This window comes from Lepidochelys kempii, chromosome 1, assembly GCF_965140285.1.
Source record: "Lepidochelys kempii isolate rLepKem1 chromosome 1, rLepKem1.hap1, whole genome shotgun sequence".
Classification (NCBI taxonomy): Eukaryota; Metazoa; Chordata; order Testudines; family Cheloniidae; genus Lepidochelys; species Lepidochelys kempii.
Genome location: NC_136380.1, coordinates 246,775,570 through 246,919,748, shown reverse-complemented (window position 1 = coordinate 246,919,748; position 144,179 = coordinate 246,775,570). Strand labels below are relative to the sequence as shown.

Here is a 144,179-nt window from a genome sequence, read left to right as displayed (position 1 = left end):
TGCTATTATAATATAAATTGACTAATGCAGGTCAGCTACATTGAGTTAAAAATACATCTCTTTTTGCAATCCAGACATATCCTCAAGCTGCTGCACTCCCAACTCTAGTGTCAGCTGTGCTCCAGCTTCAACCCACCCATCCCCAATGGGTGAGCTAGTTTGATCTTAAAGCACCCCTTAACTTGAGCTAATAATTTTTGTGTATGGACAGTAGTGGGGTTAGGGACAAAACTCAAGTTATAGCTCAAACTAACAATGCAGTGAAGACAAACCATCAGTCAAACATCACAGAAGCTTTCCCACCAGCCCCTTCTTCAGGGCAGGCACTTTGTATGGTGTTTACCATAACTGGGCCTTAGCCTTGGTTGGAACCTCTAGTAACAATGCAAATCATAAATAACTTGACTAAGTCCTGGATGGAACAGAACTTCAAGGTCTGAGGCTAATACTGGAGAACTGCAGCCCAGAACATGGCCTCAGAGTGGGAGAATCACATGAGGTCACCCTGAGACAGACAATGACCAGGCAGAACCTCTTTTTGTCTCAATTCCTCCATATCTAGAATGGGGATAACAAAACTGTAGTGTATAGAAACTGCATAATAACCCACTAAATAGTTTGTGAGCCTTCTAGTGGGCCTAACTGTCTTCCTTGCAGAAGCTACCAGAACCTAACAGAGCAGGACTCTATATATGTAGCTAGGCTGTGTATGATTGTATATAGTTAGGAACATGGTTATTTGGACTCAGCTGTGTCTGTGTGGTTTCCTCATATTCTAAATGTTGTGTAAATAGCAAAGACAACACGTACGCATCTTTGTAAAGCATTTTCAGATATACAGTATATGTAAGCCCTGTGGCCTGGAACCCTAGAAAATAGGTAGCTCAGTACTGATTCTTATTGGTGAATTGGATGGCAAGGGGTTAGACTAGATGACCCTTGTGGTCCCTATTAACTCCATGGTTCTATGATTCTAAGAGTAGCCCAGAGCTGCTTGGGAACTCCAGACAGTCAGGGGCTCCATTGTTGGTGAACAAAGGGAAAGGGCTGAATGGGTCCAGCCTCATTTGCATTTCAGTCATGTGTCTGTTTGGGGCATTTTGGTTAAAATACAGTTCAGTCTTGCATTTTGGGGAAATATAATGCTATTATCTCTGTTGGGGAAAATGAAAGGCAAGAGATCTGCACCTAATGTGCCTGGCTGAGGGGTCACTCTGATCATATTACAGTCCAGTACAGTTGGGTAAGGGATGCTGGAGCAGACTCACGAAAGAGTGATGAAGGAAAAGACTTCTTTTATTAGGAAATTCTGTCTGGTTGCAATGATTCTGTTAAAGGTTACTATGTGCACTATGGATCACTTTCTGAAGACTTAGTACAGAGATAGTTTCAAGCCAGCAGATGGTTTTGAGGTGGAAGGCTGAGCTGAGGTTCCTTCAAAGTAGGTAATGGTGCTCAGGTAGCTGGGGCTTGAGCTGCAGCTTGTCTGAGGGACCCTGGTGTGGGCTCCCTGCTATACAGCAATCAAAGCTGAAATCACTTCAGCTGTGTCAGCAGGCAGAGCCCCTGATGTCCAGGCAGCCCTGCTCTTAGTGGGGGTGGAGATTGGCTGGCCTGCAAGAATTCTTGGACTCCACCAGCCCTGCACAATGAAGGGTGAGTGGGGGAGCTGGGAAGGAGGGAAGTGACTAGAATGCGTTAGCCACTCACAAATACAAGAGGAAGACTGAGGTTGGGACTCCTGGAAAGATACCCTGGTTGGGGATAGGGAGTTTTGTTAAATAGATACTGTTAATTTATTGATTGCTGGCTTGCCCTAGTTTGGTCTGTTGTGCCCCTCTTCCTGCCACCCCCAAGTTCTCTTTGTTTTAAACCTGGGAACTCAGTGCTTGTGAATGGGGAGTATAGACAATCAAGGGTGCTGTTAGCTGACGGCCAAGGATGTTTGGTGAGGTGCCAGCTATGCCCGTTTATACCATCCGTGACTTTAACCGCTAGGACGCACTGTCCCTTCGCGGCGGGCAGCCCGGGCTAGGCTGACGGATGCCCCAAGGTCCTAACCACCCGTGACTTTAACTGCTAGAGCTCAGAGCTCCTTCGCAGCGGGCAGTCAATACTGACTGACAGATGCCCCAATGGCAGCACTAAGAGCCTCTCCACACCCGTGACTTTAACTGCTAGAGCTCAGAGCTCCTTCGCAGCGGGCAGTCAATACTGACTGACAGATGCCCCAATGGCAGCACTAAGAGCCTCTCCACACCCGTGACTTTAACTGCTAGAGCTCAGAGCTCCTTCGCAGTGGGCAGCCAGGATTGACTGACAGGTGCCCCAAGAGTTTGCCCCGTGGAGGCGGCACAACTCAACGCTAGGCTCTTAGTACTCTCACCTAATGGCCAGGCTTTAGAGCCAAAACGGCTGAGGTTCTTTAATTGTGTTGGCTGCTTTACAATAAACCAGAGAAAACAAGTCAGGCTTATGCATAAATGGTTACCAAAATTTATTAAGCTAGATTCTAATCATGTGGTTCCAAAATTGCTAGTGCCTACTTATTTAAATGTAGAGATGTTACACACACAAACAAGTTACAAAACTGAAGCCACAATCCCAAAGAAAGAAAACAAAGTATAGAGCTCTATTTCAAAATATGTGTACACTAAAGATAGGAGATCAGGTGTGGGTGCTTCTTACCCTGCTTGCATCTCTCGATGCCAGCGGTGCCAAGCCAGGATCGGTCACTCAATTCCGCGGAAAGACGAATAAGGGACAAGGCTTAGGGACCCTCTTAGCTGCAGAAGCCTTGGGAGGCTGTCACTTATCTGACCAGCAGATAGATAGTGAAAAGCACTCAAAAATCATGGTGCTGTAGGTCCCCTACTTATACCTCTGTACTCCTTTATTCTCTTTCTCCTTTCTTATGCCAAATTGGGCTGATCTGTCGGGGTGACGCCAGCTTTCGCAAGAGTAGTTTACACTTGCAAGGGAGAGAAACAATAAGTTTCGACTACTGGACATTTCTTTTATCAGGGTAAATATTTTCCCACCTAGGATGTTGGTGTGTGTGCATCACGCTATTTAGTAGGGGCTAAGAGACATGTCTGTCACAGGGCCTCTGCTTGCTGTGAGCTTAATCGTTGTATATGTTCCCAGAGGCACATTGTAGCAGCACACCTGTGCTTTCACAGCTTCAAAGGCTGTGCTGGAATATATGTTAAGTGCCCTGTTCCGGCTTCCTCCTGTGTTTCCAGCAATGCTGGTCTGAGCGGGGGGGGGGGGGGGGGGTTGTTGGCTGTCTGGCTACAGGTGCCCAGAGTGTGTATATAGTTTCTCAGGTTTCTGGAGAGGGACTCAGGCAGCTGTTCTTTAAGTTTTCAGAAAGACCCCCTAGAAAATTGAACCTGGCTCTTTTTGCTGCCAACTATGTCTGGGTTACATAAGGATGGAAATGTTATATAAGTCCCCAGAATTGCTATAACTATACAAGCCTTGTAAATGTGGCACCATACTGAGCAGAATGAGCTCCATGTAATAATTTCATTATTTCGCTTACTGTTGAAAAGCGCTATATAAGAGCTAGGTTGTATTATTATTAATTATTTATTCCTACCTGAAAATATTTTCTTCTAAGCCTCCTTCCACTGTATTACTTTCAGGGGTGCTTGTGTAGTTGCAATAAACCAGTTCAGTCGTCAAAGGATCCTTTCCCAGAGTGCTTAGTCAAGACACAAAACATTACACTTTAGGAAGCCACTTACTAAGCCTATGGTTAAGGCCAGGCTGAGAGTTGACAACCACTTTTAGGTGTTGGTTTCTCTATGTACTGTCTCTTGGAAAATCAGTTATGATAAAAGGCATGAGTAGAATTAACACACTCTGTTATTAATCAGCATGTTGACACATTATCCTCTCTGATCACAACACAATATCAATGGTGAACCTAGCCAAAATTCCTCTGATCACTGTAGTTTAAAATGTTTAATGTTGGGATAAAACTGTAGCCTGTCTTCTGTGAATACCCTTTTCTACTGCAGAGGGGTCACAAGATAATAGTCTATTTTCTACTCATTGAATTTTTCTACTTATTCTTTTATTTAGCTTCATAAAAAGTAATTTTAAAAATCAGTTTACTGGACACATGAAATGTGCCATCTGGGAGTGAAAATTGACCTGGAATGTGGATGGGGCTTCAAAAGAAAACTTGAACATTTTTTTTAAAAAAAGGGGGACATGGGGGGGATTTGAAACCTAATTCTTCATTTTACCACATCAATAGTGAAAGCAAAAGGCTTGAGGGGGGTTGCTGCTTCCAATTAAAACACAAAATGAGGAAATACTTGAAGGTCAACCACACTAGTGAAATATAAATAATGACCTAACTGCCAGATGAAGTCCCATTTTAGTTTATTTGCTGTACTTTGTTCTAAATTTGTTGTGATGCTTGATTCAGAAAAGCTTGCTGCTAAGAGGCCTTATAAAGATTGTTTTTGTTATGGAACTTAAATTTTGTAATAAAGGCAGTAAGTTGATTTTTACCAAGTGTTTTACTGGGTTCCACAACCATGTCCTCTTGAGGTTAGGATATGGGAGAGTGACACATGTTGCCATGACTTCAAAGCCTACAAAAAAGTGTGAATAAGAAAACATTGCCCTGCTACTATTTATGGGAAAATGCAGTGGTATGAAAAGTGCTCAGTTGATTATGCGTCTCATTCACTGGCATTATCAGAAAAGAAACCCAAAGCTATCAACACGATATTCAGTAGAATGCAAGAACAAAAATCCTCGGAATGGAGAGGAAGTAGAAGGAAAGAATGGCCTAACATACAGAGTTTAGCACAGCACATCTTTGGGTTGACTTCCATAGGCCAGTTGAGACAGGTTTTTAACCAGGTCTGCATTTAACCCTTATATACCCCATTTCATTCTGAAAGCTCTGAAAATGCCTTACAAGCTAATACATTTTGGGATCACTTCAGTCCTCACTATAATGCAGCCATCTCTGACATGGAACTTAAAAGCCACTTGTTGACATAAACACAACACTGGAAGAGGATAAAGAACAACAATAATAATTTTGTTAGGCAGAAGGTAATTACCGAGATAGTAATTTCGCCAGGCCAATGAGATTAAATACCTAAAGTCTTACAAACAGTGCCGTGGGAGCTGTAGTGGATAGGAATTGGGAATATCCCTAAAATAGTGGTTTTACTGGTCACTGGTTACAAGGCCTGGTGCTGCCTCAAGAAACTTTAAATTTCATCCCTGTTTCATTGCCACCCTGGGACTTGCAGGTGTGTGAATTGGCTGAGATGCAAGTTTGTCATGGCCACGGCCACTATGAAAACAGATTCACATCTTCTCTCCTTTTGCCCATCCCTACTCTACCTCTGTCCCACACTGGAATGCCTGCATAGCTGACGTTGCAAAGAGGTCTTTAGTCTGCACTATGTCCCCATTCTCCCAGCCTAGCTGAACGGGCCTGGGCAGTTCTTAATTTGTAATGAAAGAGGTGCCGGGAGGTCAAGCAATTTTTTTTACTTTCGTAACTGCTGTGGCAAGCCCAGAGGTTGCCAGGGCTATGAACTATCAAGCTCAAAGGGCTGGGGCTCAGCCCTGGAAAGCCCTGGCACAAACTGAGCACTTTTGGCCTGGGTAGTGATGTATTGGGTCCAATGTGACCTGCCTAATGTCACAGCTAGGAATTGTACCTAGATCTCCTGAATCCTAGTCCAGAGCCTTAACCACAATTGCATCCTTCCAAGTTATGGTAGCCTCAGTATAGCTTGTTTAGAAGTGTTTAGTTTCAACACGGTTGATTGTGCTTTGGCTGCTGCAGTTTCCTTGGCTCTCAGTTTAACATTTCACTTTTCTCTTACTACAAAACGCAAACAGAATAAATTACCACAAAAGTCCTAAGATACCAGAAATGTGAAGTAAATTCTCTCTCTTTTACTGGGCCTAATGATTTCAGTGCAACAAATAAAAGGAAGATTGGCTTTTTTGCATGTCCAAGTAGATGGACAGTTAATTAACTTGAAATACAAAACATAAGGCGTCTCCCTTAAATATTGTATCCATCTGAGAAAAATACAAAGCAAGCATCAAAACATGTACTTGCTGCCTGCTGCCGTTTCTTGGTGAGATGTTTCTGCTCTTGCCTGACACAACCCTCTTTGGGTCAGAGGCCAGGCTAAATACAGCAGCGCTGTTTGGGAAATTACCAGGCAAATGGAAATGAATGTTGCCTTTTTGCACAGTTATTAGAGTAAGGGCATGAAACCAAACCCCAGGTCCAAACAACCTTGGATTCCAGGGAATTTGAAATTCAGGTCTGAACTCTGCTGCTCAGTGCATCACTATTATTAATTAACAATCGCTTTCTCATTACCAATCGCTGAGTCATTCACTTGATGTACAGAGCTCTTTTCTGTAGTTAGCCAAGGAATTATTGATTCTCGAAAACCTTGAGTACCATCAGATGAGGTAAGGGTGGAAGAAAGAGAGCTCTTAAAAAAAATTCTGTTTGAGTTACAGGTCATTGAGATTACTTTGAATTAAAGTGCTCGGGCTCAGCGCTTGTCTGAACTTGAAACACTGCAGATGCCACCTATGCTGATGGGAGGGTTGACATAGGTAATCTACCCCTCAGAAAGGTGGTAGCTAGGTCGATGGAAGATGGGGGGCTTAGGCTGGCATAACTACGCCACTGGGGGGTGTAGATTTCACACCACCGAGTGATGTAGTTAAACTGACCTAATTTTCTAGTGTAGACCAGGCCTGAGTAATGAAATAGATCACTATAAGCTTTATTAATTATGTCAACATGGTGTGAGGGTTCAATAGCCCTATTCAAACTCTTAAGGCCTGATTCACCTCTGCCTTTCACCTTCTGTAGTCATTTACATCTGTGCAAAGTGGATGTAAAATGCTACCAATTCCAATGGTAGTGTTATACACTTATTTTGCACAGTTGTAAATGACTCCAGAAAGTGCAAGGCAGTCAAGACTCAGGCCTCTGTCACACTGCATGAGGGGCAGGAATTTAGATTGTCTGATGGTGAGTCTCTTCATTAGTTGTTCCAAGGTCCTGGTCCAAATCTGGAGGGAATGTCCCCAGAAAACTACATTTGTGTGTGTTCATGTTCTTTTTAAGGCAATGAGCTCAGCAGAATGCCTTTCTGTCTTGTTTAGGTGTGTGTTGGGATCACACATTTGTGTATTCTGTGCTGTTGTGTCCCTCTTATGAAATTTATTTTCAAATTAAACATGCATGGAGCTTCATTTTTTGACTCTTAACCTTTATCTTGCAAAGTGTTAAGTCCCCCACATTCAGAAAAGTCAAGCATCCCCTCAGGGTCCTCCAGATATTATGAAATATCAAGAGCATATTTGCATGGACTTGGTATGTCTGACACACGAGTCTGTATTTGGCTAGATAATTTGTGGTAGTGGACATGTTCTACTGATCTCAGTGTTCCTCAATTTCAGTAAGGACTACTGTTTACATGGGGGATGTGGGGCAAATGGAACAGGAGACTAAGAAACCATTGGTACAGATTAACAAAGGATATGGTAAATTCTCCATCTCTTGCAGTTTTTAAATCAAGACTGGATGCCTATCTAAAAGATCTGAAAGAAGATGGGTGAAGTAGTATCCTTATTGGACCAACTTCTGTTACAAAAGACACTTCTCAGCGCTCTTCTTATTGCTACAATAAGAATGCAAACAACATCTAAAAGATATGCTGTTATTTAACCACAACTCATTGGAGTAGATACAGGAATCACTGGGTGAAACTGCGGCTTGTGCTATGCAGGACATCAGTCTAGAAGACTAAATGGTCCATTCTGGCTTTAAAATCTATTAAGTAAACACTAACAAGAATGTCTAATGCCTATTTTAACATTTTACTGCTGGTTCTCAACCACACACCTCCTTTTCTATTGTTGTTCCATTAATTGTTAAGATACACAAGTATTTAGAAGCACAGCAAGTTCATTAGGGACAAAATTAGAAAGACCAAGGCACAAAACAAGATCAAACTAACTAGAGACATAAAGACTAACAAGAAAACATTCTACACCTACATTAGAAGCAAGAGGAAGACCAAGGACAGGGGCAGGGGAAATAATAACAGAAAATATGGAAATGGCAGAGGTGCTTAATGACTTCTTTGTCTCGGTTTTCACCAAGAAGGTTGGGGGTGATTGGTCATCTAACATAGTGAATGCCACTGAAAATGAGGTAGGATCAGAGGCCAAAATAGGAAAAGAACAAGTTAAAAATTACTTAGACAAATTAGATTTTAACTCACCAGGGTCTGATTAAATGCATCCTAGAATACTCAAGGAGATGACTGAGGAGATATCTGAGCCATTAGCGATTATCTTTGAAAAGTCCTGAAAGATGGTAGAGATTCCAGAAGACTGGAAAATGGCAAATATAATGCCCATCTATAAAAAGGCAAATAAGAACAACCCAGGGAATTACAGACCAGTCAGCTTAACTTCTGTACCCGGAAAGATAATGGAGCAAATAATTAAACAATCAATTTACAAACACCTAGAAGATAATGATGTGATAAGTAACAGTCGGCATGGATTTGTCAAGAACAAATCATGTCAAATCAACCCAATAGCTTTCTTTGACATAATAACAAGCCTTGTGGATGGGGGGAAATGGTAGAGATGGTATATCTTGAATTTAGTAAAGCTTTTGATACTGTCTCACTTGACCTTCTCATAAACAAACTAGAGAAATGCAACCTAGATGGAGCTACTATAAGATGGCTGCAAAACTGGTTGGAAAACAATTCCCAGAGAGTAGTTATCAGTGATTCACAGTCATGCTGGAAGAGCATAATGAGTGGGGTCCTGCAGGGATCAGTTCTGGGTCCGGTTCTGTTCAATATCTTCATCAATGGTTTAGATAATGGCATAGAGAATACACTTATCAAGTTTGCAGATGATACCAAGCTGGAAGAGGTTGCAATTGCTTTGAAGATAGGTCAAAATGATCTGGACAAACTGAAGAAATAGTCTGAGGGAAATAGGATGAAATTCAATAATGACAAATGCAAAATACTCTATTTAGGAAGGAACAATCAGTTGCACACATACAAAATGGGAAATGACTGCCTAGGAAGGAGTACTGGGGGAAGGAATCTGGAGGTCATAGTGGACCACAAGCTAAATATGAGTCAACAGTGTAATACTGTTGCAAAAAAGTGAACATCATTCTGGGATGTATTAGCAGGAGTGTTGTAATCAAGACATGAGAAGTAATTCTTCTGCTCCACTCCGCGCTGATTAGACCTCAGCTGGAGTATTGTGTCCAGTTCTGGATGTCACATTTCAGGAAAGATGTGGACAAATTAGAGAAATTCCAGAGAAGAGGAACAAAAATGATTAAAGGTCTAGAAAGGGAATATTGAAAAAAATTGGGTTTGTTTAGTCTGGAAAAGAGAAGACAGAGGGGACATGATTACAGTTTTCAAGTACATGAAAGGTTGTTACAAGGAGGAGGGAGAAAAAGTGTTGTTTTTAACCTCTAAGCAATGGGCTTAAATTGCAGCAAGGGAGGTTTAGGTTGGACATGAGGAAAAACTTCCTAACTGTCAGGGTGATTAAGCACTGGAATAAATTGCCTAGGGAGGTTATGGAATCTCTATCAGTGGAGATTTTTAAGAGCAGATTAGCCAAACACCTCTCAGGAATGGTCTAGAGAATACTTAGTCTTGCCATGAGTGCAGGGGACTGGAGTAGATGACTCCCTTCCAGTCCCATGATTCTATGATTATGGGGCTGTCTCTAGAGCACTTGGTAAAGAACAAGTGTGCTAGTTCAGGATGTACCTGGAACATTCAGAAGCACAATATATTGAAACTTGGGAATCTAACAGACTATGTGGCATTGCAGCAAGTGCATAGTATGGGAAATACGTAGAATATTGGGCACAGTGGATGTGCAGTGTGTCATGATGTATCTGGAACATGTAGGAGCAGGAATGAAATAATTTAAAAGAATAGGTACCATCATACTTCATTTACGTCCAGTTCGCTTTGTGGACATTACACTGGCTTTTTAATTAACTTTTAAAAGTATACATTGTTTCCAGACAGACAAGGTGAGTGAGGTGACTTCAGTGGATCAACTTCAGTAGGTGAAAAAGACAACGGAAATTGGTCCAATAACAGATATTAACTCACCCACCATGTCTGTCTAATATTCTGGAACTGACACAGCTACAACAGCACTGCATACATTATTTCTACTCACTTATTTCAGTACACGTTACAATTTTGGAAGTTTAATAAGTTCCAGCTGATACAAAAGGCTCACTTACTTGTCTCTCTCTTTTTGTTTTACCACAGTACACTTAGGGTGACTTTTTGTCTCAGTCAACTCTTCATAAAAGGGATAATATCAATTTGCAAATCTTAATGTAGTAATTTTTTACAGCCCAAACACAGAGTGCAGAACATGTTTTGTGACTAATAAAATATTTGAAATCAGGGCATTTTGATGTTTTAATTATAATTGCAGTGTTTCTCAGGAATTAGACTTAAGTTTTAATGAATGTGCAAAATATGTGTTTTTATCCAGTGCTTGAATGAGAATTCAAATAAATAGCTTTGTTGTTCTATAAAAGGTTTTCTCAAGAGGACTTTAAACTGACAGGAGAAAAGTGTATTGATTTTAAAATAATAGGAACACGAGATGTATTTATTTTGTAAAGACAAAAAATAACATTCAGACTGAAATCTAAATTAGTCTTAATCCACTGTTAAAGTTCAGAATTGCTCGGGAGCCAGGAAATGCAGTGTTAAGATTGACATCTCAGCCTTAACTCTGCCCCATCCTCGTCACTTAAAATTTAGGCCCACTTTTCCTCTCCCACCATGTTTACACTAGTGTAACTCCATTGACTTCAAAGGGAATTACTTCTGACCCACAGCCATGTAAGTGGGTGGAGAATCAGGTCTTTTACCATGATGAAGTATTTGACAGCTAATATAGTTTACAATATAACACATGCTGGAATCTGTAACACAACCTTCCCTGCACCCTCTTTCCATGGCTAAAGTTAACTGGAATATTGGCATTGACCGTAATGGGACGGATTAACCCCATTGACTTCACCGGTGCTCTTTAAGAAACAGGATACTATCTAACATGAGCAAGAATGGCAAAATCATGGCTGAAGTGATGAGAGGTTGACATGAGGCTACTTGAATACAGGTGATACCTATAATTTCATGTGAGTTAAAAGTGAAGGTGACTGTCATTTGCATCAGGCTATGCAAAGAAGGGGAATCCCTCAGGCTCCTGGCAAAGACCCCCCAGCTAGGTTAATTTAGAGCATCTCTGATATATTTAATTAAAATATCCTGGTATACTTCCCTCTTCTTGTTTCAGCTAGCCCTGGTTGATGCCTGTAGCCAATACTTGAGGTGTGGTGTGTGTAACGCTAACAGGGCGTGGGATGTTTCCTAACTTGAGACAAGCTAATGTAAAAGTCCCATGCTGCCACCTGGCTTCACAGATTCTTGCCTGGGAGGCTAAAGAAGGAAGCAGATGTGGATCTCTTTGAACAGTCTGGTGGCTGGGATTTGCTCAGAGCAGAGATCTGAGCAGGTCTCCTTTCTACTATAAGCTCCTCCTGTCTGCTCCCCTCACAAGACCCTCTATAATTGGGGTCTACAGGGTCCTTACAGAGCCAAAGCATATAGGCTGCCTATTTTGTTAGCTCATTACGTTCCTTGAGGTGTTCCTGCTCTTAGCATTTTTGCAGCTCTAATGAATTTCAAAACATGCCAGTGAAGGAACTGAAGGGAATATTTTGTTAATAATTCTCATCCTTTTACACCATCAGGGAATTATCTATTCCAGCTCACTGATTTTGCTTCTGTCTGCGGGACCTTTCCTGTACTCTGATTCCACTTTGATGAAGGGAGGAGGTGGAAGTAGTTTCATTACTTTTGGCTGGTGGGAAACAGATGCCATGAAGCCCTGTGTTGTCAGCACAACTGTATTGATGTGCCTGTAGCCACCCTCTTAGCTCTTAGTCAAAGATTGTCTTACAAGTAGGCAGTCTTCTGTTGAGATGAAAGGATTCGCTAATGATTAGCGATGCTGATTCTAAAGGCTTGAAAGTCCACTAAAAGTGGCAGGAGAGGTCTCACCCAACTGTGTTAATGTTTGCCATAGAACTGCCTGTTAAATTTAACACCAGTTTGCAATGTGCTAATAGAGGTAACCTTAAAATTCAACAAAAACAAGGAGGAGTCCTTGTGGCACCTTAGAGACTAACACATTTATTTGGGCATAAGCTTTCATGGGCTAAAACCCACTTCATCAGATGCATGGAGTGGAACATAGAGTAGGGAGGTATAAATACACAGCATATGAAAAGATGGGAGTTGCCTTACCAAGTGAGGGGGTCAGTGCTAACAAGCCAATTCAATTAAGGTGGAAGTGGGCTATTCTCAATAGTTGACAAGAAGGGGTGGAAATCACTTTTGTCGTGCTAATGAAGCCAATGTAAACAAGGTGGCCCATTTCAAACAGTTGACAAGAAGATGTGAGTATCAGCAGGGAGAAATTAGTTTTTGTAGTGACCCATCCACTCCCAGTCTTTATTCAGGCCTAATTTGATGGTGTCCAGTTTGAAAATTAATTCCAGTTCTGCAGTTTCTCCCATCTTTTCATCTGCTGTGTATTTATATCTCCCTACTGTATATTCCACTCCATGCATCTGCTGAATCATAGAATCATAGAATATCAGGGTTGGAAGGGACCCCAGAAGGTCATCTAGTCCAACCCCCTGCTCGAAGCAGGACCAATTCCCAGTTAAATCATCCCAGCCAGGGCTTTGTCAAGCCTGACCTTAAAAACCTCTAAGGAAGGAGATTCTACCACCTCCCTAGGTAACGCATTCCAGTGTTTCACCACCCTCTTAGTGAAAAAGTTTTTCCTAATATCCAATCTAAACCTCCCCCACTGCAACTTGAGACCATTACTCCTCGTTCTGTCATCTGCTACCATTGAGAACAGTCTAGAGCCATCCTCTTTGGAACCCCCTTTCAGGTAGTTGAAAGCAGCTATCAAATCCCCCCTCATTCTTCTCTTCTGCAGGCTAAACAATCCCAGCTCCCTCAGCCTCTCCTCATAATTCATGTGTTCCAGTCCCCTAATCATTTTTGTTGCCCTTCGCTGGACTCTCTCCAATTTATCCACATCCTTCTTGAAGTGTGGGGCCCAAAACTGGACACAGTACTCCAGATGAGGCCTCACCAATGTCGAATAGAGGGGAACGATCACGTCCCTCGATCTGCTCGCTATGCCCCTACTTATACATCCCAAAATGCCATTGGCCTTCTTGGCAACAAGGGCACACTGCTGACTCATATCCAGCTTCTCGTCCACTGTCACCCCTAGGTCCTTTTCCGCAGAACTGCTGCCTAGCCATTCGGTCCCTAGTCTGTAGCGGTGCATTGGATTCTTCCATCCTAAGTGCAGGACCCTGCACTTATCCTTATTGAACCTCATCAGATTTCTTTTGGCCCAATCCTCCAATTTGTCTAGGTCCTTCTGTATCCTATCCCTCCCCTCCAGCGTATCTACCACTCCTCCCAGTTTAGTATCATCCGCAAATTTGCTGAGAGTGCAATCCACACCATCCTCCAGATCATTTATGAAGATATTGAACAAAACCGGCCCCAGGACCAACCCTTGGGGCACTCCACTTGATACCGGCTGCCAACTAGACATGGAGCCATTGATCACTACCCGTTGAGCCCGACAATCTAGCCAGCTTTCTACCCACCTTATAGTGCATTCATCCAGCCCATACTTCCTTAACTTGCTGACAAGAATACTGTGGGAGACCGTGTCAAAAGCTTTGCTAAAGTCAAGAAACAATACATCCACTGCTTTCCCTTCATCCACAGAACCAGTAATCTCATCATAAAAGGCGATTAGATTAGTCAGGCATGACCTTCCCTTGGTGAATCCATGCTGGCTGTTCCTGATCACTTTCCTCTCATGCAAGTGCTTCAGGATTGATTCTTTGAGGACCTGCTCCATGATTTTTCCAGGGACTGAGGTTAGGCTGACTGGCCTGTAGTTCCCAGGATCCTCCTTCTTCCCTTTTTTAAAGATTGGCACTACATTAGCCTTTTTCCAGTCATCCGGGACTTCCCCGGTTCGCCACGAGTTTTCAAAGATAATGGCCAATGGCTCTGCAATCACAGCCGCCAATTCCTTCAGCACTCTCGGATGCAACTTGTCCGGCCCCATGGACTTGTGCACGTCCAGCTTTTCTAAATAGTCCCTAACTACCTCTATCTCCACAGAGGGCTGGCCATCTCTTCCCCATTTTGTGATGCCCAGCGCAGCAGTCTGGGAGCTGACCTTGTTAGTGAAAACAGAGGCAAAAAAAGCATTGAGTACATTAGCTTTTTCCACATCCTCTGTCACTAGGTTGCCTCCCTCATTCAGTAAGGGGCCCACACATTCCTTGGCTTTCTTCTTGTTGCCAACATACCTGAAGAAACCCTTCTTGTTACTCTTAACATCTCTGGCTAGCTGCAGCTCCAGGTGCGATTTGGCCCTCCTGATATCATTCCTACACGCCCGAGCAATATTTTTATACTCTTCCCTGGTCATATGTCCAACCTTCCACTTCTTGTAAGCTTCTTTTTTATGTTTAAGATCCGCTAGGATTTCACCATTAAGCCAAGCTGGTCGCCTGCCATATTTACTATTCTTTCGACTCATTGGGATGGTTTGTCCCTGTAACCACAACAGGGATTCCTTGAAATACAGCCAGCTCTCCTGGACTCCTTTCCCCTTCAAGTTAGTCCCCCAGGGGATCCTGGCCATCTGTTCCCTGAGGGAGTCGAAGTCTGCTTTCCTGAAGTCCAGGGTCCATATCCTGCTGCTTACCTTTCTTCCCTGCGTCAGGATCCTGAACTCAACCAACTCATGGTCACTGCCTCCCAGATTCCCATCCACTTTTGCTTCCCCCACTAATTCTACCCGGTTTGTGAGCAGCAGGTCAAGAAAAGCGCCCCCCCTAGTGGGTTTTAGCCCATGAAGTGGGTTTTAGCCCATGAAAGGTTATGCCCAAATAAATTTGTTAGTCTCTAAGGTGCCACAAGGACTCCTTGTTGTTTTTGCTGATACAGACTGTCACGGTTCCTTCCCCACTCTGAATACTGGGGTACAGATGTATGAACCTGCATGAAAGACCCCCCATGCTTATTTTTACCAGCTTAGGTTAAAAACTTCCCCAAGGTACAAACTTTAGCTTGTCCTTGAACAGTATGCTACCACCGCTTTAAACAAAGAACAGGGAAAGAGACCACTTGGAGACATCTTCCCTGCAAGCCCTTACACCCCCTTTCCTGGGGAGGCTTGAGAATAAACAAGTTGAGCACAGACCAGCTTGGGTTTCTTAGGACCCTAAGAACCCAATCAGATTCTTAAAAAACAGAACTTTATTAGAAGAACAAAAGATAAAAGAGACACTCTGTAAGATTAAATGGAAGATAATCTCACAGGCAGGCAGATTCAAAACATAGAGAATCCCTTTAGGCAAAGCCTTAAGTTACAAAAAGACACAAAAACAGGAATACACATTCCTCCGGCACAGCAAATTTTACAAGCCAAAAAACAAAAGAAAATCTAAAGCATTTTCTATCTCGCTTACTTACTAATTTTACAGGAAATTAAAAGCTTGCATCCTTGATCTGTTCCTGGCAATGGTATCACACAGACAGACAAAACTCTTTATCTCTCCCTCCAGATTTGAAAGTATCTTGTCTCCTCATTGGTCATTTTGGGTCAGGTGCCAGCAAGGTTACCTTAGCTTCTTAACCCTTTATGGGTGAAAGGATTTTGCCTCTGGCCAGGAGGGATTTTATAGCACTGTATACAGAAAGGTGGTTACCTTTCCCTTTATATTTATGACACAGACTAGCACGGCTACCACTCTGAAATTTAAAATTCAAGTTAATTGATAATGTCCTATAGATTATTTTGGTTGAATCTGCCATCATCAGTCATGAACTTATTAGTTTTTCCATTGAGGCATCATGCAATGCTGTTTGTCATGCTGATCATAATTGCCTTATTTTTACCTTGTGATCCCCACAACCTGTCAGTTGTATGTCCCTGTTATCTCTCATCTTATGCTTAGATTGTAAAGTCCTGGGGACAGGGACTATCTTTTTGGTGTGAGTTTATACAGCACCTAGCACAAGGGTGCCTAAAACACAGCCCTGTGATTATGGCATGGCTTGCCCTTCCCATGGCTACTGCAATACAAATAATGCTATTTATTTGCTGAGCACTGATGGTGCGTTCAGTCTAGTGCAAATACAGTATTCAGGGATGCTTGAAATTGAAATCATTAGACTGATTAATCTGTTTGTGAGGCCCATTGTTCTATCCATAATCTGTCAGACAGTGGAGTTTAAAGTGACTCAAACTCTCTTCTCATTCAGATGCTATCTCTAACCAGTACATGTTAAAATATCATCTGACAATTGAAAGAACTGGGTGAGTGGAAAAGGCATAAAGAACTCCATGATAGAACATAAACAGAAAAATCACAAAACAATACTTGCACATCCAAATGCACAGTAGTCTGATACTAGGAGAAAAAAAATCCCACTACAATGATGCGAAGACTGTAGGACAAAGTATGTAAATATTACCTACGGCACAGATGAACAAAATCTCTCTCTTTCCTAGCCTGAAGGCTCTCCTGGTTTTTCCCTACAAGACAGCACTAGTCAAAAGTTTTTGAAATTCAGAAAGAACCAGAGGGAAAGGTATAATTTTCGTGCCCCTCTGCCTTTTTCAACCAACTATAAAGCAGTTTCTTCTAAAGCAGCTCTGCTCATTAAGTTTTATAATATAGCCCTCAAAGTCTGAGAGTCCTCTTCCTCCTCCTCTAGTGTCAGCAAAGTCTCTGCCCCTCTAACTTCAGTGGAGCCAGGATAGTAGCCATCTTTTCTTTTGGTGTATTTAGTAAATGTTTTCACATTTCAATTCACCCTTGCTTGAGTAATAGTAAAGTAAGCATTTTCTTTCTGTCAAACAATTTAACCTTTGGCATACTTGATTTCACATAGTGTATGTTAGTTCCTTGTAAACCTTTTCCAGTGTTTATCCAAATACTGATTTATTTGTCACCAAAAATTTCCTTTCTTTTTACTATGCCCGGGTGTCGCCCTCATATGTGTGCATGTAAATTTTTCCCAATTTTTTAAATAGGGCCTCAGATCTGCACGCAAAATTTTACTCCTGCAATTAATTGTGTGCAAAGTTTTGCATCCACACCACAACTCATTCATTCTTTTGCCTGGGCCTCAGATTGTGAGTGCTGCTATTTATTGTGGTTGCACTATTTAATGGGCAACCAGTTTAAAAATGAAACTCCCGAATTCATTACTATGTTGACTTCCTTAGAACCTCTATGAAACAATGCTTCATTACCATGTAAATAGCAACAGCCCTTGGGCCCAGGCTAATAGTCATAACTAAGGCATAATATTGAGAATATTATATTAAATTCCCCAAGATTTATATAACAAATGCAATTTCATATCAGGCAGCAAAATACCCTGCCAACTGCCATAGTTATGGATGCTAAGTATGAAAGGCCTTATTTCCCCACCACAAACAGCCAGCTTAAAGCAAAATATAAAGCTCTCCGTTTAAGAATAAACAGGGTACACTTAAAGGGGATTCCCAGGCTGCATGCCAAGTCTGAGGTTTTGAAGAGTTCATTTGTGGTTGTTTTCAGTGCCTCTCTCTCTCTCTGCCTAAATGCTCTAATTAGTTTTATCCATTTAAAAAAAAGCTCTGAACCAATATGAGGCTTCTAGCTGTGGTTCACTGTGGTTTCCTAGACAGCTTGCCCCTGTGAAGGACAAGCCATGCCACAATCCCAGGGCTGTTTGTTGGGTAGAGGCACATCCCACAAACTATTTTTCCAGGGTTTCCTGATGCCGTAGTTTGTTGTTGCACAGATAGCTGCCGTGAGGACACTTGGAAAGTCATCCACGTTCCCCTCTTAGCCAATAGAAATATGCTTGCGGTAAAAAATCCACAACACTGAGGCGCAGAGGCAGAAAATGGCTGGGAGGATGGGAAAGAGGTAACCTTGGAATGATGAGATGCAGACAATGGCCTTCCCCTTCTTTCAGAGTTGTGGACACCCAGGGAGAGGAAAAACTCAGAATAATAGAGACAGAAGCAAATAGAACATGTGGTGTGTGTGTGTGTTTACACAATTGCATTTATCAACCACCTCTTGCAGTTATTTTGAATGGTTTTGCTGTTGGAAGCAGAACTTTCTGCTGTTTTACAGATACTGCCTACAGGCCCCAGCTGAGAAGGGCCCCCATTGTGCTAGGCACTGTACAGAGACACAATAAGTCAGCTGCTCCTCTGAAAAACTTACTATCCAAATAAAAACATTTTGCTTTTCCCTGTCATAGTGTTAAGGGCAAGGCAAAAGCTACTTACATATCAATAGACTTTGGATGAAGCCCTAACTCCTTTCAGCTGAAAACCTGCTTTCCAACAGTCCAAAGGGGAAAAAAATTCCTTTTTAAAATCTGTGCTTCTTGTTCAAAAAAATCTCAAATTGATCTCAAAATGACTTCAAGTTAATCCCACCACTCTGCCACCATGTCAAGGTTCCTTCCCCACTCTGAACTCTAGGGCACAGATGTGGGGACCTACATGAAAAAAACCCTAAGCTTATTTTTACCAGTTTAGGTTAAAACTTTCCCAAGGTACAAACTATTTTACCTTTTGCCCTTGGACTTTATTGCTGCCACCACCAAGAGTCTAACAAATATATAACAGGGAAAGAGCCCGCTTGGAAACGTCTTTCCCCCCAAAATCCTCCCAAACCCTATACCCCCTTGCCTGGGGAAGGCTTGATAAAAATCCTCACCAATTTGCATAGGTGAACAAAGACCCAAACCCTTGGATCTTAAGAACAACGAAAAAGCAATCAGGTTCTTAAAAGAAGAATTTTAATTGAAGAAAAAGTGAAAGAATCACCTCTGTAAAATCAGGATGGTAAATACCTTACAGAGTAATCAGATTCAAAACAGAGAGAATCCCTATAGGCAAAACCTTAAGTTACAAAAAGACACAAAAACAGGAATATACATTCCATTCAGCACAACTTATTTTATCAGCCATTTAAACAAAACAGAATCTAACGCATATCTAACTAGATTACTTACTAAGTTCTAAGACTCCATTCCTTTTCTGTTCCTAGCGAAAAACAACACACAGACAGAGAGAACCTTTGTTTCTCCCCCCCTCCAGCTTTGAAAGTATCTTGTCTCCTCATTGGTCATTTTGGTCAGGTGCCAGTGAGGTTATTCTAGCTTCTTAACCCTTTACAGGTGAAAGGGTTTTTCCTCTGGCCAGGAGGAATTTAAAGGTGTTGACCCTTCCCTTTATATTTATGACAGAGCCTAAGGTGGAAGAGAGCTTTCAGATTTAGAGTGGTGTGATAGGAAACCCCTAGAAAAAGCAAAATATGAATTTCTTAATTTATTTTTCCAGGGGACATTCAATGAAACTGAACGGCAGCAAAGTTAAGGTTGACAAAAGAAAATACTGTATTCACTCAGTACACAATTAGCCATCAGAACTCAATGCCACATGATATCATAGAGTTTAGCAGGAATCCCGAAGAAAGATTAGACATTTATGTGGATAATAGGAATATCCATAGTTATAATAGTAAAATGTTTTTAAAGAGAGTTTTGGAAGGAAAATAAACTCATGAGTCAAAGCACAAGTCAACCTCTAACCAATGGAGGTTAGGCAGAACCTTTCCTTGAGTCAGTGACCCATAACTACCTTCTTGCACCTTCCTCTGATGTCACCTTGTGCTGGTGGAGACAGGACACTGAATTAGATGGACACAGGTCGGATCCAGTGTGGCAATTCCTCTGTTTCTATATAAAACCTGATTTCCCAGGCTAAAATCTCATTAGCAGCTAAATGTCAATATTGGGGGTGGAAACACACGATCACGTCGCTGATGTTAGATGTACAAAGAGTGACTTTAAGGTCAGAGAAATGCAGCACAGCTCTTGCCGGCATAGCCACTTGCAGGCTTTTTGCATACCTGATAGAACATTGGCCTGTGTACCACAGGGGTCTTGATTTGAGCCTTAGCTCTGGTAAGGTGAGCAGGTACACACAGAGCAATCCTGGCCACTGAAGAGAGTTTAAATCCATTTTGCTTCATGGCCTCTAGCTAGCAGGCAGACTAATGGACCATAGCCTCTGCTTCAGCATCTCCTTGCTCTCCCTCCACCGCTGCAATCAAGCACAGATGAAAACATGTCATTCCCCACCCAAGTATTGTTAAGAGACCAGAAAACTCTGGTTCTAATCCTGCATACCTTATTCATCAGGATAGCCCTTACTGGGAGAGGAATCCCATTGGCTAAAATGGGACTCCTCTGATAAGTAAGGACTCTTGGCACAAACAAAAAATGCAGGATCAGACCCTATTTTTCTAGAAGAAAATCTGAATAGCTTCAGAGCTATTATCTCCCTGGGACCCATTTATCTTCCAAGTGACATTCTGGTTTCCAACTATTAGACCACAGAACATGCACATAGATGAAGGGGGGAAGGAGGAGAAATAGGAGGAATGAAAGAGTTTCTTGTTATAGAGGCAGTAATCTGAAAAAATCTGTAAAGCTGCCTTCCTCTTTTCCCTTTGTTGTTGTATGTTTCAGTAGCCCAACTTGGTGGTTGGTGTTTTCCATTAGGCTTAGTGTCAAAATAAAAATGCGAGATAGTGGGTAAAAAAGGAGAGAGGATCAACCATCTTTATTTTATAATTTCAAAAAGGATTATGTTAAATTTTTGCTTCTCAAGTTGCTAATGTTTCCATTTAATCTCACTCTGAAACTGGCCAGCATCTGTTTTAGCATAATCTCTCTGTTGTTTTGACAGAAATAAAGCACAGACATTAGAATGATCCCTTTAATTTTTTTTTCCAGATTTACTGGTCAGATAGAAAATTACTAAAAGGTCATACTACGGGTATCAGTATACGCCATATTTTTGGTGTTGATGTTTATTTCAGTGATCAAAATATTAGAACAGATTGAAATTGGTTTTACAGTGCATCTTTCCTACACTATTTTCCCCAAGTGTTTTACAAAGCCATGAGTTAAAGACTGATGCAGAGACCATTCAGTAATAGCTGTGTAATAGTAATGTGTATTCAGTAATAGCTCCTGCACAGCATTGATTTCAGAAGGAAATATGTTTATTCCCTACTCTTTTTGAACAATCACTATAGGTCACCAAAGCTTGTGCTAGTATCAATAATGTCACAGCTTCATTGACTTCAATGGAGCTGCACCAATTGACACCGGCATAAAATCTTGCCCAGGATCTTTAACGTCCAACTTGAAACCCACCAGAGACTGGACCACAGTTAAATGTCACATTTAAAGGATGGCAACAGTGCAGCAGCAATTTAGCATGGCACGTCATGGGTAGCACTGGGTGTGAGACCAAGTCCTGGAATGGGACTGACACCACATCATAATGGCCTAAAGGAGAGAGTGCTACCAACTCGGCCACACTGCCACTATGTGAGTATATGGAATATGAGTGACAAATGGATTTCAGAGGTTCAGTAGGGGTGATCAGCAGGGATGTTGGCTATCGGAGGATACACAACATCATATGCATAGAAATGCCTTCTGAAGTATAAAAGTGCATGCACACATTTTTAAGGGGCTGATTCAACGCCGCATTTCTCTGGGTTACACAGGTGTAACTCCATTTACTACTATTGGTTTAGGCAGTGGGCATCAGACGTGTACTCTAACTGATCTTGTTATCTGTTTTGGAGTATCTGGGGTTAGGAGACATCTGTATTTTTGACCAGCTGGCAAATACTGACATTCAATTCTCTAGCCGCAGAGAGTGGATGCACCACTGGTGGGGCTGACGCATGAATGTAGAGAAGGCAGGGGCAGGTTGCATTGCACCGTCTGCCAAGGTAGCATCACGGTTATTTGTATTTGTTTCCCATCTCCAACAGTACTCTTCATTCTGGCTCAGACCTTTGCTGCTTTATAGGAATTCTTACACTTTCCCTTCTCTATAGAAGCTTGTATCTCTGTTTGTTTGTTGCACCTCTTTTGCTGTGCCTTGCTCCCAGGCTTAGAGTCTGCATTCCAACCTTATGGGAATTCCCCCACTATTTCATCATCTTGTCTTCTGCTCTCCTTATCTCAGGTCTGCACTGCAGCATTACAGGTGCAATGAGAGTTATGAGAAGAGTTATGAGAGACAGACCAAAGCAATTTGCTTTTGCATTTAATGTATGTAGGTAAAGCTAGTCTTTGTTAATTTAACAAAGTGGTGGAGTTTAATGCCATGATATATAAATCCTATATTCCTATATAGATATAAAATTGCCACTACTTTATATGGACCCTGACATAGCAATGTTAGTTTAAAGAGAGGCCAAAACTGGAAACATTCGTCCAACCCTCTGCTTAATTCCTCTGAGCTTTGTGGGCTCAGATAAAATGAGAACCAGATCCAAACCACCTCTGGCTTGATTTTAGAGCACAAAACCCCACCTGATGAGGTTTTTCAAACCTGATTTTGCTCATCTTATCTCCACTCACGAGGACATAATACACTCCAATAATTTCCCTTGGATTTGTCCTGTTTATAAGAACACTTTAAAAATTGAGACACCCATTTTCCCTCGTCTTCTTTTTAAATATACTTCCTGCTTCCTGTTAGTGACTCTTTCCTACATTTCACTTGCTGTAAAGCAGGGTCAGCCAGGCATCCCCTATCATTATGTATTATTTGTTTATTTGTATTACAGTAGTACTTAGGGTAATGGACCAGTGCCCCATTGCACAACAATTGTGATTAGTTCAGCTTGAAAATACAAGGGGACACTGCAATTATCTCGCATTGGCTAGTGCCCTTAGTGTACTAGAGGTCTTTTCATGAACCTGGTGCTAATCAAACTGTTCTGGTGTCTCGGTACATGAAAATTCAGTATACAATGCAAAGAGCTGCTGAGGTAGTTTGAAGAGAACAGTGAAAGAGGATGCAAGCTGCAAGGAGGGTAGAGTAGCCGCTGCAGTACGAGATGTTCCATACTACTGTACTTTCCACGTATAAGAACGCCTTTCATTGCTGCTAAGGGTGTTGCTATAAGCACTATACTATATATAAATACTAATTCCACAGGAAAAAGGGAGGTGGGATTTGCTGTTTTTTCCATTACATCTGCTTTCAAGCTCTTGTGCCAAACTGAGGGTGGCTGGGGAGGCAGAGAGAGAATCTGTGTCAAAAATAAGTTAGCCCACACCCTTCTCAGCAATGTGAAAGGTGATTTGGGGGTGTTGCGCCCAGTGGATTGCAGCACTGACCAATGACTAGTCAGTTTGGTTGCCATCACAACAAAACCAGCCAGTTCTTCAAAGGGTTGTGAACACACAGTATAACATGGCATACCACTTTGAATTTCCCCTGAGGTGACATGAATTATGGCACTAGGCAGTATATTCACCCTTTAGGAACTGAGCTAGTAAATGTCCAGCTCTCTACCTCCAACTACTTCTGCTGTACTAGTGACTATACTGGACCAAATTTGGCCTTGGTGTGAGTGAACGCAACTAGAATGTCTATAAACTTGGAAAATTCTGGGTTAGAACTAGGTTAATTGTTCATGTCTAATAATTTTTTTAAAGAAATGTAGCCCTCTTTTCTGCGTACACATTAGCCATTGAGAGATTTAGATTTTTATGAAACTTTCATTATTAGAAAATGTTTCTATAAACATGTTATGCCAGATTCTCCACCAGGCTTTGGCCCCTCCAACAGGCTTTGGCTAGCTTGCCACCACAAAGGGGCCATGAACCAGGTGTGCCTCTAGCTAGCAAAAGATTCTCCCATTATGGGGTATCTGAAGTGATGATATGATCCCCAAGAGAGGGGAATCCTTGGGCTGTGTTAAACAGCCAAAATGTTTAGCTTAGCTTAGCTAAGGACAGGCAGAGGTTGCAACACTCCAGCTGCCAGATGGTCTCTTTGATGCTGTTGTGTTTGAGTGTATTTTAGAGAAGCCTTCAGCCTGCTCCACATTGTGCCAGACCCAGTAACCCAGAAGTGGCTTAAAGTGTCCTTTGCTTTCCCTCACTTCAATTGTGTGCCATGCTGAATGGCTCTCAGCCACAATCACGAATCTAGCCCGCAATGTCTACATGACTAGGTCCTCATGGTGTCAGCCAAGCAGCTGAAGGCTATGAGCTACTATGCATTTCATTTTTGTTTATCAAAGATAATCTTTGTATGCCTGGGGGGTGGGGAAGAAGAGAGTATAGATTGTCTTGAACTGTCACTTTTCACTTCATGTGCACAGGGCACTGATTTATAGTTTAGTCTGTACAGTCAGCGATATCTAATTGCTGCTGACCACCTTTCCACTTCCAGGCTGCCTGTGTTTTCCCTTTGTTTCTTGTTGTCAGTAGGAGTATGAGATTTGGCTGTAATCATCGTGATCATCAAATTGCCTTCTCTCACGGGGTGACCAGAAACCATGGAAAACTGGAATGCTGAGGAGGGGTAGGGGAAGGAAGGAGTAGCCACCTGTGGTCACTCTTCCCTGATTTCCCAAAACCCTTCCTGGCATACCTGCCTCTGAGACCGATGTCCTAGTTTTTCATTTGGAAGAGCTGGTCACTCCGTTCTTACACCAGTGAGCAGATTTACATGTGGAATATCAATCAGTCTGCCCTGGATTAGAATTTAACCTTTTATAAAAATTCCTTTTTGCCTCTGGGAACCTTCTGGGTCTCTAAATCCAAAGGCACAGGGTTCTTACAATTAATTGTACTACTGTAGCAGCGAAGGACCTCAATCGAGATCAAGGCTCCATTGATCTTGGCATTGTATGCCAAGTAGAGACAGTCTCTGGCTGAAAGAGTTTACAGTTCATTTAGACAAGCAGACAAAGGATGGGGAATAAAGAGTTTTGTCCTATGCCAAAATAAATTTGTTAGTCTCTAAGGTGCTGCAAGTACTCCTAGTTTTTTTTTCTCCTTCTTATGTTACAGATGGGGAACTGAGGCTGACAGAGTCAATGAGTTAGTCGAGGTCACACAGGAAGGCATGTGGCAGAGTCAGGAATTGAGCCCTGGCTGCCACTCCAGGCCTGCCACTCTCATGATATAATCTGCCACTAAACTGACAGCCTCGTGCTATACACACAGCACTTTCCTTCTCCATCTCCCAAGTGCCCCTTCCACTAGTTCAATGGGCTGTCTTGAATCTAGTGCTGTGTTTGCTGCTGAGCAAGAAAATAAATAAAGCTTCCATCCCATTGTTTCTGGTAATGAGACTGTATTTGTCATTCAGTATTTCTCTTTGCTCTAGAAATGGCACCAGTTGGTCTGCTTTTCTGTTCTCAAGTCCAGTTTTCTTTGGGTTTGAATTTAAAATGTATGGTGGTGTTTTACTGAAGAGAGACTTCTGAGGAATTAATCCTAAATCCCTCTTCTGCGCATGTACAGGGCTGCGGTTGACTTTCTGGAATGAAAGGCAGGAAATTCTCTGCATAGCTGACCTTTCTTTATGATTTTAGCAGTGGTTTGAGGCACGGCATTCTTGTCTGCTTCAGGCTGGCTCTCACCCTACAATAGCACTACTGATAGTGTTTTCTCTCACTTAACTGCAATTCATGGCCTTGGTGTTTACATTGGCTTCTTGCCATTGCAACCCACTAGCCCCCTGTAAAGAATCTAGAAAAGCAAATAAGATTTTGGAGACTTTTAAACTTAACAGACAAGGGTAATGCTGTATTGTACGTTGAAGTCAATGGAGATACAACTATTTACTTCACCTGAGGGTCTGGCCCAGAGGTCACAAATAAGAGTTAGCTGTATATATTTTACATAGCGGTGGAGAGGGAGACCAATCAGCCACTTTTTCTCCCTTCACCATCAGTCACTTGCCATAATGAGTAACTCTTGCTACTGTACCTTCAGCCTCCCCTGTCTTTGCTTCCTGTTTGTACTAGTGTCGCAACTGCCATTTTGGCTAACATCCCAGGAACTGTACCAGGGACCTTTAGGGCTCAAAGCATGAATTTCTACAGCTTGAGCTAAAGAGCCAGGCTCTGTAACTGAGACTCACATCCTATGTAAATTGGGAACTTGGGTGGTGGTGGGGCAACATAATAGCTCTACACAAATTGGGCTATATTTGAACTGTGCCATGTTCCTCCCTTCAGAAGGCTATTAATTTTCTCAGACCTAATGTCTCCTTGTCCAACGGATAACAACACTGAAACATAAAGTTAATTCCAGGCCAGAGTCAGCAGGCTTCCCAGAAGTTCTTGCGAGATTTTTGCCTCTGGTTATTGCAAACAGCTGTAAACTACAACAGAAATATTTGAGAGGCTAACAAGAGCCATTACAGATAATGAGAAGCCAGTAATCGCTCAGCTGACAGTAATCTGCTTCTGAAATAACCTTTTTTCCTGAAAGTCAGTGAACTGTTATTTGAAGGGGGAAAAAGGATGACTTTGGTGGGGCTCCTGACTAGAAAGCTCCATAGTGGCTTGGTTCAGTCACATTTGGCTTTTGGGGCTTGGCATTGGTGTTGTATGTGCTGGTACTGGAATACATGGGTGTGCCAGAAGAGCAGTTGGCAGTGGCCGTGGTAGTCACAACTCTTGAGTGCTATTCTCACCTCTAGAACTAACTTACTTTGTGAGACCTTGAGCAAGTCATTTAACCTGTCTGTGCCTCAGTTTCTCCACCTGTATAATGGAGATGATGATGATGATAACAGCCTACCTCACAAGAGTGTGCACAGACTTGTTTAATGTTTGTGAAAGTGCTTTGAGATACTGAAGTGAAAGGAGCTTATATAAAAGTACCAATTATTGTGATTATTAGTGACCCAGTATAAATGGACAATGTCAGAATACTAGCATGTGGGAGGCACTATGGTCTAAGGAACAGGGCCCTGGATTGGGATTCTGGAGATCTCTGACCTTGGGCAAGTCCCTTCACCTCTGTTTGCTCTGTTTATCTATCTTGCCTTTTTAAGACTGCAAGCTCTTCAGGACAGAGGCTGTATCCCACTGTGTGCTTATACAGCACCTAGCACAATGGGCCTTAGCATATATGGGTCATCGTAGACAGTGGCATCTTCAATGTAAATCCCTACCCAATAATGCCTGTGGAATTTGGATTCATCTGAAAGCAAGGTGGTCTCCTATGGGCCCTACCCAGTGTGAACAGTCAAGCTTCAAGGGCTGCCCCTCTCCCATCAGATTGTTTGTGATGGTTGGTGCAAGCAGCACAGAGAGCAGAACATCATCAGGCTGTGGGCATAGATGCCAGATTTCCTCCTTCACTGTAGGAAGCTTCTGCTGCTGCCACAGTACACGGAAAAGCAGCTGGCAGCTTCTTGGATGTCCCCGGCTCACCTTTCATTCTATTGCTTCTAGTCCCAGAACACAGACTGTGTTGGAGCACCAATGTATATTAACAGTAATTGGTAGCACTGATGCTGGTATACAGGAACATTTGTCCCAAATGTAAAATGGATTCTCTTGGGCTCCAGTAATACTGTTGCGAGTCCCAGAAATATCAAATTTCCTGCACACTCCTAACACCTGCCAGAGCTAGAAGCTTGGCACATCCTCTCCCTCTCCGCCCTCCCCACCGCCCTGGGGCCTGAAGTCTTTCACAGACACTGGGAAAATTGAAAGACTCTCAATCTCAACAACTGACCAGCTCATAGGAATAAATTATTTGTCCCTGACTGCTTTACAGCTCTAAATTTAGGGGAATATGCTAAACCTTTATTTCAGTATAATTGTCCACACTAGGGAGTTGCACCATTTTACCCATATCTATTTCTAAAGCAGGACAAAAACTGTGTAGAACAAGTTTCGGAGTAGCAGCCGTGTTAGTCTGTATTTGCAAAAAGAAAAAAAGAGTACTTGTGGCACCTTAGAGACTAACCAATTTATTTGAGCATAAGCTTTCGTGAGCTACAGCTCACTTCATCGGATGCACGAAAGCTTATGCTCAAATAAATTGGTTAGTCTCTAAGCTTTCGTGCATCCGATGAAGTGAGCTGTAGCTCACGAAAGCTTATGCTCAAATAAATTGGTTAGTCTCTAAGGTACCACAAGTCCTCCTGTTCTTTTTGTGTAGAACAAGTTGCACTCTCCTGTGTCAAATTTTTTTTAAACCAGATCTCCTCCGGTGTGACTTCTTTCTTCATAATGGAATATCCTCAAACTGACTCCACCTCTGTTGTAACATTTTCCTGTTTGAAAATTTCAGGGCAAGATAGGGGGTATAACTGTGGTGGATGATGGAGACTTGCCCCAGTTTCATCCACCAGTGTAGCTGCACTGGTTCAAACCCTTAGTACAGGCAGGGTAAGCTGTGATTTGCATTAGGCTAGAATTGGAGCAAATACCCAGGACAGTCATTAAAATGAATAGAAGATGTGTGGCTATGTTTCCTGTGCTTGTTTGAAAACGGGTTTATCCTGAGGTTTCTTAATAGCAAGGATGGTGTGTGTGTGTGGGTGAGAGAGAGAGAGTATGTGTGTGTGATACCTAATCTCATACTGATTGTTGGGACGATTTATACATTTGTACAGAGTAATTTACACTGGTAGCATTGGAAGGAGAATGGTTCCCTTATGTGCTATTTTTAGGCTGGCACTTCATAACTACAGCTGCATTTTCTTCATTAAAAAACACCCAATTCAGAGATGACAGGCAAATGAGCATCATTTGCGGCCCTATTATAGAATCAGATCTGAAGCTATTTAGAAAATCTGGACGAGCACAAGTCCATGGGGCCGGACGAGTTGCATCCGAGAGTGCTAAAGGAGTTGGCGGATGAGATTGCAGAGCCATTGGCCATTATCTTTGAAAACTCATGGCAATTGGGGGCGGTCCCGGATGACTGGAAAAAGGCTAATGTAGTGCCCATCTTTAAAAAAAGGGAAGAAGGAGAATCCTGGAAACTACAGGCCAGTCAGCCTCACCTCAGTCCCTGGAAAAATCATGGAACAGGTCCTCAAGGAATCAATTCTGAAGCACTTAGAGGAGAGGAAAGTGATCAGGAACAGTCAGCATGGATTCACCAAGGCAAGTCATGCCTGACTAATCTAATTGCCTTCTATGATGAGATAACTGGCTCTGTGGATGAGGGGAAAGCAGTGCATGTGTTATTCCTTGACTTTAGCAAAGCTTTTGATACAGTCTTCCACAATATTCTTGCCAGCAAGTTTAAGAAGTATGGGCTGGATGAATGGACTATAAGGTGGATAGAAAGCTGGCTAGATTGTCGGGCTCAACAGGTAGTGATCAATGGCTCCATGTCTAGTTGGCAGCCGGTATCAAGCGGAGTGCCCCAAGGGTCGGTCCTGGGGCCAGTTTTGTTCAATATCTTCATTAATGATCTGGAGGATGGCGTGGATTGCACCCTCAGCAAGTTTGCAGATGACACTAAACTGGGGGGAGAGGTAGATACACTGGAGGGTAGGGATAGGATACAGAGGGACCTAGACAAATTGGAGGATTGGGCCAAAAGAAATCTGATGAGGTTCAACAAGGACAAGTGCAGAGTCCTGCACTTGGGATGGAAGAATCCCATGCACTGCTACAGACTAGGGACCGAGCGGCCAGGCAGCAGTTCTGCAGAAAAGGACCTAAGGGGTTACAGTGAATGAGAAGCTGAATATGAGTCAACAGTGTGCCCTTGTTGACAAGAAGGCTAACGGCATTTTGGGCTGTATAAGTAGGGGTATTGCCAGCAGATCGAGGGACGTGACTGTTCCCCTCCATTCAGCACTGGTGAGGCCTCATCTGGAGTACTGTGTCCAGTTTTGGGCCCCACACTACAAGAAGGATGTGAAAAAGCGTCCAGCGGAGGGCAACAAAAATGATTAGGGGACTGAACACATGACTTATGAGGAGAGGCTGAGGGAACTGGGATTGTTTAGTCTGCAGAAGAGAAGAATGGGGAGGATTTGATAGCTGCTTTCAACTACTTGAAAGGGGGTTCCAAAGAGGATGGATCTAGACTATTCTCAGTGGTAGCAGATGACAGAACAAGGAGTAATGGTCTCAAGTTGCAGTGGGGGAGGTTTAGGTTGGATATTACGAAAAACTTTTTCACTAGGAGGGTGGTGAAGCACTGGAATGTGTTACCTAGGGAGGTGGTGGAATCTCCTTCCTTTGAGGTTTTTAAGGCCAGGCTTGACAAAGCCCTGGCTGGGATGATTTAGTTGGGGATTGGTCCTGCTTTGAGCAGGGGGTTGGACTAAATGAACTCCTGAGGTCCCTTCCAACCCTGATATTCTGTGATTCTATGAAAGGTGTTAGTGTGCTCAGAGAGGCTTGCCAGGCTGAACAAACACTGCACTGGGAAAGTGAGCTTTGCAGTGAGGTTGGGGAGAGTTTGTGAGCTCCGAAAAAACGGGTCCAAAGGGGTTCAAATAAATGAATCATTGGACAAAAGTCCAAGGTGAGCCTAACTTTAAGTAAATCTATATTAAGTCTAGTAGAAATCTTAGATGATATAATTTCCCCTTATTTCTGACCCTCCTACCCTAAATATACATTAAACAACCTCACTCTCCAGCCCCATCTACACTAAGGGACTTCACACCAGTGTAGCTGTACTGATGTAAGTAAATGGTACAGCTGAATTGATACCAACCTGTAAACTCCATTATGGACTATGCTGGCCTAAAAGAGGGTTTACCCCAAATCAATTTATTTTCTGGATTAAGCTGCATAGGTGTAAAATCCATTTTACACTGGTGCAATGCATTTACATTAGGGGTAAAATTTCCTCAGTGTAGACGTGCCTCAGACTCTTACCACTGTGCAACTTACACACCCAACCCTTTGCCTATCATCTCTGAATTGGGGCCACTAAGAGCCTGATCCACTACTGCATTATCCCTATTTTACATCTGTGATTTCAGTGGTGTTATACTGATATAAAACTGGACCAACGCAAAGATGAATTGGGCCCTCAGAGTCAAAGCTGATGTTCATTGCCACCCCTCACACAACAAGGTTCCAGAAGAAAGGAGGGTTGCAAGACAAGCAATTAACAAGAGAGTGTAAGAATGCATGAGTTACAGTTAGTTATTCTCTGCTTTACTTTGTCTTCCATCTCCTTGGCATGTAAATTACTCCCTTTCAGTCACATATCATTATGTGAATGTAAATACATCTGAGAAAGTCTGCATCTAGGAAAATTGGAATACAATTTACACCACCTTAAACAACACTACTGAATTTGCCCCATTGTCGTTTTCCCCGCCTCCCCACCCCCTTTTCCTTTACAAATAGTTATAACAGTTTGCTTGAATTTGGTACTTGGGCTAGGGAAGGAATTGTAGCCTTGGCTAGAGCATGGTATGAGAGAGACCAGGGCTGGGCAGGTTTCCTCTATGCAGGCCTGCCATGGACATCACTCCTGATTTGAAGTATCCTCTCCTATTCCTTGGCCCTTCCCTGTAACTCTGCTAATCGATTAAATCTGAGCTGGATTCTCTTCTCATGTATGTCAATTTTACCCCACTTCATTGAAGTTGCTCCTGGCTTACATACGTGTACACGAGAGAAGAATTAGAGCCACAATCTATCTCTGATGAAGTGAGCTGTAGCTCACAAAAGCTCATGCTCAAATAAATTGGTTAGTCTCTAAGGTGCCACAAGTACTCCTTTTCTTTTTGCGAATACAGACTAACACGGCTGTTACTCTGAAACCAATCTATCTCTGTGTCCATCACGGATTTCTAGGCACTAAATAGAAAATTGAGACGCAAACGAATATTTGTATCACGCATTGATCATCTCTTAGTATCCGCATCCCACTACTACTTCCCTCTGTCCTGATCCGTAGCAACCCCCTGATATTTCAATCCTGTGTGATCTCAGTGCACCTTAGTCTTGACCTGAAGGGCGGTGATGGACCATCCTACAACTCTGACAGTATACCTCATTTTTCTTTACCTGTATACCCCCATTTGTTTCCATTCTGGGTCTCTCCTGAGTAGAATCTTTCAGTGATGCCAGATTCAGTGTATTTTGTAGTATGGACCAGCATCATCAAGGAGGCAACTATCAAATACCTTTTCACTTCACGAATGGTGACTCCTTTAGACACTTTCCACCCAAATACACCCTGACTGATGCATTTCATTATTATTTTATTTATTATTATTTATTTGTATTGTGGGAGTGCCTAGGAGCCCCAATCATGGACGAGGACCCCTTTGTATTAGGTGCTGTACAGACACAGAACAAAAAGATGGTCTCTGTTTCAAAGAGCTCACACTCTAAGTATTTTATTTTAGTGTTCTCTATAAATGAGCAATGCCTGTGAATCACAGTGGCAAAATGTTCCCTCAGTGAATATGCCTCACTCCCTGTATTATGCATCCAAGGAATGCAGCACACATCACCACAGAGCTGGCTTTTAGCTGAGCTACATTTTAGCGTATGCCCATGCGCATAGCAGAGAAAAAACCTACAGAACAACCATTTAATAGTGTTCTTTCATAAAGTTGCTCCTGTCTGTTTATTTGACTTTAAAAAAATGGCCCTTCTAACAAATGGAACTTGAATACAAAAATGTAATGACATTTACTCTCTCAGCTGCCAGCAAACTCACATGCACCATGAGTCATTCCAGATGTGGATAAAAACAAAGTGTGCCTATGAAAGCAAGTTCACTGATCCCTAGGAGAGTTGGTTTAGGGGAAGAGCTGCTACGTTGACTTCAGTTGCACTCAGGAGAACAGACAGGTTCTTCCTTTGGGTTGGGGAGGCAGCTGTCTCCTCCTGAAAAGGAAGCCAGGAAGCAAATAGCTAATATATAGATATAGAGAGAGATTTTAAAGTAAAGGATGCATTGGAAGACTTTGCTACTGCTGCTTTTCTGTTACAATGCTCATGCCACTGTGAGCCCGAGGTGGAACAGAGGTAAGATTTAAATATTACAAACAAATAACCATTGATGGGAGAAAGCTGAAATTACAGAATGGTTCTGTTATTTTTTTTTCTTTTGTCACTCCCAGCTCTTGAATTTTTTATTCCCATTCACAACAGGTTAATTTAAAAAAAAAATCTTCTCACTTTCTTCTCCCTTCTATTAAAATAAAACTAGAGGCATCTTTTTCTGGACATGAAATCCAGACCAAAAGCATTGCCATCCACAAGGGGCATGATTCTATCTTCTCTCCTGGGCAGGTGTTAGGGGTTTAAAAAGAAGAAGCTACATGGGTCAAAACTTAAAATACCTGCAGGATACAGGGCACCTAAATAATAGGAACTCTGAGACTGCGGGACTAGCATGTTTCTTATACAGAAAGCTGTCAGTATGAAGCTACATGGAATTACCTATGTATATTTATACTTTTTTTCAGTGACTTACAAAGTAAAAAGAAAAGGAGGACTTGTGGCACCTTAGAGACTAACAAATTTATTTGAGCATAAGCTTTCGTGAGCTACAGCTTTGTATGTCCAGCCAATTCAGGAATTACCCTGTGTGGCCCCATCCAGTATCTTTACTAATTATTTTTTAAAAACTTTCTCTTTTTCTTTATTCTCGCCACTGGAATTTGGTTGTGGTTCTGTGACTGCTTTGGTAGCATGGTCTGGAATGGGGAAAGGAAACACCTCCTAATGGAATTTTTTGGGACTGAACCTAAACCCACAGACTTTTCAAAGGAACTTGGGCACCAATGAAGTACAAGTTCAATTTATTATTCAGTCTCCTCTCCTCCTTCTGTGGGCTTGAGTCCTTTCTAACTGTGTCTGTGCTTTATAACAAGAGTTGGATTTTTGAAGGAGCATCAGTGACTGAAGTTGGATGACACTTTAACTCTTCTCTAGGAGGCAGCGTTGCCTAGTGGCTAGCGCACTGGGCTGAGACTTAGAAGACGTGGGCTCTAGTCCCAGCTCTGTTACTGGCTGCAGGGCATTGAGTAAGTCTCTTCTGCTCTCTGCCTTAGTTTCCCCATCAGTAAAACGGGGATAGTGATATTGGTATCCTTTGTAAAAAGTGCTTACAGATATACCAGTGAACAGCACTGTACAAGGCATTAGCTCATCTGTGTGTCACGCTGATAAGAAGGGGGTAAAAGGGAAATAACAATTATGCATTGCTCTTTGAAATAAATCCTACCTCTGGGTGTATCGGGGCAGGGAAGTTAGGCATCTTGTCAGGACCGATGTCTTTGAAGTAGAGAGGACAAAAAGAAGTCCATCCATTGGTCATGAAATTACTGAGATACATTTAATGCCCTTCTTTGTTTTTATTGATTCATTTGCTTTAATTTATCGAATTCATGTAATTACTAAAGTCCAAGGATCATGAACAAAATGTGGAGGGAAAAAAAAGAGGGCACTGTTGTTCCCCTAGTAGCTTTTAGAGAGTGGTAATGCTGAGAGTTTCAACTCCATTTTCTGGCAGATTTTTGGGGCAAGCATAAGGGTGGCACTTCCTGGTGAGCACTACAGAAAAGAAGTAGGAGATCCAACTCCCACCTGCTGGTGTAGGGGTATCAGCTGGAGGCAAGGGGCTTCAATGGGGAGGACCCGCTGACTGTTCACTGGCACCTGGCCCTCTCAGTTGCAGGAGCTGTTTCCAGGTGCTCTTGCTACCATAGCTGCCCCAGGAATTCCTGCCCTCTCCCACACTCCCCCATGAAATACCAACATGGCAGCCCCTCCCTTAGCAGAAACCTGAGAACAGAGTGTTGAGCCTTACATCTTGCCCTAAAGGTCAACAGACTTGGGCTCTGTTAAAGCAGTGGGGGAACCCAGTTTCAGTCAGGGGCCTTCTAATGAGAACATCCTGTCCTCAGTCCTAGATCGGTAAACCTGGACACTGCTAGCTTGAACACCATCAGCTGTTAAACTCAATGGCCATGACTATGAATGAGGGCAGGGGGTTGGGGTGAGAGCTATCTCAGATGGCCAGGACCCAAACCATTCAGCAAAGCCAATAACCTGCATGGCATCTGGAAGTGAACAGAATGATGGAATATGCGAGTTGCGGTTAATACCTCTTCACAGAGAAGCAGGCACCTTCCAGCATCTCCTGTAGCTTTCTAGTAGTCTTCCAGGGTGCCCCATGGTGAAGCCCATTTTGCAATCTAGTCTCAAAGGGACAAAGGCATGAATTACAGTAGCAAGATCCTGATGTGAGAGAAATAGTTGCAACCAGATGTAGAGAGGGGAGGGAAAACCCCCCTTGGCCACCAATCTCTGTTTGGGTGTAGGAGCATCTGGGAGTCCAAAGGCAACCCTAATTTATTAATCTCTTGAAAATGTATGGGGAAATTTGTATCAAACATGAGGACAGGACACATCCTTACTATATACTCAGAATCCTTCTCTTAACCCACAAGCATCACCTCAGTCTTTTCTGGGTGAAACCTCAGCCATCTAACTCTCATCCAAGTCCTGATCTAGGCTTGGCACTGGGTATGCAAAGGCAGAACAGCACCTGGATCTAATGAAAACCTAGAGCTGCATATCATCTGCAAACTGACCAGTAGCACAAATTATTTAAAGCAAACACTACCTCACAAAACAAAAAGTCCCTCTATAGTTTATAGTTGGCCTTTGCAGTAAAGATAAACGTTGGAGGTTTGGGTAAAACAGGACCTGGATCAGAATCCCACTGTCAAGGATTTGGCCCATCTCTGCTCCAAGATAGTGATGGACGAAGATGAGAGACATTTAGTTAAATCTCTGAACTTTGAGAGATCTTATAAATGGAACCTAGGATCTGAATCACACTGTAACAGAGCACTGGACCTTAGGTGCATGTGCACACCCAAATGAACCTGTTACAGCCTCTAAGCTCTTGTGAGCACATGACCTGCAGGAACCCAAATCTAAATCTTTCTTCCCCTGCAACAGGGAAGTAGCGAGGAGAGACTCAGGGAAGCCTTAGGGTGGGTCTCTCCGTAGTACTCAGGAATGGCTATCAAAGGGAGATATCATCTCCTCTCCCCTCCCAGCTGTGGTGGAAACTGGGTAAGCCTTAGGAGGTTAGTACTCAGTATCTTGAATTTATTTGCTCTTGTTTTGTAGTGCTTGTTTGAAAATAAAGCCAGACCTGAGGAAAGGGTCTTGGGCTGAATGGGTCTTGGTTGGGAGCTTTATTCTACTTCCCCCTCCTGGTGAGTTTGATCACTGGTTGGTGTGCACCATTCTAGTCTGGACTTTGCCAAAAACCTTTCCTTTCTTCTTTCTCATCCCTATTCTACAGTAATTTTTGTAGCGCCATATAGAATATCACACCCACTCTGCCTCATGTACCTGCCCAAATCCAAGTGTGAGATGGGGAACCTTACAATGCAGGACAAAGATTGACTAGAAGTGACACTCAGAACAGCCCAGTGAGGAGCTTGAATGGAGATGAGGCATATTTCTTTTACACATCTGAAGTTTTCTATAGCCTCAATTCCACTGCCTGGCATTTCTGATTTCACTAATTTACTCTGAGAAACAGCAAGATAATAACAGGTCTTTTGCAGCAAATGTAATTTTGGATCCATAATGAGTGACTCCCCCCCGTCATAAGGTACAAATAAGAGGTGTGATTATTACAGATGAGCTTGAACCAGAACTCTAGAGCTTCATAGATGTGCAAAGTGGCAGCTTCCAGTAACTATGGAAACCATGGGCCAAATTCTGTTTTTTTTTCTGTCTATAAACCAGTATAAATCTGGACTAATTCCATTGACTTCAGTGTAGCTGAAAGCAGAATTTAGCTCATTATCTGTATTTTTGGAATTACTTGGTTTTATAGTAAAAACCGTAAAGCCAGATTTGTTTGCACATTTCAATTCAGTTAGTTTATATATTAGCTTTCAGAGCTTCCTGATCAGAATCAAACATCACACAGCCAATGAGGTGTGTTTGTAGTGTGGTCCTCTGGTTGGTGAAGATTCAATATGATTCCTCAGGGGTGAGCTTCCTTGGACAGTGAGGAAGCAATTGTGTCTGTAATTTCACCCACCATTGAAGGCTGGGGAAGGAGGAATGGAAAGTGTAAGGTTGGAAGAAAGTCAAGGTTTTCTCACTTGGTCCATACACATTGCTATAAATCTCTCCTCCCACTCTCTGCAAAAGTGGATCATCTACAATTCCATAAAGCTATGGATGTATTTATTCCCTGGATACATTTCTTGTGTTTGCCCCTGGGGAGAAAGGATCCCCGTCTATCTTGATTTCCCCAGAACAGTCCTAATTCTTAGTGTTTCATCTAGTGTTCTGGCAATATAGGTATTGAACCTGAGTGAATGGCCATTGTTCAAGTCACTCCCATTTTGAGTTACATTCTGCCGCCTATAGTGTTGCCACAGCTGCAGATAACTGGTCACTTTCTGGAGCCAAGTGGGAGGGGAAAGTGTGTCTATGCCCAGCCAGCCATTTCACGCTGGAGGTAGGGTTTAATTCTTCATCTGATCCATGACCGGAGGCCCATGCCAGGTCCATGGTGGTCCTGCCACATGTCTATGTATTCTATCCTGGCAAGGGTACAAGGTGAATCACCAAAACTTTTTATATTACTCTCCTCTTTCCCACCCTGCCCCATATTGCAAATGAAACTTTGCCCACCTCCTTTTTGCAGCAGCCTCTAGGATTCCACTGCTGACTGTAATACTCATCACTTCTGACTTGGATGGTGCAAGCAAAGAGAATCTGGCTTGAATACAACATGTAATTACCACACAAATGGACATACACACCCAGCAGCCCCACGTGTACTGGGTCATGGCTTTGGCTTGTATAGAACATGATGATGATGATCGTAAAAGGTCTGGCCCAAGAATCAAAACAAATCACACCAGTTGGCCTTGGAACAAGAGCTTTTTAAATGCAGTGTCCTTTTCACTTGCTCTGATTTCCATAGAGTAGTTATCTGATTCATAAAAAATGTATACAAAACTATGAAGGATTTGAAATATTATGAAACTTGGCCAATTCTATATGCTCATGTGTAAAGTTTTCTCCTTCTTACACAGTAAAGAAAAGACTTTCCTTTTATCTAGCTTTTCCATGATTGCCTTGAAGAGTGCCTGGATCCCATATTATTTTGCTTGTTTGACATTATTGGGCTAAATTTTTCACTAGTGTAACTCCACTGAACTCTGTGGAGTTATTCCAGCAGAACGTCTGGCCAGTTATATCAGTGGCTCCCACCTATCCTGAATTTCATGGGTTTATACCAATTCTCGGAGGTCTATGCTTGTTACAAGTATCTGGAGTCTCCTCATTTCAGGTTAGTTTATTAGTAGTGACAATGCAATTCAAAACACCATGACCGTGTTTAAAGAAAGCAGTGTGGGCTAGTGGCTAGAACATTGGACTGTGACTCAGGAGACCTGGATTCTATTCCTAGCTCTACCACTGGGTGACCTGGGGCAAGTCACCTGACCTCTCTGTGGCTCAGTTTTCCCATCTGTAAAATGAGAATAATGATTCTTCTTCTCCTTTGAAAAGTGCTTTGAAATGTACTGATGAAAAGTGCTATATAAGAGCAAGTTTTTAAAATTTGATGGCATACAAACAGTGTCTCTACAAACACTTACTAGACTTAAATAATAGACTTGAAGATTTAAATAAAGAATAAATAAATTTAAAATAAAGAATGACCAAAAGGAGATAGAGTGAGTACAGAAAAGAAAAGAGAAGAAAAGAAAAGAAAAATGGGGTGGGGAATGTATTTTCAGGTGGACTCTGAAAACAGAGTGAGAGTTGATGAGGTGAAGATCTTCAGGGAGGCTGTCCCACATGGCAGATGGTTCAGAGGAGAAGCCTCTTGCACCAGCAGGGGTGAGAATGTGAGTTTGTAAAGAAACTATTGCAGAGGGAGCAGGCAAGGGACTAAAGAGATCCTGAGGTAGAGGTAGAGCAAGCCCAGACAAGGTTAAAAACAGGCCAGATCCTGATCCCCATTCAGGCCACTTTGTACCACCCCAGCAGCAGAAAGTATCGGAAAGCTAGTGGACTTAATCCTCGGAGAGTTTTACTTTCACAGAAAATCTCCTAGTGGTGTAGAACCGGCATTGCAGCTCTGTACCAACCCCCACCCCAGCATGTTGCTGGCTCCCGAAACAGCGGGGCTGTGGGCAGCCAGATTTAAGTGAGAGAAGCCTTTGTTCCAGACAGGTGGTAAAGGCTGCTTTAAAAAAAAAAAAAAAGGCTGGTCGAGCATTCAATGCAAGCCTGTTGCAGATGAATCAGATCATTTCCATCAGCCTTGCACACATATATGGGACACCGCTGCTAGAGACAGGCCTGCACTAAAACCCTGGAGCTACACACACAAACTTTAGGAATGTTTTGGTCTGGGTCTGAAATGTGTGGATCAGTCTAATTTCTTGTTTAAAGTTCCATTTACTGAGTGCAATCCCAGCCTCACTGAAGTGAATGGGACTTTTGCCATTGATTTCAATGAAGTCAAGATTTAACCCATTATCTGTTACTCCATGTCTCATAATAAGCGAGAATGATCAAAGACCTCCAGCACATGCATGAGGAATTGCTGGGAATTTGCTAAAGGTGTCTTCATCAGCAGTGGCTTTAGCACTTTTGAATGCCACATGTGTGGGGTATATGGGTATCAGAAGGTAGCAGGGAAAGGAGGAGTTGTTCCATGGTATCACAGAATGAAGGAAGGAATGTTTTCCCAATCAGCATTGAGTATACAGACCAGTCTTACCTGAAGACATGCTTTGGCACAGGCCAAAGTCCAAAATGATAAACTTCCATACAGATTTCCTCCTCCCGTCATAAAGAAAGGCAGGAGCATTAGGCATACTTTCCACCCACCTTTCTCCATCCAGTTCTCCTCCCCACCACTTGGACGTAATAATAACTAATCATACTTTGTACTTATATATTGCTATAACAGCTTTTCCTTGGAGAGATCCTCCCCATGGGTATTCTGCCTTTCTGCCTGCTGTGTAACTGCTGGATCTGAGACATGGTCCCTTGAACCAGCCTCAGTCTGTTACATAACATGGGCTTACTAACCCATTAAGTGGCTTAACCTTTAAGAAGGAGCAGCTTTTATCCCCTCGGAGGTTCCAATGAGAGTTAGTGCTGTAATGATAGCCCGGTTGCTATTGTCTCATCATCAGTGTGGCAGTGATGGTGGGAATTGAGTATTGGAATTGGGACCCGGAAGATGAATCTGTGAAAAAGAAAAGAGTAGACTAAAATAAAAACCATTGCTCACTTTCGTTCCCACAGAAGGTTCCTTCTTTCATTAAAGCATATGCTGGGGCATTTCTCAGCCCAATTGGCAGCTTACCAACTCCCTCGAGACCAGCACTCCTTCCTTTCATTGTTTTGGAATTCCTCACCAGCCACAGTGAATTAGGTCACCAGCCACAGTGACTCAACATTGCACAAGCATCTTTGCTTGGAGGAGTCAGGTGGACTGTCTCTCCCTTCCCCGCCTCCCAAAAAAGCTGGGTGAGGAAAAATAAAGTTCCTGAAGGCACAGGGCATGTTTGCTAGGCTCGAGACTCAGGTTGGATTCCCTGGGGAGTTCAAGTGGCAGGAAGATGCATTTCCAGGCCAGGTACCCAAAGCTGCACTGTGGTGGAACATATATTGCCCACACCCTCGTTATACTTGGGGAGTAGACTGCTGGGATTACATGGTGACACAAAGTATTTGCATAGCTATGAACTTGTAAAGCTGCACTGACTTTGACCTGGAAATCTGCATGCATGGGTGAGACATGGGTTAGAGTATCCAGTCTGTGGGCTTTAGGATAGCATGGAGCCAGTGTTCTGGTTTCTCCATTGTTTTGAAAATGGATATTGTCTTTCCAAACTGGCAGTGCTTATATGAGCCAGAGGGGGGGAACCACATACCTATCTATAAAATGGACAGGCTGGACAAGGGGAGTTGGGGAAAAGGCAGAAAATAGATACACAGAAAGACTAGAGGAGGGGCTAGAGGCAAAAAGAAAACAGAGCAGGTGAGAGGACAGTGGATAATGCATGAAAATAAAAGGGGAGGAAAAAATAGAAGATGGAAGGAGAAACAAAGAATGTGATAAGTATGGAGGGTGGGAAAGATTAAAGCATACACAACTTTATAGTTATGGCAATTGTAACCCACTGGTCAGTATGTTAGGTATTCCCCTTTGAGCCTAATCTACAGAGGATGTTGGTCTGTTACAGATGCACCCTGTTCCTTCCCACGGGAGCCTGCTTCTTTAGCTTAAGATGTAGTGACATCTGTTCTTAGGTCTGGAAGTCCCCTGTTCATTCCCTTGTGTTGGCCATGCTGGTAGATGTTGCACAACATTGTTTATTCTTATCCCGGGAGAGAAGAAAAATAGTTGTTTCCTTGAAGTTTTCTTCATTAAATGCAGCTTGTATTCTTGTGGATATTGTATTAAATGTAGATTGTATTCCTGTGGGTAGTGTTTGTGTCTTTATCACCCAGCTAAAATAGAAAATTAATGTTAATACATGTAACTGTGCTATTTATTGCTATTGTCCATGGTTTGGCACTGGACAAACACCATTTCCAGTTACTCACTACCTTTTTCAGAGTAGCAGCCATGTTAGTCAGTATCCACAAAAAGAAAAGGAGGACTTGTGGCACCTTAAAGACTAACAAATTTATTTGAGCGTAAGCTTTCGTGAGCTACAGCTCATTTCATCGGATGCATCGAAAGCTTATGCTCAAATAAATTTATTAGTCTCTAAGGTGCCACAAGTACTCCTTCACTACTTTTTAAAATTGCAATATCAATGTTTAGAACATTATGCCATAACTGGAACTGTACATTTCTCATAATTGCAGGAACTCCTGCTTTGCTAGACCTGCATGCGAAGTTGGCAGAAAGTTCTGGTAGCCAGTAATTATTAAAACACAAAGGGTTTTCTTTTCTCTCTACCAAGTTTTTAAACAAACAGAACCACGAGTTACAGGGGACTGAGTTAGTATAGTCTCTCCTTGGACTGGAAAGTTTAAGGCTCAGTTGTGTCTGCACAGAAATGAAAGGAGAGAGAAAAGGGCACAAGGTTTTTCTTCTCCCATGTGCCCCAGTAGAGCGGTTGGGTACAAATGGTGCTTGTGCTCAGGTAGCAAAAGGACTATGGAAATCTAGTGTTAACTCTCCAGAGGGGACAGGAAATGGGTAATAATGTCATGGCCCTGCTTCTATACAAATCAGCAGAGCTAGCCCAATGTGGAACAGAGGGCATGCTGCATCCTGTCAAAGGGAGCCTCAGTGGCTGTGCTCCTGGTTTTAATGAGTGAACTCCAGAGCTGTCAGTTGTCCTCCATCAAACCCACTAAGATCAGTGAACAACAGAGACCTACTTCCTGGAAGTGTTTTGAAGCTCACTTCTGCATGATCTAACACAAAAACTGCCCCTCACTCTCTCTCATCTATCTTTGTTCACTCTCACTCACGCATTGCCCCGTCTTAGCTCAGAACCATCTCAGCTGCACAGGGCCAGGCTGGGTTTTGCAGAACTCTGAGCAAAGTATGATGTGTGTGGAATGAGGCTGTCTTCAGTAGCCCACGTAATGCAGTTGGAGGGAGTAGCTGGCAATTGAGAGGATCATGGCATGTGGCACTACGGGTCTAGATAGGAAAATGTGTCAGTTGTTAGTCGGGCATGTTGACTAGGCTGCTTGTCTTTGTTAGGCCATAGGGTGTTGCATCTTCCATGCAGGAAGGCAAGACTGTAAGTGGGTGTTGCTAAGAGATCATTAGCGTGTTGGCCAAAACGGAGTCTGTCACACAAGCAAGTGCCTCTCCACTGAAGTTGTTGCAAATCAGTGCAGCTGACTGAACCTTTGCAGCCCTACCGGTGAATTAGAAAAGAGTTGTGTTAGCTCTTCTAACCTCATATTGGTTGGAAAGAGCTGTTTGCATTTTTTTAATCTATTTGCAAAATGCAGTGCATTTTGTGTGTGGGTATGTGCGCGCATGGTGGTGATGTTAATAAATACTTCAGGGATCATTTTCTAAATACAAATGATAAAAATAATCCAGAAAACTACAAATCACCATCTGAGCAACCTCTCACTGACAAACTGGTATGCACTGCTCAGTCTTCTTATATAGACACGTAGTATTAAACCAGTGTGCATAGTCTGGTGCTCATGAGCAACTCAACAATAACAAATCAATGTCCACTGTTATTTTATTTCTTTATTTGCACTGTGGCAGTGCCTGGAAGCCCCAGTCATGGACCAGACCCCCCTTGTGCTAGGTGCTGTACAAACCAGAACATAATGACACTGCCTGCTCCAAAGGGTTTACAGTCTAAGTAATAATCCAGTGTTCACGGGCAGCCCTATGTAAACAATTCAGTGAGCATATGAGATGATGGAAAAACAATCCTCTAAGGAAGCACATTTGAGCTGGAAGGCTCTAGGCAGTTATCATTAATGAAAGGATAAATAACATTAATCAAAGTTTTTTTTTCCCCTAAAGAGGAAGGGATTACGTTCTTTTAAATCCAGGCTATCTTATTCAAGGCTTTTTTCAGCCATTGTACAACTTCCCTAGCTCTAATAACCCTTAGAGGGTGGGTGGATGGATATCAGGGCTGCATTCAATCCGTAACTCCCCAGAGTCTGCTTCACGGGGAAGAGCAGTCTCCTGAATTTGGTCTTCCTAATTTTAGGACATCATTTTGTCCTAAAATATTTACTTGGATCATTTTTCTGGAAGCCAAAATCCATTTTACAAGTTCAGTGCAACAAACTCCAAGGGAGGAGTGACTTGGAGAAGGGGAATGCCTATCACGGAATTGAACACACATTGACAAATGCAGCAAAATCCACTCCGGCTGAGAGAATGTGAGATGGCACCCGCAGAGTGAAGTGTTGAGACCCTACAATTTTCATTTGTTTCATGGGAGCAGTAGGTGCTCAGCAGCTTTCAGGATTGGCCCCATAGATGGATAATTGAGAGAAACACAACACTTAGCGAACATAAACCTCAGCTCCTCCTCTCTGTGCTCCAGAGATGGCCCTTGGATGCCAGGGCTCTTTGGGTGAGCTTGCTTTACTCCACATATGGCAAAACACGATGAGATTTGTAGTGCAGTGTCTTCACGTAAACTTGACCAATGCTGACTTTAGCGGGGCAATGCCAGTTTAGTTCATCTGAGGATCTATCCCAGAATGTCTAGCTGGCTTTAGCAGATTGCAATGCACCTTGTTTGAGCTGGCTTGGCTTTCTGCACTCAAAATCCTAATAGCAACCCCAGTCTTACTTCATACTTCAGCTTTCACTCATTGGGCTATGAAACCAGACATATCTGAATATTCCAACTTCAGAGCAGTGTGAAATTTATTGTGGAGAAAGGACAGCCTTGTGGCTAAGGCACTCCACTGAGACGCAGAAGAGAGGGATTCAGTTCCTGGCTCTCCCACAGACTTTTTATGTGACCTTAAGCATGTCACTTGGTCCAGTGTTTCCAAAGCAGAGTATCATGGGAAGGGTTCTAGATGGATCACAGGCCCAGTGCAAAGGGGAGGACCTGGGGTCAGGGGGATTGGAAAGCCAGCCTGCCCAGCACTCAGCCCGCAATGTCAGATTCTGTCCTGTGGGGCTGACTCCCAGCTCCAGACATTGCGACCAGGCACACAGGTTCGCAGCACTGCTCAGGTTGGGCCCAGCCACCACTTAGCACTGCAGTGCCATGTGCCAGGTTTCAACATCACTCATTCAAATCTAGCCCAGCTGACCCGAGCAGGGAGCTGGGCCCAGCCCTTTGGGACAGGAACCACTGCTGCAAGTGAGTGGGGGCAGGTTCACTCTTCAACCTCCCCTCTGTACTGGGCAGGGTACTAAGGTTGCAATGGGAGGACACTGTTGAGGGTGGGGTCAGTGCCCCCTCAGTGCGATGAGGAGCAGGCAGAGGAGGTGAAGGATGCTGGCTGATGATTTTGGGCCAACCCCCATTAATTTGGACTTTGGGAGGATTGCAAAAAAGATAAATGCAATTGTTAGTGTCACCTAAGAAAAAAAAGCTTTGGGAACTATTGACTTAATCTCACTGTGTTTCAGTTCCTCTTCTGCTTACATATTTTATCTCTTCTTCCCCTCCTTTGTCTGTCATGTGTGTTTAGGTTGTAAGGTGTTTGGGGCGGGGACTGTCTGACTATTCGCATGCCCAGCATCTGGTACATGGGTCCTTGATCTTGGCTGAGGCTTCTGTATTATAAATAATACAATTCAAATTCAACTTTCAAGCTTTTACTACATTTTTTGGCAATACTCAAAATGTTGGTGAAATTCCACTGGTGTGCCATAACATGCATACACTTTGAAATGTGTTTGAGATTTTACATATCTTTGCAGTCACCATCTGTTATCCCATCAACATCACTTTCATGCCAGACATTAACGAAGTTATGATGAAAATTTGATAGAATGGACTCTCTTATTCTGATTTTTCTTTCAAATGGGCCTCACCTCACACCCCTCACTCTGAGTTAAGGACTTGCAGGTGGTTCTTACTCTTCAGATTTTTCTGAGCAGCAAAATAGCTGTAAAATTCCAGTTCATAAAACACATTTACATCAGTCTTCTGCTCCCACTCTTGGGAAATACATGATGCTTTGGAAAGACTCTGTTTCCAGGGACAATTGATTTCCTCAGTTAAAGGATACTATAGTCCCCTGCAACTTGCTCACTGGACAAGGCTGGTTTCTATACTTTCCCCATCTAGCACATCTTTATGTCATTAAGAAAACTAGCAGCAGATGCACAGACATGTGGAGATCAGCAAACATCTGGAAAGGCAGCTGTGCTCTTCCTATTTCTGAAACACAAATAAAATCCTAAAGCAGGAGAAAGAAAAGAGGGATTAATGTTTTCTCATTCTACAAATTTATTTGAATTTGTAGAGAGCGGTGAGAGGGAAGGGGGAACAACTCTGGTCCTTCCTAATCAGAGAAAAAAATCAGCAATGTAAAGGAAATCTCTTGCCAGCTTTGAACTTTGTGTATTGATACCTGATATTACTGGAGATCAGCTTCCCCCACCTGTGGATCTAGTAATGGGTAAGTACTTCATAATAAACTATTTATGAAATGAATTTTGCCTCTATTTCTGTTCACAAATAGCATGTGGGTACATTGTTAAAATTCTTAATTTATTCATGACATGAAATTATTCACTACTTTCTTTGGCAAATAATTTCTGGAGCCAGGTTCTGCTATTCTTTCTTACATTAAATAATAGCTTGGTGATCTCAGTGAGACATCTCATAGATTAAGGTACTACTCAGTCTGAGTAATAGCATCTGGCTCTTGGTCTGCAGATTGTCTATTGGTAAATTCATAGATTTAATGGCCAGAAGGGACTATTAGATCTTCTAGTCTGACCTCCTGTATATCACAGCCATAGAATTTCACCCAGCTTCCCTTGTACTGAGCCCAATACTTCTGTTTGGCTAAAGCATATCTTCCTGAAAGGCATCCAGTCTTGATCTGAAGCCATCAAGAGATAGAGAATTGGCTACTTCGCTTGGTAGTTTGTTCCAATGGTAAATCATCCTTGTTGTTCAAAAACATTGTGTTTTATTTCACTGGAAACTTTTGAAATCGATGTTGTGTTAGTTACCTAATTCCAGTGGTATTGTTTCTGTCCCGTAATTGGGTGTCTGATGGAACTAACTAACAATCGTGCAAATTTAAAATGGAATATTTGAGTGCAAGATTGCAGTTTGTGACTCAAAATCCATACTGTTGTCTGCCTAGCTGTGCAATTCAGAATAGACTTTTGATTAATTTTTGAGCATTCACAACTGAAATGAGCTGGGGTGTGTGCATGTGTGTGCACACACACTAACAGAGCATGTTCACTGGAATATTCAAGGGAAATAACAAAAAGGGAGAAACGCAGCAGAAGTAAATTCACTGAAAATTCAAATAACTTTTAATGGCAACACTTTCCCCAGCAATACGGGGAGCAGAAGGAGCAGTAATAGCTTTCGGTGGCACAATGCACAAGGGAGTCTGCGTGGTAGGGGTGACATCAAAGGGCATGGAACCATGCAGATTCCAGGCTGTAACTTTTCCAGGCTGGGCACTCCCCTTCAGCCCCATTAGGTCTCTTGGAATGACCATAATATATTGCATCACAGCATGAGTTTTACCATACCTGCACTGGAAGTCCTTCATCCAGAGCAACTCTACCAGTGCACCAACTGTGTCAGTGAATCAAAGAGTGTTGCACAGCTACTATCTCCCTTACCCACCAGCGGAGTGAGGAAATCTGCGTGAATGACTGTATATAACTGGGTGTAAGGGAGGGTATCATAAATATAAAGGGAAGTCCCTCCTGGCCAGGGGAAAGCTCCTCTCACCTGTAAAGGGTTAAGAAGCTAAAGGTAACCTCGCTGGCACCTAACCAAAAAGAAACAGCCAAATGCTGTTCAGTGGACCGAAAAGTGTCAGAAGGCCTTTAACAAGCTTAAAGCGACACTCATGTCTGACCCTGTACTAAGGGCCCCAGACTTTGACAAACCGTTTCTAGTAACCACAGATGCGTCCGAGCGTGTTGTGGGAGCAGTTTTAACTCAGAAAGGACCTGATCAAGAATTCCACCCTGTAGTGTTTCTCAGCAAAAAACTGTCTGAGAGGGAAAGCAACTGGTCAATCACTGAAAAAGAATGTTACGCCATTGTCTACGCTCTGGAAAAGCTACGCCCATATGTTTGGGGATGGCGTTTCCACCTGCAAACCGACCATGCTGCACTGAAGTGGCTTCACACTGTCAAAGAAACTAACAAAAAACTTCTTCGGTGGAGTTTAGCTCTCCAAGATTTTGATTTCGACATCCAACACATCTCAGGAGCTTCAAACAAAGTGGCTGATGCACTCTCCCATGAAAGTTTCCCAGAATCAACTGGTTAAAATCGTCCTTGAGATGTAGAAAATATTGTTAGTCTTTATGTACTTGGTAGTATATTTAGAGATGCATGTGTCTTATTAACTGTTTTTCCTAGAGCTCCAGGAAGAAATCCCAGCCAGTGTTTCACCCTAGCTGAGATTTGGGGGGCGTGTCATAAATATAAAGGGAAGGGTAAACCCCTTTGAAATCCCTCCTGGCCAGGGGAAAGCTCCTCTCACCTGTAAAGGGTTAAGAAGCTAAAGGTAACCTCGCTGGCACCTGACCAAAATGACCAATGAGGAGACAAGATACTTTCAAAAGCTGGGAGGAGGGAGAGAAACAAGGGGTCTGTGTGTCTGTCTATATTCTGTCTTTGTCGGGGATAGACCAGGAATGGAGTCTTAGAACTTTTAGTAAGTAATCTAGCTAGGTACGTGTTAGATTATGATTTCTTTAAATGGCTGAGAAAAGAACTGTGCTGAATAGAACAACTATTTCTGTCTGTGTATCTTTTTTGTAACTTAAGGTTTTGCCCAGAGGGGTTCTCTATGTTTTTGAATCTAATTACCCTGTAAGGTATCTACCATCCTGATTTTACAGGGGGGATTTCTTTATTTCTATTTACTTCTATTTTATTAAAAGTCTTCTTGTAAGAAAACTGAATGCTTTTTCATTGTTCTCAGATCCAAGGGTCTGGGTCTGTAGTCACCTAGGCAAATTGGTGAGGCTTTTTACCAAACCTTGTCCAGGAAGTGGGGTGCAAGGTTTTGGGAAGTATTTTGGGGGGAAAGACGCGTCCAAACAGCTCTTCCCCAGTAACCAGTATTAGTTTGGTGGTGGTAGCGGCCAATCCAAGGACAAAGGGTGGAATATTTTGTACCTTGGGGAAGTTTTGACCTAAGCTGGTAAAGATAAGCTTAGGAGGTTTTTCATGCAGGTCCCCACATCTGTACCCTAGAGTTCAGAGTGAGGGAGGAACCTTGACAGAGGGTCTAACTTACACTATCTTATGTGTCACCTCTGAACAGTCCACCACAGCCCTCCAGTGCTGCAGTACATATGAACCCAAATGTCGTTGGTATGGGGCTTGAACTCACTGCTCTCTGGCCCAGAGGTCTGCTGCTTGCAACTGCTAAGGTAAAAGGGTGTAGGTTTGAAAAACTTTTTCTAGGGACCTGCCCTTTCCAGGGAGCAAAGGGACAGAATGAAGTTGCTTTTCAGAGCTGCTAGGGGTCAGTGGCTTTGTTGGTATGGTTTTCTTGGTTTCCATTGTTCCCGTTCCCTTGTTCATTTGAAGGTTCCTCCTCCTTGTTTTGTTTGTGCTGAGCTTCCTACTAAGTCCTGCATGCAACATCCTCAGGAGCACCAATATCCATCTGCACTATCTCCCTTCCTCCCTCTCTGCTCCTTGCTGCAAGAAATGAAAATAGATTACATCACTGTACAGTCCTGTATGTATTCATCAGTGCAGAGAGATTTCAAGTTCTTTTTTTGGATGGCTTTATGCCTGCTAATGGCCAGGATCACCCAATAAGGATGGAGATGAAAGATGGTCTTGAAGTTAAGGCATAGGACTGGGATATAGCATGGGAATTGCACTCACAATTTTCTGTTAGAGATTTATTGTGTGACTAGATGTCTCTGGGTCACAGTTCCCTATCTGTGAAATGGGGATAATATTTCCTTTTTCCCCTATTTAAACAGAGATTATCTCTTACTATGTATTTGCAAAGTGCCTAGCGCAGTATGGCCCCAACTTCTTAGGAATACTATAATAATATATTCTGCATGCAAACCTGCACTCCTTTCCTTCACTTTTAGTTTCTTTCTACTGACTTCCTTCTCTTCATTTTACTAAGGCAACATGACTTCACTACTGTACAAGCCACCTTTTGACAGGCCTGTCTCATGTGTGACACAAAAGATTTCTGTAGGGTACCCCTCTCTTTATAAGTAGGGGAGGAATGAATGACACAAGATACTCTTCCATGGTGGGAGGTGTCTGGGACTCTCTCAGGTGAAAAGGAGTGACTGTCATAGTTTCCAGGTGAATGAACATTTCTCCAGGTGCATTGTAGTTGCCTCAGAACAGTGTGTTCTTTCCTGCTCAAAACATTTCACCTGGAACAGATACAGGTGAATACTCTGTGTGTGTGTGTGTGTGTGTGTGTATCTATCTAGATAGATAGATATACACACACACAAAATCTCCAGAAATACCTCTCTATTTAAACTACAGATTGGAAAGGCCTTTAAATCTCCCCAAGTGATAGACCCTACCATGTTATCACTAGCACACAGGAAAGGGTTTGCCTCTCCAACCAGTTCTACACTGAGGTTGCTCTACACTGCACAACTTCTGATCATTTTCTTTGCAGGCAATAACACATCTCAGGGGTTCCATTGCAGAACATACTTAGTGACCTATGAGGCCTGAGATGATAGAATGGGAAGGAACACCTGGGCTAGAAGACCGCTTTTAGCAAATGGGCTCTTCTTTGGTGCATGGTACACAGATTAAAGGTAATCTGAAACAATAGTAAAAAGAAAAGGAGTACTTGTGGCACCTTAGAGACTAACAAATTTATTTGAACATAAGCTTTCGTGAGCTCAAGCTTACTTCATCGGAAGCATGCAGTGGAAAATACAGTGAGGAGATTTTATATAGACAGAGATCAATGGGTGTTACCATACACACTGTAAAAAGAGTGATCAGGAAAGGTGAGCTATTACCAGCAGGAGAGCCGGAGGGGAGGACCTTTTGTAGTATAATCAAGGTGGGCCATTTCCAGCAGTTGACAAGAACGTGTGAGGAACAGTAGGGGGCACTACAAAAGGTTCCACCCCCTCCCCCAGTTCTCCTGCTGATAATAGCTCACCTTACCTGATCACTCTCATTACAGTATGTGTGGTGTGACAAAGTTCCTGCTCTACTTTGGTGGGTCTTGCGCTTATTGGCGAATTTGCTCACCTTGGAGCATCACGGCAGCCCTCAGCTTGGCCGTTTTTCTGAACCCACAGTCCAGGTCGACTCCTCCTGTGTCTGACCAGGAGTTGGGAGGTTTGGGGGGAAGCTGGGCCCGCCCTCTACTCCGGGCTCCAGCCCAGGGCCCTGTGGAATGCAGCTGTCTAGAGTGCCTCCTGGAACAGCTGTGCGACAGCTACAACTCCCTGGGCTACTTCCCCATGGCCTCCTCCCAACACCTTCTTTATCCTCACCACAGGACCTTCCTCCTGGTGCCTGATAATGCTTGTACTCCTCAGTCCTCCAACGGTCCACATTCTCACTCTCAGCTCCTAGTGCCTCTTGCTCTCAGCTCCTCACATGCACACCACAAACTGAAGTGAGCTCCTTTTTAAAACCCAGGTGCCCTGATTAGCCTGCCTTAATTGATTTTAGCAGTTTCTTGATTGGCTGCAGGTGTTCTAATCAGCCTGTCTTAATTGTCTCCAGAAGGTTCCTGATTGTTCTGGAACCTTCCCTGTTCCCTTTCCCAGGGAAAAGGGACCTACTTAGCCTGGGGCTAATATATCTGCCTTCTATTACTCTCCTATAGACATCTAGCCCGACCCTGTCACAATGGTAACACCCATTGTTTCACGTTCTCTGTGTATATAAAAATCTCCCCATTGTATTTTCCACTGTATGCATCCGATGAGGTGAGCTGTAGCTCACGAAAGCTTATGCTCAAATAAATTTGTTAGTCTCTAAAGTGCCACAAGTCCTCCTTTTCTTTTTGCGGATACAGACTAACACGGCTGCTACTCTGAAACCTGAAACAATAGTAATTACTTAGATAACTAAAGAATTATATAGTTCATTTTAAACAGCTTTTAAAATAGAATTTCTCTTAAAACAGCATAGAAAGTTGCCTGCTTTTCTCATGCATTCCCATGGCAGTTGCATTTCCTGTGTCCTAACCTACAAAATCAGACTTTCAATATGGCAGCTTCATTTTTGGATCTTATTGAAAATAATATTAATTAATAAAAAGAATAACCAACTTCTAGGCCTGCCTCTAGCCAACAGAACAGAAAAAAAGATAATTGTGTTTTTAACTCTTGGGAGCTGAGTCTAAGATGGTGGGCATTTATATAAAAAGCTAGATCAACAGATTCTATTTGCTTCTGGTTTCTTTAATTACTGATTTAGATTTTTCTGTTTTTGTTTTTGCAATTATTGTTTTCCTTCATAGGGGATGAAGACTTCATACCCCCAAAATGGGGGCTTTACTGCATGAAGGCCAGTTTCTACAGGTCTTTGTGTAGCACTTGTCTTTAATGGAGTTACTTGTGTGAGTTAGTGCAATTCCATGTAAGGGCTACAAAAACTGGTCTTTAGTAATATGCTGCATTTTCTTGTCTTTCTGGTTCATTCTAAATGATCTTTTCTTTCTTTCCCTTATTTGTATCCCTTCTCTAGCAATTTCTCTCCCCATTTCTCTTCATGATGGGTTAGTATTAAATAATTTTTAACTTGGGATTTTGGATTGAGAAGGCAAAATGGCAAGAACTAAAAAGAAGCTATGCCTGACCACACTCCATTGTAATGCTGGTCAGGCAAAGTTCAGGTCCTGGCCTGACAGCCAATTGCATGTGTTCTGCATTCACTTTCCAAACACCCTGTGGGACTGTAGAACATGCATCCTTCTGGGGTCAATGGAAGTGCTGGTCAAGAAGTAAGGAAGGATGGGAATATTGCAAACAAGTCTGCTCATCTCTTATTAATACAGATCCAGTCATCATAAGCTTGGTGGATTTCATTACTTCCTTCACTGCCCGCTGAACATCCCTCAACACCATTCTACTCAGCAAGAGGCAGCCCTTCTGCGACCAGGTGCAGGGCAAGCTCAGCCACAGATGTACACTAGGTAGTTGCCCAGGGATGCAAAACATCTAGTGACTCTTGATTGAGCAATTGCAGGGCTGTGAGGTGCAGATATTTCACAGTTAACTTGAAGTGGCAATAACTCTGGATCCAGGTCTGACTGATCAGGTGTTATTCTATTAATGGAGTAACTCAACAAAAGGACTACAATGACTATTCCTCTAACAACAACAAAAATACTTTCAAACATCAACTATTATGGGTCTGACTCAAAATTCCCAAAGGCAGGCATATTCAAAGGTGACAGTGAGATAAAAACTTTAAGCAGCATGTCCTGGATTTGAGTCTCACAGCAAAATTTCTGCTCATCTCTAATGTCAATAGTATAGTGTACTAGTGGGGTGGGAATTGTGAGATGAACCTACTAGAGATACCTCAGAGGAGCTACTAAAGCAAATTCTCTTGTGAACTTTTCCGGTGACTTCCCAATGGCCCTTCTGAAGAAGCTAGAGAATATCTCAGTGAACTTCCCTGCAATCGTCTCAAGCAAATAGGTTTTACTCTCCCAGGCTCTTTGTGAGCTCTTACTGGGTTCATGATGGCTATTGCATTTGCCTGCATAGTCACTGCACTGCCAGTATCCAATTCATTTGCTTTGTCAAGTGCTTGGGATTACCTGAAATTAAAAAAATGCTGATTTGCAATGTAACTCTGTTCCAGGAAATAAAATAACCTTTCTGAGCTCAGAACTCGGGATTGGCTGAGCTGTAATCAGCACAGAACCCAAGGGTAGGAGGCAATGGTGGCTTTAAGCTACCTTTGTGCCCCTTTTCCCCAGATCCTAGGACTGACAGTCCTCATTGCAAGTTACAACAGCCCTCAGGGCTGCCAGAATATGCACCCAGGAGCAACAGCTCCCAAGAAGCCATTCTAGCTGTCGGTGACCCAGAGCTGCAGCAGCACTGTTAAGGCTATGCCCTGGCACCCCCCTGTACTGGGGTTGGTAGAGGGTTGGTGTAGAGGCAGCTACATTCTATGCCACCTGGAGATTCCATGATCCCAGCGAAATTTCCAAATACCCAGTTAAGCTGACTTTCCACAGGTCTTGCACTACCAGAGAAGTAAGCAGACAGAACAAGGCCCAGGATCTGGCCTTCTATTTATGGCCCTGTACATGGTGACAGCCAGAAACAGCAAAAAGCCACAACTTCAAGCAAACAATAAAACATGGAAGAGCTCATCAGGCACCTGTAACCAGGCATGCACTTTCCCACTACCAGTGCTGGCCCTAGGTTTTGAAGGACTACAAATTAACTCCTGGGGGACTCCATCCAGCTTCCACCCAAACCCTGACCAGCTCAGCCCAACTCTGTGTACTCTTGGCCACTGCTGGCCACATCCGTTTGTGAGGCTCTGGCAATCCATTGCTACAGGTACAAGGAGGCCCAGAGGTAGAGCCGAAGTACAACTTTCCTAGTGGGGACTAGAGGAGGGAAACTAGGGTAGTCAGTTGTTGCCATTGGGACCACATGGGGACATGGATGGACAATCAGAGATAATACTCTAGCTCAGGTGTGTGCATGGAATGTGGGGTGTCTTAAGGTAAGCAAATATATATTTTGCATGAGCCGCCTCCTGTTCGTCACCAGGAGTCTGGAGTGACTTTAGAAGTAGTCCTGATTTATCTTCAGCTGTTAGCACTAAGGAAACCTCCTTGAGAAACATGTAGAGAGTTGCAGCTTTAGGACAATGGCAGTAGGAAAGCTGCTTTATCTAACCAAACTCGAATGCTAAAGTGCTACCTGGAATTTTATCTCCTTGGAGCATTCCAACAGGATTTAGGCAGAACTGTTACCGCTCCTCTGAGTTAGAGGGGGAGAACAGGGAGGCATGGAAAGCTGTCCCAACTTTGGGCCAGTTCTGTTCAAGTTGGTGAATGATGTTGCAGACATCCTCCCCCTGTAACAGCAAAAAACACTGTGCTCTACTGGAGAAATCACCTCCAAGAAGAGCATGTGGTGTTTCTCCTTCTGGCCTCCTTTGGGTTTATGACTGGGAAAACAGATCTGTTTCTGTTGGGTACTCCCTACTGTGGCAGTTGCCAAGGTGCTCCCTGGCTCACTATAGCCCCTCTGAGAGAGTGAGCTTGTGATAACCTCCCATGGCCATAAATTTCTACCCTAAAGACTTTTCTACTCCAGCAGAGGCTATCATAAATAAGAGCTGATTTGGGCACTTCATGTTTTTTTCTTATAATTTATTTTTTAGTAAAGTGAACAAATGAGACTATTCAGAGTCTAGAAGATCTTCCTGCTTTTCAGTAAAAAGAAAAGGAGTACTTGTGGCACCTTAGAGACTAACAAATTTATTTGAGCATAAGCTTTCGTGAGCTACAGCTCACTTAATCGGATGAATTCAGTGGAAAATACAGTGGGGAGATTTATATACACAGAGAACATGAAACAATGGGTGTTGTCATACACACTGTAACCAGAGTGATCAGGTAAGGTGAGCTATTATCAGCAGGAGAGCAGGGGGGAAAAAACCTTTTGTAGTGATAATCAAGGTGGGCCATTTCCAGCAGTTGACAAGAACGTCTGAGGAACAGTGTGTGTGTGTGTGGGGGGGAATAAACATGGGGAAATAGTTTTACTTTGTGTAATGACCCATCCACTCCCAGTCTTTATTCAAGCCTAAGTTAATTGTATCCAGTTTGCAAATTAATTCCAATTCAGCAGTCTCTCCTTGGAGTCTGCTTTTGAAGTTTTTTTGTTGAGGAATTGCCACTTTTAGGTCTGTAATCGAGTGACCAAAGAGATTAAAGTGTTCTCCAACTGGTTTTTGAATATTATAATTCTTGATGTCTGATTTGTGTCCATTTATTCTTTTACGTAGAGACTGTCCAGTTTGGCAGAGGGGCATTGATGACACATGATGACACATGATGGCACATTGGTACATGTGCAGGTGAACGAGCCTCTGATAGTGTGCTTTTCAGTGTGTGTCTTGGGGAAGGACACAACAGCACTACCCAAAAAGACTTTATAAAATGCATTGGTTTCAGGAATATTATCAAGATGAGATTAAAAATAAGATAACATTTCTCTGTATTAGTTGGTATAAGAGAAAACTTCAGAAACCAGTCTGCTTTTGGATAGTGGCTGTCTATTACAGTTATCTATAAAATATTTCCTTCTTGTTTCACCATATCGGAGAGATAGGGTCTGATCCAGAACCCACTGAGGTTCAAAAGAATGACTCCCATTGGGTCAGTGTCCATGGGTTTTATAATCCAAAGCCTATTGAAGTGAATGGGGAAAAACTACCACTGAGTCATGATCTCATTTGGATTAGATTCTTATTTTGCAGCCCTGAAGACTGGAAACAGTATCATGTTCTCCCTGCAATAAACATACATTGGCATAGTGCTCACCAGTGTCAGTCTTGGGGTTTTGTATGATTTCTTGTCTGAAGGAAAGGGAAATAAATGGATAAGATTCACGATGGTAGTAAGAGAATGATTTTTGTATTTGTGTGATTTTGCTCAATACTTATTTTGTGTTCAGATCACTACTGGGATGCAAACAGGGCGAGCAGCAGTCTGGATTTGAAAGAAAAACAAAGTATCTGTCGGTTCAGGCCAGTTCTTAAGTGAACCTAAATGGAATTTTGGAAAAGGGAGAAAAATATTTATCATGATACTAATGAAATCCAGGACACTCCTTTAGAAATAAGAAAACAGTCTTTAAGAAAACTTTTTGAATATAAAAGTCTATGACTAAAAGAGAATCTATTGCAAGCTTAACTCTTGGTGGTACAGTATATTTAAATATCTAAGCAACGGTGACCCACCATGAGTTACAAGTTGGCAGCGCAGTTACCAAATAGACTAATGCAGAAGCAGCCTTCATCAAAGTTTGTGGGATAGTTCTCAGAGGGAAGCTGTGGCAATTCCATCTCTTGTGTCTTTTTAGAAGTAGATGAGATAAAGCACTAGGAAATGTTCTGTATGAAACAGTCTTGTGTGGGAAGGATTGGGTGACCAAATAGGGCACTTCCATCTCTAATTTCTAAGACCATGCACACCCACACCGATACCCTAGGACATGAGAGCCTGCATTTGGTGAGAAGGGGAATGTTGCCCAAGACGCACTGTTGAAAAGTGATCTGGGAATCTCTTATGTTGGTCTGTCATACCCCTGGCCACTTTGTCTGTCTTGTCTATTTAAATTGTAGGTTTTTCAGGATAGGGACTATCTCTTATTATGTTTTGCATAGGGCCTAGCACAATGGGGCCCAGGTCTTGGCTATCGTCTCTAGGCACTATAATATAAATGGGGGAGGGGGAGAGTCTATAAGAATGTCTCCATTGACTTAAATGATTGTTGGATCAGGCATTATATGACTGCATTGATCAGAAATCCCCTTCCCTCAGATGGTCCCAATTTTTGTGGATGATGTGAATCAGCTGCATCATCATCATAAAATGATACACATTGCTATGATATAAATACCTAGTAATGCTACAGGAAACTCCTTTGGGGCAAAAACTGGAAAAGAGATGGACACAAATGGTCCTGTGCTATTCTTTGATACTGCACAGGTAACTCATGTCAAAGCTATAAGTGTAGGAGGAAGTCAAGTCAGCAGAAAAGTTTCTAGATGAGTTTATAATAATTAAATTCAGACTTCCTTGTGACTGGCTGTCTGCAAATCTTTCTCCATCTTGATTTTTGTGCTAAATTTACAAGCTCATAAACACTGAGTAAATAAAACCAGAAATCCCGTTCTGTAAATGCATACACAAACCCTGAAGGAAATGTAAATCACTAGGGTTAGGAGAATTTGAAGTGTGTGTGTGTGTGTGTTCGAAGATGTGCGTGGTTAGGGGTTGAATTAAAATGCTGAGCAAGAAAAAATAAAAATATTAAAAAGGAACACAAAGTTTATGAAGATAGAAAAATGTTTCTAAGAACTGTAGCAAAGGTTTAATATCTGTATTTGGGGCCAGGTGAACAGTTCAGAAAGTTAATGCAACCTGGCTCATATAGAGTGGTTTGCAGTCTCTAAATATATACAAGCCTCTTGTTTGCAAATGTATCATGTTCAGGCCTTGGCCCCGTTATATCTCACAGTCTACTAAGCAATGTCATCCTGGTCAGTTGTTGGATAGGAAAACATCAGGAAGTGCAGCTAGTGATTCAGTAAGAGGCACTTTTCTAAGGGTGTGTCTACATTTCAAACTGGGGGTGAAAATTCCAGCTTGAAGAGATGTACCCATGCTTGCTCTGATCAAGCTAGCATGCTTAAAGATAGAATGTAGCCACCGTGACACAAGAGGTGGAGGGGCTAGCCACCCTACGTACATACACACCTTCAGGGCAGCTAGTCCCTCCTGCTGCCCCCACCCCTGCAGCTACACTCTATTTTTAGTGGGCTCGCTGGATCAGAGCTAGCATGGGTATGTCTCCCCAAGCTGTGAATTACACCCCCTAGTTCAAAGTGTAGACATACCTTAGATCAGCACTGTGCCAATTTCCTAACATCGAGAGCCTTGCTTGTGGAAGGGATGTCTTCTGGATGAGTTGTAAAATAAAGATATTGATCATTCTTAGCTAGATTCCAATGTAATAATCCACCCACCTAAATTCTCCCTGTGCACTTTCAGCTGGCAATATCATCCTTCACTTCCTTTATCAAAAGCTGTTGTACAGTGTTCCTGTTAAATAGTTGTTGCATTTCTGTGTGGGATAAGTGAGGTCTATATATACATAATTGGTATAGTGCCTGGGAGATAGTTATAGATGTAAGGCACTATTACAGAGACATGGAAGTGATTCAATAGTTATGGATCTGTCCAGAATTCCAATCTATTTTCTATCCCCCTCTAACTTTGAATTGCAGGTAGTGATAAGTCTGAAAAATATATATGCTTATAATAGACTAGGAGAAGATTTTAGTTTCCCCTGGAAACTTGAAAACTAAAAGATAAAACATCCATCCAGCTGTGTTTTTAAGTATTATAGCAATGTCTTAAGATACTTGGGTCACCTGTTCCACAACATAGGGAAAACTCATGAATACAAAATTTCACACCTGTGTAGATGTTTCTATGCATGGGACAGCTGCCATGGAAAGAATGCCTAAAAAGTTATAAATGAATCTTCATTATTTTGACTGGATCTCTGCTAGCTGCGTGGCCATTAACATTTTAATTGCCCAGTGATTAAAGTTTTGTTTACTAAGCAGACTTATCCATGGATAAGTCCATATTAGATATATGTAGGCTTGGCAGAATTCAATTTTTATTTTTTATAGTGTTGAGAGATAATATCAATGTTTACGTTTAAACATTTTTAAAAAAAATAATATATTGATTTAAATGTTCACAATTGTGGGAAATTATAGATTTTATTTTTTTTTCTTGATTTTTAATTTTTACATTTGCAGGACTTTACCACCAGGGTGTGGGGGTCAGACAAAGGGGGGAATCAGAAAATAATACATGACAGAAATGGAGATTCAAAAAGTTAAAGCTTTGTAACTGTTAAAACACAAATTGTTAAGATCGTATGTCAAAATATACAATGTAAATATCCTGAAATCAAACTGGAATAAGTTCTCAAAGCAGCATTTTTCTAACTTCGTCTGTCTGTACGTTTTGATTGCTGTTGATGGAAATATTTTTTGTCAGTTGTGTGCGTACGGTGAAATCCAATCCTTCCAAGCCTGGATATATCATAGACGTGGCTCTCTGGTCTGCAGAGGCGTGAGTGCTAACCACACTGTTTGTCAGCACCCCAATAGACTCAGTGGTAGCCTGCAAGGAAACCATGTGACCTACCCTTACAGTTATCCTAGGTGGAGTCTGAGCAACACAAGGGTTGAGTGACTTCCTGACTATATGTGTAGGCTCCGAACAGGGTGATGTGCAGTGATGAGCTGCCAAAATCTTAACAACCGGTTCCCTATAAAAAGTTCTGATGTAAGGGATGTGCCCCAATATGTATTTTTTGTACCAGTAGGGTTACCATACGTCCATATTTTCCCGTCCATATTTTCCTCTCAGACGGCGATTTAAGAACCAAAAAGCCTGACCTGTCGGGGAAAATATGGGTGTGTGTTAACCCTGCCTAAAGTTCTTTTTTAAAAAGATGGGCCTGAACTAGAAATGAGCTCCGTTTCACATGTGTGGGTCCCCGCCACTCCCTGGGGGTGTGCTAGGGTGACCAGATGTCCCGATTTTATAGGGACAATCCCGATTTTGGGGTCTTTTTCTTATATAGGTGCCTATTCCCCCCCCCCCCCCCCGTCCTGATTTTTCACACTTGCTGTCTGGTCACCCTAGAGTGTGCAATGTGTGGGTCCCAGCTACTCCCTGCCCCCTTCATTGAAGCAGGTGTGCAGGGTTACTGCCCTGGGAACTGCAGGGCACCAGTGGACGTGGGGCCAGCTGCAGACAGGGGCGTGGGGCAGGGCTAGCTGGAGGCAGGGGGTGCAGGGCTGGCTGTGGGCAGGGCAGGGGATGCGGAGCTGGCTGGAGACAGGAGGGTGCAGGGTTGGCTGGAGGCAAGGGGGTGTGGGGCTGGCTGGAGACAGGGCAGAGGCTGACTGGAGGCAGGGGCTGGCTGCAGGCAGGGCAGGGGGGTGCAGGGCTGACTGCGGGCAAGGGGTGCGGGGGTGGCTAGAGACGGGCTGGTTGCGGGCAGGGGGTGCAGGGGTGGCTGGAGACAGGGGCTGGCTGCAGGCAGGGCAGGGGGTGCCGGGAGTATGGCTGGGGCTGGCTGCAGGCAGGGCAGGGGGTGGCTGGAGACGGGCTGGCTGCAGGCAGGGCAGAGGGTGCAGTAGGGACTGGTGCGGGCAGGGCGGGGGTGGCTGGAGACAGGGGCTGGCTGCGGGCAGGGCAGGGGGTGCGTGCGGCAGGAGCTGGCTGCAGGCACGGGGTGTGGGGGTGGCTGGAGACAGGGGGTGGCTGGAGACGGGCTGGTGCAGGCAGGGTGCTGGGTGCTCACGGGGAGAGCGGCTCGGAGCAGCAGAACGCAGCCTAGGCCCAGCAGAGCAGCCGGGGACCCACCAGGCAGCAGCGGGAGCCCCAGGGCCAGGGGTTGGGGGAGCAGCAGCAGCACCAGGACTCGTGCCCAGGGCCATGCGGCAGCCCACATGGCTCCCACAGCGCAGCGCCCCCAGCAGCCGGAGGAGGAATTACACCACTTCTCGGCCAGAGTGCATCAAAGCCTCAGTGCCCCCTGCAGGGAAGCGGGTTAACAACCGGTTTTAAAACTGCTTCAAAATTTAACAACCGGTTCGTGTGACCCAGTGTGAACCAGCTCCAGCTCACCACTGGTGACGTGTCCTTTCCCTGTGACAGTATTAGATTCCCAAACTGAGGCTCCTTTCTGATCCTGAATCAGAGAGAAAACGTCTAGGTCATATTATTTGTAGTTGTATTGTCGCAGTGCTTAGGAGCCCCAGTCTTGGACTCAGGATGCCATTGTGGTTGCACTGTACAGACACAGAACAACAAGATGGCCCCTACCCCAAAGAGCTTGTACTCGAAATAAAAGCTTACAACCCAAGTAGTCAATTTCTTTGCCCAGTAGAAAATTGTTCCCTACAATATATTTTCTGCAACAGACTGTACTTTGGTTAAAGCTGATACTGAAATGTCCTTGGCTCCCTTAGTGTGTGCTACTCGCTTAACTCTCTCTTCCCGTTGATTTTTTTTCCAGCCATGCTTTTCCCATCTGCTCAGCGGTTTAAGAGATGGTCATCATCAGCCCTCGTGAACCCGGTGCTGCAGAACTCGCTGGACGATGTGAACATGCTCTTTGAGGTTCAGTATATGGGGGCAATGGGCACCCTTCAGTCTCTATATTGGAATAGTGTCATTGTTTCCCATTCATCACAGCCTCCCCATTTCACCCTATCTCTGAGCTCTGCCCCAGCCTCAAACCTGAATTACTGACCATGTGCAGTCTCTTACGGTTAGTAGCCCACTGTTGGTACCAAACGGAGAGAGACTGGAGACGTATATACTTTTTAAAGTATAAAATATCTCTATTTCAGATTCTAGGTACATGTACATTCAACAAATTAAAATATACCTACATTTGAGAAACTCTCAATTCAAAGTGAACTCCTGATTTAAAACAAACAAACAAAACTTCCCAAGAATTTAAGTCCCCTCAGCCCATAGGTAAGCCTCACATTGGCACCTGGAGTTCAGTAGATGTGACTTCTGTTGGACCAACAGGGAAGGCAAGATCCAGAGCCAATGCCCCCACTGAACATACCCCATTCTCTGCCCCCTAACTGATAACCATATAGTGCCATTTTGATTCCTTGAGCCAAAGCATCAGTGTCAAACGAATCAATGCTTAGTAGCACAGCACCATGCCTGGCAGTGCCAAGGAATCAAAATGAAAAACAAATCTCCCGGGACAGCATGACTATTTCACCTGTACAGAGCAGGCTCAAATCCTCTGTTCGGGTGACATTTGAAATTGATTCTGTTGCTTTGACCCTAGTATAGATTACAAAGCCACTGCATGATTTGCCACAGTTCAGCCTGACTAGATAAGATCCTGAACTATAGAAGGAAGGGTATCGTAGGCCAGTATTAATATGTGTTGGTAAGGCAGTGTAGTGGGCCCAGAACTGGAAGGGCAGGAATTAAGGTGCAGTGGTGGAATTTTAGAGGGCAACTTGAACAGTGTCTTTTTACTCTATCCTGGCTTAGCTCTTTGCTTACATTTTACCAAAGAAAAGAAATAAGAACAAGCTCTAAATTAATGTTTACTCTATATATAGACTCTCAGAGGATAAATAGCTTTCTGTGTTCTGATTTTGTACCAGTTTCTTTTAGCTGAGATTGAAATTGACAAAGGTCTGAGGATCTCCATTAAAGATGAGGAGCTGGCTTCGTTGAGGAAGGCCAAAGAATTTGACACTGTCTGCAATGACATTATCCCCAAAAGCATCACAGAGATTCGTCGGCTGAGTGCCAGGCTGTCTGACTACCCGAGGGAACTAAAGAAAGAAGATTTTGAAAGGACAGTCTTGACCATGGTCTACACAGCCTACAGGGCAGCTCGATCTTCGAAGCACCAGAAGAACTCTTGGGCCGAATCCTTCATCAGTCTCTACAAGGCCCTGAAGCATGACTTGATGTTCTCATACAGCAAAAAGCCATTGCACTGAAGGAGTTTATACACCAAGAATGCAACAAGCTCTGCTGATAAGGGGACACATAGCATGTCCACCACTTTATTCTGTAAACAATTTAAGTCTACGCATAGTTAAGGTTTCAGAGTAGCAGCCGTGTTAGTCTGTATCCATAAAAAGAAAAGGAGTACTTGTGGCACCTTAGAGACTCACAAATTTAAGGATTTAAGTTAAGGATTCTTTATTCTCTAGCTCCCCCTAGTGAGATATTGTTATAGAAACATGTTTAACTGGAAAAACATCTTGTCTGCTTCAGTCCCTGGCATCCATTCTCACATGGGCAAAGAAGAATGTTCTGTTACTGAGGGTGAAGGGAATATATATATTTTTAAAGTTATTCCCAAAGGATGGAGGAAGGGCACGCTCATCTGGCAAGTTTTGGGTGAAGGTTTAGAAACCCATTTCCTGTTTTGGAAAGTAGTAGATATTTCAAAGTCCCATTAAACAAGTCCATCCCTGGTGTAATATCAACAAAGTTAATGGCTTTATGTCTCGGATAATTTGGGCCTGAGCTGTCTTGGGGGTGGAGGGGAGTTTACTCTGCTAACTAGTTTGCAAAGCAAGCTCAGAAGGAGAGTGTGCTGAGGAATCCTACCTTCCTGGCTAGAAAAAAGATAGGAGTTTTGCTGCCACCTAATGGGGTGTAAAAAGAGAGAGAGAGTGAGACACAAGCTCACTATAAAATGAAGACGCTTCCTGGCAGTTAGAGCTTGGAGACTATGGGAAGAGTAAAATCAGCAATATTCTTGTAACTCAAACTAACTGACTCGCTTCCCAGGTATTGGCAACCTATTTTAATCTCTCGTTCACATACATTGGGTTGAGCCAGTTTTTATTCACAAGAATATTTGTTTGTGGAAGGACACACTGTTATTTGTGTGTGCATTCTCCCCAGAAGAGCTCTCACAGCCAGTCTATAAAGGTCCTTCCATTATTTGCACATGGCTCTGAGCCTGCAACTATCTGTCCATGTGGTGTCAACAGCAGGATCAGAGCCTAGATTAATGTAACAATTACACTTTTCAGCTTGTCCCTATAACTCGAAGTGGCTGAACCAATCTCCTGGTTCAGAACATCCCTGATCTTTGTGAAGGGTGTAAAAATCAAGACTTTTATGGATAATTCATGGGCAGAGGAAAGGTATTCATCTGATAAATTATTTGCAATGAACAGTTCAACCTGTTCTAGTGACAATGTCTTAAGGTTTAAAACAGGTTATACTAATGCTGTTTATCTACCTATGTTAGGTATTTCTAACATGTCTCACTATAGTTTCTGAGCACTTCTAAAAAGCTGTTACCCCCTTAATATTTGCACCTGTGCCCTCTCTCACTTACTCTCACGCACTACACTCAGTCTTTCTCTCTTTAATCATCCACTTTACTTAATCTTCTAAACTTTATAAATAGAGACAGGCCCAAACTAAAACCGGCGAGGGAAATAGTTTGGATTTTAAGGGCCAGACTCTGTGTCCCACCCTGCTCCTTTTGTATCACTCAGGCCGTACAAAAAAGAGCAGAAATCTCCTGCAAGTCCCTTATTGTGGGGATATTCCACTAGGTGGATGATTTCCCATTAAATGTGGAGCCAGCAGAGCCACCTCCTACACTTCCCTCTGTGCAGCTTCCACTGCAGACAGGGTGTTGGGGACAGTCTAGGGCAAGCAGGGGGAGTTATCAGAGGACAATATGCTCTGGCAGTCCTCAGCTGGTGTATGGCCACTGTGGGACCTTCACCTGCTGGTGCTGTTTAGAGTAGCTGGTGCTCTTTAGAGTTTTGCAAAGTTATAAACAACTGAAAATAGGGTTTTATAATGGAAAGTGTGAGGCATCTTTAACAACAGGTGTAGCTAATTGTATTTGTGTGTGAAAGAGTATTTAGACACAAAAACACCACAGCTGGCCTACACTTAACACATCTAACAGAAACTTTCCAAATGAAAAGCAATACATACCTTCCACTCCTGTGCCCGGAGCAATGCAACTCATTGCTAGCCAAACTGCCATATGCTACAACCTTTATTAATTAACGCTTCCCCAAAAAGGATGTCAGTCTTCCAGAATGCCCTTTCCCAAACTCCCACCACCACAAGTAGGCCAGCAGATGTCCCACATGTAATGTCTCTTCTGCACCGTTCTGGGAAACCACCCTCACCTATTTCACAAACTTGCGGATTACTCTTTTTTTCCAGAGCGGCATGGAACGGGAGTAGAGGGGAGCGCCCATATATGCCTTATTTCTTAAAAGCAAACACAAACCATCGTTTTTTTCCTTTTTAAAATTACCCTGTTGTATAATTAATTTGCTCACGGAGGGTAATTACCATGAGTGATCACCCTGTTTTTACTCTGTGCTCCTATTCCATTTCCTAGAGTGACATCTGCTGGGAGAGACTGGAACTAGAGCATTCAGGAGCTCCCTCCATAGTCCAGTGGTTCTTCCCTACTGTGACAACAACCAGGACTGAGGCAGTAAGTTTTAAGTATAATTGACTACACAGAGAGGTCTCCCTCACATCAGGTGATATTATAATGCATACAAGGTTCATCTGCCAGTGAGCATCATAAGCCCCTCAGAAAATTATCTGTACAAACATTGCTCAGAACATCCTACCATTCCCCGTGGATTACTGTACTTTACAGATCATCTTTATTTCTTCACTGTTAAATTAAGTCTTCTCAAGTTTGTTTTCCCCTCCCTTTTGGCCCAGTTTCTGTGGATAATGTAACAAAAGAGAAATACTATTGTGTCACTCAGATTGCCCAAGTTTATTTAATACAGAATCATTAATGAAATAATAAAACTATAACCGAGAACTATTTGACTGTTTGGTGTATTTGTTAAAGGAAGTAACTCCACTGAGGATATGTGGCAACTTGCAGATGTAACATGCCTTTATTTCAGGAGCTGATTTGCTATTTAACTACCCTGCAGCATGCTCTCAGTCCCTGGATATCTTTCAATCTGTGGAGCTCCATCCCCACAAAGCATAACTATTAGAGATGGGCAGGAAACGGGATTTCTGTTCAACAGGAAATGTCAACACTTTGAAACTCATTTTCATTTTTAATTGTTTCAAAAAGGTAAACAATATTTCATTTTCATGTTGCATCATTGTATTATAAAATATTAAATATAATATATTGATATAAAATATTAAAATTAACATAATAGCAAAAAATGAAACAAAACTGTTTTTGCCTTATTGAAACTAAACATTTCAACATTACCAAAATGAAATGAATCATCTCAATGTTCTTCCATCAAAAAATGTTGTTGAAATTGACACGTTTCGACCAAATGTTTTGATTTCAATCAAACTGCATTTTCTGATGGAAAATTACTCTGTGGGAAATGTTTCAACCAGCTTTGATAACCACACTGCCAGGACATCAGGATAATTCTGGTGGCTGGATCTCTTTCCCCTTACATTAAGAATAATCAAGTGATTGGCCACACAAGTTTTCAGCAGTCCACAATGTTTCACCAAAAATGGATGTTTGTGGCCTGTTGGCATCAAAGACCCTATTGTTCAGTGCAAGACATTTGGCACTCACAGTTCTCTGGCCGTGCAGAGGCACTCCCCACTCTGGCAAAGGGGAAAGCACTGAGCAAATGGATCAATAGTCCCATGGGGTCTCTCTCATTCCTCCAGGCAGAGGATACAGAGCTATGCATAGGAGCCAGGGTAGAACAGAGAAGGGGATATGGTCCCTCGTTTTGGAAGGAGGGAGGTAAGAGATAAGAAGAAGAGTTCCTTCAGCTAGGAGAGAGGGCAGGGCATGGAGCTCTGTGCAGTGGAGCACTGACTCAGGAGAACCCTCCCAGCACAGTATCTCTCCTAGATTCACTCAGACACATGCACAGATTGTCTGATCTTCCAGGGAGAGAAGTAAGCACTATTGTCATCTTTATTCCCGAGCTCTTTGGTTAAAGCCTGGAATTTTTTGGCTCTCCCTACCTCAATCTCATACCCACTGACTGTGACTTTCACAAAACTCATTGCTTCTCTAGTGCAACAAAGACCCATTGTCCTTAAGATAGTTCTATGCCATACCCTCAGTCATACAAAAACAAACTGTCATGGATTGCAACACTGCTCCTTTGTGGTAGCTTCATGGTCCAGTGGAATTAAAAAACACTTATGGCAACTTCAGATGTCTCCTCCTTAGCACATGGGCCACAGCAGCAAGAAGTGAATATTTCACTGCAGCATCACTTATAATTCTGGATTTACCCCCCAGAAGACTGCTTCTGTAGGCCATATTCTCCACTGTCCTGCATTTTGTGCAGTCGCTTACCTTCTGCCATGTCAGAATGGTGGCTTTTTACATCCACTTTGCATAGGTATCGTTGACAAGATGCAAGGCAATGGAGAACATGACTCTGTGTTTTTAATTCTTGACCAGACTGTGCATAGCTCTCAGATTCCCAGTTCTACAGTGTGGGGTCAATAAGGGATAATAATGACCTCAAAGAGGGGCAAAGGGACAGACTTCATTTTTTCCTCTTACACCCAAATATCCTTTATTTGCCTCCCGTCTCCTTTCATGAGTCCATCTCTCTTCATTGCTGCCACTTTCCCCATCTCTATCCTTCAGCTCCAATTCCCTTATTCACTAGCCTCTCAGACATTAGTGGTAGGGGACTGCAGCTGTGGGAAAATGAGTAATTCCAAGCCTATGGGTGGTAATGGGAGAGCACAGGAGGAGGAATAATTTTTCTTTGCTATTGGTTGGGCTGAGCCAGCCCTTTGGCCTGTGAGCAGGTGCTGACATCCAGCCAGCCCTGCTGCAGCCACCAGTCGAGGTGCACACACAGCTGTCTGGGCTCAGCCTGTACAGCAAAGCTTTTTCTCGGGCTGTCAGCAGGACTGACTGGTGTCCAGGGTGGATGGAGCAGATGTTGGACGATTTGAACCTGTTTTGGAACATGACCCCCCCAAAAAACCTGTATCTACTGTGTGGTTCCCCAGGAAATTCTGGATGCTTGAGATGTACACCCTAATGGATCCCTGCAGCCTATGGATGCAGCAGGCCAGTGGATTCAACATGCCTCTTACATTTCAAGTACTGTCAGCCCATTCCTCAGTAATGATATCAAGCTCAACGCTAAAAGGATGAGCTAATAGAGGTGCTGTTAGGGGGTTTATTCCTTCACCCACTTACTTCCCTGATCCTTCTCGCATGAACAGAGAGCAACAATACCCAAAGTCCAAACAATTAGATGTTTATTGGGGTGAACTTCCAGCAAGCATGATTCCAGTTTTCTTCCTTAGTGTCCCCCTTCCCAGCTCTGACACCACAGAGCCTTACCTGTGTCCCTGTTCCCATCCCCCCCTTAGCAAAACATGATTCCAATTTCCCCACCCCCATTCTCTGTTCCCATTTCCCACCCCCCCACTCACTTCCTGATTGATTGCAGACGATACAGTAAAACTTGAGTTCTGCTTAGCTATACCTTAACCTATCATTTTACTGAAATTTAACTAACCAATCCTAACATATTGTAACATGATTATTTAACCAATTATATCCCACCACCTTAATTAGTTTACACCCAGAAAAAATAATTATACAGCAGACAGGAACAATCACAGAACCAGACAGAGATTATGCAGACAAACAATAGGGAAATGGGGACTACAGTGACAGAACAAACACAGAAATGAGGATTTCACATCCCAGCTATTGGTAAGTGAGTTCTTGCCAGACAGGATGCTATCAAACTAAGTTTCCTTTTACATTTTCTAGGCACTTCCCTTTCTCTGGAGGTGATAGGCACTATCAGGACAGGATTGTGTTCCTAACAGCCCAATAGCACCTTATTTCAATGTGACTAGTTTGGAATGTGAGGATGTAACGGTCGCTTCCCAGCTTATGGCTGCCTCTGCTGTTTAGCCAAAGGCCTTAGCCTAAGAACAGGCCTCAGACTGTCACAGTAAAAGAAGGCTCTTACACCAGCAGACAGTGATTTTGATTCTTTCTTTTATATCTCTATAACTAGCCAAGTGATAAGAATACACCTAAATTCTTAGAGTATAGGCCTTTACAGACAGGCCTGAATATCTGTAGCCTAACAGGTGCTCCTGATGCTAAGCCATTAGAACCCTGTGGCTGGGGAGCATTAGGTTCTGAATTTCCATCTAATTTCCATGGAGTCTGGCTGATGTTAGTGTGGCACAGATTGCAGCACATCCCTTATAAATTAATAGCCCCCATGATGAAGCAACAATGATCATGAAAGAGAAAGTATGTTCTACAGAAAACAATGTTTGTTTTTTTATCAGCAGGTCCTAGGCCTTGAAATAATCACACTGTTCAGCAACTAAAAAAAGGCCTTTCTTTGTGAGAGGAGGTTGTTTGTCTTCTCAAGCATCCTGATTGGCTTTTGGATGGTGGGCGGAGGCTCTACCATTTTCCATCCTCCTTACTGGCGAATTATAGTTGGACGAGCCTTTTTAACAAGTTTTTTTTTATCTTGAGACCGAGGATAATCTTTTCAAGAACTGCTGCCCTGCGAATTCCAGGCTGAAGAAAAAGTAGGGGAAAGGTAAATTCAAAGTCAAAAAGAAAATTATAAAGAAGAAATCTGAACAAAGCACATCATTAAAAGCAGGAAGACTTTAAGAAAGACTACTACATCTTTCCTTCAGTAATTTAAACTGTAAACTGTTGCTACTAACAATTTCCCAGGAAGAAAAGAAATCCAGTGTTGGAAAACTCAGGCTATAGTATTACTGAAGAGAGGCTTTAGAGCATACTGTGGGTGGCTATGAAGGTATCAGATTTGGTCTACCAAAAGCAAGACTTACACCACTGAAAACCAGATGATGGAAGGAACAGAGGCTTTATAAAACAGGGATGAGAAGGCAATGCAGCAACTTCCCTGATTCTGAATAAAAACACCAATACCGAAAAAGACCACTATGTTCCAGCTTGCAAACCTCTGTAAGTTATGGTGTGACAATCATAAGGATATGCTAGTAAGTCCTACATAAACCTGATAAAAAGGTTAGCAAATTTGATAGCGTTTCTTTAAAATATAACAGAAAAAAAAGAATAAATATATTAACAAAGAAATTTTAGGGGCAGGAAGGTGGGGAAAGGAGTTGACACAGTACAGTCAGAACCCTTTCGGAGACATCAGGGCAAAGCTGAAGAAGGACCTGGAGCTGAAGTAGAAACATCTGAGGAAAACAAGGACAAATCCAAGGAGGAGAGCCACCAGGAAGTGAAGCATTATGGCACTGGTGAAGGAGCTCCTCAGGGCCAGAAACCTGCTGCTGGTTGTGCTCATTCCACTTCTGCTGCTTCCTCTGCCACTTTTATACCCCACTAGTGTAAGTACATTATTGTTTCCTTTTTAATAAAGCTTATGGAACAGCTGGGCAAAGAGAGTGATGGTGAGTTGCAGGGTAACCATCCTAAGCAGGTGTGCTGCAGGAAAATGGGGGGCAGGAGGGACTTTAGAGAGCAATTATTCCTACAGGGCAATGAGCTGATGATGCCCCTTTGTAGAACTTAGAAATATGATTTATTTAGAAGCAAGAGTAGTAGTCTCCCTAGCAACCAAATATGATGTCACAAGCAGAGGTGGGGAATCAGCACTGAAGCTGAAAAAGTTCCTGTTTTCAGGAAAATGCATCAAATATGTTTTTTTTTTAAAGTGTGACAAAAATACAGACTATATATGGCATTATCTTTAACAAGCATTCATTTAAAAATTTTATCAGGTGTCATAAGGCTAGTAATGACAGCAGGTTGTCTGGGGACTTTCAAATTAGACTGAGTTTTTATAGGACAGCTGTAAAGAATGGAGCCAGGATTCAGTGATAGAAATGTAGGAACATACACAGCATTTGCTATTGCATGTCAGACCTTGGTTTCTCTAGTCCAGTATTGCACTTCTGGCAGTAGCTAAGTGTTGAAGTCTCAGAGAAAGGCACAACAGCACAAAATGGAGGAATTGTGGTTGGGGGCTGAGAAATCTGGTTTTCATTCCTGACACTGGCCAGGGACTTCCTGTCCTTGGCCTAGTCATTTTAACTCTCTGTGCCTGTGTTTCCCCATTTGTAAAATGGAGGATAATAACGCTTCTCTACCTCATAGGGATGTTGAGGCTTAATTAGTTAATGTTTGTGAGGTATTCAAAAATCTATGGTGGTGATCCCCATATAGATACCTATAAATAAATATACAACTGGCCAGTGGTGTGGTACCTTACTTTGGGAGCAAAATTCCTTCCTGACTCCTGCTAATGACCAACTCAAACTCTCCTGCTTCAGTGAGGATATATATTACCATAGGCGTAAATAGAAATATTATTAATAGCCATAAAATTATCCATCCCTTTTTGGAATATAGCCATAGGGTTTGATGGGAAAAACAATCAGGATTCACAGAATGGGACTGTTCCAACACCAGAGAGTTTTGCGTTGGACTTTGCAGTAACTTTTATTGCTCCAGACTTCATGGCAGAATACTAATAAACTTAGCTGACAGGATACTACTCAAGTATTTTAATGTCGTTTTTATTTCTTGCTCTCCACTGATTATAATTCCTCCTTAAAAATCGAAGATTAAATGAACCCTTAACTGATTTTGTCCTGTTCCATTAATCAATTATACTATTTTTCTGTCTTTCTCATGAAAATTGAAGTTAACACAGGATTTATGTTTCTACTAGCTGCCAGTTCCATTGACAGTATCAGTCCAACACTGGGAATAACATTTGGTTATATGAATTACACCCCCCCACCTCATGCTGCCAGACCCACTGCCACACTGAATCCATTCACTCACACATAGGCCTTCCTCTCCAAGAGAAGCAAGCAGTGCTGGGTGCAGTAAACAGACAACATAATGTGCCGGGGGACAGACTAGGATTCAAAGAACATGGCAAAAGATTGTGTACTTTGGTTCATATTAGTCTTATTTGAATTAAAAAGAGGAAGCATATAGGGTGATGGAAAAAGCACAGGAATGAGGATCGAGATCAGGTTTTCATTCCTGCCACTGAATCACTGTATGATCTTGGGTAAGTCCAAGATTTTCAAAAGTCTCTTGAATTTGGGTACCCGACTTGAAAGGGACCTGGCTTTCAGCAAGTGCTGCGCACCCACCCTTTGACAATCAGACCTTTTCAAGCTCTTTCAAGTTGGACACTCAAAAAATCGCATCTCCCCCCAAAAAAATCTTACCTTGTTTTCCCCATCTACATAACTGGTAAATGCCTTCCTACCTCATAGGGTTGGTGGGAGGCTACTTCATTCATGCTTTAAGATCCTAAAATGGCAGATTCTACAATGACGAAAAATTTAATCATTATCTTTAGTCAGGGATTGTAACATGGCTGCCTACAGTCCTGCCTTTCTTCTGCCACAGGGCTAATTGAGATGGCGTTGGTAGAAGTAGAGTCATTTCACCAAAGCCTTTCTATATATATATCCCACGCCATGGCCTTCTGCTTCCCTACTCCCTGGTCCAGGCCCCTCTGCAGCTGTGGATTTTGTAGCCCCTTTAGGCTGTGTGAGGAGAAGGGAGGGGGTGGAAACAGCTAACACTTCACTAGACACAACCTCGCTTCAATACTTAGCCACTCTGGTTACCAATGAATAAATAAATAAATAAATAAAAGTTAAATAGAAGAGATTAGCATGGTTTCGCATAGAAACAAGCCGTCTTAAAGCACTTGCAGAATAAATAGCCCAAGCTGCTACAGAAGCTGATTAAGTCTTTAGCAGAGATTATCATACAGCGGTTATTGTGGACACTTTTCTCCCCAAGCACTTACAGCTAAGTTTTCTTCCTTTTCAAAATGGACTTTATTCTGTTTTTGTTTGGAAATTGAGGAGACACTTGTTCTTAGGGAGCAAAAAGCATCAGTGCCCATCCTCTCTCTCTCTCTCGTAACAGATTCAACTTTTCCTCCAGCCCACGTAAACTGTGTGCGACCTCATTTTTACTATTATACGTTATTTACCTCACCAAAAAAGGGTTAGAGAAAGTGTGCAGATGTTTTGGTCCCAGGATAGTAGAGAGATATGGTGGGTGAGGTAATATCTTTTATTGGACCAACTTTTGTTGGTGAGAGAGGCAAGCTTTCAAGCCACACAGAGCTCTGCTTCATGTATGTATTAAAAAATATCACATACTTTTGAAAGGGGAAGTAGTTTAGGATCAACATATTATCTGATTCAAATTATTTTTGGCAAAGAATATCCTTAAGATTTTACATATTTACTGTAAGCAAAGTAAAACACTCTTCGTTCCACCAAGATTCTTTTTTCAAATGGTCACTCTTTCTCATGTAGGACCTACCCAAACTCAGTGCTTTTGTTCTGCAGCAGAACTTAACTAATAAACATTACAGAAATGTGTTAAATGGCTCCCGGAGGCTCTGAGTGCAGGTTCATGCACTGTATCCTATCTAAGTCTATATTGCTCTTGTTGTCAATGATGGGGCTGCACTAACTAGGGAGTAAACAAATAGAGTTGTGTTAATTTCATGGCCTCTGACAAACGTATGGAGAGATCCACTGTATGTTAAATGGGAAGGGAGAAAATTGTCAGCAGAATTTTTTTTCAGGCTTCTAAATAAGCAACAGAGAGAAAAATAAAGAAACCTGTAAAAATGTGCTTAGTGTTTAATTTAAGTATCTTGTACTACTTTTTCCTTGTCACCATCCTTTTGTATGTTTGTCCAACATTTGGACTCCTGTCACTGCCATGTCACAGGTGAGAATCAATAGCAACATGCAGAACAGCCTGGGCACTTGATTTATGACTTGACTTGATTTATGACACTTTTTCCCAGGCTGCAATTCTGCCCTCACTAAATCAAGAGGCCTAATCCAAATGTAAGGGGACTGTTGCCACCTTACTAACATTCAGTGGGGGTGTTTTGGTTGGCTAGCTCCCAGTACTAAAAGGGGAAGGATCTATGGGAAACCAGGACCCTGAGAAGGAGGCCTGGGACTTACAAAGAAGAGACTGTGAACTGCCCTGACATTCCAGAGACACTGTTTGTGATGTTCCCACCCACAGAGCGGGTTGATGTGTTTCCTTTAACCTTTCTCTTTTTCACTTATTCTTTTTAAAATTAATTGTTGATTAAATAACTTGCATTTGCTTTAACTTGTATTTAATGGTCAGTGGGTCAGAGAAGTGCCCGGTGCAGAGAGAGTACCCCGGAGTGGGGACACCCTAGCCCCTGTCCTAGGTGACCACAGCAGGGTTGGGGGTCGAGCCCTCCAGTAATCCTGGGCCCAGCCTTGTTGGGGTTACGAGGACTCTGCCAGACAGGAGAGTGGAAGGGGAGTCCTCAAGGACAGAGAGGCCACTGGGTAAAGGAAGTGGGAGCGAGGACTCAGATTCTTTCGCTAGCCCACTTCACTGGGGTAGTGCAGAAGCCAGGAAAGTTCCCCACAATAGTGGGACTATTTCCCTGCTTACACAAAGCACATTGAAGTCACTGGAAGTCTTTTCATCCGGGCTTTTGTGAGCTTTTCAATGAGACTGTGTCAAAGGGTGACTGGTCTTTTAAGGGATTCTGGGTCTAGCCCCAACTATGACACACTTAGCTCACTTCCCTAGGTGGAGAAAAATCAGCAGTCCGATGACAGGCAAGTGGTGTGGCTCAAATCATGCCTTGTGTGGGTGGTGATAAAAACAGAAGTCTCTGAAGAACCAGAAGAATTGAGGCACTGAGCAGCAGTGCTAGAACCTGCCTGCTGGTGGGTTGGTGAAGATGACTTGAACCATTGCAGGAGGGCTTAACAAGAAAGTCCCTTAACAAGGGAGAAGCACTGCGTAGCCCCACAAAGGAGGGCTGTGGAATTCTTTAACCAGGAAGAAGGATTTGAACCTGAGAGACCAAAGGAAACTATATTTATAAAGACTCAATAAACTGGACACCAGGAAGGGGAATATGACTTCAGGATGTGAACAAGTTAGTTGGGAGAAGCAAGAGGGAGATGAGGGTGATATTAGGGTTGCCACTTCTGAGGTAACAAAAAACGGGACATCTAGGATGAGCCTGAGCCCATGAAACTGGACAGCTGGCAGTGAGTACTGAGCACCATCCAGCTTTCCCAGGACAGCTAACTCAAGAAAAGGATGATCCTGGGAAAACCTGGACAGGTAAATCCTATATATGATGGAAACCACTTCAAGCCAGGGGGTGTGGCAGCACCCCCAATACTCCTAATTCCAGCAACTATGATGGCAACCCTAGATGGCATGCCTACATCACCATGTTGTGCCAGGAGGGGAATGCTGCAGGGATGGAGCCAAGCACACACAGACTATGAATGAGATCCTACTCCTGGGTGTCTCTTGAAAATTGACTATAAAGTCTAAAAGTATTTGGTGATGTGGCTGACAAGCCATTGACTTCTAGGTTAATGTCATTAAATTGATTAACCATGTGACTCTGGCCTAGACTACATTTAGCTTGTCTCCATAGATTACAGAAAGTGGATTAATTCTCTGCACTACACAACCTGTGTTCTATCAGTTTACTCTTCATTTTGTGTAGCATTAAGAGGTTACACAGCTTTTTAAATATAAGATTTTGAAGGCAATCAAGAATTTATTTTTATTGTGTGATCACTTCAAATTCATAAACATGTACATCAAATAATTCAAATGTATGTTTCCATGTGGTTTGTAGATTTGGACCTTATCAGTCATGTTTTAGTTTTGAAAAGAGAAACAAGCAAGATGATTGCCATGTGAATAAGGATACCTTCCATCTCTCTAAATAGCTAATAATGGCAGTGAGCCATATCCCAGGTGCATACTTCATTAAATTCAATGGAAATTTGTCTGACTTTGGCACAGTCTAAAAAAGAAAATTTCAGGCTAGCTCCAATCTCTAAACTTTTCACTATATTATGTTAAAGAATATATGTTATGAATGGCATAAACTGTATGTTGCCCTTCCTTCACTCCCAGATATCCCCACTCCCACCTCTGCATCTTCATTCTTTTTTCTAAAGTTAATCCTAGGTTTCCTGCCGCTTTGCTGACCTTCCGAATTTTAAGAAACAAAAGTAACAAATGGCTCAGCGTAAAACTACAACACCAGGAAATGTAGAGTTAAGGATGTCACCCTCTGTGACTTACTTTGTGGCCTCATGCCAAGAGTTTGAGATCCATGTGTGGGGAGAGAGAGAGAGAGAGAGAGCGCTTCTGAGATCACGCTCTGTTTTTCTGAAATTCCAACACGAGTGTGTATGTGTGTGTCAGATTCTGAGATCAGTGAGTATGTCGCAAAAAGGGGTGGTCAAGTCAGTGTTTGGGGACCTTCATGATGGCTAGCTCTAGCCAAAACTATCACTGTCATGAGCTACAAACTCACACTCAAAAATTAAAACTGAAATTTGTGATGTGTAGAGATATCAAGGAAAAGGAAAAACCACACCATCCCTTAATCTTACAGAATTCATTGCTGTCCAAGGTTCTGGGGTAAACAGAATTGGCAACAATTTGATTAGTGTACATTTCTAGCAATGGAGATAGCTGGTGTAACACCATGTCAGTACCTTTTCTAGGCAACCCGGATAATTTACCGCACACTTCCAGCTTATTTTTCAAACAGACGTGTCTCTCCACTCTCTATGACATTCAGCAGAGCTCACCTGCATCTCAGTGAGTTATGCTTAGAGTTCTTGGAATATTTCCTGCTAACAGCTAAACAAATTTAGTCCCTTTTTCTGTTCATGAATTCTCTTCAAGCAGATGTCAGTTTTCACAAATTGGGGATCCTTAGCTGGTGTAAATTGACAGCTCTGTGGAAGTTAAAGAGCTATTATCATTTACAGCAGCTAAGAATCTTACCATTGTTCATTACTGAAAAATATTCATTGGATGGTTTGTATGAAAATATTTCACCATATAGATTTTTGACAAAATAATCACAGAATGTTGCTTTGAGTGTTCACTACTCATAATTTCCTGTTTGAGCTGTGTGATTTGTTTCTTCTCCTGGACTAGATGATTCCCAAAACAACAAAGAGTTTTCAGGAAGCCAGGTGAACTCTTCTAGCATGAATTCTTGTGAAACTGACGGGTATTTCTAACACTTACCTTTTCCACCAGTGAATTATTGTGTACAAAAATTATTGCAGAAAAAGAAACAGAAAGCAAACCACAGGGGACTTGAATACCCTTTAAATTAATTACTTTTTGTTCAAATCAATGTTTGTGAATATCTGTTGACAGTACTCCCTGGGCTCTAGTTATGATCCACATTCAACTGTTTCTTTTCTGTAGCTCAGCATAAAATTCCGTCCAGAACTCAACCCAAAGAAAATGTTTACGCAGATTAGTATCTGTCATTGCTTCTATTTGTTTAGAAATGTCCACCAGCTCTTATTCAGCTGCCTAGGTTTAAATTAGCTGTCATTGGCCTGGCTTTCACCCTTATTTCTGAAATGTGGCATTAAACGTTCACAGTTCAAATAACAAAGAGCATTAAAGTAACTGAAATATAAATAGTAAAAACAACAATTTAATTGAATAATATAAAGTCCCCATAATGTGGTACGGTGTAATCTAGTCACCTCTGGCTGGGCCCTCTCTGCATTTGCAAAGGCTGATGCAGCAGAGGTGATTTCAGCGATGTCTAACCTCAGTGATTTCTCTCCACAGGAAGCCTCATGTGCCTACGTACTGATAGTGACAGCTGTGTACTGGGTCTCAGAAGCGGTACCGCTCGGAGCTGCAGCCCTAGTTCCTGCTTTCCTCTATCCACTCTTTGGAGTCATGAAGTCCAGTGAGGTAGCTCAAAGTGTACTTTTGAATCACTTCTTCTTACTCTGTTAATCATTTGCAACAAACAATTCTTAGGAAAGCAACAGGGATAACAGGGCAGCTAAGTGCCCTAAATATGTAAAAAGTAGGCCAACCATCAGTTTATAAAAGGAACATAGTATGACATTCCAGGGTGCAATCTAGACTGATGCGGGGTGTGTCACCCCTGCCCTGCAACCTTGGGTGTCAGGCAATGCTGCTGTAGCTTCCAACTTGGATCACTCACAATTAGCCTGCCAGCATGCAGGTCACACCCAGAGTGTCTTTGTATAGCCACAGCCCTGGTCCATCAGCTCTGACCCCAGCAGCCTGTCAGCAGAGACCAGCCAAACCCTGGCTTCCACCAGCCTTGGTTACTATTTTCAAAGTGACCCCAATATACTCCCAGTCCTGAATTTTCCCCCAAAACACGTGTTCTGCACTGTCCAGCCCTCTCCTGGACAGTCCAGATATATTAAGTCTGTTGCCCCTCAAAGGAGATCCATACACAACAGTTCCCTACCTTAAATGAAGTTACCCAAACAATTCACATCACTGGATTAGTTTTAATTAAAGAATAAAACAAGTTTATTTAACTATAAAAATAGATTTTAAGTGAGTACAAGTGATAAGGCATTAAAGTTAGAAAAGGTTACAATAAAAATAAAGATAAAATGGTTTCTGAACTTAAGAAACTAGACTTGGTTCAAGGTGAAGTTCTTACATGTTTTCAATACATTGCTGACTAAACTCTTAGGCGAGGATCTGTTCCCAATGTCGATAGGCTGTTTCTTTTGTCTTCTTATGTGGCAAAGAGAGATGGATAGGGAGAGAGAACGTGGGGTGCGTTTCCCCCTCACTTTTATAGTTCAGTCACCCTTTGAAATGCATTTCCTGAGAGTGACCCCTAGATAAAGTTCTTTTCAGCTGAGAGCCAGGAGACATGGAGTCTGGTAGGGAGGAAGAGTTTTTTTGCTGCTGTTTGCTAAGGTGCAAACCTATTTGCTCCTGCCCTTTTCCTTGCCAAAGAATGGTGACTTGATAGATTTTGGCCCATCAGCTTTGATGACACCTGGCTGTGGGTTCAATTTTTACTTTGTCTTTGAGAAATAGGTTTACCCACTTCCCAGACTTGTCTGATTAAACATACTTCAGTCATGATTTCATCTGATGTTCATAATTGTGCATATAATGTTGTTACATACATTTGATCATGAAATTATTGACCAGCAAGTTATTAGTTTTCAAATGATACCTGATGAGGCATATTTTATACAAATATTATTACAACAGTGTATAGCAGGAGTGGCCAAACCACAGCTTGTGAGCCACATGCGACTCTTTTACAGTTAAAGTGTGGCTCGTGGAGCGCCCCGCCCCCCATTCTCCGACTACCAGACTGTTTGGGGGAACTCGGGGCTTTTGCCCTGTAGTCGGGCATCTGCGCAGCAGGGAGCGGGGTCTCGGGGCTTCAGCCTCACGGGAAGCACCTACCAGGGCTTGGGGCTTCAGCTAGAGTGGGGCTGAGACCTCGAGCCCTGGCAGGCAAGACCCCCTAACCCCAAGAACCCCCCTAACCCCATAGGGCAGAAGCCCCTAGCCACACCACCCTGCCGCAGGGTTGAAGCCCCGAGCCCCAGCAGGCACGCCCCGGCTCTTGAACTTCTGAAGATTGTCATATGCAGCTTGGAGTGTCAATACATTTGGCCAACCCTGGTATATAGGGTGTGAATACAGGGGTGCATTCCATCACACATAGAAATATAGAAATGGCCAGATTGAATCAGATGATTGGTCCATCTAGTCCAGTGTTCTATCACCAACGGTTCTCAGTACCAGCTGCTTCAGAGGAAGGCGGAAGAAACCTTGCAGCAGGTAACTATGGAATAACTCTTTCCCAAGGAAAATTTCCTCCTGAACCCCAATACTTAGAGGCTGTCTGATCCCTGAAGCAGGAGAATAGGCATGACGGATATTAATATTTACTATTATAACAATTCTTATCAATATACATGTCTGATCTGTTTTACAAATGCAGCTAGGCTCGACCTCAGTGACTGATATTTTGTTCCAATGAGATCCACAAGCTAAATGTATGCCGTGAGAAAAAAAGTATTCCCTTGGATCAATTTTGAATTTTCTTCCTTTAATTTTTTTTAGTTCTCTTGAATTATGGTACTGGGGACTTCCATTTATACTATCTACATTCTTTGTAAGGTTTTTCTTTTGCTCTTGTTCTCAGTATGAAGGTCACAGTCAGCTTATTAGAGCAGGAAACCCAGGGCTTGTCTACATGACCAATGTGTATAGAAGCAAGGGAGTCATCCCCCTCACTCGTAGTGTAGATGGAACCTAAATGTAATACAAGGCCTGAATGTAAACTGGTTCAGTGAAGTGTACAGACAGCCTGAAACTGCTCTGTAAGGTGTGAAGTGCCCTGGCGATCAGCAGTGAAATGGTTAACCGTGTTGACATGGAAAATTACATAATTAGATTCCAAGGTTATATTTTACACTCGTTACACAAGCTCAGACTGCCTCTTACTCCTTCCCAAGTGCCAAAACCCCAGCTCTACCCTATGCAACTGCAAGACCCTTCATTTTCCTCTGGCTTCAAAACAGTTACACATTTTCAGTACAAAATTCTGCAGCATGCCGAAAATTGTAAATGTATGGGCAGCGTGCTACAAATTGAATGTAATATTTAATTCAAATTAAATAACCACAGGAATATTCAACAGACTGCTTTATTCATTTATCAAAAATAAAATGAAAACTTAAATGAAAATAAAAATACATAATTGAAGCTGTTGCAAAATTTCCAATGTGCTGCACTGGAGTGACACAGAATACAGGCTCTTGCCACACTATTTACGCCAAATATCACTCACAGGGCCATATGCGGGTGTGTGTGTTATATTCATTTGTTTCTCAAAAATACTGTGAAAGGGATAAAGGGAAACAATTGAGTCTTTGTGCTGCTAGCTCGATAGATTCCTTTCATTCAGTCTAAGAACTTTTTTATTAAAAAGACGCTGGACTGGGTGCTAGGGGGAAAAAACATTAATGAGGCAGAAAGGAGCAAAAGAAAGTCAAAGAGGTGATATTTAAAAGTTTTTGGCAAACACTTAACCATGATGGCCAAGTCCTTTTTTGTCATCATGGGAATTTATTAAATAAATAAAAATAAATATATAATTTTTAATAACTTAGGATAGCACTTTTCATGAGCAAATCTCTACAAAAGAGAGCAAGTATCATTATAATGAGATAATCACAGATGCGGTGTACAGAGATTAAGGACAATGAGGAAAATCTTGACCCCCCCCACATTGAAATCAAAGGCTGGACTCCCACTGATTTCAATGCAGCCAGGATTTAACCCAGTGTTTTCAAACCTTAACCCTACATTTAGTTAAATACATAGTTGGGCGTCGGGTTAAATGTTTGCCTACTCTTTTAAATATCACTTCTTTGGGATCATTTCCACAAAGAAAAAAGTGTGGTAGCTGATATGTGATTGCTAAAGCATTTTAAAATCCCAGTGTAGACAGGGAAAGTTGTAGTATTAACTGTTAGCTGGTCCTTGTAAACCCTTTCCTGTGAATCCTTCACCTCAACTAGCTCACGTGTTAAAACTACAATTTGCTCTGTCTGCATTAGCAATCACATTTTAAAAAGACACCCTTTGTTCTAGGGTAGAAGAGTCTTTGGACTTTCCTCAACTAGCAGCAGGAGTTGCACTTGCACATCGCATCTGAAACCCACCTATTTACATGTTGAAATAGGAATTTAGAGGCCTAACTTCAGGTAACTAATTTTGAAAATTTAGACTTTAGGGACTTAACACAGCAAATCTCTGGCTGAGTCAGGAATAGTGCCAAGGCATCCTTCCTTTCATTTTTTTAAATTATGGAGCGGCAGGGTGGTCCAGTGGTTAGGGTACTAGTTTGGAGCTCTGGAGACCTAGGTTCAGTTTCCTACTCTGCCACAGGCTTCCTTTGTGACCTTTCAGGGAGAAATGTGGCCACAATTTGACTCTAAATATCTTATCCAGGGTCACTGAGAGAGTCTGTGTTAGAGCAAAAAGAAAAGGAGGACTTGTGGCATCTTAGAGACTAACAAATTTATTTGGGCATAAGCTTTCGTAAGCTACAGCTCAGCTCACGAAAGCTTATGCTCAAATAAATTTGTTAGTCTCTAAGGTGCCACAAGTCCTCGTGTTCTTTTTGTAGATACAGACTAACACGGCTTCTACTCTGAAACCTGTGTTAGAGCAGCGGGTTGATGTTTATTATACAGGCACTGGTAGTGAATCCATAGTTAATTTTTCATGGAGATTTGCTATGAAATCATGATTAAATCCTGTTCTGTTTTACATTTTGGTGATGGAAATTTGTCCCGAAATTTCCAGAAAATTCTTCAAAAAGCAATGACATTTTCTGTGTATTTTTTAAAATAAAATAGCTGCTGATTTTTGTGCTCTCTCTCTCTCTCACACACACACACACACACATGCATACATGTGCATGATCAGCGACCATTACGCACTGACATTTCAATGGGTAGAGTCAACATGTCTCTGGGGGGTTTTCTGTGGTTGCATTTTAGGCCTGGCTTTCCTTATGATTAAACAGAATTAAGTGGGTGGCAGTAAAATCCCCAGGTTGAATACGCACTTCAGAAGCTGCCATCCTTATACCTATGGTGGGAATCAGTAGATGTTTCAGTTTGGGTCTAATCAGAACATTTAACACTTTACAAAGCAAACCCTGTTCACAGAAGTAAGAGAGAATCACATGACTTCTCTCAACTTCTCTCAGTCTCTCCAAAATTGAGAAACCTCGTGACAGGTGGCATGAGACATATTTTAATTTATAAACACCAGAAGAAAGGGAATTAAGATATGGTATTTTGACTCATAAGTTCTCCAGTTCCTCCACCTTGCCAGCATGCTCTCGGCTTGGAAACATAAGTGTCCATAACATAACATAAATATAAGTGTCTTCACCTTCCCAGCATGCTCTCTGCAAGTAACTTTCACTCTGTGATTGCTTATCTCCCGCTTGCCTTTCCTGCAGGTGGCTGCAGAGTATTTCAAGAACACAACTTTGCTCCTCATGGGGGTGATTTGTGTGGCAGCTTCTGTTGAAAAGTGGAACCTACACAAGCGGATTGCCTTGCGTATGGTCATGATGGCTGGAGCGAAACCAGGCATGTGAGTGAATCCTCTGCCTTAGAGCATCAAAGGATACAGGCATCAAGTTTAAAAATAAATGAGCAAATATTAATTAAATCTAGCCCTATATGCTTTTCAAAAGCAAATGATGTCATTACCCATAATGCACTGTACTTTTCCAATCAGGTACTCTAAGTCAATCGTTGATGATCTTTTCATGGGCTGAAAGTTTATGAATTTTCCTGTTCTCTCTCTCTCTGCCTCTTCTTTTTGCTTTCTATCCCTTCACCAGTATTCTCTGTTCACTGTGCTCTCACACTTGTTTGGTTCTTGTCTCCTCTGTTTGTTCCTTGCCTGTTGTTTAATGTGTACAAAATACTCATGATGAAATGCAGAATTTCCTGTTTTCATGTTATAATGAATTTGTTGTCAGGGCATAGGTGGGACTTAAATGAGGCATTGTATTGTGCTGGCCCCTGCACTGGGGTGAATTTCAACTTGATGCAATATAATATATTTGTAACTAAAGAGAACAAATAATAAATAACAATTAATTAATAAAAATATTAGAAAAGGGGATCACATGAAAAGTTGTAAAAGTGCCCCAAGAGGGCTGTTCTCTCCTGTGTTCTAGGTTACTTCTCTGCTTTATGTGCTGTACAACTATTTTATCCATGTGGCTTTCCAATACCTCCACCACAGCCATGGTGATGCCAATTGTGGAAGCCGTGCTACAAGAATTAGTGAATGCTGAGGAGGAATGTGAGGTCATCGGTACTGCAGGCAACACCATTTCTGAAGAGAGGGAGCCAATAGGTATAGGATCATATCAGTAATTTTCCTTTCACTTTTAGATATTTAAGGCCGAATCCAGCTCCTGTAAGTCGGCATAGATCCATGGAAGTCAGTGGAGCAATGTGATTTACACCACCTGAGGATTTGGCCCATATTATTTATTTTCATTTATTTTATACAGCAATGTTTATTTTATAGCCTCAGGGGTGCCTGGCAGGTGAAGTGGAGTTGGGAGCCTGTGTAGGCTGAAGGGAAGCTGAGTTGAGGACCTCACTACAGGACAGATTTAAATTGTAGCTTATGCACAAGATTTCAGTGAGTTCTAACTATATGGAAAGTTTGAAGGGTCTGTTGTTTGGGTTCCCTAACTCTGCATTTCCATATCTTCACATGTTTGGATTTCTTTTATGCTTAAACTGTGAATTTCCAGGGTTGAAAACTCTCAACATAGTTTTTGTCTAGGAATTTCCTTGGGTTTTTTTAAGTGAAAATGTTCATACATGAACAACACTAAACAAGAAACTCATAGAGAATGTTCTCATGTGATATATCTATTGATTTCAATATATGAAGGATCCACCTTAAATAGTTTATTTAGTTCAAACTTTTGGGAGGGTCATATTCTCCGTTACACTCTGGCTGCTTTACCCAACTTGAAAACAGCACAAAACAGCCAGAGCATACAGGCCAGTTAACCTGGGTTTACAGCTGCTTTGTTTAACTGGAGCTGTACAAAACAACTTCAGTTTTTCCCCTCCCTCTTATCCTTCAAATTCTTACTGCCTTTTCCACCTCCCTACACACACATCAGTTGTCTGCACTCCTCTACATTCCCTGCATGCACAGATATATATATACAATGTAGTTTCTTTACCCTCCTAGTCTACCTATTGAGTAGATCTGGTGCAATGGATACTTTTGAATATTTAGGCTTAATGGTCATTTTGTGCCATTAGTTTTCATAACTGAAAGTTTATCTGTTACAAAGAAATCCCCCCTTTCCAATATGGCCATCATCTCTCATTGCTGTCAATGGAACTTAAGCCACAACTGCTCTCAGAGAAGACAGCGGCCATGTATGCTTCCCAGAGGCAGGGGCACTCAGTACCACTGAGAACAATGAAAGAGAGAGAAGATGGCTTTTTCAAAATGGCCACCAACAGAGGGCATCTGTCTCTTCAGTGCTGCCTAGAACAATGGGAGATGGAAGATGTTTTGAAAGAGGGCAGGTTTTATTTCCTAGCTGAACATTGTGTCTTTCAGACTTTGCTGAAGGAGAAACGTCCAGTTATGAAGAATAAGAAGGGAAATGACCACTAATCTTAAAACATTAAATAAATAATAAAATACAATAATTAAAAAATAATAATCTAGTGTAGCTGCTGCACAAGATTTCAGTGAGTTCAAAGAGCAGGTTGTTCTGTTACTGAAATATTAGGGACAAAAACATATAAGATTGGGTGCTAACTTTTTAAAGGTCCCACTTTTCATTAATTTTAATGCCTAAACTAAGAGATTTATTTATACATTCTCAGAACATTGGTTCTATACTCAAAGTGCTATTATCTCACACTTGTTTCATCCATGGGAGTGGAGGAGGGAATGCTAGACAGGGCATAGGGCTCTTTGTCACTACAGATCATAGTTAAGGTTGTTTGAGTCTCTTAACTGTATTTCCAAACCTTGACATGTTTGGATTTCTTTAAGTGTAACTCTAACTCTGAATAACATCTGTTCCTGAGCTAATTTACAACATCACTGCAATGTTTCTTACCCTTAAGTTACTGAAACATACTCTCAACCTTTACTCCATCTTGATGTAATGTTTTGTCTGGGAATTAATAATGGAAGTCTTCATTCAGCATTGAAATGCTTCCAGCACATGGAGGCACAGCCCAGAGGCAGGGAAGCAAAGGTGTATTTAAGCCAGTCAGGGTCTGAAACAACCCTCCTTCCTCTGGACCACCACCACTGCCATATAAGTTGACAGCCCAGGGAGCTGATCTAAGGTACAGCAACCCAGTCCTTGTGGCCTATAGGCAGCTACACAGAACCTCCATAGTGCTATGTTATAGCCCCAACCCAATCCAACCCCGGCATGACCCTTATGCTGGGGGTTGTGAGAAGGCCTGCACAGGGCATCCTATAGCTGTCCAGTTCAGCACTTGTGCTAGAAGAATTTGCCACCTGTCAGCTAAGGGGCTTTTTTGCCCCATATGCCACTGCAGGGGCTGTATTGGGAGGGAAAATCCCTCCTTTTGTTTTTGAATTTGGAGGTCATACATCTTAGTATTGACCAGATCCAACCTTGCTTAGCCTCTCAGATCTAAGACTGAGGCTATACAGCTATAGTCATGTAGAGTGTGTTACTGTTAGGTCTTTATTGGCAAAAGCTAAATAAACAAGAAAATATGGAGTAATAAGATGCTGCATTAGGTCCCTGAATAGAAGGAAGTGTTTATCGAAGATTCTTTCTGAATTCATTTTACATTAGCTCCTGCATATTCATGGACACAGTTCTGAATTGAAGCCAAGGTAATCAACTCCCATCTCTGACAGTCTCTCTCTCTCTGTCTCCCCCTTCAATCCCTCCATCCATTACTTTAGGTCTCAGCGAAAAACATGGCCAAGCCTCAGTGGAGGTCATTTTCATCAATGAGGAGTAAGAACGAATCCTGTGCATCACTACTGGAGATATGAACCTACACAGGTTGCAATGAGATGAACACAAGAATGGCAAAAGGAAGGGCAAACAGAATCTTGCAAATGAACATTTTAGATGTGCTTGAAGGGAAAAGATTATGCAAGCAGTGGCGTTAGGGTAACAGATATCCCTATTTTATAGGGACAGTCCCGATATTTGGGGCTTTGTCTTATATAGGTGCCTATTAACACCACGTCCTGTCCCAATTATTCACACTGGTTAGGTTTGCCAGCCCTCCAGGATTGTCCTCATTCTCCAGGAATTAAAGATTAATCTTTAATTAAATATTATGTCAGGAATACTAAATATTATGTCCAACTAAAACTGGCAAACCTACTTGCTATCTGGTCACCGTAAATGGGGTTAATGTAACGATCTGGATCTCACTATGCTATGATCCACAAGCCACACAAGATAGATGTTGCTTTAATGAGCTACTGGAAGGTGCTCAGGTGTTACGGCAATGAGGGAGGTACAAGAATCTACATAGAATAGAATAGATTAGTAGTGTTGGGTTTTCCAGTGATTCACGCCACTGTGATAGAGATATTAAAGGTTTGGCAGTAAACACTGTTGGTTTCATGGAGGTGGAACCCCATCATCACAGATCTAGAGAGAGACCCTTGGAACAAAGTGACTCTTTCCATGTATCTAATGGAGATGTCATTGAGATGTCAGAATAAATGGAACTTTTCACAACTTCAGCAGATTTTAGTTCTTGCTCAGGTGCTCCATTACCCGCCCTGAACATGTGCCTTTTGGATAGCTGGGAAACTTGCATTTAAAATATATATTTTCCTTTCTTTGTTTTTAGTGCTTCGACCACTGACTTCAGTTCCCTGGTGCATACTAAGGTATTGTGATAGGTAGTACCTACACCATGTGACCAACACTCATCTGCATTATAAAGCAGTACAGCAGGAATGATCAAAATGTGGGTCATAAAGGAGAGTATGGCACACTCCTCTATCTTTAATGGGAAGTAGATCTGGTAGAGTCCATATATTACAGCATGCCATGCTTTAGCTGGATCCTATCAGCCTGGCTCCTGAGATCAAGATGAAACATAGGTGCTGCAGTTTCTGTGGTCCATATCTCCATCTTACATGAGAGACTGTGATCAGTTGAATTGAGTAGTGAGGAAGTGTAGCCCCTGGGCTCCTAGCAAGTAGCAAATGTGGCCTTTTGTTCTGCAAGATTTGGGCACTCCTGCAGTCAGAGATGTTCAGTCAACTAGAGCACTCTAGGGGCTGGCCATTCTACACCTTATAAAATCAAGGCTCAGGTGCCGCTTGCAAGGTTTATGTTGGATTCTACCATCACAAAGCTACCATGGTGACAGAAGGAGATGAGCTAAACTGACCATTTAATTTTTAAGATTTTTTTTTAAATAAAAAGACCTACTTTTATTGAATCTGCTTTATTACATAGAATAAGGTTTCAGATAAATGGTAGTCAATTTACCGGAAGATTCTCTGCCTGAAATATTCACAAAGCACCCTTGAATTTAATTCTAAGTGCCTTCTGGAATTAGATAGAGAGTATTGTCTAATCAAAGGACACTTACCTTCTTATAGAATATGAATGGTGTGCACATGATAGCCAACCCAATTGGAACTGTGAATCCCCCAAACAAGGGGCAGAATCTACCTCAGGTAAGAGGTGGTAATCTTCTGGGGGAGACAAGTATCACACATTCTTCCTGGCTTCAGGTTCTTACCTTGTAAGTAGCTTTCCATGAAATCTTTGCCTCTGCAGTCTCAGAGCATTTGACAATTAGGCCTGTGCTGGTTCCTCAGGTGGTTTCCACTTTTTTAGTTTCCCCCTTCATAGCCCTATTACATCTTTTGGGTTTCTTTGATGTAGCCAAAAGGTGAGAGGAGCCCCTTTCATAGAGGTGCTCCTCACCGGCTATTCCCACATGCATTCAGTATCATATATTCCATGCTATGGCTGAATGGTTTCCATTTCTGTTTTGCAGTTCCACTTTGTTTCCCCAAATGTCCCTCTGGAGGTACCTCTACATAAATATCAATTTTTGGCATAGATCACTGGCTAGAGCCAAACATAAGGTAGACAGAAACGGTTCAAGCACCTTATAGACGGCTCTATCAGCCCTCACTGCCAATATTCCTGCACTTCCTGTCCTTTGACAACCCACCACATGTACGGCACACACACACACAGACACTTCTGCCAATATACCTCAATCCTGATCTGCATTTCCTTCTTCCAATCCTGGGCATGACTGAGGCAGAACTTTAATTACATGTATGTACTGTTTTTATGCCCAAACAGATACCCAGCAGAGATTAGACTCCAATCAACACATTTATTTGTATATATGGCTCAAAGGGAATTTATACCCAGATCTTCAGAAAAGTTACTGCACTACCCTTGCCACTGAGCATCCTTCCATCTCATCCCAACATTCAAGGGTTATTTTGTAACCACCAAACTCATTTCAGTTTTGACCTAATACAGATTTGAACCAGGATTTTCATGAGAGAGACTGCAGGAGGATTGATAAAATCATAGCAGCACCAGATTCCTCATGGAAAATAAGCCCCCATTACAAACCAGTAGAATTATATTATGGCAAATGAATCCAGCTTCTTTGCTGCTAGGGCCTTTTTCCTGAGCCTACAGTACAGCCTTTTCTCTTTCTACAAGTGATAGGACCCTAGGAGTGGCGCCTTATTATTTTCAATATAACTCCTTAATTTCCCAGAACCACACACTGACAGCCACCACTATGGAACCTTCTTTGTGTCACGCTGCCTTTTGCAGCCATGTTTTCATTTACCACTTCTCTCTGGGACATAGCCTAACAGCTGTGCATTAGGTATCACAGCTAACTATCTTGCACCTTCGCCGTCCTAATATTAAATTGCTAATTAGAGGTTGTGACTCATGAGTCAGTGTGAGGGTGGAAAGTCTGCCAAATATTGCCTGGAGGCTTCTAACATGCCTCAAGGATTATATGTTCTTAAAACTGAAATAATAGAATCTCCTCCTCCCAGCTCATAAAGGTTTCCTGGTATCCAGTTGAGATTCCATTGAGGACTGGAACAGGGCCAGACTCTGATCAGAAGACAGATTACTGTTTATCCTGCATTTTGGTTGCAGATCAAGCAGTTTGGGGTCACTGGATAGGTCTCTAGTTCTGATCCCAGTTAATTTCCATGGAGAATAAGCTGCCTGCTCTTTCACAGGCAGGTTATTTCTTTGTAACCTGTAGACATTTTTGCACTCAAAGTTTCCCTCTGGGCCAGGCCAGGCTGTTGGTAGTGTCTAATACTCCTTATAGCATGTCTTTCTCCTTACAGACTCAGATACTTGTCCTGCCTCCTAACCCCAGAGATCTGGATCTGAGCACTAAATACCAGTACCAGTCCAGACATGATCACATGATCTGCAAGTGCCTGTCCTTGAGCATCTCATATGCTGCAACCATTGGGGGACTGACCACCATCATAGGGACCTCCACTAGCCTCATCTTCTTAGAGTACTTCAACAAGTAAGTGATATTGCCCAGTCTCGGATATCACATTAGGGCCCTGTGCTGGAGTGACTACCGTCATCATGATGACTCTATCAAAGGGTTACTGATGTCTAGTGGAAACCTCGGAAGATATTCTGTTTAGAGATAATTTTGCTTCTATCTCATATACTTTCTCTTTGTATATACTTTCTCTCCTAGGGCTTTATTACTAAGGGTATTTGACTGAAAGCAGGATCTTTATTTCTTATGTGCCCATGCCCAAACGGGAGTAGACCTCTTTTGAAAAGATCTTGCCCTATATTATAGTGGGCACATGCATGTACACAGATGGAATGTTTGTTTGCTTCTTTTATTAGAAAAAATGAAAAACTACTTTGAGGGTCAGAGATGATTTCCCAGAATAACTTTTGAAATGACATACATGGTTCTTGTAAAACTGATTCTGGTGATGAACTCTAGATGGAAGGTTGGGTTTTCAAAGAAGACATATTAGTGTGCCTTGCTATTATGACACTTCTTGCACTTTTGGGTTGTCATGAGGTGCACTGCTAAACAGCTTTGCCAGAGTCCAGTCTGTTGTATTAATTATTTTATGTTTTGTGGACCAAGACCACAAGTGCACAGAGACCATGAGTGAAGTCCTGGTGCTGTTTAAGTCAATAGAGTTTCAGTAGGGCCAGGATTTAATCCCTTGTGCTTGCCTGTACCTCTGAAATTATCTCTACCTATGCTATCATTTTTTAAAAAAAACAACTCACTGTATTGATGCAGTTTGTGATACAACTAGGACGAATGACACTGTGCAAAAACAGTTGTATTGCATTATAATGTCCCTTCACTGATAAATTTAAATTCCATCCTCAAACTAACCTAATATTTCCATAGCCATGGTTGTTTTTACATGTCATCCAGACTACCCCAAATATGAATCAATTTGTTTCCATCTTAATCTCCTTGGAGCAAAGAGATATATTATACAAATGTTGGTTTCTGTTGAGATGGGGATCAGGATGTATTGATCTGTGAGCTTCTTGACTGAGGTGAATCCCTGTCAGTATTAACCTCTTTGGATAAAAAAACTGTTTTTCACTACAGAATGAAGTTGCTACCTATATTGTGACATGTTTTGAATCTATATTACACTGGGCCAAATTAATCCCTCCTGTAGTAGCAATAAAAATATGTACCATAAAAACATTTCTAAAATATCTGGAGTAAACTGAACACGTGTTGGTATTTGGTGTGGTGTTGATATAAAGGCTAATTTGGCATTCATTTGGGAGTGGCTTTGCTATGCATGTTGTAATGCAGTTATCAGAAACTCATGCTAATACAACCCTCATGCCATACCACATGTCCATATATGTATGCACAGATGCATGTTGTGGGTATCTGACCATGCATCCAGTGGCCTTCTTATCTCTTATACAGCCTTTTCCTTTACAGCCACTATCCACATGCTGAGATGGTGAATTTTGGAACTTGGTTCTTGTTCAGCTTCCCCATCTGCCTCATCATGCTGGTCCTGACTTGGTTCTGGATGCACTGGCTGTTCCTGGGATGCAAGTGAGTGCAGGCTGCTAGAGCTGTATGGGAATCCCAGGGCTAAAACAGCAGGGAGTGCTGCAGCTTCCTCCCAGTGCTGATGCTAGCCCATTGAGGGTCCTAAGCAGGAATATTTTGGGACTCCCCACACAATACATACTAATAATTAATAGGGCTTTCCCCCCTTGAGCTGCTCAGGGCCTTAAGTAATTGCTTAGTTTGCTTATGCCTAGCGCCGGCTCTGCTGAGCACCACCATTTTAGAGTTCACAAAGGCACTAAAAATCCCAAAGGGAAAATGCTGAGTTACTATTGCTTCCCCTTACCAGGGCAGTGGGTCCTGTCCACTCCCTAGAGAAATTCTCCTTTCCTAGTAGCACTGATGTGCAACAGTGGACTTTATTGATGCTTGAGTCCCGTGACTGAATAGAGCTGATGAAAATCTGTGCTACACATCATGTTTATTTTTGATGGGAAAAGTTTTAACAATGCCCTGCCTTGATGAAGGCCATTAAGCAGCCTTCTGATCAGCAGGTGCAACTGAAAAAAAAGAAAAAGCCAGTTAGTAAAAACATGCCCGATTCTCCTCTCACACTGCTGTAAATCAGGAGGGATGCCACTGAGATCAGTGGACTTACTTTGGAGTCAAACCAATGTAAATGAGAGGGGAATAAGGCTCAGTATATCTGTACTTGTACTGGTACAAAGTGCCATACTCACAGAGCTAGAGACAAAAATCCTGTGTTTATCAACAGAACAGGTGGACAGTGAGAGTTAAAGCTTTTCCTCACTCCCAGGCTGAAGGCAAGGGAAGGAGTTCAGTCTCTGATCACTTTAGACCAGGAATGGCCAAATTTACTGACCCTCCAAGCTACATACAACAATCTTCAGAAGTTCCTGAAGGGAACATGCCTGCTGGAGCTTGGGGTTTCAGCCCTGCGGTGTAGTGGTAGGATGGTAGTCTCCGCCTACCAGACTGTTTGGGGGAACTCGGAGCTTCTTCACTGTGGTGGGGTAGTGGAGCTAGGGGCTTGTGCCCAGCAGGGCCAGTGGGTCTCGGGACTTCAGCCCTGCGAGGCATGCCTGCCAGGGCTCGGGGCCTCAGCCCCACTCCAGCTGAAGCCCCAAGACCCGGCAGGCACCTCACGTAGGGCTGAAGCCTCAAGACCTCCCTCCCTGCTGGGCAGAAGCCCCTAGCCCTACTATCCCACCACAGGGAAGAAGTGCCGAGTTCCCCCAGTCTGGTAGGTGGAGAATGTGCGGGGGAGGGAGCCGGGGTGGCTCCGCGAGCCACTCTTTAATTGTGAAAGAGCTGTATGTGGCTCACAAGTCATGGTTTGGCCACCCCTGCTATAGACCATGGCCTCTCCGAGGGACAAATAAAGCCAATTGTGAGGGCAAGAGCGAGTTTGGCTGTCATCATTTATATATTTCACATAGGACAATGAATAGCTGTTAAATGATAATGACTTCTGGTTGCTACTGATCTTGAGTGCTTTTGAAGAGGTAAATAGTTCTGTGTCCTTTAATCAATCAATCCCCTGAGTCTTCTAGTTTCAGTTTAAAAGGCTATAATAAATTATTTTTTTAATCCTGAGAGGAAACAGGCCCTAACATGACCCTCAATTCCTTTATTTTTTTAATAAACAGCATTGAAATTCCACATTCAATCCAGAATTCGCTCTGATTAATGTTATTCTAAAGAACACCAATGAACTGAAGCATTATTGACCTTTTGTGAAGTGTTGATTGGTTCCAAGACTCTTTAATCTCCAACTCCTGTACTCTGTGGTTCATTAGAGAATATGTTAGCTTAGGAGTTTGGCTATAATGCTTTGCCTGCAAATCCTTCTAAGACTTTGCAAATGATATTGATAATATCTTGAAACAATGTTTAGTCTAGTGCTTGCTGATGGACATCTATGGAATTCCTGGTAACGTTCATGCCACGTATACTTTCTAATAGGGTGTCCACTGTCAATCTCTTGCCCTAGTACAATGACTGGAACAGCTTTCCAGATTTTCTTTTTAGCCTAGAAACTCAAGTTCTTGGATCAGAATGCAGAGTCTAGCCTTTTTGTAGGTCAAAGAGGAAGGGAAACAGGCCTATAAAGTTCTTCCTACCTGAAAATCAGGGAAAAAAATACTGTGACCCCTCCTTAGGACAGGAGAAAGGGTTGTTTACAAAGACGCAGCTTTTCACTTCAGCTAACGCTGCTCAAAGTAAATATTCCTGCAAATATCTAAGCGTCAGTTTTACAAAGGTATTTTGGTGCCTAAAATTGCAGATAGACCCCAATGCAATTTACAAAAGCATCTAAGCAGGTTAGGTGTCAATCTCCCATTGGAACAGAAAAGCAAAATGTTGCTACAGTACTTGAGGCATAGTCAAGTGACACTACTGGAAGCAACACAGAGAAGAGGGTTAAAAAAAAGCTTACAAGCACCTCAGTTTAAATAAACGAGTCCAGACTTTGTGACACGCAAATGCAATTTTCCATGAGCCTGAGGGCTGCACCTAATTTGCATATAAATTTGTAGGCAGTTTAAATGCACTCAGCCATAAAATGTGCTTGCATTTGTATCTCCTTGACAGAAGTATAGAAATTGTTCACTGGCAGAACAGTAGGATCATCGGCTTTGACTTTACCCTTCAGTTACAGAAAGATTGTAACCTTACAAAAGTAATCCTGGTTTAAACAGTGCTACAGATATCAAAGGCAGTCATGTCAATCTTATGGACAACAGACACTGTAGTTGTGGGGATTCCCAGCGTACAATGGGTCATTCAGTCCTTTGTTCAGAGCTTCAGTTTGTATCAAAGTTCCTCCAGAGGTAAGAAGCAGGATTGAAGACAAAATGGAGAAGAGGCAGCTGCCTTTTATAATATTTTGCCATGCGGCCTGTGCTTCTTTTGTTTCAAACACAAGCTGCCCAGCACATGGCTTGAAAGCCTTAGAGTTCTGTCCATAGGCACGCCCCTACATGCCTTGCTGAATCATAAGGTGTATTTGCCTTCTCTGAATGCGCAGTTGTATAGCTGATGGTCCTTAATGGCCACCAAGCAGGCTAGGCAGTGCTGTCTGGGGATGTCATCCAGAAGAATACCACAAGTTTTGAAATATAGACATACTTATCTATAACCCATAATACAAAGGTGCAAAAACATATAAGCAAGATTATCATATTTGGCAAATTATAACATTTTTTCAGGGTACAGGCATATCTGGCCTAACACATTACAATTTTACAATATTGTTATTCATAATATCTTCAAGTGTCCCCCAGATTCCATACAGCATCACACCTTTGCTAGACTACTTAAAGCAAAGAAGGTTGCACCCTGAGCTTTCAAGAATCATACTCTCTTCACCAAGTCAAATGAGATTAGGCAGCCAGAATGCATCTTGTGTGTTCTATTCCTAGAAAGGGACAACGCATAGTTCCACTATATAGAAAAACTAGTCCCAGTCTAGAACAAAATTGCTATGTTTTGGGCCACAACCTACCCATGATGTGGTGTAAAGTGATTGTAAGATGCCCTAAACAGGTACTGTCAGAACACAGGATACTGGGCTCAATGGACCATTGTTCTGACTGAGTATAGCCATTCCTATGTTCCTAGGGATTGCCTGGCATAGGGACCACCTGGATGTTGCAGGTCTGGTGAAACGGCTAGTGAGGGGAATGTGATGGGGCATGGTGGAGAGGAGTAGCATGGCTGGAACACTAATGTGCTCTAGTGATTATGATTTGGCATATTGACCCCTTGTGTGTTATTACTAGCTGGTATTATTTAGAACAGCCCTAAGACTGCTCATGCTGGGGGTTGGACTGGATCTCAGCACCCCTGGGAATTGGATGAATGCAAAAGTGGCATACAGCAACCTTCCCTACTTTTGCTGTCATGTCCTGCACCAAGCACAGCTCAGCCAGCCACAGGGATTAGGTCCTCAGCTATCTCATCCGCTACATAATTTGCATACTATAGTATCTTCATTCTGAAATCTGACTCCCTTCTCTCATATTCCTGTGCCAAATTATCCTTCTCAGTTTTAAAGAAACATGTTCTGTGAGCAAGAGGAAGAAGACCAAACGAGAAGAGATGTCAGAGAGGAGAATTCAAGAGGAATATGAGAAACTGGGGGATACTAGGTAAAAAGAGCATATATTCCTGTGGAATTTGCCTTTCATGTGTTGGAACCCATCTTTTGTTTTGTCCTCCAAGTTGAATTTGTTTTACATATATTGGACTTGATCTCTCAATTCTTTCTCCCTATTGAATCAGTCCCTATGTTTTGGAACTTGTTTCTCTTTCTTTTCAGAGTAGGTGTGGGGTCCACTATAAAAATAAGTCAAAACTAGAGACTTGAATAAAAACACCTATGATTTTCTTAGGGGAGGCAGAGGGGGAGATGGGAAGAGGGCATTGGCTTCAGACTCAAACCCATAGATCTGGACTTGTCCCTACAGTTAAGGTTCCAAAGCAGAAAGGGGCCTATTTTCCAATTTCATGTCTGATGTGGCAAAGAAAAGCTACATTTTGCAAGATGCCCACCTTTTATGATGGGAGCTATCTCATGATATCAGCTCTTCTTCAAAGATTTCTCAGTGTTCAGTGGAAAGTTTATGAGATCAACTTGCAAGATTTTAGCATAATCAAATTTGAATCTAAATCCTAGCCCTTATTCAGCCTCTGAACCCTGAATAAAATCCAGATCAGAATATCAACTTCTCAGCCCATCTCTAGTCTAGTATTTGTTTGTGTTTAAAGTAGTGATATTTGTTTATTTTAGTATCTGTAATTATATTTTTCATATGCTTTTAAAAATCACATAGAAAGCCATTTACAATGCAGAAATAAGGGAAGATCTATTTTGTTGCCATATTTCCATTCCTGGATCATAGAAATACCATAAGAATACAAGATCTTGTATTTGCTTGGGTCACAAATATCTCATGACAAATGAAAGTATAAATACAGATAATGAGATACTAAGCTTTATTTTTTTCTGACTTTATTTAGGTAACAGCTAGGACTCAAATGTAAAACCCTAGTTCAAACTGATCTGCTATTTTATTCTCCCGTAGATTTTTTCCTTGTGTGTTGAAACCAATCTCTAATTCCTTTCTCTCTGTGGAATTTGCTCCTGGATTTTGGCATTAATCTCAGGTTCTATTCTTGCTTTTTCTCCCCACCTCTTCTCCCAAGCTATCCTGAGATGGTGACTGGGTTTTTCTTCATCTTGATGACCTTGCTTTGGTTTACACGGGAACCTGGCTTTGTTCCAGGCTGGTCATCTTTCTTTGAGAAGTAAGTGGGTAAGGTTATCTCCTAATCATCTGCAGAGGAATGAAGTTCTGATTTTCCTGGGTTTCTAAAACAATTTGGTTGATTGGTTTTTGGCCATAGAATCTCAGGATGCCAGTAGCCATTTTGATCAAAGCTGGACCATATAGAATCTTAATCCAAAACTGAGGGTGTTCACTATTTTAACTGTACCTGTGCACACAACCAAAACAGTGTCCCCCTGTTTCTCCAGGTGGCAGGGCGACTCCATTAGACTATGAGAAACAACATGAGAAACTTGTTCCTAGTAGAAAAAATGGAAGAGCCAAATTCTGAAGTCAGAATCAAACAAATCTTTTAAAAAAACAATTTTACTATAAAGAAGTCCCAAAAAGCATGTTTGCTGCTAGGTTTGATTGTTGTTATAGTTCACAGTTTTGGTGTTTGGGGCTTGGTTTTGGATATTAGCACAGGGAGCATCAGATAACCTGCAGACTGTTTTTAAAGTCATCATCATTCTCTAGTTCATCCATGCAGAGAAACAGTTGGATTTTCTCCCAAAATTTGTTTACTGACACTTGGTTCTAGTAAACATACCTCTTTCTGTCACCCTCAGTTTTACCAGGAATGCTACAGAGGATTCAGCATTTAAATCCTGAACAAATCTATTGAGTAGATTCAGAGACTTTAAGACTTGAAGGGACCATTATTAGTCATTAGAATACTAATAATTCTTGAAAAATTATTACATTTAGCTGGCACACAGATGCTCAAGTCCAGGGAAAACACCAATTTATTCCCTTCACATTTTGGGGTAGATTTTCTAAAGGACATCTACTAAGTTTTCAGCATTTGCAAAATTGCATGTGTAGAGCCCTGCGTGGATACAAAATCTGTATCTGCATCCAATCTGCAAACATGATCCATGGATATCTGCATCAGCGGATCAGGATATCTGCAGATATCCATGGATTTGCAGAGCTCTATGCATGTGCACTGATATGTTTCCACACATGAAAAGTGCAAGCACATGGGTTTGTGACTGTAAATCTCTAACAACTTCCCATGGATTTACATCTAAATCGTCATGGATTATTCACTTCAGTGAGCTACATTGATTTACATCAGCTGAGGTTCCCACCCAGTGTAGCCATTATGTTACTGACAAAATGTTAAAGTGGTTGTCAGTTAAGCAACGTTTGGATGGCACTGTTATAGAGCAATACAAGTACATCACATTCTTGTATTTGTGTTGGTGCTGGAAGGAGCTGAAATGATTTTATGCTGAAAGTATTTCCCTCTATAATATATAGAATAAATGTATGGCATGATGTGTGGAGGAAAGGTACACCAAACCCAATAACAAAAAAAAAAAAAGAAAAGGAGTATTCGTGGCACCTTAGAGACTAACCAATTTATTTGAGCATGAGTTTTCGTGAGCTACAGCTCACTTCATCGGATGCATACTGTGGAAACTGCAGAAGACATTATATACACAGAGACCATGAAACAATACCTCCTCCCACCCCACTCTATTTCTCCTTGTTTTTTCCTACCCCCCCCCCCCCCGACATTCTGGTTAAACTTGGATTTATGCTGGAAATGGCCCACCTTGATTATCATACACATTGTAAGGAGAGTGGTCAGTTTGGATGAGCTATTACCAGCAGGAGAGTGAGTTTGTGTGTGTGTGTGTGGGGGGGGGGTTGAGAAGACTTGGATTTGTGCTGGAAATGACCCACCTTGATTATCGTGCACATTGTAGGGAGAATGGTCACTTTGGATGGGCTGTTACCAGCAGGAGAGTGAGTTTGTGTGTGTGTTTTGTGAGGGGTGAGAAAACCTGGATTTGTGCTGGAAATGGCCCACCTTGATTTTCATACACATTGTAAGGAGAGTGGTCACTTTGGATAAGCTATTACCAGCAGGAGTGAGTTTGTGTGTGTAGTTTTTGGAAAAAGGTGGGGGGGGGTGAGAAAACCTGGATTTGTGCTGGAAATGGCCCACCTTGATTATCATACACATTGTAAAGAGAGTGGTCACTTTGGATGGGCTATTACCAGCAGGAGAGTGAGTTTGTGTGGGGGGGTCAGAGGGTGAGAAAACCTGGATTTGTGCTGGAAATGGCCCAACTTGATTATCATACACATTGTAAGGAGAGTGATCACTTTAGATATGCTATTACCAGCAGGAGAGTGGGGTGGGAGGAGGTATTGTTTCATGTTCTCTGTGTATATAATGTCTTCTACAGTTTCCACAGTATGCATCCGATGAAGTGAGCTGTAGCTCATGAAAGCTTATGCTCAAATACATTGGTTAGTCTCTAAGGTGCCACAAGTACTCCTTTTCTTTTTGCGAATACAGACTAACACGGCTGTTACTCTGAAATCAAAAAAAAGAAAAGAAAAGAGAAAGCTTGAGTAGCATGCTCAGCTCCCTCAGTTCCCCATGCATGTTGTTGAGAACATGGGGTTTTGCACACACACTTCACTACAGCACACTTTTAGTATAGGATTGCTATAATCACAATGTTTCTTTCCAAGGAAAGGCTACCGGACTGATGCTACTGTCTCTGTCTTCCTTGGTTTTCTCATGTTCCTGATTCCAGCAAAGAAACCATGCTTTGGAAAGAGGGATAAAGGTAAGAAGGAGTCATCTAGAATGAAACTTGACACACTTTTTGACAGGAGGTTGTGATCCCCATCCTCTTATTTTATGGCTACATTAAGGTCCCCAAACTTATAACATAGGATCATGGTGCGGCAAAGGTTGAGAACCACAGTCTTTAATATTGCTGTTGAGTGTTGCAATAGTGGATGGAAATTAGAACTTGTAAAGAACTCAATCCTTGCCATATTTCAGGTTTAGAAGAATTGGGGAACTGCTTGGCACAAAAAAAGAAAAAAAAGTCTCCAATGTACTACCACTGCAATCTGATAATGTAGATAGAGGCTGATCCATTTTATGTTAACATTACTGTTAACATAGTCTTCTCGATAGTGATTATTATTATTTAATGTTTACGTCTTAGTAACACCCAGAGGCCTCAGTCAGGATGAGGCCCCCTTTGTGCTAAGCATTGTACAAACATATGAAGACATGGTCCCTTGACATTTGCTTCCATATATTTATTAGAAATTGTATGTATGTGTGTATTTTTACATGGCAGATTGCCCTACAGATATATACAGCATTTAGAAAAAAAATGAATTAATAATAAGTCAAATTCAACAAAAAACTCAGACCTCTAAAAGCAAAAACTACCCTCAGGAAAAGACTGAGCAAATAGATGGGCCTTGTATATTGTCCTGATATTAAACATACTTGGGCTCTGTTGGGCCAGGAGAAATGAATTCTAGAAGTGAAGACCCTCTTCTGAGCATGTCCAACCACCAGACCTCAGACATTCAAGTCAAGGACAACACAGACACGTCTCAAATACACACATAGACATACTTCTCAAATCATAGAATCATAGAACCATAGATCTGAAGGTTAGAAGGGACCATTATGATCATCTAGTCTGACCTCCTGCACAACGCAGGCCACAGAATCTCACCCACCCACTCCTGCGAAAAACCTCTCACCTATGTCTGAGCTATTGAAGTCCTCAAATCGTGTTTTAAAGACTTTAAGGTGCAGAGAATCCTCCAGCAAGTGACCCGTGCCCTACGCTGCAGAGAAAGGCGAAATTTCCCCCCATGGCTTCTGCCAATCTGCCCTGGAAGAAAATTCCTTCCCAACCCCAAATATGGCGATCAGCTAAACTCTGAGCATGTGGGCAAGACACACCAGCCAGACACCCAGGAAAGAATTCTCTGTAGTAACTTAGATCCCACCCCATCTAACATCCCATCACAGGCCATTGGGCATATCTACTGCCAATAGTCGAAGAACAATTAATTGCCAAAATTAGGCTATCCCATCATATCATCTCCTCCATAAATTTATCAAGCTTAGTCTTGAACGCAGATAGGTCTTTTGCCCCCACTGCTTCCCTTGGAAGGCTATTCCAGAAGTTCAGTCCTCTGATGGTTAGAAACCTTCATCTAATTTCAAGTCTAAACTTCCCGATGGCCAGTTTATATCCATTTGTTCTTGTGTCCACATTGGTACTGAGCTTAAATAATTCCTCTCCCTCTCCGGTATTTATCCCTCTGATATATTTATAGATAGTAATCATATCTACTCTCAGCCTCCTTTTGGTTAGGCTAAACAATCCAAACTCTTTGAGTCTCCTTTCATAAGACAGGTTTTCCATTCCTTGGATCATCCTATTAGCCCTTCTCTGTACCTGTTCCAGTTTGAATTCATCCTTCTTAAACATGGGAGACCAGAACTGCACTCAATATTCCAGATGAGGTCTCACCAATGCCTTGTATAACGATACTAACACCTCCTTATCTCTACTGGAAATACCTCGCTTGATGCATCCCAAGACTGCATTAGCTTTTATCACGGCCATATCACATTGGCGGCTCATAGTCATCCTGTGATCAACCAATACTCTGAAGTCCTTCTCCTTCTCTGTTACTTCCAAGTGATGCGTCCCCAGTTTATAACAGAAATTCTTGTTATTAATCCCTAAATGCATGCCCTTGCACTTTTCACTATTAAATTTCATCCTATTACTATTACTCCAGTTTACAAGGTCATCCACATCTTCCTGTAAATTCGTTAGTCTCTAAGGTGCCACAAGTACTCCTTTTCTTTTTGCGGATACAGATTAACACGGCTGCAACTCTGAAATCTTCCTGTATGATATCCCGGTCCTTCTCTGTATTGGCAATACCTCCCAGCTTTGTGTCATCCACAAACTTTATTAGCACATTCCCGCTTTTTGTGCCAAGGTCAGTAATAAAAAGATTAAATAACATTGGTCCCAAAACCAATCCTTGAGGAACTCCACTAGTAACTTCCTTCCAGCCTGACAGTTCACCTTTCAGTGTGACCCGCTGTAGTCTCCCCTTTAACCAGTTCCTTATCCACCTTTCAATTTTCATATTGATCCCCATCTTTTTCAATTTAGCTAATAATTCTCCATGTGGAACTTGCTCATCCAGCTTGGTCTACAACTCCTGCCTATGAATTTTTCCCCCTTTCTTTGGATACAGGCTTCTGATAGTTTCTGCAACTTTGACTTGAAGTAATTCCAGGCTGCCTCCGCCTCTAGATCCACAAGTTTTCCAGTCCAATCCACTTCCCTAACTAATTTCCTTGATTTTTTTAAGTTAGCCTTTTTGAAATCAAAAACCCTAGTCACAGATCTATTTTTGTTTATCCATTTAGTTTGAACTGAATTAGCTCATGATTACTCGAACCAAGGTTGTCCCCTACAACCATTTCTTCTATGAGGTCCTCACTGCTCATCAAAACCAAATCTAAAATGGCATCCCCTCTAGTTGGTTCAGCAACTGCTTGGTGAAGGAATCCATCAGCTATCGTATCCAGGAAAATCTGAGCCCTATTATTATTACTAGCACTTGTTCTCCAGTCTATATCTGGGAAGTTAAAATCTCCCATGATCACAGAATTCCCATTAGTTTTTACTTCTTTAAAAACATTAAAGAGGTCTCTATCCATATGCAGATCGGATCCCGGCGGTCTATAGCACACCCCAAGCACTATCCCAGGGGAGACTCTAGTAGATTTCTTCCCCAATATGATTTTTGCCCAGACAGACTCTGCCTTATCCATTCCATCACTTCTTATTTCTTTACAGTCTACCTCATCATTGATATACAGTGCTACTCCACCACCTCTGCCTTTATTTCTGTCTTTCCTAAACAGCATAAACGCATTACCTAAACCATAGGGCCATATAACCATCAATGTCAACCCCAGAAGCCAATAGGAAGCCAGTTCAGCCTTCAGAGAATGTAAGTACTATGCTTCCTGAGGCTGAAACCACCAAGGAAGTTGGCAGCTGCATTCTGCACTAGCTTTATCCTACAAATGGTCTTCAAAAGGTAGCCCTACAGAGCGTGCATTACAGCAATCCAACCTAGAGGTCACAAAGTCAGAGGTCAGTGCAGAATGCTCCATATCTTAGGGAAATGGCCAGTTTAGCATTAGCCATGTACCTTTATTTTGCTTTGACACAGGAGATAGTGAAAATGCTAGAGATATTAACTCAATGGAGCCAATAATTACATGGAAGGACTTCCAGAAGACCATGCCTTGGGAGATTGTAGTGCTGGTTGGAGGAGGTTATGCTCTAGCGGCTGGATGCAAGGTATTGAGTTAGATTTTCCATTTTTCTCTCATTGAGAATTTGAATATCTAAAATACTTACAAGCCTCCACCTTTATATTAACCTGTGGTATTCTGACAATTCTGGTAACAAAATTACTATGACACTTTCAAAAGGGTATGTCACCTAAATCTCCGGGATGCTCTTCTGAAAGTTGGTCATCTAGCACAGTTCAGGAACTTGGTATGCAATCTCTTTCATGATGACTGGAAAGTAGCAAACAAGTCACAAAAACAAGTCAGCTACTTTGTTCCAGAGTTACCATTGAAAACACTGCTTCAGCAATTCATACCCAAATGTGAGTATGGATTGGTTTTGGTGATGGCAGGGATTAAAATGAAATGAGTATGAGTGAATCAAATTAAATTAGCTACCCTAGGAACTGAGGTCCTTGATTTGCAGAACTACAGCACTTGAAATGGCATTACCATTATTTTTATAGTAGCATCCACAGGCCCCAATCTGGGTTGGGATCCCATTGTACTAAGTGCTGTAAAAACATATATTTAGACATGGTCCTATAAATTTTCCCCCACCCATTCAGTGTGCCTCAGTTCTAACCTGGAAGGACAACCTTACAAGTGAGGAGGAAGTACAGTCTTTCTGTCCAGTCAGTTTTGGTTTCTCTGCTAAACAACTAGTAATGCCATTTAGTGCCAAATGAGGTGATTTTATTTTATGAACCCCAAGTTACAGTAGAACTTTAAGGTTATGAACACCAGAGTTATGAACTGACCAGTCAACCACACACCTAATTTGAAACTGGAAGTACACAATCAGGCAGCAGCAGAGACCAAAAAAAAAAAAAAAAAGTGTGGTGGGAGGGAAACAGTGGAGTACTGTGTTAAATGTAAATTACTAAAAAATAAAGGGAAAGTTTAAAAAAAAAGATTTCACAAGATAAGGAAATTGTTTCTGTGCTAGTTTCACTTAAATTAAGATGGTTAAAAGCAGCATTCTTCTTCTACATAGTAAAGTTTCAACGGTGAATAAGTCAATGTTCAGCTGTAAAATTTTGGAAGAGCAACCATGACCTTTTGTTCAGAATTACGGACAGTTCAGAGTTACGAACAACCTCCATTCCTGAGGTGTTTGTAACTCTGCGGTCCTACTGTATTAGGAATTGGATGGAAAACACTAATTTATTGAACGTAGGCTACTAAATAGGGGACTGCCCAATTTACTGAGCTAAAGTTCTTTGCCAATGGGATACTCCATTGCAAACTCTCTCAGATACAAGGATTTGGTTTGGAAACATAACTTGTATCCTGCTATTCTCTCATTATTGTATGTTTCTGCCAGACCTCTGGCCTTTCGACATGGATTGGCCGCCAGATGTTGTCCTTGAGCAGCCTTCCCTACTGGGCTGTCACTCTGCTGGCTTGCATCTTGGTGTCCATGGTAACAGAGTTTGTTAGTAACCCAGCAACCATAACTATCTTTCTGCCTATTTTATGCAGTATGGTGAGTAAAAACAATGGGATTTTATGCTGTTTTTTTTTCCTGTTAGGCTTCATGGAATATCTTGAGATTTTAGGCTATTAGTGCTGTGAACCAGGATAGAACTCTGCTTCATTTTGGATGCCATTGCTTTGCTCTTTCTTTTAAAGAAGCAATAATAAGCATGGGCAGCCAACAGGCCTGAGTGCAGTATATTTCTGAACACCCAGAAATGTGCTCAGCAGTTCTCAAAACAAGTAAAAACATAGTCCTGCCCGCCATAGAGTTTAACTGTAACAGAAAAGGGGGAAGAGAGATGAGAAAAGGAAGGACAAGATTGACAATAATACGATCACATGACTACTCAGGAAAGCATGTATACATCTTGAGGTTTTTTTATTGTATTTTATATTTAAAGTTCATTAGTTAACAGTCCTCCTCTTTGTTTTTTGTAGCAGAAACATCAGAATTGAGTTTCATAGGGGATTTAACTGAGGGGTGGGAGGGAGCTTGGTGAACAGGTTGTCAGGCCAAGCATAAGGACAGCATGGAAGAATGAACAGAGACACTTGTGAGAGAGGAAGACATTGTGGGCATGGAAGCTAGTGTCACTGGCAGAGTTGGGGGTTGGGGGGAAGAGATACTAATTATATCCTATATTAGTATATATATAAACTATTATTTTTATAGCAATTACAGAAACCTGCCTTGGTTTTTGCTTTTTATGTAATGAGAAGCTCTTTTCACAAGGGACATAACCTGTGAAATTGTCTGAAAAGTAAATGCTAGATATTTTCACAAGTTTCTCCATAAAAGCCATTTTAAGGATTAGTCCTAGCGATCTACACAGTGAAATGCCATGTGTAGGTTGACCAGACATCCCCATTTTATAGGGACAGTGCTGATATTCAGGGCCTTGTCTTACAGAGGCGCCTATTACTCCCCACTCTCTGTCCTGATTTTTTACACTTGCTATCTGGTCACCCTAGTAATGTGAATTCAGACCAAAAGCCCAGTACCTTGTTCCCCAGACCCAGAGTGCTACGGGATTTATGGAAGCAACATGCTTGACTGCTGGGGGAAGGGAGCTCATCCTTTCAGGCTAGAGTGGCCTCCTCTGGATGAAGTTTGGAACTGCACTCATTAGATCCAGAAGGAGCAACATGGAGTACAGCCCTCCTGCAGTGCAGAAGGGTAATGGAGGGGGGAAGTAAGTTAGGTCTTAGAATTTAGGGAATGGAGGGTATGCTAATAATTCTAGATCTTGGGGTGGAGGGAAGCAGACAGGCATCTTTTATCTGTAATTATAGCCTACAACTTGAAGGCAATGTGAAACTTCTCTTTCCCACCCAACCTCTCTCTTTGCAGTCGGAAACCTTGCATATCAACCCTTTATACACCCTGATTCCTGTAACAATGTGTATTTCCTTTGCGGTGATGCTGCCAGTGGGCAACCCCCCAAATGCCATTGTCTTCAATTATGGGCACTGCCAGATCAAAGACATGGTAAGTCTTGAGAACAGTCACATTGTCCCAAGCTTAATGCAAACTGAACTCATCATCATATATGGGATCTGGAAATAATCACAGGATCCAAGTTAATGTAAAGTCACACAGGTCAGCACTGCAACAATTTCACAGTAACTGTCATTTTAAGAACAGCGGCGGCAGGAGGTGTGCATGGGTGTGCTCTGTTTTTTAAAATGAATATAATGCTTGTGAAACATCAGAGAATAACAGTACAGGATCCCGCTAATTATCCCGTAATACAACTACAATAGCAGTCCTGGAGAAGGGAGTTTAGGATATGTCTACAGTTGGAGATGGAGTGAAGGGGGCTAGGCTAGATGACCTCTTGAGTTCCCTTCCAGTTCTATGGTTCTATGTATATTCCAGCTCGAGGAGTTGTACCTGAGCTAGCTCTGATTGAGCTAATACACTAAAAATAGGATATAACTTCAATGGCACAAGGGGTGGGAGGGGCTAGCTGCCTCGAGTTTGTACCTGTCTGAAACCTTAGATATATATCTGAGGCAATTAGTCCCTTCCGCCACATGTGCTGCCGTGGCCACACTCTATCTTCAGCATGCTAACATGTATTCTTGAGCCGGAATTTACACCGTTCAGGTCTAGTGTAGACATAACCTTTGTGAGCAGAGTACAAGTGCGGAAGGTCTGACAAATGAGATTTATCATAGACCTACAATTAATCTATAGCTATCACCTGGCATGTGTGGTATAAATATATGGAGATGTCCATGTGACAAATTGTAGTCATGTGATGAATTGCATTTATCATGCACCTTTGACGATGTCACCTGCATTTTTCCCACTAATATACACACAACTATTCATTGGGCTTTTTCTGCCAGAGTAGTCAGCAAATTTACTTTGTTCTTTATGCAACAGGGAGAGTTAGGGAATTGACTGTTCTCCACCGTGCACCCTACCACCTTCTGTATTTATTAATTAATGCTTTCTAATCAGTTTGACATTGATTGTACTTTTTTTTTTCCATAGGTGAAAGCTGGCTTGGGTGTAAATCTGATTGGTCTAGTGGTTGTCATGGTGGCGATCAACACTTGGGGAATTAGCCTCTTCCAACTGGATACATTTCCAGATTGGGCAATGGTCAGCAATGTAACTGGTCAGTCATAACCAGCAATGACAAAACTTGCAGAACCAAAGCTGACCTGGGCAAAATATTTAGCTTAAACTGCACAAATAAAAGAAAGGAAGAAACTTGAGTGTATATAGATTCAGTACCCTCTGTAAAACCATGAAGCAAGTCCAGAGAAAGGTCTCCCATGAAAGACACCTTGCCCTTTATTTCCTAAAGTGAAAATTTACATGCCTTTTTCAATGTTCAAAATCGACATGAGAATAAAAAGTCAGATTTGCTTTGATTTATTGCTGCTTACCCTGAGATACCATAATTCCAAAAGAGAAGCCTGCTTATAGCTTTCCTCTTGCTATAGAATAATTACATAGAACCATCCCCTTTGAAATACAGGATACATGATTTCAAGGAGAGAACTCAAGAATATAATGGATATCGTTCAGATTTCCACAGGTGATGTTATTCCTAACTTGAAGGTTTTTTAAGCCTAATTCTTTTCAGTGCAAATTTTTTTCTGAGTCATGGCTGCTTCAGAAGGACCAATTAGTCAGAGACAGAAGGTAGGGAGAAATCTGAATAGCAAATATGTAGCACCCCCAGGAATGGCAGGGAAGAAACAACTACACAGATAGGGACAAGGGGCCTCGGCATGGCTATCGGGGAAGGGGCTGAAGGTTTCTTCACAGTTCTAGCATGAAACTTCATGTACTGCAGTACTTGTGGTCTCTCTTTTGGAAACGGGAACTTCAGAACCTCCTCCAGATCTCAGTTGGAAAGTATTTGTCAGGCCTTGCATTCCTTTTTATTTCACTGGTGTGGTGAGAGCTTTCTCTAGCAGCTCTACAGTGGAAGCCGTTCCCAGCAAAGCCTTAGGTGGCCAGGCCACATGTTCTCTAAATGGAGAAGGGACAGCCTCATCCGAGATCACAGTCAATGCTGCTCCATGAGTAAGAAGGGAAAGGGCTGAAGAGCTGTGGCACTGGCATAATCTCAACATCACCACATTCACGCCAAGATTCCACTCACCCACTTTCTAGCAGCCCAGAGAACAGGAGCTCCAAATTAAGCTAGCTTCAAGATACAATAGCTCAGAGGCACACAAAGAATATGGCTGCCCTGTAATATAAGCCCAGGTTTTGGACTCAGGCTCAAGCCTAACCCCTCCTTCCATCTACTCACAAATTGCACTGACCTAGGGGCCCAGGACCCCACAGGGGTGGAGGTTCCAAGTCTAAGACAAGCCAGGACCCAGGGTTCAAGCCCTACTTCTTTGCAGAGTATTCACAGTCCCATGGGATTTGTGCACTGGCAGTCAGCCAAAGATATTCTACAATCCTATGGGTTGACTTTCTGTGTCCTCTGGACAGTCAAGTTTGGTGGAGGGTCACATTTTCCAACCCTAGAGCAGCCACATTTTGAGAGAGTGCTAGGAAGTCTGGGATATGGGTGGTTGGACTCGGGGGCCACATAATGCAGTGTAGACTCTGGAGCCCCAGCTTGAGCTCCAGGGTTCAATTATTCCTAACCTGGGGTTACAAATGAGTGTAGACGCTCAAGAGAACTAGAGTTTTATATCCCTGGGCTTACATTGCAGTGTAACTATACCCCAAGGGGCCAGTCTCTCTCACCTTTCTAAAGGTGGATGATCTGCATTACTGACTGGATCCCAATGATCCCCACTAGGCTTCCCTTATGCAATGTATTTGTAATTACTGATTTACTGTCAGTCTTTGATCTGTGTATTAGGAAAATTGGCTTGCACATAATCACTATCTATGTACTTTAATCAGTTTTTATAGAGCTCATTCAATAAGCTACCCACTTTGAAACCAGCATCTCTCACAGTTAGTGTGAATTGTCTACAGTGCATCAATAAGATGTCAATAAAATAAATTATTCCCTGTGTCATGTTCTAATGCTCTGTAAGACTATAAATGAGACTCATGGCTACTTTTCTCTCAGTGACCCAAGTGCTGCTCAGAGTGGCACATTTCCAAGTAGATGTTAACATTGGTGTAGTGTTTACATTTTAACAAGTCGTTTCCTGTAATATAATTGATATAATAAGTAAGACCCTACCAAATTCACGATCGATTTTGGTCAATTTCACAGTCATAGGATTTTAGAAATCATACATTTCATGATTTCAGCTATTTAAACCTGAAATTTCATGGTGTTGTAATTGTAGGGGTCCTGGCCCAAAAGGACGTAATGGGGGCATCGCAAGGTTATTGTAGGGGGAGGTGGTGGTATTGCCATCCTTACTTCTGCGCTGCTGCTGGGAGTGTCGTTGCCTTCAGAGCTGGCCGGCTGGAGAGCAGCAGCTGCTAGCCAGGAGCCCAGCTCTGAAGGCAGTGCTAGCCCCTAAGTAAGGATGGCAGAGTGCGGTATTGCCACCCTTACTTCTGAGCTGCTGCCTTCAGAGCAGGGCCCTCAGCCAGCACCCACCACTCTCCGGTCAGCCGTTGCCACACTTACTTCGGCACTGCTGCTGGCGGTGCTGCCATCAGACCTAGGTGCCTGGCCAGCAGATGTGACTTTCTGGCCACCCAGCTCTGAGGCAGTGCGGAAGTAAGGGTGGCAATACCATGGCCCCCCTACAATAACCTTGCAACCCCCTGCAAACCCCTTTTGGGTCAGGACCCCCAGTTTGAGAGACTCTGGTCTCCCCTGTAAAATCTGTATAGTATAGAGTAAAAGTACACAAAAGACCAGATTGCATAGTCCGTGATGCGTTTTTCACGGCTGTGAATTTGGTAGGGTCCTAATAATAAGGGGCATATGTATTTGAAGAGAGGGGTGTTGAAGGAGGGGGAATCTCTCCATTTGCCTTCTCATTTAACAAAAACACTCCTTTATAATCATGACAAAAGAAAGAGGCAACACCACTTGGCAAAACAATTTATATTGAATGTACTTGGTGGAAATTTGTTCCTGAAAAATATAGTGAGTCCTATATAGCAATAGTATAGTGTAACACACTATTTAGTATGTGCTATACATCCCCTCTCTTTAGCTATTACATAGAGGATAGCTGCCAGCTTTTTCCCCCCATGATGGTCTTAGTCATTTAGCTCAAGTGGTGAAGGTTTGCGCTGGAGATCTTGAGTTCAAATCCAGCTGCTGATCCATGCAGGGGGCTACAGTAGCACAATGGCTGACCTGCATGCATTTAAATGAGGGTAGATGGGTGCTCAGACATTTTAAAGGGGTCCAGGTCCTCAGGATATTATTGCCTCTTGGCTGGTTGTTACTGTTAGGAAGAGAGATTGATGATTATGTCTGGTCTTTGGTGAAATATTGTTTAATTACAAAGGGGGTACAAAGCCCTGTTTCCCTGAACGCAGTGGAAACACACAACAGAAGGCAGTTTCCTTGCTCAGAAATCCAAATCTGCCTTTCCAGCCAGTACTATGCCCAAAAGCAGCTCTCTTGGCTTCCTCTCAGGGCCATGCTCACACTGCTTCTCTCACTGTCTGCTCACTTTCTTGTTCCTGCTACACTCAGACAGTCAGCTGCAACCACATCAGTCCCAGCATTTGCAATCAGTCTTCAAGAAAACCCCTTGGGCCACCTGGTTTGACTTCAATTTAGGCCTTGCCATGCTGGTCCATGCCTTGGCCACTGACTTCTATTATTTCAGCTATCACTAAACCAAGTGGCATTTAATTGCCCTCTCATTTAGCCTGAATGAAATGTTGCTAGCATGCCCATCAGCTTCAACAAGGTCTGTGATTGCCTGTAGACCAGACACTTTTGTTAGCAGCCACCAACACCCTCCAGCAGGATAACATATGTTTCCTAAGTATTTGATGTAATCTGATGCATTTCAAAAGCAAAAATTTAATTCTTCATAAGTATTTTCAAAAGTCATTCCTGACAAGGTTAATGTAGAGACATCTAGAGAAGGGTGAACTCAATCAAGGAGTTTCCACAAAAACCTCTCCCAGCATATCAGTGGATGCAGCACGTTGATCTCTTCAGCTATTGGCAGCCAAGACTGCCACATTTTGCTAATCTGGCACATCTGTCTGCTTACAGAAATGTGGTATGCTGAAAAAGCACTTTTTTTCACAATAAGCAACACAAATGGCTCAATTCTGCCCTTAGATATATATGCAGGGCTGCTATTAGTTTCAGTGGGAGACATGAGAAAATATCTTAGGTCAGAAATTGGACCATAGTCTATGCTTTGGTATGCCAAATGGGGCATATTTCTCCAACAATGGTCTCCGAGTGGCAACTCTTTGGACATGTTGCTCATGTCTACAGTGCAATTAAAACCCTGTGGTTGGCCAGTGCCAGCTGACTCAGGCTCACAGGGCTCAAGCTAAGGGGCTGTTTAACTGCAGTGTAGATGATCAGGCTTGGCTGGAGCCTGGGCTTTAGGACCCTATGAGATGAGAGGGTCCCAGAGCTCAGGCTCCAGCCTGAGCTTGAATGTCTACACCACAGTTAAACAGCCCCTTAGCCCGAGCCCCACAAGCCCGAATCAGCTGGCACGGACCAGTGCGAGTGTCTAATTGCAGTGCTGATATACCCTAAAAGTAAGACTAAACCTGATAAATGAACAAAGGGGGGAGGAAACGGCTTTTAAAACAGTTATTTATCTTTATAACATACTGTCATTTAACTTCAGATTTCTCTTTTCCAATAACCAAAAATTAAGCCTTTTCTTCAGAAAAGAAATATGCTTATTTCCATATGCTTTGAGTGTTTCACACATAAATATAGTCAAGCCTACTAAAAGTTCCGTATCAGTCTGACATGTAACAAGAAAATGCCAGGTTTTCTATCCAAAATCACTCTGCCATATTAACTGATAGCTGTACTATACTGTCTACTAAACCATTTTATAATCCTATATGCAAGTAAAAGGTTAAGTAGAATCCCCTTTAAGGACAAATATATAATTTATTACATTGATGTAAATCCTGAATAATGTCACTGAGGTCAACGGTGTTACTCTGGATTTACACTGAGAGCAAATTTTCACTCTATAATGGATAGATAGAGTGATATTTTCTTTTTCAGTGCCGAAATCCCTTTGTGCAATTGTAATTGTGCTAACACTAGTGCAACAATTGTATGTTTCTCTCTGGCTTGTAAACTATAAACCATAAAATTTAAGAGTGGATTTCAAAAGGTCAGTTTTTCCATCCTTCCGCACACTTGACCTTACTCTGCAAGAAGCTCCAGAGATCTTAACATTGTGTTTTTCAGAGTAAGGCATGACTCAGTGGGAGCAAGCATGGGAGAATTTGGCACTCAGACCCTAGATCATCAAAGGAATGTAGTCTCCTAGCTTCTAACTGAAATCAGTTGAAGTTAGGAGCCTAAATACCTTTGAAGATGTGGGCCTCAGTCCTATTCCTAGCAGACTGCTGATCATTTCCTACAGATAACCATCACTACATTCAGTGTTAGTTGGTAGATTTATGGGTAATGTTAGTAGAAAGACAAATGGTTGGAAAACTGCTCAGCTCTAGGGGTAGTCTGCACCGATGAGCTTTGAACCATGCTTGTGAGGATGTGATTGGACATGCAGCTCTGTGCATTAATAGCTTAAGTTGACCTCAAACTTCAAGACTGTTATTCTGACATCTGAAATCTTAAAACCCAGTAAAAGAATATAAGGCTGTAACAAGATGGAATATGAATCAAGGGGAGACAGGAGGGAGGAAGGCTTGTGCTGTGGTTATGGCTATATACCATCACTTCTTTTTCTGGCCCCCAAATACTCTGCAACACAGGGGAAAAAACAAACCACAGTTCTGTTTTCATGGAACATCTGTTCTGAGGATAAGTTCTGCAACTTTCTCTATTCTTCAAAGCAGCAAACATGACAGTTTGTGGTGATCATTTAAATTTTAATGCATATGTCAAGAGAAGTAGTGAATAACATCTGTTATATTGCTACGCATTCAATAAATAGGATCCACCTCTTGGGAATCCATAAAGGTTAGCAGACACCACGGACAAACTTAACAAAATATCTGTTTTTTTCAGTCCCCCAGAGAAAGACGTAAAAAGCAGTATAGGGGAATTTCTCTACACTGTTTAACTGCCTACCTCATTGCATGAGGCACCAGTTTCTAACGCCATCACACAGCAGTGATATTTACATTTTGTAGAAATATGTTTAGGCCTTGTCATTTCTGCATAAAGTAATTGATATTAATGAAATTAATCCCACATCACTGAACATATTGCACTGATTTGTGTCTTTGTCTTGTGTGCGCGCCGTGGACAGTTGAACCGTATAGACCCAGTAGCACAAAGGGAGGTAGGGGCCTAAGTACCTTTATGAGTCTTGGCCATAGTGATCCAAAGTTGGCACGACCAACGCAACATGCTGTCCCCAGGCCAGCACAGAATATATCACAGTACTCCCTAAGAAAAGCATATGTGGAGAGGCCAACATGAACCTGTTGGAAGACGTGACTAACAATGCGGTAGGAGAGGGAAGTCTAAGTCCCCATAGAAAGCAATAAGAGTGCTACCATTGATTTCATTTGGGCCAGGATTTTACATTATGTCATTTAATACACAGAGACAAGGTCTTTTGCTATTAGGCCAGCAGGAATTGCCTCCCATCAAGATTCATCAGTGCTCAAAGTTGTGCTAAGATGGCCCCCAGAAAACCATGTTCAGACTTCTTTAACTAGAATGAAGACCTCCATCATTTAGGTCTGTTGGGGGCAGGGCAGAAAAGGGTTAGTGAAGAGAACAGAAAGGGGAGAGGGAATGAGATCCTAAGCAGAAAGATATTGAAACAACCAGAATATGGAGTTTTTTCCTTAATTTGTATTAATGAGGATTCTGCAGGAATCTCAGTTTGGCGCTGCCTGACCTGAATGAGGCCCATGAAGCAACACAGGAGCACCTGTGTATTGGGTGGGGCAGGCTGCATCAGCAGTTTTCCATAGCAAGGTATTCTGGGATAGCTGGGGTAGCTATAACAGGCAACAGACAACCAGCCCAGTGACTCTAGTAGCAGGTGGTTGGGTTAGATGTGGGTCAGAGGAAATGCTAAACTTGAGCTAAATTTACAGCTTTTTGGTTTGAAGCATTCTGTGATTTAGTATTTGTTGGTCAAGGGCTCTATTTTTGTTATTTAAACATCTGTAATGTAGCCTCTCTGCGGTAGCGCTCCAGATCTTCCTTCCCCAAACTTTGAAACAGGCTGTGCTCTGTTCTCTCCCATTGCTGTGCCCCCATGAAGGATTCGGCCATAGAAAGTGGAGCTGGTAGGTGCACCCCAGTTCATCCTCGGCGCTTTTGCCAAGGAAGGGAGGTTGTAGATTCTGGTTGGCGATTCGGCTATTTACCTCCAGATCGTTCATATGCTCACTGCCATGGTTCCTGAGTGCAATGGAAAACCGGCTGCTGGATGATGTCTCAAAGATACTCTCCATTAGTCTAAGCTGTGCGTAACCTGCTAGAACACCTCTGTGGCTAAAACAATTCTGAACCCTACTGTAGCATGCATTGCAGGCACTGTGCAGCATGCACTCTTTATGCCAGATAGAATTTCTGCCAGTCGGATGTAAATGGGGGTTATGCATCAGTATAATGTAGTGTAGCCTATGGCTAACTCTGTTTAATGCAATTTATTGTATAGGACTTGAAAAAATTTCAAGAATTATTGCCTTCTAAAATGTAATCAAGCTCTCCAATTTTCCATGTGAAAGAAAAGTAATTTTGGGCTAATCATGCAAGGTGTTGCAAACCTTGTGGAATACTTAAAAACTTAAACCCTTATTATTAATACTTTTGTATTGTTTATATAGCACCACAGATATGCCTGGTTCTCCCTATTTGAAAAGCTTCATAGGCTGATAGAAAATGTCCTGACATGAGTTGTGAATTATCAGATGAACATTTGAGATATAAATTGCACCTTTCACGCTAAAGCAGCTCCTAGGGTCAAAAATTATAGAGAAACCTTAAATACTCATTCCCTACTCATCTTTGTGTGATGTGCAGGAAGAACAAAATATACTCTTTGGGGAAAAAACTAAATTTACAATAATGGTTCAAATAATTGTAGGTGGTAACTGAAGAAATCAGAGTGGTTTAAAGTACAGTATGGCAAAATTTTGGCTCTAAAGTTCTGCAGAAAGGAAGAAAAATAATTTCCCTCAGATTGTTTATTACCAAATCCATCACATTTGCAAAAGGGGCTTTTTAAAAAAAGTAGGCAGCATGGGTCCAGTTCTGAACTCAATACTTAGGGGGAAAGTGCATGAGTACAGACTGCAAGGTTGACTTGAATAGATTTTGAATCACCCAGTGCAAGTCTCTCAAAGAATCTTGTGCGCTCAATAGTGGTTAAGCATAGCTGTGTTTTCCAAGGGAGTTCCTATCATCAGTGATGCTATTTCTCCTTCTCCAGACCCACTTCTACCATGATGCCTATGGGTAATCACCAACAAATAGTGTTACCATTTTAAATGGCTGGTAGGAATGTCTAATATCTACTTTGTTTATTTTTATAGGTGGGGATGGTTCCATCTATTACTAAGGTTGTACTATAAGATCCTGTTTTCAGTCGTTTATAACCTTGTCAAAACTTTCATTCTTCAGTCTGAAATTTTCCATGCCAAGTGTTTGAGTCAGAGTCAACTTTTCTGGAAAATTTCAGCTAAAATGGCTTGGCCATTTCCAAGAATGAGATTAAAAGGAAATGAATTGTTTTGCCCTATTAAAAAAAAACAAAAAAACAAAAAACCACACACAACTATTTGGCTGAGAAACTGTAGAAAAGGGATTGGCAACCTTTGGCACATGGCCCCTCAGGGAAATCTGCTGGTGGGCTGGGATGGTTTGTTTACCTGCCGTGTCCGCAGGTTTGTCCAATCGCAGCTCCCACTGGCCGTGGTTCGCCGTGCCAGGCCAATGGGGGCTGCGGGAAGTAGCCTGGGCTGAGGGATGTGCTGGCCGCCGCTTCCCACGGCTGCCAGTGGCCTGGAACGGCTAACCGCAGCCAGTAGGAGCTGAGATCAGCCGAACCTGCGGGTGCTACAGGTAAACAAACTGTCCTGGCCCGCCAGCGGATTTCCCTGACAGGCCATGTGCCAAAGGTTGCCGATCCCTGCTGTAGAACCTCTGTTTTTTGGAGCCTGGATTTGAAATTTGTCAGGGAGGTACCTTTTGCCACTCCTGTGAAAATGTGCACAAATTTGGTTAAGTTATAAGCCTCTGTAAAGTTGCAGATGAGTAAGTTTGACAGCTAAATACTCATAAGTTTCTGACTGCTCTGAGCATGCTCCAGCCCCAGGATTCAAGGCTGAGCAGGAATTTCCCTGCAATTGTTCCTCCTGTTCTCTGTGCTCCCCCTGCTGGCACTGAGGTACAGGAGAAAGGCACCCTGATTTGAATGTGGGGGTTGGGGAGTGGGTGAGGCGGAGAAAAGGCAATTCATAGAATCATAGAAGGTTAGGGTTGGAAGGGACCTCAGGAGATCATCTAGTCCAACCCCCCGGCTTGAAGCAGGCCCAATCCCCAATTTTTGCCCCAGATCCCTAAACGGCCCCCTCAAGGATTGAACTCACAACACTGGGTTTAGCAGGCCAATGCTTAAACCACTGAGCAATTGCAGAAGTTGAAGGATGGTGGGGAAAAGCTGAGGGGGTATAGGAGCTGTTGAGGTGGAGAGCAGTGGGAGGGGGCTGGAGGGTATATAGGTGCTAAGGAACAAGGGCTTTGTAGTGAAGGTCGCTACTGGTCACAGAAACCCTCTATCATTTGTTGCAATAGTTGAAAGGTGTGTAGTGACAGACAGGGAATTGCAGGAAAAGAAAGGATGGTTTTAGGTGAATGCTGCCCTAGAAAACTGGATTCTATCCTTGCCTATGCCATGGGGTTCCTGTGTGATGCTGAGCAAGTTACTCGAATCAGACTTTTAACTAGAGGTCACTGATTGTATGTTCCACATATACTGGGTGTCCAACCTGAAATACCTGGGCCCAATTTGCAGAAGTATTGAGCACTCCAACTGCAACTAGAGTCAAATTGAGTTGTTTTGAACCTATACAGGGCTACAAAATGATAAATACTCTGAAAAATAAAGCCTTGTGTGTCTCAAGTTGGCTGCCCAAACTTAAGGGACCTCTGACAATTTTAGCTTTAATCTCTCTCTCTGCCCTCAGTTTGCCATCTGTAAAATGGGGCTAATTCCACCCCCCTCACCTTATACAGGTGTTGTGACGTTAATTAATTCTTGTTATAGTTGTTGCTGCAGGGTTACTGATCGGGGTACCTGATGGGTCTGTTTGTTTATACATGTACTTCTAAAAAAAGATGTGAAATGCAAAGGATGGATGCTTTTTTAACGGAGAACAGTAAAAATCCAAACAACTGATAGGCTGTTGCACTTAACGCAAATTAAATTTATTTAACTAATAAATTTACATCTCTTTTTGCCAGATAGGATGTGTCTCATTTACAGTTCAGGCCAAAGAGTGTAGTACTTGTAACATCACGAATCAATGCCTCATACCAAGGGGTTTGCATTTCCATTTAATATGTTATGGTTGAGAGAGGTAAAGGGGAACACGCTAGGCTAAGTAGTGCCAGAGCATGCTCAGTGAGGTGGTAAGATGAACCTGTATACATACTAAAATTACTGTCCAATTACAAAAGAAAAGGTCTGTAGGCAATGCAGGGGGCTGAAGGACTGGTAGGGTGTGTTAAATACTACACTCAATGTGCTAATCCTCTCATCCAGGGGAAGAGAGCTGTTTGAGGCAGTAAGGAGAGGATGCAATAGGGCTGGCTGTATGCGTAACCATTTTTAGAAGATGACTCAAATTCACTTAGTCAACTGCTGATTCATCATCCCCAGCCTAAGGTATGTGTTCCAAAATGACCAAGGGGAGGGGAAAGAAGTGAAAATGAAATGGGGTGAGGCAATGGAACAGAGCAGAGAAAGAAAAAACAGTGAAGATAAAATGTAGGTTGAAGTTGGTAGCCTTTTACATCCTTTTGAGTCAATCATGTTTTCGCTCACTTTGTGCGAAGAGAAACACTGCAAAAACAATATACAACACAACAGTGGAAACAGACAATTTTACATGTAAATTCACTGGACACTCAGAAAGCTCTCATTCCATCTCCAGCACAGGGACTGAAATTATCCATGATTCAGTCCCATACAGGAGGATTAAAGAAAGGACAGTGGAGTAATATAACTCAGAATAAAAGTAGTCTTCAGAAGTGACTTCCGGATACATTTGTTTTAATTTCTTTTGAGGCATTTTAAGAATTATTATAAAGCATCAGGTAGGGATAACTGTAGGATTTGCAGTGATCTCCAGCTGAGCCATATAAAAATTGATTATAAAATATTAGGTAACAGCAAGAAAATCCAAACTTTCTTTTCCAGTTACATCAGCTCAGAATCAGGTTCCCTGAAACTCCTGATGTTAGGTCTCACCACACATTCATGATTGCACTTCAGCTCAAGGACAGCCAGGTTCTGGGAGACTGGAAGTGGAGGAAATCCCCAAAAGCCACACTTCTACTTGGAATTTGTAGCTTGAAGGGGAATTACATCCCTGAAATTTGTTTGGAGATGATCCGGGCAACATCAGTGGCTTAGGATTTGTCACTGGGAGGTTTCTTCTTAGCTTCCACATCTCTTTTAATATCTTCAAGTTTCTTTGCAAGGTCAGGAATCTTTTTTTTTTTTTTTTAAACAAAAAAAAAAGTTAGACATCATCAGCTGTTTAGTTGACTAATTAAGGAATGCGAGAAAAACGTTAGCGTTAAACTTTATATAAAAAGACCTGGCTCCTTGGACCCACTCCACAGAACTACCCTGGACAGAAGCAGCCTGCTCAGTACCATGAGGTGGGGCAAGGAAGAAGTGGCTTGCAGACATGTTGAGCAACCCTTTCTAGTCAACTCAGTGGTGGTGCTGATGTTCCCCCGATGGAGTGTCATCCAGATCTTTTGGGATGGAAGGAGAGTTAGACCTAATTTGGGGTAATCTTTGTTGTTGCTGGGAATGGGAAAGGAGGATGGACATATAAAGAAGTACATAGGACATTTAAAGGACCAGCCTGTCTACCTTACCGGAAGAAAATGAACTGCCAAAGAGTAGGCCCCAGAAAACACCAACTCAATAATATTAACACATTCTTCTGAAAATACCAACAAAGTGTAATGAGAATTTCTATGGCCTGTGTAATGTAGGAAGTCAGAGTAAATAAACACATCAGTTCTTTCTAGTCTTAGTTAAAACCTATAAGAAGAGCTGTGCAAAAGGAGGAAAATGTTTTTTGCAAGATGTCAAAAGTATTTATTCTGCTATATTTTTTGACCCCAAAAATGTCTCCTATGTCAATTTTTGCACTGAAATCTGCAACGTTTTGAAATTTCACACTTTAAAGAAAAAAATTAAGATTGTTCTAGTTGAGTTGCAAAACGCCAGCAGTCTCCCCTTAAAAACAGAAGCATTTTAGACTGAAAATGAACCAATCAAAATTTGACTGATAATGGCAAATGCCATGCTGTGAATTCTTTATTTTAGTGGCAATCATACAAAATTTGTTTTCTTTTCCCCTCAAAGCCACAGCTCCTCAAGTTAACTGATTATGTGAGAATCTCAGCTTTTGTATTAAGGTTCTAGCTCTCATGGTTGTGGAGAACAGCTTGTAGATGAGACCCAACTGGGATATAAAACAACACACACCAAAGGCAAATAAAACATGAATAAAAACACGCATTTTGGGTTATGATTTTTAAGCCAAATTTCATGATTTTTTGGGGCTCAACTCATGACTTGAGTGGTCAGGTTAGCTATATGGGAAATGTCAGAAGTATTTTTGCAGGGGGGTGGGGTAGGGGCAAATTGGACCAATTTTGTGAAACTGAAACTAAGCCCCCCAAACTACATATATCTATACATATACTTCAGTTTAAGCAAGTAAGTAGTCAATGATGTCAACAGGGCTACTCACATGCTTACAGATAAGCACATGCATAAGCATTTGTAGGATTGGGGACAACATGTGAAAGAGCAGAATGTTGAAGCTTTTGAATTTTGTTATGAAAGGTTACACATTGAATTACCTTTACGTTCCCTAGCAGCATCTGCAGGGGTGATAATACTTCTTAAAAACTCCTTGTTTAATTTACTCTTGGGCCTATTCCTAAAAGAGCTCCCTATCTAAAGAAATTTTACACAAATGCCAAACACACTCTTGCAGAGAAAAAAACACCCTAACTTTTAATTTAATCACCCTGTTTGTATAATTGGGGCTTTTATGATCAACCATGTGGAAAATCATCTTAGATACTGTAACACTCAAATACATGGTTGATGCTAGCAAATCAGTTTTACATCACCAGGGGAGAACTTCCTCTGAATTAAAAGCAGAAGTAGCCCTCTTGTGGTGATACTTCAGTTGTACTGCAGAAAAATGATTATACTTCATGCTTTCATTAATTACATATGCAACATACATTCAGGTGAGTTTAGGTCTGAACTACAGTATAGGTTTTGTAAAAACAAGCTTTAACAAAACCTAGCTTAATGAAATTTCCCTGATTTAAAAACAAACAACAGAAACAATTTATTCTTAAAGGAATACCATTCCCTTACAGCGTTTGCAACACTGAGATAGTAGGATTCTGCTAATGTATGAGGAAAATTAAACTGTCTGGATTATTTTCATTGTCCAAGATGAGTGAAAAGCAAAAGTATACAGGTCACAAATGATGAAAGGAATTTAGGATGAGGTTCAAAAAGGGATTTAGGTGTTGCAATGCTGAGCAAAGACACCCAGACAGTCATAGAAACACACTATAATCCAACAAGCTGAGTTAGGCACCCAGGTTCCCTATACAATGAATGGGAAAAGACAGATGCCTTAGGGCTAGTCTATGCTCCGAAGTTAAGTTGACTAGCCACAATTGCTCAGGGGTGGGAAAAATTAATATGCCGGAGAGACATAGTTAAGCTGACCTAAGCCCTAGTTCACGGAAGAATTCTTCTGTCAACCTAGCTACCTAGCTAGCTCTTGGAAAAGATCCATTTACCTCAGCAATGGAAGAACTCCTTCCATTGCTGTCCTAAGTATCTACACTCAGTGGCACTGCAGCTGTACTGCTGTAACTAGGGGTGAAAGTTACTTAAAGGACTTACTGGTACGCTGGAGTCCTGAGCAGTGGGGCAGGGCCTCAACCAGAAGAGGCGGGGCCTTTACACCTCAATTTAAAGGGCCTGGGGGATTTAAAGGGCCAGGGCTCTGGCGGTGATTTAAAGCTGCCGCTGCTACCCTGGGGCTCTGGCAGCAATTTAAAGGGCCCAGGGCTCCACTGCGGTAGTGGTGGACGGAGCCCTGGGCCCTTTAAATCACCAGCCCGGGCAAGCTGACCCCCACCGGTACGGTCAGCTGTGTACTAGCTCTTGCCAGTACTCCGGACCAGACCGTACCAGCTTACTTTCACCTCTGGCTGTAACATTTCTAACGTAGACATACCTTTAGACTGTGATCCACAAAAAACAGCATACTAGGCAGGGAGCCACCTAAGCCAGCCAATGGGAGATGCTGACAAGGGGCGGGGGGCATGCTAACCCCAGCCCTTCTCAGAGATAATCACCTAAGACCAGGCTGCAGGGAGACAATCTCTACTTAGCAATCAAAGAGTGGAAACCCACTGCCTGGACTCAGCTGGTTTAGATGCCCAACTTGTTTCTTGAGGAATTGAGTTGTGTGGAGTAAGGCAGGCACCTAAAATGGCCAGAGGAAGAGGGGGTGGTTGTGGTGGATAAATACATAAGCAGTCTATTATTATTATTGTTAGTCAGGGTGGAACAGCTTCAACAGGAGAGATGGAGATAGCCCCACATCAGAATATCCCATAAACCAGTGATTAGGACACTTTCCTGAGAGGTGGGAGACCTCTGTTAAAATCCTTTCCCCCCTTTGGCAGAGAGGGGGAAAACAAACCTGGCTCTCCCACATCCTAAGCGAGAGCTCTCATCACCATAGTGGCAACACCACCACCATCTCCTCCTCCAATTGGATTTTGAATGGAACCCGATCTGGTAGGCGGCCTCTGAGCACCGCTACCAGATCTGGCCCCTCAGGTGAGTTAGATAGCTGAACACCCATGGTCCTCTGGTTTGTGAATCATCCTGGGGCCTAGGCAAGACACAGGTGCCTGTACGCCTAGAAGGCTCGCCAGCAAACTTGTTCAGAGGCAGAAATGTAAGCTCCTAATGTTTTGCAGTAAAACGTTCCTTAGGCACAGTGACATCTGAAGAAGTGGGGTTTTTTTACCCATGAAAGCTTATGCCCAAATAAATCTGTTAGTCTTTAAGGTGCCACCGGACTCCTCATTATTTTTGTGGATACAGACTCATATGGCTACCCCTCTGATTTTTAGGCACAGTGAGAGTGTAGGTGTCTACAGAGTTCAGAGAGAGTTTTGTGCATCGTAATGGAGCCAATACTGGGACTTAGGTGCCTAAGTCTGGGGTTTAGGAAAGTAAATATCTTTGTGGATCTCACCCTTAGATTCTTTTAATTTTAAGGTAGCATTAGTAGCACAGGTAAGGAATGTTTTAAAATATATGATTTCTAATTGGACAGTAGGTTTTTAATTTTAGATCTACTAAATCCTCAAACCTGCACATATGTGAGTAGTTCCACTGATGCTACCGAAGTCTGGAGGTTCAGCCCCAAGGCTTCTGCTCCAAATTCTTGGAAAACAAGATCTCCCCTTAATTCATGTTCAGAAAACCGCAATCCAAGGAGAAAAGGAAGAGTTCAGGTCTACATAAAATTCCAAGCAGAACTCAACAGGTTGAGCCCTCCCAAACACTCCTGACAATTCCATTTTCATCATTCATAGGAGGGAGATAAGTCACTATCAAACTTTCATACATAAAGAAATAGAACTGTGTGGCAGCTAGTGTAGCCTACGAGACAGGGCACTAAAGTAGGAGTTAGGAGAGCTGGTTCTAATCCTTGCTCTGCCACTGACCAGCTGTGATCTTGGGCAAGTCTTTTCACTTTTCTGGGCCACCATTTTCCCCTGCTTTGTCTGTTTAGACTATAAGCTCCTCTTCAGGACAGAGACTGTATCTTAATATGTGTTTATGCAACATCTGCATAATGGGGCCCTGATCTCAGCTGTGACCTCTAAACATAACTGTAATACAAATAAATCAAGGCCAGTTCTAGGCGTGGGCAAGCTGGTTGCCCACTTCCACGGGGCGCCATATCATTGTGCCATCGGATTTGTTTTGGGATTGTTTTTTTTCCCCTTTATTTTGATTGGCTGGTCATTTTTGCTCTGCTTATTGGCCAGCTTCCCCGCCCCTGTTTGGACAGCTTTTTGTGTTGGTTTGTTTGAGCTCAGCTTCTTGGCGAAGGGGCCCTCAAAGTATTCTCTGCCCCGGCCAGTAAAACAGGTAGGGCCGCTCCTGCCAAATACAACTACTACAACAATAAATAATAATACTCACATCGTAATTCTGAGCCAGATACATCCCAACCACATTGCCAAGAGCAAAACCAAGCTTAAGAGGGAAAAAAAAGAAAAAAAGACAAAATAAATGACAAGGAGTTTAACATTTTCCCCTCACTAGCACAGAATGTAGGACCACTCGGCAATAGAGGAGGATGGAAAAAAAAAAAAAAAAAGGTGATGGCGGGGAAATCATGAAAATTTTTGAAATGGTTTCCATTTCACAGGCTTCAAAAATGGAGATTTTTTCCCAAATCGTTTTCTGAAATCTTGATTTCGTTAAGAAAATGCAGGTGGTTTTGGTGGTCGAAAAAATCTAACTATTTCAAAAAGAGATTCTGGTAAAAACACTGGTTTAAAAAAAAGGAAAAATTTGCCAACCCCTCCCTTACCCCCCCAGAAAATGTAAAATAATATTTCAGTAAAGTTTTTTCATGCAAAAAATTTCAACCAGCCTTACTCATAAGTTTTATACTACTCTCCCCTAAGCTCTCTCTCTTCCTTCAACAATGTACCCATTTATACCCCGGCTTCTATAAAAACACCACCCTCAGAATGAGACTTTTATCACTGTTCTCTTACAATTCCAAGAAACCTTTGGTGCAGAGCTTGGTCTTTTGTTCTGTAAAGTTCCTTGCACACCCATTACCAGATAAATCATAGCAAGTCCATTAAAACCTGGGGAATATAATGGCACAGGAAAAATCTTTTTGTTCAATACTTGTACATTTCTTAGCATAAGGAGAGTACTGGTCTATGACAGGAGCTCTCACAGGAGCTACCACAATACAAATACTAAGAATAATAGGTGCTGGGGTGGAAGGAGATAAGGGAAAAACATAGGACACACACAAATGAAGTGGGCTACAAAACATATGGGCTAAGGAGATTGTAAGGAAACAGTGCATCAATAGATTTCTGGGCTGGCCTAGTTATGCTACTTTGCACAGAATGTAAATTTAGGTCCCAGGCTTGGGATAGCAGTTGCTGGGTGCTAAAGAAACAGATCACTTCAGTCCATGAGGTTTAAAGAAAGAGGAAGAGGGAAATGGAGTGCATAGCTCCTTTCACTTGCAGGCTGAGGAGAAACTCAGGTCTCAATCACACCTGAGGGGGGCAAAAAAAATACCCATTGTTCCCTCAGAAATATACATCCAGATTTTCCAAAGTGCTTCGCATCCAGCAATTCCAGGTAAAACTCTGGCCCTTATTATCATTAAATTTCAGATTAAGCTGGCTTAATGTACAAATGCTAATAAGATTTTTCTGACTATCAATACTGCAAGTTTGGCCTCATCTCTGAAAATCTGTGTGATGCTTTTTTAAAAAAACAACAAAAAACACCACACAACAACAACAACAAACGATTTTGAAATCAAAACCTAGCTAGAAATTGTATTCACTGCACAAAGTGAAACAGAATATAACTCATTCTTCCAGCAGCATAAACACAGCACCAGTCACTGGTAAAAAAAACCCCAAAAACGTGTTCTTGTCAGAAAGCTATGGCCATTAATAGAACTGGCTGCACATTTTCACATGCTGATGCCATCATTAACTAATGTCTGAACTGTAAGGGAAATGGAACATTTATTTAAATTATTTGTTTACTCCATTTTTAGAGCTTAGAACTTCTTGGCTTTTTTAAAAAAATGTAGTGTCCTATTTGTGTGTTTGGTATAAAGGCTATATTTTATTATCGCAAACTTAACTGTAAATTAAGTAAGTTTTTTGCATGGGATATTGTTAATGCATGCTGCACTGAGATAAGCAGGATTTAAGATTCCTTTTAATGCTGAAAGTCAGTCCAGCAGAGGGGCCTTTCCTATAGGCAGTGTCCATGAATTCACCCAAAAGACAAGCAGACTCTCAGCTGAGAATTTCTCAAGACTCTTTGCAAAGATTGGCTTATATTGCTAGTCCCTGGGGGAACCTTTCAGTCTAGCCCTTATAAAATAGTTTTACTAAGAAAGTTCTCTTGACTTTTTTTCTCCTAGAAAGGACAAAAACCCTTCATTCTCCTGCTTTTAGCCTAAAATACATCCAACTCCAAAGCGGGGTCCAATACTTTACCATGCAATGAGTCTTATTTTGTTTGCTAGTATCTTAACATGCATGTCAAACACAAGAACATAAACAACTCGTATCCCATTAGCTGAAGTCAGAGCTCCACACACTCCATGCAAGACCAGTCTAGACTTTGATGTGCTATTTCATCAGTTATACAAGGTTTAAGAGATGCCACTTCATGAAGAGGGGGAGTCTCACAGTTTCATCTTGATCACTTTTGACAACTAAAAATGCTGTCAATTAAAGAGTACATGCCAATTAAGGACAGTAAGGACTAATGAGGGGCTTCCAATAGCCACCCAACATGCTAAAATACATGTTAAATGTAAAACAAGCAATTACTTAACTCTGAAAGGCAAAAATATAAAGTTTGTAAGATTATCCCTTTATCTCCCGGCTACAGCTCCAGCTAGGGTGAAGGAGAGACAAGACACCCTTTCCACGCATAGGAAAGGAGAGGAGGGAACCCAGAATTAATATGCCCTTCCTCTTTTCCCTTCACCAGCTTTCAGGCACTAATCAGAAAGTCTTAATTAAAACTGATTTTTATCAGACATTTGCAACACAAGGACTTTAAACATCAGTTGAGTTCAGAAACAGGATTCCAAAATCTGCTGAGCGTCTTAGTCCTATTACCCACTGTTTTCACTGGAACAAACAGAGTGACAAATGGGTCCATTCTGAAGAAATGCATATGCATTTACAATTTTTTTTTTAAATCTCATGTTGGACTAGGGGTAGGATATGTGGGCTTATTTTTTAATAAACACCCAAGAGCTAAAGTGATTCAGAAGAGGCTCTCTGCTGGCACCATCAACAGAGACCAGAATTTGAAATAACTTAAAAATATATTTTAAAGAGAGCTCAAAGCCCTGATTTTCTGATAAATATGCAATGTATTATTGGGATTTACTGGTACCAGGTCCGAACATGGCTAAAAATCCACAGTATCTCCAAATTAGGTCAGCAGCACCTATAATGACTATAACAGCCATATTAGCCTGTATTCGCAAAAAGAAAAGGAGGACTTGTGGCACCTTAGAGACTCACCAATTTATTTGAGCATGAGCTTTTGTGAGAAAGTCTCTAAGTCTCTAGTCTCTAAGGTGCCACAAGTAGCACCTATAATGGGAAATGAGAAACTGCTGCTGTGCTTTGTTATTGGCATGCACCCTGCTCTTTACTTTTAATAAGTGCCAGGTATTAAAGGCATTAGCATCAATTAAAGATTTAATTAGAATTGTAAATAAATCATATAGTTGGGCATCTGGCTTTAGCATCTGCCAGAGTTTGCAGACACATGTAGAAAAAGAAAAAGACCAAAAGTTTAAAGAACGTTTAACTAGTCAATGAGGCAAACAGCTGCAGTCATTAACAAATGCTTTAGGACTGGGAATGAGGGGAAAAAAGTATCTGTGGGCAAAGAGTTTAACTCTGACCTCAGCTACAGCTTATCATATTTGCAGAAAGTCAGAGCAGGGCTGGGCTCAGGGACAAAATAAGCCAGAAGCTTTAAATGAACTGCAGCCACTGCAACAGAACAGGCAAGCATTGTCAAATCAAAGTGGCAGACTTCACAAGGTGAAAATTTGAATGGAGGGGGCGGGGGGAACCAAAAGGCAGAACACAAGGACAATACCCATACCAGACTGGAGGAGCAATATGATTAAAACATGCTTAAAACAGTTTTGAGTTTCTGAATTGTTTTGGAACAAAAATTGTGTGATAAAATACCAATTAACATGTATCACTCGGATACAAAGGTTGGATTTGTTTTACTGTAGCGGTGAGCCAATGAATGCCCTGAAGGCGTCAGCCCCATGTACAACTCTTTTTAAGATGCACTGGCACTATACAAAAGCAGCAGCAGCAGTCCAAAAAGAACGTTGTTCCATTTGCATGGGCGGTGTCTTATAAAAGTACTGGTAACCTGTGTTTCATTAATAGCATAAAAGTGAGCACATGTATATGAAGAGATATTAGAACTGAGTCTTCCTATAGGGAGCAAGAGTACCTGTTTTTCAAAAAGCACAATGAATTAAAGCAGTGGTTTTCAATGGGGGATCACAGAATATGTTTAAGATTTCCAAAGGGGTCCACACCTCCATGTGAAAGTTTTTAAGGGTCCACAAATGAAGAAAGGTTGAAAGCCACTGAATTAAAGTACACATCAACCATGCATACATTTTCTTAGAGAAAGCATTAAAGCAGTGGGCTTTTTCACCTGTACAGTCACCAGATTGGCATCCAATGGAATACATCTGGAGTGATTTGAAGGAAAAAAAAGTGGCTAAGAATAAAGGAAGCTGTATGTTGTAGACATATAGAGGGTGAACCAAAAGAGAATGTAACCAAAATTAGTAATGCCACAGTATATTCAATGTATTATGAGGGTGTAGACAACTTTTTTTATTTGAGGGGGCAAGAGGTAAATAATAGCTGTTGAATATCACTGTATGTAGTTTTGTACCATATCTAAATTTGTCCACTTTTAATAAAGTGAGATAAATGAGCTTCTGTTCCAAACTCACTGTTTCTTGCTTTTTTGGGGGGGGGGAGGGGGAGAAGGAATATGGGGGTGGCTAATCCCCCCAGTTATCTACACACATGGTATGCTACATATTCAGAGTACATTTTCAGGGTCTTATCAGGCGTGGCCTAATACTACTTTAAAAATTAATATATTCCTGGCCTACTGAGACAGTGGGGATGGGCAGGTATGGACCCACCCATTAATAAAGGCCTCCCACCCATAAGGGAAGGAGCTATCGATTCATACCCCTGAGTGACAGTTATACCAACCTAATTTTCTAGTATAGATCTTAGTTTGATAGATTTTCAATGAGACTTAGGCTATGTCTACACTTAAAATGCTATAGCAGCACAATTACATCAACGCTGCTGTGGGAGTGCAGCACTTCAGTGTGGATACTTACTAGAGCAATTGGAGGGGTTCTTCCATCGCTGTAAGTAATCCACCTCCCCGAGAGGTGGTAGCTAGGTCAACAGAAGAATCCTTTTGTAGCGCTGTCTATACCAGGGTTAAGTTGGCTTACCTACATATCTCAGGGATGTGGATTTTTCACACCTCTGAGAGATGTAGCTATGGCAATGTGACTTTTCAGTGTAGACCAGCCCTTAAATTCCAAAGTAGATTAACCTAGTTGCATCACACAGGTCTGTGAAAAATTTCACACCCTGTGTAACGTAGGTAGATTGACCTAACCCCCCCACTGTATATGCAGATACATCGATAGAAAAATGCTTCCATTGACCTAGCTACCGCCTCTGGGAGAGGTGGATTAACACTACATCAAGGGAAAAATACCAAGCATCCACATTATGGCACTACAGCACTGTAGCTGTGCCTCTGTCCTGCAGCTGGACATGCAGCAAGTCACTTTTGCAAGTGGGACTTTTAGGCTAACTCACGTGTGTGTGTTTGAAAGTGCTATCCATATAATTAAATGCTAGATTGTGATATACTATTCAGTGTGAATAAAGGTCTTAGATCTGCTGATTTCAAAGGGACTATTTGAGGTGAAAGGGCATCACAATCTGGCCCTAAAATAATTCCTCTTTTTCCATCTCTGCATAACTTTTAATGAGGAAAACCCCGCTTGGTACAGTGAATAATATTTAACAGATGTCAAGGAATAGAGCTGTGGACCCTGGAAGTACTGGTGTATCCAGCTCAAAAGCAGTCCACCTGACAAGCTGCTGAGAGTCAGATGGATGAACTGGCAAGAAACTAGACAGGATCAACTGAGCTTAATGCAGAGTTAAGTATCCTGGGATGTGCTACCAGACTGCTTAAGACAGAGGTTCTCAGACTTTTGTACTGGTGACCCTTTCACGCAGCAAGCCTCCGAGTGCAACCCCACTTATACATTAAAAACACTTTTTTATATATTTAACACCATTATAAATGCTGGAGGCAAACCAGGGTTTGGGGTGGAGGCTGACAGCTTGCGACCCCCCATGTAATAACCTCATGACCCCTTGAAGGGTCCCGACCCCCAGTTTGAGAACCCCTGGCTTAACACCACAGACAAATGAGTGCAGCACTGGCGTGGACACAGCAATTTAAGGGTTATTTGCAATTTGGCTATGCTCACTCAGGAGGCATAACTTGAGTGCAGATAACCTGAATTAACTATCCAGTGAGGACATACCCAAAATCCTAACCATAAGGCTGAAGTTCTAGAGCAATTCAATCTCCATGGCTTGGAAGCTGGCATGTCATGAAGGGTATATCTAGACTACGGTAAAGGTGTAAAAAACAAAACAAAAACAAACCACACTTCAGCCAACGTGTTTTAATGAACGTTAGAAAATACAAGCACCACCCTAGAGCATGCCAGGGCTAGCTGTATTTTAACACATTAGCTGGCCCCGGTGTAGCCTAGGCTTCATCTCGCCCAGCTAGCAAGTTAACAAAATACAGCCTGCACTCAAGTTTTTTTTTTTTTAAAACGTGTTAGTTCCCCCTTAAGCGCCTTTTATCCTAGTCCAGGCGATTTTTGAATGGGCAGCAGCTGCAAAACAAGGTCCCAGGTTCATCAGCGCCCCAAGTCTGGGATCCCTTCAGAAAACCACAGTATCAAGCCAGGAGCGAGCTTCCCAGTCGCTCTCACACGCGCGCGGAGGCGCTGAAAGTATGTAGCTAGCTCCAGGGCCCAATGTATCCATCGCTGGATGGACAGAGCTGGGACGGGGCATGAGCGGATGTAGCGGCTGCTTCTCTCTCCAGGGTCAGAGGCGCCTTTCTCCTGCTGGGGGCGGCGGGGGGATCTCCCAGGCCGCCCCCCAGCAGCAATCCCCTCCTCCCTCCCAACGCAGAGCCCGGGGGGGAGCAGACACCAGGACAGAGGCTCCACGTGGAGCGGCTTTGCAGACACTTACCAGAAACTGTAACATGGTGTAACCGGGCTGCCTCTCTCCTCCGAGGGGCGGGCGGGGAAGTAACTCGCCCCAGGGACAGCTTCTCTTCCGGGTCCCATCCTCCCTGCTGCTGTCTCACTGGCTTAGGGGTTTGATGGATGTCTGAGCAGTCCTATCCTTTCTGGTCTGGCACGCCCGGCCCTCTTTTCCCTCCCTCTAGCCCCGCCTCTGGCGAGGTGACCCTGGGCTCAGCAAGGGACTGCCCTATGGTGGGGTAGTGAGGATGGCGCTCAGAAAATACACAGTGCACAAACCCCTTGTGCAAGAGCTGGTCTCTCTCCCCCGAGCAAACGCGCCCACCTCCCAAGCACACAGTCTGATACTCCCTCTGGCGAGACCCACAGTGTCATAAACATCCCCAAACCTGCACTAAGGCTGAAACTTCGGAGTTCTGCAAAATCTGTCAGAGAGATTCTGCTGTGAAGCTGTGTGTGTGTGTGTCTGCATGTGTGTATAAAACATAACACCACACACCCATCAATTTATATTGTCAGGAATGCCTGTCTCTGTGGGTATGTCTACACTACGGAATAAGGTCGAATTTATAGAAGTCGTTTTTTTAGAAATCAGTTTTATATATTCGAGTGTGTGTGTCCCCACAGAAAATGCTCTAAGTGCATTAAGTGCATTAACTCGGCGGAGCGCTTCCACAGTACCGAGGCTAGAGTCGACTTCCGGAGCGTTGCACTGTGGGTAGCTATCCCACAGTTCCCGCAGTCTCCGCTGCCCATTGGAATTCTGGGTTGAGATCCCAATGCCTGATGGGGCTAAAACATTGTCGCGGGTGGTTCTGGGTACATATTGTCACGCCCCCCTTCCCTCCCTCCCTCCGTGAAAGCAAGGGCAGACAATCGTTTCGCGCCTTTTTTCCTGAGTTACCTGTGCAGACGCCATACCACGGCAAGCATGGAGCCCGCTCAGGTAACCGTCACCCTATGTCTCCTGGGTGCTGGCAGACGCGGTACGGCATTGCTACACAGTAGCAGCAACCCCTTGCCTTGTAGCAGCAGACGGCACAATACGACTGGTAGCCGTCATCGTCATGTCCGAGGTGCTCCTGGCCACGTCGGCCGGGAGCGCCTGGGCAGACATGGGCGCAGGGACTAAATTTGGAGTGACTTGACCAGGTCATTCTCTTTAGTCCTGCAGTCAGTCCTATTGAACCGTCTTATGGTGAGCAGGCAGGCGATACGGATTGCTAGCAGTCGTACTGTACCATCTTCTGCCGAGCAGCCATGAGATGTGGATGGCATGCAGTCCTTCTGCACCGTCTGCTGCTAGCCAAAGATGTAAAAGATAGATGGAGTGGATCAAAACAAGAAATAGACCAGATTTGTTTTGTACTCATTTGCCTCCTCCCCTGTCTAGGGGACTCATTCCTCTAGGTCACACTGCAGTCACTCACAGAGAAGGTGCAGCGAGGTAAATCTAGCCATGTATCAATCAGAGGCCAGGCTAACCTGCTTGTTCCAATAAGAACAATAACTTAGGTGCACCATTTCTTATTGGAACCCTCCATGAAGTCCTGCCTGAAATACTCCTTGATATAAAGACATCCCCTTTGTTGATTTTAGCTCCCTGAAGCCAACCCTGTAAACCGTGTCGTCAGTCGCCCCTCCCTCCGTCAGAGCAACGGCACACAATCATTCCGCGCCTTTTTTCTGTGCGGACGCCATACCAAGGCAAGCATGGAGGCCGCTCAGCTCACTTTGGCAATTAGGAGCACATTAAACACCACACGCATTATCCAGCAGTATATGCAGCACCAGAACCTGGCAAAGCGATACCGGGCGAGGAGGCGACGTCAGCGCGGTCACGTGAGTGATCAGGACATGGACACAGATTTCTCTGAAAGCATGGGCCCCGCCAATGCATGCATCATGGTGCTAATGGGGCAGGTTCATGCTGTGGAACGCCGATTCTGGGCTCGGGAAACAAGTACAGACTGGTGGGACCGCATAGTGTTGCAGGTCTGGGACGATTCCCAGTAGCTGCGAAACTTTCGCATGCGTAAGGGCACTTTCATGGAACTTTGTGACTTGCTTTCCCCTGCCCTGAGGCACATGAATACCAAGATGAGAGCAGCCCTCACAGTTGAGAAGCGAGTGGTGATAGCCCTGTGGAAGCTTGCAATGCCAGACAGCTACCGGTCAGTTGGGAATCAATTTGGAGAGGGCAAATCTACTGTTGGGGCTGCTGTGATGCAAGTAGCCCACGCAATCAAAGATCTGCTGATATCCAGGGAAGTGACCCTGGGAAATGTGCAGGTCATAGTGGATGGCTTTGCTGCAATGGGATTCCCTAACTGTGGTGGAGCTATAGACGGAACCCATATCCCTATCTTGGCACCGGAGCACCAAGCCGGCGAGTACATAAACCACAAGGGGTACTTTTCAATAGTGCTGCAAGCTCTGGTGGATCACAAGGGACGTTTCACCAACATCAACGTGGGATGTCCGGGAAAGGTACATGACGCTCACATCTTCAGGAACTCTGGTCTGTTTCAAAAGCTGCAGGAAGGGACTTTATTCCCAGACCAGAAAATAACTGTTGGGGATGTTGAAATGCCTATATGTATCCTTGGGGACCCAGCCTACCCCTTAATGCCATGGCTCATGAAGCCGTACACAGGCAGCCTGGACAGTAGTCAGGAGCTGTTCAAATACAGGCTGAGCAAGTGCAGAATGGTGGTAGAATGTGCATTTGGACGTTTAAAGGCATGCTGGCGCAGTTTACTGACTCGCTTAGACCTCAGCGAAACCAATATTCCCACTGTTATTACTGCTTGCTGTGTGCTCCACAATATCTGTGAGGGTAAGGGGGAGACGTTTATGGCGGGGTGGGAGGTTGAGGCAAATCGCCTGGCTGCTGGTTACGCGCAGCCAGACACCAGGGCAGTTAGAAGAGTACAGGAGGGTGCGGTACGCATCAGAGAAGCTTTGAAAACCAGTTTCATGACTGGCCAGGCTACGGTGTGAAAGTTCTGTTTGTTTCTCCTTGATGAAACCCCCCGCCCCTTGGTTCACTCTACTTCTCTGTAAGCTAACCACCCTCCCCTCCTCCCTTCAATCACCGCTTGCAGAGGCAATAGTCATTGGTGCTTCACATTCATGCATTCTTTATTCATTCATCACACAAATAGGGGGGTGATTACCAAGGTATCCCAGGTGGGGTGGTGGAGGAGGGAAGGAAAATGCCACACAGCACTTTAAAAGTTTACAACTTTAAAATTTATTGAATGACAGCCTTCTTTTTTTTGGGCAATCCTCTGTGGTGGAGTGGCTGGTTGGCCGGAGGCCCCCCCACCGCATTCTTGGGCGTCTGGGTGTGGAGGCTATGGAACTTGGGGAGGAGGGCGGTTGGTTACACAGGGGCTGTAGTGGCAGTCTGTGCTCCAGCTACCTTTGCTGCAGCTCAACCATACACTGGAGCATACTGGTTTGGTCCTCCAGCAGCCTCAGCATTGAATCCTGCCTCCTCTCATCACGTTGCCGCCACATTTGAGCTTCAACCATGTCTTCAGCTCGCCACTTACTCTCTTCAGCCCGCCACCTCTCCTCCCGGTCATTTTGTGCTTTTCTGCACTCTGACATTATTTGCCTCCACGCATTCGTCTGTTCTCTGTCAGTGTGGGAGGACAGCATGAGCTCGGAGAACATTTCATCGCGAGTGCGTTTTTTTTTCTTTCTAAGCTTCACTAGCCTCTGGGAAGGAGAAGATCCTGTGATCATTGAAACACATGCAGCTGGTGGAGAAAAAAAAGGGACAGCGGTATTTAAAAAGACACATTTTATAAAACTGGCTACACTCTTTCAGGGTAAACCTTGCTGTTAACATTACATACATAGCACATGTGCTTTCGTTACAAGGTCACATTTTGCCTCCTCCCACCGCGTGGCTACCCCCTCAACCTTCCCCCCTCCCTGTGGCTAACAGCGGGGAACATTTCTGTTTAGCCACAGGCAAACAGCCCAGCAGGAACGGGCTCCTCTGAGTGTCCCCTGAAGAAAAGCACTCTATTTCAACCAGGTGACCATGAATTATATCTCACTCTCCTGAGGATAACAGAGAGATAAAGAACGGATGTTGTTTGAACGCCAGCAAACATACACTGCAATGCTTTTTTGTACAATGATTCCCGAGTACGTGTTACTGGCCTGGAGTGGTAAAGTGTCCTACCATGAAGGACGCAATAAGGCTGCCCTCCCCAGAAACCTTTTGCAAAGGCTTTGGGAGTACATCCAGGAGAACCGCGAATGCCAGGGCAAAGTAATCCTTTCACATGCTTGCTTTTAAACCATGTATAGTATTTTAAAAGGTACACTCACCAGAGGTCCCTTCTCCGCCTGCTGGGTCCAGGAGGCAGCCTTGGGTGGGTTCGGGGGGTACTGGCTCCAGGTCCAGGGTGAGTTCCTGGCTGTCGGGAAAACCGGTTTCTCCGCTTGCTTGCTGTGAGCTATCTACAACCTCATCATCATCATCATCTTCTTCGTCCCCAAAACCTGCTTCCGTATTGCCTCCATCTCCATTGAAGGAGTCAAACAACATGGCTGGGGTAGTGGTGGCTGAACCCCCTAAAATGGCATGCAGCTCATCATAGAAGCGGCATGTTTGGGGCTCTGACCCGGAGCAGCCATTCGCCTCTCTGGTAGGCTTGCCTCAGCTCCTTCAGTTTCACGCGGCACTGCTTCGGGTCCCTGTTATGGCCTCTGTCCTTCATGCCCTGGGAGATTTTCACAAAGCTTTTGGCATTTCGAAAACTGGAACGGAGTTCTGATAGCACGGATTCCTCTCCCCAAACAGCGATCAGATGCCATACCTCCCGTTAGCTCCATCCTGGAGCTCTTTTGCGATTCTGGGACTCCATCATGACCATGCTCTGCATGGTCACCTGCAGCTTGCCACGCTGGCCAAACAGGAAATGAGATTCAAAAGTTCGCGGTTCTTTTCCTGTCTACCTGGCCAGTGCATCTGAGTTGAGAGTGCTGTCCAGAGCGGTCACAATGGAGCACTCTGGGATAGCTCCCGGAGGCCAATACCGTCGAATTGTGTCCACAGTACCCCAAATTCGAGCCGGCAAGGCCGATTTAAGCTCTAATCCACTTGTCAGGGGTGGAGTAAGGAAATCGATTTTAAGAGCCCTTTAAGTCGAAATAAAGGGCTTCATCGTGTGGACGGGTGCAGGTTTACATCGATTTAATGCTGCTAAATTCAACCTAAAGTCCTAGTGTAGACCAGGGCTTTGGCTGCCACAAAGTTTTATGTTCAGTGCAAAATTGCAGCAATCCAGGCTCTTTAAGACCTTCCCACAACATGACTGCTTTAAGCTGGAGAATTCCACAGGGCAGGTTACATGGAGGCTGCATGGGGCATTGGCTGTAACTTAGTCTCTGCTCACTCATTCTAACACTATAACTGCCTAGAAATCAGAAGGTGAAGCTTCACCCTCACCTCCAATTCAACAACTGCTATTCTAGGCCATAATCAGGAGAGGAAGGAGACCATTATGCCAGGTGGCAACAGTTCAGGCCCCCCTTAAGCTGGATAGGCTACATGGCCTGATTTACACCTACTGCCCATTTTCCCTTCTCTGGTTATGTGGGAGGGGTGTGACACAAGTAGTAATTCGGCTCACTCTCAGACATACTACTTTCTCCACCTTCCTGTAAGTCAGCTGATTCCCCCTATTGCAGCTGCCAGCTGTTCCCATAGAGACTGAGTGCAGTGCTAGGAAGAAAAGAGGGTTGAGTAGCAGCTAGCTGAGAAGAAGTTCAATGAGCTTTGCATGGGAGTGACCACTCCTTAAAATGTGTAAGAGTCTCTGCTTTCAGCTGATCACACTAGGGAAAGGTGGGGGCTCTTAAATTAAAAATTGAGTTTGCATTACCTTTGCTCGCTCTCTTTTTGTCTTTCCCCTCACACAGTATTCCCGTCAACAAGTTTATGGTCAGGAATGTTCACTGAAACAGCAATATTTGTTGAAAGTGCATTCTGAGTCCATAAAGGTGAATACCTGCAACGTAAACCTCCATTCTAAGAGTCAGGGAACAAACAAATATGTAACCTACTACACATATTCAGTCAAAACTCCCTCTAAGTTAAATATTGAATATCAAATATACTAAACTACTCTAATCTACAAACCAATAAATGGCTGCAGAAACTGACTAATTTTGAATAACAACTATGGACGCAAATCACAGTGGTCAGATTCTGATGCTCTTGCTCACTGTGAGTAGTACTTACTGTGTGAATAGTCCCATTGATGTTAGGAGGAATACCTGAGAAGTAAAGAACTACCTAGTGTGAGTAGGGTTGGCAAAAGCTGGCTCTAAATTACTTGTAGATAAATTTTGACCAGAAGTGGTTGATTATTTTTTAAATACTTTAACTGCAAAATATTTACTGAGCTCTAGCTACTTTACCCAGTTTTCCAACTGTAGTGAATGGGGGACAGGGGTTGCAGAAAGCTTGTTGGTCACATGACGCTGGCTTCTCCTCCTTGCCTCCAGCTGTTAAATCATATTAGAGGAAGCCAAAAATTCAATACTTGCCTAATATTACTTTTACATGTAAGCAGTTGCTGCAGTTCCCATGGAGATATTATGTGATCGCAAAGAGAGAGAAGATGGTCTGAGAATCTTTCTATTAAGAGTCTCCATCACTACATTTTTAAATCAAGATTCCATTATTTTTCCCCTCCTCAAAGATATGCTCTAGTTCAACCACAGGATTTGGCTTAATGCAGGAACTGCTAGGTGAAATTCTATGACCCGTGTTACACTGGAGGTCCCTTCTGGCCTTAAAAAAAAAATCTATGAAGATGTAGTCTACACTATGGAACACTATTGTGAACATCTGCCTATTAAACAAAATCAGTAATTCATTTGGGTTTTGTTTTAATTAGCGTGGCAATATAAAACGAACCATGCCAGGTATTTTGGTCTGTTATATGCTGTCCCAGGTAGACCAACAATAAACAATTTACACACGAGGCGGCTTTTGCCCCTAAGTTCTGCTGCTATGTTCCCCAGAAAGTTTGGACCGAGTATGAACCTGTACTTCTAGATGCTCCATGATTTGTGGTCTCACAGCTCCTCCTTCCATCTTTTCCTTGTAAAGGGTGGATAACCGGTTTTAATCACTGGAAGAAAAAAAACCCTCATTTTGATCTGAACTGAAACTTTTATTAAAAATGATTGGATATGATGCTCAGCAATATCTTGTTGCAAGCACGTCAGGGGTTAAGCTGAATAAAGTCATAGCGTATAAATACAGATAAAATAGAACTTTTGCTATATCTTCAGTTGAGCTGTATAGCTGCAATTACACAACTATAGTAGACGTACTTAAATCTGGGTGTCCTTTTAATAATCATTCCTTGTTTCCATTGTAAAGCTGGAAAATGCAGCTCAAAGTAATGTATTGCACTTTAGATATTACCAGCAGGAGAGTGGGGTGGGAGGAGGTATTTTTTCATGCTTTGTGTGTATATAATAAGATCTTCTAAACTTTCCACAGTATGCATCCGATGAAGTGAGCTGTAGCTCACGAAAGCTTATGCTCAAATAAATTGGTTAGTCTCTAAGGTGCCACAAGTACTCCTTTTCTTTTTGCAAATACAGACTAACAGGCTGTTACTCTAAAACCTGTATTGCACTAGAAATTCTATGGAATAAACACCAGATGGTGGTAGAAAACCACCTGAAGCAGTTTACATTTCTCATGTGCAATCTTTAGATTTTCCTCTTTAATGTTCAGTGTTCTCTCTTACTTTCTTGGGGAAAGGTAATTATACAATATTCATCATGACATGCTTGACCTATTTTTAAGGCACCCTGCTCACTGTGGGGTCCTCTCCCCGTGCCTGGGCATACGTCACAGTATTGCCAGTAGAGGATGACCAACAAATCTAAATAAAGAAGGACTTTAGGGAAAACTTGCAAACACACCAGGCAGGGGTGCCAACGGGATTGAGCAGAGGGCTAGGAGTCAAAAAATCTCTTGCTGATTGCCATTAATTCACTGTGTGATGTTGAGAAAGTCAGTTAAAGCCAAGTTTTGAAAAGTGGCCTCTAATTGAGTGCCTCAGGTTCTGGGTGGCCAGTGTTGAACCACCTAAGGTCTCTTCCTCCCCCTCCCCCCGAATGAATACTGGCAGCTAGGAGCTGCAGGTGTAGTTGTTATTAGTCCCACAAAACACAACCACTTTCATTCTGCCCTGTCACAAAACACAGTCTGAAGGATTAAAAAGTGGCAGAAAAAGGGTTTTTCAACCAAATGGAAATTTTCATGCAGTAGGTCATTTTTTGTCTAAGATATTCAGGTTTTCACCAAAAGCCTGGAACACCTCAATGACCTTTTTAGACAAAAATGGGAGGTGGGGGTGGGGATAATTTATCTAAATTTTTCAAAGGGAGGAAACAATTTCCCAGCTAGTTCTATAGTTGATTTTTGCCTCCCATTGGCAATGAATCCTGTCCCACCCATATAGAGCCCCCATACCTCACTCTTGAATCTGACCCCACTGTAACACTACCCAACAATAAATTCCTGGTGATTCTAGCCCCCTGTCACCAATCCATGCACAATTGATCCAGTTTCCCCCCATGCACAGTTGACTTTAGCTCCTATCCGCACACCCACCAGTTAACCCTGGGACCCCTCTAATTTTGAGCTGATTCTGGCAGATTGCTTATCCTGCTGTTCTCTGGGGCTAGGGTTGCCATCTTTCTAATTGCTGAAAACCAGACACCCCTGCCCCACCTCTTCCCCTGACACCCTGCCCCTACTTGCTCCTCCCTCCATTGCTCACTCTCCTTCCCACTCCCAACTCTCACTCCCCCATCTCCGGGGACTCATCTGCTGCCTGCAGAGTCAGCCTGGGAGGAGCAGACATGGAGCCTGCCCGCCTACTCAATCCAGGCACAGTGGTTGGGCTCTGGCTCAGAAAAGGAGCGAGGGGCTGGGGGCAATCAGGGCAGGGTGGGGAGGAGTGGGGGTGGGTCCCCAGAGCGAGGGGCTGGGGGCAATCAGGGCAGGGTGGGGAGGAGTGGGGGTGAGTCCCCAGAGCGAGGGGCTGGGGGCAATCTGGGCACAGTAGAGAAGGGGGGTGGGGGCACGACAGGATGCGCCTCAGCTGGCAGCAGTGCCTGTGCTGCTGACCTCTCCCCTGGAGGCTGGGGCCACGGGTGTGGGGACCAGTTCTCTCCATCAACGGCTGAGCAGCTCCTCCAGGCCGCAGCTGCTGCTCTTCCCACCCTCTCAGCGGGGAGGCTGATTGTGGTTACTCTAGTAACCTGACTTTTAGTGTCCGGTCATCAGTACTGACTGGACACTGTCAGGTCCCTGGTTTTCCACCGGACTTTCTAGTCGAAAACCTGGCACCTGACAATCCTATCTGGGGCCCTGCTCCTCACTCTCCTACTCCTTTGCTGAAGAAAGCAGCAGCTTTTAGTTTTGTCAACTCCAAGCATTCAAAAATCATGAATCAGGCCTCCCAAAATCATGAGGGTACTTTCAGGGTACTTTTTATTTGCCTTGAGTCTTTAGGGTGCACTTGGGTCACATTTTCAAGCTTTGCTCTACAACGATGAGGGATAGCATTAAAAATGGAAGCTGAGATTCTCATGTATTCACATACTTCCAAGACCTGGGACTTTAAGAAAAACAGTAAATATTCTGAGACCTTTGATAAAAATCACAACAGTAGGCCACCCAGTTTTGGCTGCTGGGCTATGGGATAAGCAGCACCAGAGGATCTTCAAACACACGCCCAGGCCTGGAGGTCTCAGCAGAACTGGAAGCTCTGTGAACAACAGTAGGCCACCTATTCACGCAAAGCCCAGCAGTGAGGCCCTGGCTGAATCGGAACATATATCAGCCCGTGGTAAGGAGAAGGAGGCCAACAATACTGGAGATTCTTCAGTATCTCTTCCCAGGCCTACAGATCACAGGTTAGGAGGGGAAGGAAAGTGCTGCAGGAATATTCACTTCTGATTCAGGAAATGCTGCAGAGGTGAAAGGAAGCAGCTGTTCCTCAGCCCATTTTGAGGACACCAGGCTAGAGGACAGCAGAAACCCTCAAGACCTGCTTTTCAGGAAGTACAGAGGGAGAAGGAGACCTCAATCTTCCACTGCTACACATGCTAAGGGACCAGGCTATTTCTCAGCACATGCATCAGCTCTAATTAGTTGCCCCTACACCAGGAGGCAGGTGAAAAGTGAAGGGCAGTCCGGTGCGTGGGTTTTTTCCCCATTCCCCAGCCTTATGATAAAGTCTGAAAAGCTATAGAGTTGTCAAGCTTGTGAAGCTCAGACATTTGAGAGGTCCATGGCTTAACATCCCTAGTTTTCTGGGTTGATGTCAAGTCTTGAGTCTGAGAGTTCACTAGCTAGGCAGGTTTAGCATGCAAGGCTGAAGTCAAAACTTTTTTTTTTTGGGGGGGGGGGGGGGTTGCGACTGCTACAATAACACCTTTAGTTTGCATGCTTGTATAGTAGAGGCTTGCATCTTAACACAACTGGCTTAGCATCTCTTATGGTGTGGGAGATGATCTCAGAGTTCGTTTGATGGGCAGCAGTGGCAAACAGACATCAGTTAATAATTTATTTATTACCTCTATAATGTTAGAGACACCGACTGGCACTGGTGATCTGTTGTGCTGGGACATTGATCATTCCTGTAGTGCTGCTGTTTCTCCACCAGAAACCTTCTGAGATGTCAACAGGAAGGACAAGCAGCATTACCCTGCAGCCAAAAACTGAGACACTAGTCCCTTTTAAAGGCTTGGCTGTAGTAACTTAAATATGGCCAAAATAATTGCACCATGGGTACAAAATGTCCCCATTCTGATTTGATCGACTCACACACCTCTGTTGTGCTCAGGAGCAAAGGACTGCACAAGGTGTAAGGCAGGGGAGAATCAGCCATACAACCCCACATTTTTTACCATGACACTTTTCAGAGCAGAATCAGTCTGTTCCGAAATGCTAAGAGCTACAAAATGAAAAGCAAACCAACCCGAGGAACCAGAAGTTTTATGTGTAGCTAAATTCACTGGCTAACTTATTCAAATTAACCAGACCAAAATTGTTTTTCCTCAGAGAGAAAGAGGGGAAAGAAAAAAAAGGTTGTTGCTTGAGTAACGTTCGGGAAGGAAAAGGCAACGAATTCAGAGTGGCTATAAAAAGAAGGTTTCAGAGAAACAGCCGTGTTAGTCTGTATTCGCAAAAAGAAAAGGAGTACTTGTGGCACCTTAGAGACTAACCAATTTATTTGAGCATGAGCTTTCGTGAGCTACAGCTCACTTCATCAGATGTTTACCGTGGAAACTGCAGCAGACTTTATATACACACAGAAATCATGAAACAATACCTCCTCCCACCCCACTGTCCTGCTGGTAATAGCTTATCTAAAGTGATCAACAGGTGGGCCATTTCCAGCACAAATCCAGGTTTTCTCACCCTCCACCCCCCACACAAATTCACTCTCCTGCTGGTGCTAGCCCATCCAAAGTGACAACTCTTTACATAATCAAGTCGGGCTATTTCCTGCATAGATCAAGGTTTTCTCACATCCCCCCCACCCCCATACACACACAAACTCACTCTCCTGCTGGTAATAGCTCATCTAAACTGACCATTCTCCAGGTTTAAATCCAAGTTAACCCCCCCCCCCCCGATGTTCTGGTTTAACTTGGATTTAAACCTGGAGAATGGTCAGTTTAGATGAGCTATTACCAGCAGGAGAGTGAGTTTGTGTGTGTATGGGGGTGGGGGGGATGTGAGAAAACCTTGATCTATGCAGGAAATAGCCCGACTTGATTATGTAAAGAGTTGTCACTTTGGATGGGCTAGCACCAGCAGGAGAGTGAATTTGTGTGGGGGGGTGGAGGGTGAGAAAACCTGGATTTGTGCTGGAAATGGCCCACCTGTTGATCACTTTAGATAAGCTATTACCAGCAGGACAGTGGGGTGGGAGGAGGTATTGTTTCATGATTTCTGTGTGTATATAAAGTCTGCTGCAGTTTCCACGGTAAACATCTGATGAAGTGAGCTGTAGCTCACGAAAGCTCATGCTCAAATAAATTGGTTAGTCTCTAAGGTGCCACAAGTACTCCTTTTCTTTTTATAAAAAGAAGGCTCACAGGGCAGTAATTAAAAGAATATAATTAGAACATAGCTCGCAGAACACCTGAATAATGACCTGTGATTTAAAAGCTACTACAGCTGGCAGGTGTTGAAGAATGCTTATGGCATCAGGTTAATGTGACATCGTTACCACACCTGGATATTTTTTATTGAAATCTCTTCTTAAAGGTTGACTTTCTATCGGTGCTTCTATCAATGCCTAAAGAATAAGATTTTATTTGGACTTGAACTTGTATATTCTCCTTAGTACACTAGAGTTATAATGTGCTGTTCTTCAGGGCATGTTGCAAGGCTCATTGATGTGGGCACAGCAGCAAAATGAGGACAGATGCATGGAATTAAGTGGCAGGCTGCAACTTTTATTCAACTTTAACACAGGGAAGAGGCACCACCTGCCCCTCACTCAGACTCTACTATACCAGGCATTTAATTGGCTCCAGTGCAGGGGTTACAGGTCTCCTTGCCATATAACCCATAACTTGAAGTGACTGTCCTCAGCCTACCCCCCTACCCCAGCTTTAAGTCCTAGAACCTCCCCCCGCCCATGAGGGGGACAGAGGGTGCAGCAGGGTGGGGACCTCTACCTCTGAGGGACACAAGATCTGACCTCAATCTGTGAAGGCCACACAGTCTCTATCACATGAGCCCAAAGCCCACCAACAAAATCCCAGGTCTTTTATCTCTGGGAACCATTCATTTTATTCTCTTAACTGTACCGGACACTGTCCACAAATTGCGACAAATAAACAAAACCACCCTGGTAGCTCAGATGGGTACCATGCGCATTCCTATCTAACCCACTATGGCTCGAGGGTGCTGAGAGGAAGGCAAAAAACATCTTGGCCTCTGCCAGTTGGCCCATGGGAGAAAAAAATTCCTTCCTGACCCTTAAACAGGCAATTGGCTAGACCTGCAACATCTGTCAGGCCAGGTTTCCATTCCTAGTTTGGATGGATCGGGTGGGGTGCTGGAATGGAGTTGAAAGAGGCTCCATGGGGCCTCAGCTCTGGGCTAAATCCTGGGAGCTAGGGTATGCTGGCCAGCACCCCTCCCCCACAGCTGGCCAATGGGTGCTAGAGACTCCCAGGGGGAGGAGCTACCTATTCTCCCTTGGCAAGTGCCTCCCTCCCTTGGTACTGGGACTGTCCCCCTTTCACTGCCGGCCCCATCAATTTCCCTCACCCGTTGATGCGGGAGGGTGGCACTTTGATTTCTCTAGCTGCAAGGGAACAGAAAGGCTCAGTTGGGAGACAGCCTAAAGATCTTAAATATGTTGTGGGCGGTTTTTTGTTTTGTTTTTTTACTACCCCTGGGAT

General features: G+C 42.8%; 3 protein-coding genes across 5 annotated transcripts; 2 read left to right on the top strand and 1 right to left on the bottom strand.

Annotated features, from left to right (window-relative positions):
* The first annotated feature begins 32,858 nt into the window (after positions 1-32,858).
* FAM180A (family with sequence similarity 180 member A) lies at positions 32,859-66,125 on the top strand. Of its 2 annotated transcripts, XR_012157063.2 has the most exons (4): positions 32,859-33,094; positions 61,587-61,690; positions 62,713-65,552; positions 65,986-66,125. XR_012157063.2 is itself a non-coding variant. In XM_073329981.2 (3 exons), the coding sequence occupies exons 1-3, from the start codon at positions 33,019-33,021 to the stop codon at positions 63,055-63,057; spliced, it is 525 nt and encodes a 174-aa protein (XP_073186082.1). In that variant the 5' UTR covers positions 32,859-33,018; the 3' UTR covers positions 63,058-65,887. The 2 variants fall into 2 exon arrangements, 1 of the variants encoding a protein (XP_073186082.1); XM_073329981.2 differs by lacking the exon at positions 65,986-66,125 and having other exon boundaries at positions 62,713-65,887.
* A 3,313-nt stretch (positions 66,126-69,438) lies between these two features.
* Positions 69,439-107,498, top strand: SLC13A4 (solute carrier family 13 member 4). 2 transcript variants are annotated; one of them, XM_073322035.1, is made up of 16 exons: positions 69,439-70,423; positions 77,739-77,867; positions 82,960-83,096; positions 83,692-83,873; positions 86,460-86,514; positions 87,371-87,410; positions 88,134-88,211; positions 89,886-90,076; positions 91,508-91,627; positions 95,659-95,760; positions 96,818-96,919; positions 99,439-99,536; positions 103,000-103,130; positions 104,451-104,612; positions 105,957-106,094; positions 107,109-107,498. In XM_073322035.1, exons 1-16 carry the CDS (start codon positions 70,325-70,327, stop codon positions 107,244-107,246), a joined length of 1,902 nt encoding a protein of 633 aa, XP_073178136.1. In that variant the 5' UTR covers positions 69,439-70,324; the 3' UTR covers positions 107,247-107,498. The 2 variants fall into 2 exon arrangements, with proteins under 2 accessions (XP_073178136.1, XP_073178126.1); XM_073322025.1 differs by lacking the exon at positions 88,134-88,211.
* A 10,076-nt stretch (positions 107,499-117,574) lies between these two features.
* On the bottom strand, positions 117,575-130,776 carry STMP1 (short transmembrane mitochondrial protein 1). The gene is made up of 3 exons (XM_073322049.1): positions 130,672-130,776; positions 123,695-123,748; positions 117,575-118,890 (listed from the first exon to the last, which is right to left on the bottom strand). Exons 1-3 carry the CDS (start codon positions 130,684-130,686, stop codon positions 118,810-118,812), a joined length of 150 nt encoding a protein of 49 aa, XP_073178150.1. The 5' UTR covers positions 130,687-130,776; the 3' UTR covers positions 117,575-118,809.
* Between the last annotated feature and the right edge of the window lie 13,403 nt (positions 130,777-144,179).

What these genes read in the sequence shown, in the direction of transcription:
- SLC13A4 (XM_073322035.1), top strand. Translation starts at nt 70,325, where the DNA reads ATGGCACTGGTGAAGGAGCTCCTCAGGGCCAGAAACCTGCTGCTGGTT. An exon ending in CACTTTTATACCCCACTAGT is followed by an intron (nt 70,424 to 77,738) that starts GTAAGTACATTA and finishes TTCTCTCCACAG; the next exon opens with GAAGCCTCATGTGCCTACGT. An exon ending in TGCCTATTTTATGCAGTATG is followed by an intron (nt 104,613 to 105,956) that starts GTGAGTAAAAAC and finishes CTCTCTTTGCAG; the next exon opens with TCGGAAACCTTGCATATCAA.
- FAM180A (XM_073329981.2), top strand. Translation starts at nt 33,019, where the DNA reads ATGCATTGGAAGACTTTGCTACTGCTGCTTTTCTGTTACAATGCTCAT. An exon ending in GAGCCCGAGGTGGAACAGAG is followed by an intron (nt 33,095 to 61,586) that starts GTAAGATTTAAA and finishes TTTTTTTTCCAG; the next exon opens with CCATGCTTTTCCCATCTGCT. An exon ending in ATGTGAACATGCTCTTTGAG is followed by an intron (nt 61,691 to 62,712) that starts GTTCAGTATATG and finishes ATTTTGTACCAG; the next exon opens with TTTCTTTTAGCTGAGATTGA.
- STMP1 (XM_073322049.1), bottom strand. An exon ending in ATCTGGCTCAGAATTACGAT is followed by an intron (nt 118,891 to 123,694) that starts GTGAGTATTATT and finishes AAAAAAAAAAAG; the next exon opens with ATTCCTGACCTTGCAAAGAA.